General features: G+C 35.5%; 1 protein-coding gene across 1 annotated transcript; it reads right to left on the reverse strand.

Annotated features, from left to right (window-relative positions):
* Nucleotides 1-18941: 18941 nt before the first annotated feature.
* Ilk (integrin linked kinase) lies at nt 18942-100793 on the reverse strand. Its single transcript, XM_081727892.1, has 9 exons — nt 100246-100793; nt 67808-67973; nt 64305-64497; nt 57133-57213; nt 46037-46232; nt 39536-39779; nt 32950-33049; nt 28424-28554; nt 18942-21844 (listed from the first exon to the last, which is right to left on the reverse strand). Exons 1-9 carry the CDS (start codon nt 100332-100334, stop codon nt 21698-21700), a joined length of 1347 nt encoding a protein of 448 aa, XP_081584018.1. The 5' UTR covers nt 100335-100793; the 3' UTR covers nt 18942-21697.
* Nucleotides 100794-101611: the final 818 nt, after the last annotated feature.

The raw sequence follows: 101611 nt of genomic DNA on the forward strand, positions 1-101611 counted from the left end.
TGAGAAAAGTCACACCGATAAAACAGTATTACTTCAAACTAAGGGGGAAATTTTTACTTAATATACTAGTAGTTGTATACAATAATTAGTATATTAGAAGAATTTTCTTCTTTTAGTTTTAAAGCAAAAATTTACAATTTTTACCTGCATGACTTCCCTCACGAGCCCTCTTAAAAAAAGGTAAAATATCTCGTTTTTGCACACACCTGTTTGAATTCAAAATTATGGCTGACGAATACTCGATTGTTAACAAAAGTGACTAATCGCTAGTGCTACTAACGTTCACGTTAAGTATATCTAACAATTTTATAACATCCAAAAGTTTACGTAAGCCAAATATGTGGTGTTACCATTAGTTAAGGATATATATGTGAAGTCTCAACAGAATTTAACGATACGTTTAAGTAGTTATTAGTGAAACTAATGATATTTTTGGAGATTGCTCAAGTCTGTGTCTAATACGGTGAAACCATTCTAAATTGGTCACACTTACTTTCATAATAACGGCAACTTTAAACCAGTTTGGAACTTACAAATTACTAATATCATATAACAATAGCAATTTTTTTTAAAGTATATATATTTCCTGAACTGTACATAGCGTTTGAATAATCTACACAACATTTCAAAAAGAAGGTTCTAAATTTTCTTATCACTAGGGCACATAAGAAACAGCGGCACAGAAACATCAATCGAGGAGTTTGATGTAATAAGGGCGTAAGCGAGTTTACGCCCTTTTTGTATCAAACGTATTTGTGGCTTTTGCTATGCTTGTTTAGCCTCCTGGCAACATTTCAATTCAATATCGGAATAAAATGCTGCATATTACATTGTTTTATGTATTATATATATATATATAAATGAACATCGTTTTTCTCCAACTGATGATTCAGACTTACGCCCTTATTACATCAAACTTTGTTTTCGTTTTCGTGAGTGCATTAAAACTTATTTGGTAACTTTTATGTAGCGTGCGTTTCACCAAGTTCAACAGCGTTGAAACAAAGACTAAACGCACGCTGTACAGTACTCGTCGACTCAAATTGAAAGATAAAAAAGTACCGTGCTGCATAGTAGTCAGTTTTTACTAAACTAACACTGCTGTGCACTCTAGTGGTAAAATTTTAAAATATAGTACGTCCTCTTTTAAATGTTATGGTTATTCACATGCAATGTGTACTTTAGGAAATATAAACTAAATGGAGTTTATCTTTCGAACAAGGAAATGAACGTGCTTTAGTAGCACATGTGGCTTTGTTTTTTGCTTCTTCGGCAGCAGGACGAAATAGACAAAAACAATCCATATTTTAATAAACACGGAAAAGGAAGCGAAACTATAGGATTTGTCTGTTACACTTCGATTTTCTATGAACGGCACTTACGTAATGCCTTGGTTTGTTGCGCAAGATGGCTTAATCAATTGAATCCAGTAAAATGAATCTCAGGTTGCATAAACTAAATGAAAATGAAATTGACAACTGCGGCATAAGAAAGTTATGCGGTGTCGAATCCTGTAGTTTATTTTTTATAATTTCCAGTTTCCATACTAAGTCCGAGTTCTAATAAATAATTAGGAGAAGTTCGATTTACTTTTACGATGTTCATTCTCTTACTTAGCAGAGTTTCTATGGTACTATTCTACTAGCAGGCTCTCTGACATAGTTAACGTGATTTTCTTTCTTGGTTATTGGTAATATTATTAAGATAGTGATAGAAATCTTATTCATGAAGCATTAAACTATGTTCCACGCACAAACTTTATTTCATAGTTAACCTTAACGATGTTTCATACCTACTGCGCCATCTTTATTTAGCTCATTAAATTATATGCGATTATATTTTACTCTTTTCTTTAAACTAAGTTGGAACTTTAATGTGATTTTACTGACTTCTGCTTTCAATTTATCTAAATGACACTTACTTTGTGAAAACTAAATATTTGTTATATTTACATGTATAATTCTATTGTTTTCTTCTGAACTCAACCGCAACCAATAGTGTGGAGATTGGAAGAGGAGTCATACAAGGAAGTATGTCCCCCAATTATTTAACATTTACAGTGACTATTTAATGAAGGAAGCATTTATTGGAATTGGAGATTCAAAGATTGGAGGGCAAATCATTAGCAAGACCAAATATGCAGATGATACGGTTATTATAGCTAGAACCTAAGAAAGATAACAGGAGATAATTGACAAAATGTTTGACACTGGGAAACTATATGGAATGGAAATCAACATCGAAAAATTGAAATTCAAGAGAATATTCTGTGGAAACGCGCTCTTACTTGTTAGAGTAAAACAAAGAGCACTTGAAGAGGTCGATCATTTCAACTATCTGGGAAGTATTTTGACGAGAGACGGTTACTGCATCAAAGAGATCAAGTCAAGAATTGCCATAGCCAAAGAAGCATTCAACAAGAAAAGTAACTCTTAACTAGCAGTCTTAATAGTGGATTAGGGAAGAAGTTGGTCAAGTGCTATATATTAAGTATTAGACTGCATGGTTTAGAGACTTGGACATTACGGAAGTTAGAGAAGAAATATTTAGAGAGCTTCGAAATGTGGTGTTGGAGGAAGACGGAGAAGATAAGATGGACAGAAAGAGTAACAAACGAAGATGTTTTAAAACGGATAGGGGAGAAGAGGACGCTTCTAGCCACCATCCTTCGTTGGAAGGCTAATTGGATTGGACACATGTTACAAAGAAATTATCTTCTTCATACCGCCATAGAAGGAAAGCGAGGAATAGGAAGAACACAGCTGATCGATGATTTGAAAAATAGGAGAAAATATTGGGAGTTGAAGAAACATTTCTAGGTCTAAACCTATAAATAAATAAATAAACAGGACCTGCCAAAAACCAGAATACATAATAATAATAATAATAATAATAATAATAATAATAATAATAATAATAATAATAATAATAATAATAATAATAATAATAATAATAATAATATAATTCTAATATTATATAATTAAAGATAATGTAGTGATGTTAAATTTTTATGATATACAAATTCATTTTGGAATATTAAGGGATATTTTAACTAGACTCAAAAAAGAAATAGGTAAAATCATATAATTAAAATTCAAGTTTATTTCAAAGAAATTAGGAAAATAACTTCCCATATAAATTAATGGGCTAAAAATCAAAATGACAGTTACTCAACACTATTCACTTTATGTCTTTTTAAAATAACTTGCCCTATCTGAAGGTAACTTTTTAGAGCATAATGAAATTAATAACTAAAACATAATACATTAACACCAAAACACAAATGTGTTACTCAAATGCACTCGCATGTTACTGCAGTGATTAATATTTTGTTTTCCCCTCTTTTCTCTCTGTAGCACAAATATTGTATTTGAACAAGTGAAGCATGATTCGGAGTCTCAAAACGCATAAATCCCCCCCCCCCCCTACAGCAAATTTCATGCCTTGAGAAAAGAAACACGAAATATGATAATTATACAATTTCCTCTATTCGTGGAATTTTCAAATTTCCTGCAAGTGAATGTGTATTCATACTCAATTTATTTTATTTATTTATTTTTTTAAGAAGTACTCATATACACTACACTTTGTGCCTGTACGTTAAGCGATTTGAAAGAAACATGTAGTATTGTTTGAACTTGCCCTGCTCCGTCCTCCACCATTAAGGCTCGAATTATGCAAAATCCCGTTGTAAGTTTCAAGAGCTATGGGTAATACTTGTACAAGATTTGAAGTTTCCGGTATAAGTTCTTCGGAGATTTGGTCAGGGATAAGAAAAATGTAAACTAATTTTTCTTCTCTTAGAGGTTAAATTCCGCACAATCATAATCTAAGGTGTGCACATCAGTAAAAAATCAAACTTTGAAGGAACAAAATTTAATTTTTTACCGACGTGATTTATCTCAGCAGCCGTCACTGGGATGCAGAACATTTACATAAGGTTTCAAATGTCTGGCCTTATTGGTTTCATAGATCTGGCGATAACTGAGTAAGTGGGATTGCTTTTTCACAAGGTGTGTTAAGATACTAATGAGATTGATTTTCTTTCACCGATTATTATTATTATTATTATTATTATTATTATTATTATTATTATTATTATTATTATTATTACGAATCAAGGTTATTCCCTTCAAAGTAGTCCCCTTGGACAGCTACACAGCGATGGAGGCGTTAATTGAACTTCGTAACTGCACTGGAAGGCTACTGCCAGACGCTCTCCTGGATATTATCCGAAGTAACAAAATGGCGCCCTTTCAAGTAGTTTTTGAGCAAGAGAAATAAACAGAAGTCACAGGGACTAAGATCCAGCGAATAGTGGGGATGAAGAATGACCGGTATGTTTTTCTGTCAAAAATTTATTGATGCAGACTGCCGTGTGACATGGTGAATTTTGAAACCATCTTGATACACACTTCTCTCTTGTCCAAATCCTGTGTTAAAATTTGATGGAAGGTAAACACATTCAAATGCAACTCACTACTGATCATTCTCACCATCAATCGACGATCTGATCTCACAAGAGACTTCACTCTTTTCACATTGTCATCCATTTTGAGATGGAAGGTTTTCCCGCATGAGATTCGTCTTCTATTTATTTTCGGCCTTCTTAAAGGGGACTTGTGCCATCCGAACAGTGTGTTCTGGATAGGGAATGTTCTCCATAAGCCCTTTGTAACTTATCATTAGTCACAGTAGCGGATTCGCCAAGCTTTACACAAGACTTTATGACACACTGTTGCTCAAACTTTTACTGGCCCATTTTGGTGATGCATTCACAAAAACACTTCACTTCAGATTTCTCAACAAACGTGTAGCAACTGGAGCAAATTTAAACTTATACTGAGTCAACGGCAAGGGTTAACGTAACTGCTGTGTGAAGGTGGAGGCAGCAACTGGTCGGTTCGTTCACAGTGCTGCCAATCTCATTACTTTTCTAACACACTTCGTATACACATAACTTAACATAGATTAGAGGCCAGATCAGGATTTTTTAAAACACAAAATTAGTTTTTCACTTGGGAAGTTATTAATTATACAGGTGTGTGATGTTTTAGTGACATGAAATATGCTATGACAAACAAATCAAATCTAATGCTTCGATTATAAAAACATTAATTGTGTCGTCCTATCATGTTATCATGTATAGATTATGTACACTCATGTCCAAAATTATTGTCGCATGTCTATAAATATGTTGTTGTAAGAATATAGTTTGATAACGAATTCGCCTGGTATTTCTTATAATGTTAGTATGTTTATAATCGGCAAAGACATGTATGTGGCAAATTTCATATCAAAAGAGCAGTAAATAAGAATAATAAAACGAAAATAAAAACTTTCTTGTTCATTTAGCAACATTTTGTTTTACTCATTCTAATTTTTGTATTTATAATTCTTTTCCTATGAAATTTACTACAAATATACATTTCCCTATTATACACATAATATCAGTATTAAAAGTACTCTGTAAAATCATTATCAAATTATATTCTTACAAGAAGACAGTTATAGATATGCGACAATCATTTTGGACATGAGTGTACAATCGATGCATTTATATATAGTACAAGGGAACGTTGTATTATAAATATAGCTTCCATCACATTTGCATAACGATATATTCAATACTTAAATATTTCAATTTTTGTTTCCTATAACGTATTTCTTTATGAGTGCAAGTTAGTTATTTGGAGGTTATAACCGGATACTTTGTGCTGGTTTTCTGCAATAAAAGTGCGACGACTACTTCGACAATTCACATAATATCAAGACTTGAAAACTGATGCGTCATCTGCTTTATAACATGTCTCAGACAAGAGATGGTGCCTATGTCTGCTTGAGTATGTATATACTGCTGTTGTGACTTTACGAACATGTCAAGCCTGGAATTGGAATACGAAGCGTGAACAATCCAAACTGTTTTTGTTATATATGTGAGTGTGAAGATTTGATTGACCGCTTAACAAAGTCTATAAACCAAAATAATATAAAATATCTGTTTATTGGTTAAAGTAGTTCTGCACAATAGTAGCCAAATAACCTGTCCCAATATTCGACATTCCTTGAAGAAACCTACGACACTGAATCTATTGTTAATAAAACTCAAATGTAGTAAATGTGCACAAATACTCAAAAAGAATGTGCACTGCTATTTGAATTTGTGTGGGGTTTTATTAAGTCAACAAAGGTAATGCACTAAATTCCTATGCCTCCTGTGTGAATGTGACAGTAAAGCCACGAACGACGCTCTAGGCATAGGACCTGTTTATCAATGTTGCAACAACTTTTTTCTAGTAATGTTAAACATAATCGATACAAACAATTGTGCAGATTTAGCTCTAAAGGAACATTCGGATATCAAATGAGTTTGAAGTTATATTTCCTTTACTCTCACTTTACCTACTTCCCACTAAACTTAGGTGTACTGAGTAAAGAACACAAAGAGAGATTCCACCAAGACATTAAAGAGATGGGAACGAGGTATCAGAGGCTATGATGACACATTGCTATGATGACATATTACTGTTGGTGCTTAATGCGTGATAATCCACGTGAGGAACACGAACAAAAATTGACATAACGCACATTTGGAACTAAACGACGGACCAAATAACTTGTATTTGGCGTGTCACATAACTTCAAGCTGCTTTGATTTTTTTCCCACTTGATTTGTTAATTTTTAATTTAACCAATTAAATTTTGCAGGAGTTAATTTCTAATCAATAATCTTGAAAAATCGTAACTATTAAAACAATATTATTATTATTATTATTATTATTATTATTATTATTATTATTATTATTATTATTATTATTTTTTTATTAAAGGAAACCATGTTAAATTTATATTCTGCAAGAACTTTTTTGTCGCTTATTTCAAGAACTTCACGGCTGATTCCACTATAGATGTGGATTAATGCAGGCTCCTTTTCCCAAAATTTGCCTCAACTTGCCTTGAAGCCTGGGTCATGGATTCATGGACTTTGTAATATTGAAACAAATAACATGCGTGATATTTAGTATAACTTTGACATGATTCATGGTTACCATTATTACACTTTTTAATACGTATAATTTAAAAATTATGTTCCTGATAAAACTAATAAATATACAAAAATTATATTTTAAAAAAATACACAATTACATTGATGATTTCTTAATTTTCATTACTATTTATTTATTTTTAAAATTAATTAAAAGTTTTAATTAAAAACAATAACTTTTCGTAATAACATATTAATTTTTTCATGCTCTTAATTTTATTCACGAAATTTTACATGTATCTTTACAATTCAAGACAATTCTCATTGAATAATAGTGAAATTTGCCGATTTTAATTTTAACTGTTACGCTTTTTTAAAAAAAGTTTTTAATTATTTCGGAAATATACAATAATTGTGATATAGTTCATTTTTACATAGTTATAATTAAAAAAAAACTATAAAATTTTAAAATATAATTAATTACATTATAATATTTTTCTGTATTTGAATTTCAAATAGCACATTCATGTTCTCATTGAAATATCAGATAGGAAAATAATGCTATGGTTACAAATTCCACAGTTTCTGCACTTATAGTTGTATTATATTTTATCTTTAAAAAAAAAAAAAAAAAAAAAAAAAAAAAAAAAAAAAAAAAAAAAAAAAAACCTACACTTTACAACAATTAGATAATTAGCAAACTTTTTAAAAATAAAATTTATATTCTTATTAAAGAAGAAATTCCTCTAACAATTAATTATTTATTAAATCTTAATTTTTAATCTGTTACAACTTTTCCAACTATAGTAGTAAGTGTTATACACATTGGATATTGTGATCCTAAATATTTATAACAAATCAGTAATCATTAAATGTTTCATTGCACAACACAGAAAATTCTTACGTAATATGGAAAAATGGTCGGTAGATTTGAAATCATCACACCGTAATTAAGTAAGAACACTTGTTTCACTTTATTCCACAGAAGAAAAAAAGAGTTTTAATACGCAGGCCTGTGTTATATCACTGAAATCAATACTGGATGGAACAAGCTAATTCAGAAACTGTTACGTACATATAGTATGCAAAAGAAACACAAAATAATACATAAGTTGACGTTGATTAAAAAAAAAAAAAAAAAAAAAAAAAAAAAAGACACTCTTCTTCATTTAACAGCATGATTGAGGAAAAGGTTACTACAAAAGAAATACTAGACAAATTGAATGATTTACAAATCAACAAGAATTTTAGGAATGTTCCAAAAAATCGGATCAAAAGATTGTGATCTTTGCCAAAATTTTTAGGAATGATCCAAAAAATATATCAAAAGATTGCAATCTTGGCCAATAATTAGTTTTTGGATCAGGGACCACAAAATTTTGAACGGCCTCTACATCGAGTTTTCGTATTTTCTAAGGAATAAGCATATTATACTGAGTTAAGTGATAGTTTGGGTTTGGCTACACTATATGTAGTTCTGCAGATATAAGGCCTACAAGAAAATTTTTCATTGAAATATATTGGATGATCGAAAAACTATTATTATTAACAGAAATCTCTTTACATTGTCTTACGAAATCGATTTCCAAATTTAGATTTGAGGGTTTACAAATGTTCTATCTGTGCTGTCTTTGTTACGCATCACATACCAAGATCGGGGCTGGGTTTATGTAAGTGCAACCCTATAGATTTGCACAGGGGGGCAAATTTTTTTTAGAGTGCCAATTCCATACTGTTGTTTATTGCGTAAACTAATATGAAACTTTCTCTACTTTGCAATATTAAATAAACTAAAGTGAAATAAACGAAAGTTGAAGAACTTAAATTGGCAAGCTATCTATAATGCTTTGCAATAACCAAAAAGGTGTATACAGAAACCAGGCCACAGGTATTTTGAAACACCTCTTAGCGTATAAAACTCCTTTTACGTCTAAAGTATGGGTGCCATTTATGAACAATATGGAAAGACCATGACGAAGTTGTAAACAGAAGACATAAGTGTCTCTCAAGTTAACATACTGTACAAGTCTTTGATTTGCTGTATTAAAAAAATAGATAAAAAATAAACCTCATTTGATAAATATAAATATCAAACAAAAAAACTGAATGAAGCAGCTTTGAGAAGTCAAAATTCAACACGAAAGGCTGGTGAGCCTTCAGAAATTCATGTTCCGTGCAGAAAAAGGATTTTTTTTTTTGGACGAATCACATCATAAAAGTATTGTGATTAAGACCAAATGAAATCAAGTTTCAATGTTACACTTCATACACTGCGTGATGATCTAGTATAAAAAAAACGGTCCATTGTCTACAAAGTTTTCATGGATGTTTGATTTTTTAAAACAAACTTAGAAGACATTAATCAGGTCAGCTTATTTAAGTCAGCAACAAACTTGTGTGAACTTGCAGCAACAACATAGAGAGGGACTTTTTTGGAGGAATGTTTACATTTAAAAAGGTACCTGAAGAATAGACAAAATGCAGTCATTAATAAGATGGCTGAAAAAGTTCTAAACTGAACACTGCCCGCTCTCTACAAGATAACAGTCAAAAACAACCGTCAAGATATTTATTGGAAAGTATGCATTGCTCTGAAAATATACTATTACACACCAGCAACCAGTTGTTCAGCCGAGATATCTTTCTTGGCTCTCCACAGAATACAAAACTATCTCTGATCGTCTAAAAGGCAAAACCAACTGGTGAATACCGCACTATTGTGCAAAGAATCTAATTACAGTAAAGTCAAACTTTGAGAACATCATCATATCGATCGGAATAAAAGAAAGCTTTGGATATAAATCTGCTGTCATACAAAAAAATCTTACCAAAAATAATAAGTAAAGATCAATGCAAAAAAAAAAAAAAAAAAGTGTGTTGCACTTTAGTTAGTGTGTGGTTATTGTACTTGTGAGAAAACGAATATTTCTGTTTCAAGCAATAAAAAGATTAATTTGTAATTCATAATTTGGATAAAAATTTGACTTTTGAGTTGATGACGGAAATGAAAATGGTCGTAGGACTCGTAACCTACGAGTCGTAGGTATAGTATAGGTCAGATCATGATTTTCTTACAAGGTAAGATTGCAGGCAGCTACCTTATTTGAATGTGGGATTATAGTAAAAGTTGTAATACATTTATTATACAGATAGCTTGAAACTATTAATATTCTGTGATGTGGGCTTCTGATTTTCATTTCTATTTCAATGTTTGGATTACTTCATTAAGTTAAAATTTACTTGTAATTTTGCTTGATTTATATTTTATTTATTTATTTATTTATTTATTTATACCCTCTTTTAAAGATGACCTTACATGTAAACTTAAACCTTCTAAAATTTACCAAAATACTGCTCTTGTAATCTATACATATTATCTCCTATACTAATACAATACTAAAAACGCAATTCTTACTTTTATTTCTATGTCGTCCTTCTATAAAAAATATTACATGTGTCACAATATTTTGGGAACAGATTCCTCATATAGAAATTAGAAAAAAAAAAGTTCATATTGTAATATCCCACGTGGTGTGGTGTATAAACAATTCTACACCCCAGTGTTTACAAACACCACCACATGGTTTAGCAAGAGGATTCTACATACCAGATGAATCCACTATCACCTGCAGACGACGGAATTCTGGATCCTCCCACGAAACAGGCAACTACGGAGCAGCAGCGCCACCGCCGTCCGAGAACCTCTATAAGTTTGATGGACGACAGCAGACCTGTACCAGTTCTCTGGTTTCTCTCCTATTGTTTGCATCGCAATATTAGGAGTAACCTAACCCCAGGCCCCTAGTCTGCTTCGAGACTATGTCTTTCCTTTCTCCTGGCCTAGCCTGCTTTGGGGCTTTGTCGGGAATCCCAACCTCAGCCGCTTAGCTTGCTTCGGAGCTCTGTGGTCACTTAGCCAACCCACTGCTTGCTTCGGAGCTCTGGGCTCCTAACTCCACTCTGCCTAGCCTGCTTCGGGGCTATGCAGAGATCCTGTCTGCGACCTTACGGTCAAAGACTACCTATAACTAACCTTGTAAATTTGGAGAGATTATTTGTATAGTATTTTGTAAAAATACTTTTTATAGTGGAACTTTTATAATAAAAGACTGTAGTGGGAGTCGATTCCTATAACCTATATGGGACAAAGTTTACAATATAGACCTGTGCTCAAAAGTGGATAGTTTCGGAGTTGTAGGGTGCCGAAAACGTGAAACAAGTGAACTTGGAAAGTTCATAGCTCCACTGCTATGGGACCTATCGCAGTCGGGTCAAGACATCACTGAGGAACTGGTATGTCAACTATCCAAATATCCATGTTTAAGAATATTCCAGTACTTGTACACCAATTTTTAGAGAGATAGGTAAGGAGTGATCAAGTAATCCCAAACAGTCTTTAAAAATGATTGTGCAAGTGCTGGACAATATGAAACATGGATATTTGGATAGTTCACACACAGTTCCTCATGATGTCTTGACTTGAATACGATATGTCCCATGGTAGTGGAGCTACGAACTTTTAAAGTTAACTTATTTCACGTTTTTGGCACCGTATAACTTCGAAACTATCCACTTATGAGCACAGGTCGATATGAACTTTTTTTCTTATTTTGATGTGAGAAATCTGTTCTCAAAATATTGTGACATATTTATATAACAGCCTGTATATGCTTTTTATTTATACTGTTAGAACAATATACAACGTTATTTTATATAGTTGGGTACGGCAGGTACTTTTAAACTTATAAAACAAACTTGATTCCACTAAAAAAGTAGAAGTAATAATTTTAGTTTTAATTGACATATTAATGAAGAGGGAAGTCTTCATTTTATAGTTGAGCTTCTGTTGCAAATGGGCAAACGGAACGTGAGCGTTGTAGCCTCCAGCTTGTAGGGATGGGCAGGGCAGACCATGGGCCTGTAACAGGGTGGCAAATTTGGTTGTGGGCATGGGTAGCAGCTACTCTAAATCCGACCCTGATCAAGACAATAGTCTAATTCATTCGAAATTCGATGTAACATATTTGTTCCGACACTTCACATTAAAGTTGCTAGATTGAGGGGCATTAAGATCGAGGACACAAATACCAAAGTGAAGTTTTTTTTTTTTTTTTTTTTTTTTTTTTTTTTTTTTTTTCATGATATTACTGTTACTTACTCCTTTACAACCACACTGCTAACTAAATATATGCTTTAGCAAGCTAAATGAAAACACAAAACATTAATGATTACAGACGCCTACCTTATTATTCATATTTCTTTGAGCTTCTTGCTGCTGAAGAAGAGTTATATTTTCCAGAACCATTTCGAAGGAAAATTAACACATCATTTTCAATCTCATCTGAACACAAATTTCGGCCATCACAAATTCTGTTGACAATTTGTTTTTTCTATCATCCGATCATAAAGCTTTCAGGACACTAAATGCTAGTTTGTCATGTGCATTACTGACTGGTATCACAAGCATATACTGGCTAATTTTGAACAGGTTTAGCTGTATCTGCTTTCTCGCAATACGGATTTCATAATTTACAATAATTATCAGTATCCTTCGTATCACGTGTTGATATTACAGAGCTCAAAACAGGTAACTTATTGTTCGGCTAATTTCCGTCGAAATTAATCATAAGTTTCATTCTCATCTCTGTAGACCAGAATATTGATGCAACGCGATAATACTAGCGTATCAATGAAAAGAGTTTAAACATAAGTCTTTTATTACAATACAAATGAAATTCATGTAAATAACTAACTAGGTACAGCATATACTGTAAGGTTTAAATGAAATTATAGGTAATTTAAGCCAGTAGGTTTACTTTGTTAGCCCGTAGACAAGATTGTAGTCAGGGCTGGCTCTACCACATGTGCAACACGTGCAAATCGTGGCTTTTAAGGTTTGTTCTTTCTGAGAAAGAGAGGGGGGGGGGGGATGATGCCAATGCACGGGGCAGCAAATTGTCTAGAACTGGAAATGGTTGTAGTGCCAAATAATAGTGCCGGAGCACTTGATAGAAGTTAAAAGAACCAAAAACACAATTTATGCAGGAAAACAAAACTGAAATCAAATTATGAATAATTATTTTAATATTATATAGTGAAACAATACGTAACAGCCATAGAATAATTTTTCTAACTCGGATTTTATTATTTACTAGTTTCACTTTTGTTGTGTGGAACTACTTGAATACATTTAGTTTTATTTTTATTCAGGGCCGGACTGGCCACTAGTTGACCCCGGCGGCTGACATATTGTGTTGGCGCCGAATTCTCAATCCCCACAACCACTATTACACCAATTGCCCTCTGTTTTCCCACTATAAAAGCACACTATTCTTTATTAGCCATACCGTACACTTATGCCCAAAATTATTGTCGCATGTCTATAAATATATTGTTGTAGGAATACAATCTTCATGGGACGCTTCTCTTATAAACTCCAGATTTTCTTCTCTTCTTCAGTCCTCCACCAATCCTGAGGATAAGGCACGTCTTCTAGCTACTTCATCCCCTGAAGCAGGTTCCTGGGTACAGGCTATTCCATCTCCATCCCTAGGGCTGCATCTTCCCGACGAAAGTTTTAGAATCGCTTGTGCGTTACGTTTGGGAGCATATGTCTGCGAACAACACCGGTGCCTTGCTTGCGGAAGTTTAGTGGATAAGAAAGGTATACATGGCCTATCATGTCTCCACAGTGCTGGCAGATACTCTCGCCACTCCGATGTTAATGACCTCATCATGAGAGCCCTCATCTCTTCTGGAACGCCTTCCGTGAGAGAGCCAATGGGGTGTAGTCGTTCTGACGGCAAGAGACCTGATGGAATGTCATTGGTGCCATGGAAACGAGGGAAGGCTTTAATATGGGATTTCACTTGTGCCGATACTCTAGCCCCCTCTAATCTTCCTACTTCTTCCACAAAAGCTGGGATGGTCGCAACTCGTAGAGAATCTGAAAAGAGACGAAAATATAAGAACCTCTTGGACAAATACCACTTCGTCACCATCGCCATCGAAACTTGTGGGTCCTGGGGTCATGAAGGACTAAACTTTATTAAAGAAGTTGGACGCCGAATAACTCTCAACACAGGCGACTCTCGAGCTTCAGTCTTTCTTATACAGAGATTAAGTATGGCTGTGCAAAGAGGGAACGTAGCAGCGATGCTAGGAACGCTTCCACCGGGAAAGGCACTGGAAGAAATATTCCTTCTGTAACCACCCTCCTCTCACCAAACTCACGCAATTTCTGCTGATTATGTTGCATATTATATAAGAAATTTGACAATGAATTCGCCCGGTATTTCTTACAATGTTAGTATGAGTATAGTCGCCAAAGACATGTATGTGGCAAATTTCATGTCAAAAGAACAGTAAATAACAATAAAACGAAAATAAAATTTTCTTGTCCATTTAGCAAACATTTTGTTTTACTCATTCTAATTTTCATATTTATAATTCTTTTTCTATGAAATTTACCACAAATATACATTTCCCGATTATACACATAGTATCAGTACTAAAAATACCCTGCAAATACATTGTAAAATTATTCTTACCAGAAGAGTTATAGATATGCGACAATCATTTTGGACATGAGTGTACCTTATACCATAAAGATCATAATATACAGGGGGTTTCAAAACAACACCGATAACATTTGGGACGTGATTCCTGACACGAAGATAAGACAAAAAGTATAGACCAATCTGGGTGCACAAATGCTTCCTTTCGGAGTTACAGGCTGCCGAAAACGTGAAAAAATGAATTTTAAAGGTTCATAGCTCCAAAACTATGGGACCTACCGTAGTCGGGTCAAGACCTCACTTAGGAACTAATATGTGCCCTATCCAAAAATACGTGTTTCAGAATCCAAAAGTACTCACGCAAGAATTTTTATAGAGGGAGTTTTCCTATTATTATTATTATTAAGTATTCTTCCTTTCGGCAGGTCCTGGGACTAATGACGATTTTTTTTTCCAATTTTTAGATTTGGGCCTGGAAATGTTTCTTTCACTTTTGTCAATCTTCAGCTTTCTCTTTTAACCAGCAATATTTTCTCCTATCTTTCAAATCATCGATCAGCTGTGTTCTTCTTCCTGTTCCTCGCTTCCCTTCCATCTTTCCTCGTGTCCAATCCAATTGGCCTTTCTACGAAGGATGGTGGCTAGAAGTATCCTCTTTTCTCCTATCCGTTTTAAAACATCTTCGTTTCTTGCTTTCTCTGTCCATTTTATCTTCTCTATCTTACTCCAACACCACGTTTCGAAGCTTTCTAAATATTTCTTCTCTAACTTCCGTACTGTCCAAGTCTCTGAACCATGCAGTCCAATGCTCCATATATAGCACTTGACCAATTTCTTCTTAAGTCCAATATTGAACCTGCTAGTTAAGAGTGATCGTTTCTTGTTGAATGCTTCTTTAGCTATGACAATTCTTGACCTGATCTCTTTGGTGCATAAGCGTCTCTCGTCAAAATACTTCCCAAATACTTGAAATTATCGACCCCTTCAAGTTCTCTTTGTTCTACTCTGATCCGTAAAGGCGTATTTCCACGGGATATTCTCACGACTTTCGACTTTTCGATATTAATTTCCATCCCATACAGTTTTCCAGTGTCAACTATTTTGTCAATCATCTTTTGTAAACCTCCTTCGGTTTTAGGTATTATAACCGTATCATCTGCATACCTGATCTTGTTAATGAGCTGTTAATTATTTCTATGTACATTTATAGAAATAATACAAACTGTTACTTTATTAAAACTGCTTTTATTAACATTTTTTTTTCTGTATTATGATTACACAAAGGATAAAAGATCTATCAAATTAAGCTAGCACTTTTTATGTCTGTTCTTTCTATAAAATAGTTAATTGTTAATAGTACTTTATCAAAACAATTACCTCTTTTTTATGTACAGTATAATAATATTTTTTTTTTTTTTTTCTGACAAGGCATGTTTAAGCAAGTATCAATAGCATAGGCACACTGGAACAATATTATTATACACAAAAGGGGGCAACGAACACAAAATGAAGCTTTGGAACTCGTTATCAAAATTGCTGATTTTTTTTTTTTTTTTTTTTTTTTTCAGAACAAAACAAACACTTTTGTGGCTAGATAGATACATACAGAGCATCTACAGAAATGTCCATAAATTTTGATGTAGCAACTCCTGCTAATTAATTTTTGTATACTGAGTCAAGTGTACCACGAAGTAAAAACAAATATACTTATATTAAAAAAAAAGTTCTTTTTTCCCATTAACATTGAACGAAAAATGATTTTACAGCTAGAGAAAAATACAATAATGTTTATTTCACATTAGGAAAATGTCAAATTTCACCCTATACATACCCCTGCCCCCAATAATCAATACCTGATGTCTAGTAAAATTAGTACATTTAATGTAACACAAACAGATCATTATTTGTTTTTCCATGTTTATTAATCTTTTTCTTCTTTCACTCTTTAAAATGAATGCAGTTTTTTTTTTTTTTTTAACCAAGAGTGTGTTACATTCGAGATTTTTTTTTCTCAATTTTTCCTTTACAAAATGCGGTTCGCCTTACATTTGAGGATGTCTTAGATTCACGTAAATACGATATTTTTAGACCTTAGGAACATTTTTTTTTTTTCAAATTTATATTATTTTTATTTATTTTTCACCTTTATTGTTATATTGCCTCCGCTGCACACCCGTTGAGAATCACACTGCTTTAAACTGTACTTAGTTCTCTCAATTGTACTGAGGTCTTTCCTCATTAACAAGAGCTGCTACAAATAATAAATGAACGAAACATTTGGTTATCGGGTGGTTCTCTCCACGATAAATACAAGAAGATAATTTCACGGCATTAATCGAGCTACATTGTTTACTTTTAGTTTGGAAAGACATAATTGTGCCGTCCGGGGAACTACACATCCTAACGACTGGAGTAACTACGACAGTGTGCACTGCCATTGGTAAAAACGTGCTTGACACTCTAGAAGTGTTAATACAATTCTCTAGAGAGTTTTAGATAGTTTTTATATCGTTCCTAACTATAATATTAAAACAAAGAACACAAACTAAATATACTGATTCAGAGCTAGCAAATATGACAGAAAAAACACTGTACATGCACTAACCTGTTTACATATTCAAGTGGCAGTGTTCATACATAACATTTCTAGCACAGTTTCAACAGATAGCACCAATAAATATACAGTATGAGAACAAACAACTTAAAAAACATACTGACAGAAATATTTTGAGTACAAACATATTCAAAAGAGGTAAACTTCATGTAAGACATTTCTGAAGCTTTGAAGTTCTACAAGGCACAAACATTCAAAAACCGAAGAGAGAAATTATTCGCACTCTTTTCTGGAAGTTTCCTAAGAAGCACCAAACATGTCTTCTCTCAAAACAGGGATGATATTCATGGTTAATGCTTGCACTGTTTTCGTACTTCTGAAACACATTTTATAGACTTTTTTTTTCTTAATTATTATTATTGAAAAATTACATTATCTTACAATGGTACAAAAGGACAGACTATGACAGAAAGATAGTGGGTTACTAAATACACTACTTCCACTAAAAGTACCGAATAAAGAAAACACAAAATTTCCAGCACATTTAAACAATCCATATTAATCTCTGATTAATTTCACCGTTTCTCTATTATGCCAACAGGTATTAACTATGGATGAGGAAATTTAGTTTTTTTTACTACTTTTGGATTACGCTTAGTCGTTTACTGAGACGATATACCCAAGAGAAGCCGATAAAAAGTGTTTGTAAAGCGAGTGATACATTACTCCACGGCTTTAAATTGCAGTATTCCATGCTTAATATGGTTACAACTTTGAAACAAGCCAGGAGTAACAGAAGAACTAAGTATCATTACAGAAATTTTTTATCAAATGCATGTTATGAAATAAACGAAAATGATTCATAAACAGAAGTCTATTTCCTGTATGAATTGTCTGCATTTGATACAATATACCATAACTTTCCTCACAGTACTGCTGTATTTGGAACAATCAAAATTAAGACAATTTCATGGTGAGAGGAATTTTGGAATAGTAGTTGCACCATACATATCCTAAAAAGAGACATACATTCTCTCTCTCTTATATATTTACAGTCACACACATGCGCCATTACCAAGGGCTCCGATCCTCCCCCCCCCAAAGGTCATGTGGACCCCCTATTGTATTTATGAATATACAATATTTGGCATAATTTGAGTGCAATTTGTCTTAAAATCCTAATATATATACCTTCTGCATCTGAATGGGCCCCCCCAAATTTACAGAGAAATCGGCGCCCTTGCTCATTACTATATGTATTAATATATATAACTTATAAAGGTTACATGTGTGCATATATTCAACACTCCTGAATTTTATATATAATTTTCCTCATGCCTAGTATCGTCGAAAAAAAAATATATTCACTTATTTCAACTCTACACAAACACAAAAATATATGTATTTTTTAATAGTAATATTAAGACTTTCTGTATGTATACTATAAAACTGGTTATATTTAAAGTTTACATTTTGAAGTAGTTTTAATACTGAAAGTATGCAATTAATAAATATACACAGGGCGAAATCAACCTCTGAATACAACCAATGATTATTATGGGAAACTAAAATTCATTACCTCATAATTAAAATTTTCACTATTTGATTTAAAAAAAAAAAAAAAAAAAAAGTTTCAGATTTTAGTAATAAAGATTACAAAATTTCTAAACTTACTATGAGAATTGTCGCGAAATAGTATAAGCAGTTCTTAACCCTATGACTACCATTTTTTTTTTTAATGTGAATATTCTTTTATATGTATATGTACGACTCCTTTAATGTGGGATATTCCTGACATCTTTACTCAGTTTTGGAAACTAAATAGTCTCCTGGTCACATCTTAACCGATGGGAGAACAACATATATTGTTTTAGAATTTTCTAAAAAAAAACAATTCCCAACGATATTTGAATTATTCGCATGGGACACATGTATCCCGTTGGTAGTCAAAGGGTTAAGTTTATAGATCTTTTTCTTAGAATGATTATAAATGAGGTATTCATTGTACAGTGAAAATGCAACTATGTAGTAAACAACTTGAAAAAAAAAAAAAAAAAAAATCAACTACCTCTCCGTTGCCTGAGTTATACCCCATTAAAAACATACCGGTACATGGAAAAATAATCTGCATATCAGACAGAACTATAACAGTCAGACGTATCTATTACACAATATTTATATTAATCCTTTCTTACGCAAATTACTCCTCGAGAAAAAAAGAAAAAGGCATCTACCCTTCCCTCCCACGTACACTAGCTCAAAATTATCACCAATTCACCCAATGTAACTAATATCAGGACGTATTATCATGCCACAACAACAAAACAAACTTGATTATGTTGTCGACACTTACTTGAATGATGATATTTTAACATAGATTAATGTTACGCAATTAAAGATTATTTTCGCTATAATCACGTCGGTGATATATTCTCAACTAGACGTAGAGTCATCACTGGAACTACACATTTTTTCCTTGCATACTCTTCCGTCAGTAACTTGGGAACAAATGCGTAAATTTTATAAGCAGTTTTCCATAAAGAGTCTTCTCTGTCAAAGAAAATTGTGCTCAAAAATTCTAAAATAATAATAAGAGGAGATATGCGCATATTCTGCCGATTGTACAAATATACTAATTTACGTAATACAAAAAACTACGTAAGTGCAGTGTAAACAGCACGCAATTCCACATACACTTACGTGGAAACATGTTATGTACTTATATGCTCATAACTATTCTATAAACACACAAAACACATGTACAAAAAAAAAAAAAAAAAAAAAAAAAAAAAGTTAAAAGACTTCCTACTTTTTGTACAGTTCCTTAGTATAAAAAGGTTATGATTAACCTGGCTTGTATACACTGTGAAAAATACAGCATTATGTATAACATTATGTATAATCGCAGAAGGCTTTAGTAGTATGTAATTCTTTAGTATGAAAAATATTACAAATTAAATTAGATTATAAATTTTCTTTTTATCTTACAAGTTTGTATTAATGAAATAATAAATTCATAATATATGTGAAAATTGTTTTTCTCTTCATGTCTAAAAATAACGCTATGCTACCTGCTAAAACAAACAAGACACTCAATTTAACAATGACACACACACATATATATAGCTGTACAATGTATGTAACTTCCGGTTTGTTTTCTTTCAAAAAATCTCTAATCTGAATTGTAAGAAGGTACGGACTTTCACTTTTTAGGCACATTATAACGGCACACTATTAGAATCATTCAACGAGCTTAAGTTAATAAATATTATACATAAACTTAATTAAATTACAAAACAATAGTTTTGTAATTTTACTCTAGTAAAATTCGAATTATTTCACATGTTAGCAGTGACGGATCCAGCCCGGGGCCGGGGGAACCTAGCCCTCCCCACAGTTTTTTGTCTGACAAAAATAATTTAAGCTATTATTTATACATTTTTTAAAGTTTATAGTAAACTCATGATATACCTATCATAGTCTGGGTTCTGGTGCCCCCCCCCCCTAGTTTTTATCTTCTAGATCCGCTCCTGCATGTTTGAGATTAAATACGAAACTTCGTACATATTAGTATGTTTACAATAAATGACAAAAATATTAGAACATTATTTACGCTTGTTCCTACTCATTAAAAGCATGGTAAATGTTTCTTGATGTATTTTTCTTTTCTGCACAGTAAGCCATTACCATAAAGAAACATTTTAATATAATTATTTCAATATTATATTATGTATTTTTATGGCCAATATAAGGCACGAAAATTTTTTCTAAAATTGTTCCTAGTTCTTCAGTGGGGTCTCAGTAGATCCGCATCTTTTTGCATTAATTTTTTTTTGTTTTAAATAATAATAATAAAAAGACAACTAGACTTCGTAGTAGTAAAATACTTGAAAAATGCGAAACAAACTGGTCAGAAAAACGCTACTCTTTTCGAAATATCGCAGAGGTTATATACGCACTGACTTCAGGAACATGGAGATGATTGTGATAAATTTAATTTAAAATAAAATGAAATCTCTGTTTTACGTCTCATGTTTATGCTGGCTAGGCTAAAGGAGACGATGAGGCATGAATGAAATGGTGGAATGAAGAAAGTGGGAGAAAACGGGAGAACCCGAGAAAACCCACGCACGCAGTATTTGTCCAGCATAAAAGTTCACTTGGCATAAGTGGGGATCCAACCAGGGACCTCACGCACCAGAGGTGAACGCTCTACCACTAAGCCACCGCGACCTTTTAAATTTAAAATGGACAGTGTTGTATTTCACTGTATAATTTAATCGCACAGTATTAAAACTGTACACTGATATACACAATATCTCACTGCCACTGATCACTTTGTTTCAATATTTTTCAATTACTTGACTGCTATGAAGCACACCTTTCAAAACTATCGCTTCTAACATTACCTTTTTTTGGGAAGCTGTCATAAAGCACCAAATGCATTGAGACCTCCTATCAAATGTTGGATACAAAAACAAGTTTTAGCTACTGAACAACATCACAGATATAACCTGTGAAATGGATGGCACAATAACTTTTAAAAAGCGTACAGGAATAAAATAGAAATGTTTACAAAAACAGCAGATGAATACCAGAAATATTCTTGTGATATAAGAAAGGTAAAAAAGAAATAAAAACTTATCGCTTCATTTTTTCCAAAATTGGTAACACCATATCAAACGTTGGTCTCTTTCCCGGATCTTCATTCATGCAGATACGGATCAGTTTAGATAAATGATGAGAAATTCCTGGCGGAATTGATATCCTTAATCCTTCGAGTGCAACCTGGAAAACAAAACACTCGAAATTAGAAGAACAATACTTAAACAACATGTACGTTTTTACGTAACAACACAAACTGACACATTTTAAAGCAAATAAAACACTTCGTTGATTGCGTCTGAGAGTTTTCTTGAATGATTTCGACCACCTATTCTAGTCTTGTTTACTAGGTAATTCATTCACACAAGAAATTTAGGAATGATCAAGAAAAATGCATCAAAAGATTGCGATCTTGGTCAATAATTAGTTTTTGGATCAGGGGCCACAAAATTTTTGAACGGCCCCTAAATCGGGTTATAGTATTTTCTACGGAATAAGCACATCATACTGAGTTAACTGACAGTTTGGATTTGGCTACACTATAAGGCTTCTCCAGATACTGTATAAGGCGTACAAGAAAATTTTTGATTGAAATATACTGGATCTTTTATCCAAAAAAGATCGAATCAGATAATCACATCTTGTACTTTGGTGCAAGGGTTCTAAAACTGAAACCTCTTGATAAACTGAACTCAAGGGCCAAATACCACGTGTTAACGTTAAATGTCAAAGAATTTTGAGTATTTACGCACTATCAGGATTACGTATTCAACAATTTCTGATAACACTAATTTTAATTTAATTTTTGCACAGATATTGAAAGTTGTGTGTACAAATTACATCAAGAAAAGAAGCACCGTCTAAGACAGATTCAAACTGTTACTGTCTACAGGGTTCGCATATTGTTACTGTATATAGAAGAATTTTTTAAAATCTTGAGTTTTTATATAGGAAAATGGTCGTACAAGAAAATGGTACATAAATAATCGGTTAATGAAAAGGTTTTATTTCAATTTTAGAACCCTCACAGCAAAAGTGCAATTTTTTTTCATAAAGTGATTCAACCTTCCTGTGAGTAACTTCGGTCGGTGAACAAGCTCTTAGAATAAGTGACTGAAACTGTACAACAACACTCCTAGCGATGCAATCAATTAAGTAATTGTTTCACATATCTTTAAGATACCAAGTACAGAGATATATTTAAAGTACAGACACATTCTAATGACACGATCAGGAACTCTAATTATCATTATACTTACAAGTTTATGCATATCCCCAATATTATTTGCACTTCCAAGCTTTTCGACTCTCCTCTGGAGTCCTGGTCACGGATGATAAAAAGAAGGGAAACAAAAACATCAGAAAAATAAAAGGAACAGACTTATCTAAGTAAAGCAGTGCTAGCGGCCCTTTGTTAAAATGCAAGATCATAGTCAAAATATAAAAACGCAGGTTGTAGTATGGTGGGGTTAATTTGCGCATTATTTTGTTCGTTGGTGGAAGAGCGCGCAAATTAACTCTGTCATACTGTAATCCGCATTTTTATCCTTTGACTGTAATCTTGAGCTTTAACAAAGTGTCGATAAGTACCTGGTAAGTCCGTTCCTCTTATTTCTCTGATGTTTATAATTCTTCCTTCCCTTGCTTTTATCTTCCGTGACCAACACTCCCGGGGAGAGTCGGAAAGCTTGGAAGTGCATATAATATTCAGGGACTGCATAAACCTTTATGTAGAATGATAAATCTAAAGTATCTACTTTTTTGAGTTTTAAGAAGTATTTTTTATGTTATTTCTTTTTTAAATATTAAAATTCTACAATATTTTTAGCATTTAAAGACAGAAAATAAACAAAGATGAAGCCCTAAACGATGGATCTAACAATAACTGAAAAAATCCTCTCGGCAAAATCGACAATGATGATGTACGATAACAGATACTGAAGTATAGACTCCCGTCAAGAATTTCTTATTATGACACTAACAAGGAAAGCACTTGGGCTCAAACGGGTGAATACGCACGAAAAGGAAAGCATGTGTAATGTTAGCACTCCGGAAGCAAACAGTTATGTCCGTTTTTCTGCAAGATGGTGTAAACGTCCGCAAGAGCAAGGGTAAGTAAGGCATGTCCCATAACTACAGAGCATTTATAATGTCTGACCCCGGGGCATTTTTGCGAAAACTGTTGGGTGGATGGAAGAATCGGCGCACACGTATCCCATTTTTTTAGGGGCACATAGTTTGAATGAAAAAGTTGTGTGTCAGGGTTTCCCGGATGATCACAGACAGGGTCCACCTCACAATTTTCAAATGGTACGGGGCTCAAGTAGTATATCGCTTGAAAGAAACGTATTGTTAAAAGAAACCAGATGCAAGTCCCGAGTCTGTATGAGCACCCTATGCAAAATAGTGGTCACAGACTCTTTCATGATAACTGCGTTAACAGTCTGACTGCCTACCATTTTGTACAGGGTGAGTGTAGATACTCGGGACTTGCTTCATCATCTTGTTTCTCTTTACAATACCATTCGGACACCTATTTCTTGATCCCCTTTGCTATTTGACAATTTTGGTTGGACCCTACCCCAGACCCTTCCAGGTGACCCTGGGACAAACTTCATTCAAACTGTGTGCCCCTAAAAGTAATGGATACGTGTGCGCCGATTTTCCATCCACCCATCAGTTTCCGCAGTGATGGCCCGGGTTCAGACTTTATAAATGCTCTGTAGTTAGCGCGTACTCTACTTTGTCCCGCTCTTGTAGACGTTTATACCATCTTGCAGAAAAACGGACATCACTGTTTGCTTCTGGGGTGCTAACATTACACATTCTTTCCTTTTTGTGCGTATTCATCTGTTCAAGTCCAAGTACTTTCCTTGTAAGAAGATGACATAATACAATATAATGAATGAGAATTAACCAAAAATTATGATTTACTCTTAAAAATGTTAAATTTTTATATTAATGAAGGAAGGAAACTAACTTATTTTTACACATCAAATCTTCTGTAAGTGCGAATTCAATAATACACAAAGAGTGAAACTGGACCGTGACTCGGACCTGCGATTTCCTCCTTTCACTAATATAATGATAATACAGGGTGTCTACTAAAATTCCAAAATGAAATTTCGTGACTTTTTCTTTACCAAATCATAAAAGTTCGTAACATTCTCAAGAGTGAATTTGGGTACGAACTAGGCCAAATTTTCATGTATGCGATAGAAGCGCGCTTTGGTTGCGATTTGGAAGTGTCTAAGGCCAACCATAGACATTTTTAGTGGTGAATTTTGACGTTTCATAGAACAAAATTTTCCAGACTAGTTACATTTGTGCAGATAAAAAAACGTGACCCAAAAGCAAAATTTCTTAACTGTCATGACCGTTTTCTGGTTTCATGACTTTCGTGACCGATAGACACCCTGTAATACAACCGTTAGCGGTGTTTTGAACACGGACACTGGATTTCTTCAAGCACGAAAGATATAGAAGAGTCAGCACGAGGTGTCGGTGTTGCAACTATTCACGTGTTAAGGCTTTTTCAGTGCATCTATAATGGTAGTTTTCTTAATAATATAAGACAGAGTGACCGTGGTTGGTAACACTAGCACCAAAGTAGGGGCTACCTTTTCCCTTCGAACGTAGTACGAAACTTCAGGGATCATCTCATGATGGCTCCTCTATAGGTTGTGATGCAAGTCACATGGTCTGAATGGAAGAACACCGAAGAGCGAAAGAGTGTATGGCTGAACTAGGTAGCGTAGTGGTTAACGTATCGGGACGGTACGCCGAAGATCCTGGGTTTGAGTTCCGGTCAAGTCATGCACTTTTTAGTCTGTATTACGTTAAATTTCTGTTGAATTATAATATTGTGCAAAGATAAGGCACATTTCAATTGATAAGATCACATCGAGTTCAACAAAATGACATGCTTGAGGGTAAATATTCTCATGCGTAGTTTTTGAGATAATCGAGAACAAAAATATTTATGGCGTGAAAAATATGTCGTTCGTTGCTACACTGATAGAGTCAAAAGTTTTATTCTGCTGGGATTTATTTATGTACTGTGTATGAAAATATACACTCTGAAGTAGTACATTATATTTACTATTGTTTAATTTCTTATAAAAATGATACACATAGCAAATAAAAATACCACATTGTAACTAACATAATGAATACCAGAAAGATACGGGAACAAGAAACACATATTTTTCTATCAGTGCGAGAAACTACACCTCCTACCTCTTCCAGAGATTTTGTTTGTTTTCGTTAGTGCCATTTGACCAAGTATCATTCATTCCAGATAAGCAAATAGGGGATCAAAATAAGTCTAGTTCACACCACGCTATAGCAAATAGTCTGATAAACGTGAAATTTTTGAAGTTTCTCTTTCTGTCAACAAGTCTCCCCCCACATACACAAACATGGAGGTGTAGAATGTATCTCAATATATATGTCTTAAAAATTAATTGTAACTTACACAATAGTACTACATATTTTAAGCCACACTTTACTACCTTAATCTGTATTAATGAATTTAGTAACCATCTTTTTGGTATAACTGTTATCTTAACATTTGTCATTTATTTGGTAGAAGCGGGCTGTGAGGTAATGTTAGAACGGCAAACAATCACAGAGCTGGGCTCTATCTGTATTCATATGATACTTTCATGTTAGGGACCGCGGTGATTCAGTGCTAAAGCGTTCATCTCTGGTGCGGGGTCTTTGGTTCGATCCCAGCTCACGTCAAGTCAGCTTTATGCTGGACAAACACTGTGTGCGTGGGTTTTCTCGTTTCCTCCCATCTTTTTCATTCCACCATTTCGTTCATTATTTCATCGTCGCCATCTCGTTTAGCCTAACCGGCATAATCGTGGGATGTAAAACTTAAAGATTTCATTTCATTTCACTTAAAGGTAATTTCATTTTATATACAATCAAAAGCAAATATAATTAATGACTGAACTTCAAATGATTAGAAAACACATGCAGAGGCATAGACATTTTAATAAATCGATACTTTCACATTTTTTTCTTTCTTTTTTAAACTGCAAAGCATTATAATACTAGTCTTTGGCTAGCTGGGGACTTCGTTTGCACAACACAGTGTTTGCTTGGCCTACAGCTTCGTATCTCATGTTTCAGCCTTTGCTTCCGTGCTCTGCACAGCGAAAATATTTATGGTATTATTTTTTTGCGAAAACTTTTAAACCCTTTTCCCCGTTATAATATGCACCTCGATCAAAGTGATACGATAAAAACTCATTTTGCCCTCAACTGTTATGTTCAAAAATTCATTTGAAATGTTTCACCTGTTTTTCTCTGATGATGTGATTGACAACCTCGAAGTCAGTTTTATATATTAGAAAAGAATTAAAATTCCCTCTCCCCTTCTTTCATAAAAAGCGTAATTTCCGAAAACGCTGCGAAATATTTCCATTTGTTTTGAATAAGGAGTTCATATACCACGTTTCATATCCCTAACATGTCTTTACACTTAAGGGATTTCAAGATACGTGCCTATCTTATTATAACAACTGCAATCCCTACCCTTTATTCCTCCCGCCTTTTTTTCTTCCCTTCTAAAGGAAGGAAAAATCTAAATACTAAATTTCACTTCTCTAACCTTAAGGGATTTCGAGTTATAGTCGGTTATCTTATTTTAACAATTTCAAATCATACTTTTTTTCTCCCGTCTCTTTTCTTTCCTTGTACGAAAAATATCTAAAAAAAAACGTCGACCCACGTATTTAAATATTTTAAATGAAAAGTCAAAATAAGACATTTTATGTATCTAACCCTGAAGAATTTCGAGATATGGCCATCTTTATTTTAACAATTGAAGCCCCTACTGTTTTTTCTTCTCTTCTAGGGGAAATATATATATATATATATAAAACTGTGAAACACGTGCCTAATTAATTATTTTAAATGGGAAATCCATACAGCAAATTCAATGTCTCTACCCTTCAGAGATTTGGACATTTTACTACACCAACTGTCACCCACATTCTCCCTCCCCCTTCTCCGTTGAATCTCCAAAAATCTTACGTCAGAAATCCTACGCACTATCAAAATTTCAAATTTCTCGCTTAAACGGCTTGGTACTGGCGTTCATCGGCCAGCCACTCAGGACGACTTCTTTTATAGAGAGAGATTTACACACGCTAAAATCATAGTACATTTTCCACGTCAATATTCTATATATTCGATTGCCCTATTGTATCAAAGATTACCTTCTTTGAAATTTGAAATAAAAGGTAGAACCTCGACATGATTGCTTTGACTTACCATATCGCAGATTCTTAAATTAAAGAATCACTTTAATTAATTCTATGACGATTGATTCTTGTTTCTACAAATTCGATTTAAATATACGAATAAAATAAAACCTCCAATAAATAATAATCAATACTTTGTTCAGACAAGTGAAGTTAAATCTAGTTATTGTTGGTAGTAGATTGACAGTGTCTGAAAAGAGAAATAATGGGGTGGTAGTTTAGACTTGACAGGATTCTGGATCTTTTTTTTTTTTTAAAAAAAAGTTGACATCCCTGATATAATCAGCAACTTGTACTCTTCATTTGCAGTGGCAACGACGGAGGAGTAGAGGAGTTTGTTTTGATTGTCTATCAGCTAACATGGAAGGAATAATAGTGATGTCAGCGAAGTCTATGATCCACGATCGGTGATACAAGTGTCAAACTGTTTTAGAGAAATTTTATTTTATGTTGGATGCAAATCCTTGACACATAAAATACTGACCTTCATTCCGCATTCCATTGGTGAAAGATCTGCAAACGGTACTTCTCTTGTAGACAACTCCCAAAGAAGAATGGCGAAACTCCACATGTCAGATGCTTCCCAGTTGATGTCGCTTGGCTTCTTTTGCAGAGCTACGAAAAAGATGAAATGGAGTGTCACATTTTTAACACAAGTGAAAAAACAATCTCATGTACGGTCATAAGAGTATTACTTTAAATATATCAAAGCAGTTACGTAATCAACTTCTCTGCTGTATTATAATGAAAAACATGCAGGTGTCACATAAATACCTAAATCATTTATGGTAGATTTTTGCCATTTTCTTAACTCCTTTCATAGGTTTATTTCTCACTAATCAACGAACGAAGTTTACTGTTAAATAACATTTCGGATGCTAACAAACTACAGTTTCTTCTCAAGTATTATCCATATAAAATAGTTAGAAATAAACTGTTAAGCTTTGATAACTTCTGTAGACTGTCTTCAAAATGCAGACAATAAGACAATATTGGAAAAAATGAAATGAAATCTTTAAGTTTTTACGTCCCACGATTATGCCGGTGAGGCTAAAGGAGACGGTGATGATGAGAGATGAGTGAAATGGTGGAATGAAGGAAGTGGGATGAAACTGGAGAACCCCGAGAAAATCCACGAGCATGGTGTTTGTCCACCACGAAATCGGGACACGGCGCGAGTTGGGATCGAAGCAGGAACCCCAAGTACCGGAGGTGAACGCTCTACCACCTAGCCACAGCGCCCCCAAGACAATATTGGAATATACACTCTTACAATAATGACAAAATTAACAGTGTTAATTACGAGGGGCGTTCCATACTGATTTCCATTTTTTTTTCTTCTTTCAGGTCCACCATGGAGTTCGTTATTACAGTTGAAAGGAAGTAGTACTTAGGTCTGCCTTCAGGTGGAAGAACTACAGAGAAGTGTAATCCCTGGAAACTACAGCACCCTTCACCAACAGCTGTAAGTACATGAGCGGACATCATGGAAAGTGATCAGCAAGGACAGCGCTGGACAACGTGATTTCTGTGGAAAGAAGGTGTACAGACTGCGGAAATTCACAGGTGATTGGTATGGAGAGTGCGCACCGTCACGCAAAAAACGTATACAAGTGGGTGGACGGTGGAAAAGTGGCCGCACATCAACGGAGAAGGGAACCAGTTCTGGACGGAAAGTGACTGATGACACCAGTGAACATTTCAAGAGTGAAATCCACCTAGCAGACACCTTACCTATCTTAAGGTGTTCGTGCACTTAAGGTGTTCTGGCAGGCATGTCCTGTTTCCGTCTCCAGTTCCGTGAACGTGGTGCACCTGCTGGCTTCAAGTTTATTAGCAGACATGTTAAATAAATGATCCTGAAAGAGGATTCGGTAACACAACATGCCTAATCAGAAATTGTCGATTACATTTCATCTAACTCAACATAACGGATCAAGACTATTCATTAGGTTTGGGTACAGAACATCGCGGTCAAAACCTCGCTGCCCAAAATCTCTAACCCTCACGGAATGAAAACTTCCCAGAACGATTTTTTCAGTCTAGAATGTTCAAAATATCGGTTTATATGCTGTATATTTCAAAATAACATACAGCGAAACCTCCATTAACGGACATTTCTATTATAGAGACATATTTTTGTCTGATTACACGACAGGTTCTTCTATTTCATGGACAATTTTAGACAAGGAAGCGGACATTCTTCTTTTCCCCCTAACATTTTAGAAACTTCTTGATAATGAACACGAATTATTCTCAATTCGAACGTATTTAGCACAGAGAACACTTTCTGCAACTTGAAAAACGCAGGAAATCTGAGTACGACAGACAGAAAATTCATTTCAAATGGTCCAGCCGTTTCCGTTTTCCGGTGATAATGAAACGGGCAACATTGATTCGATGTGGAGAAAGAACTATATAAATTGATCCTTTTTCCTCACAGAAGCGGAATTCTCGAAAATGATGCTTATTTTCAATGAGAAGTTCATGTACAGATTTTTAGAAATGAAATCTTTCAGTTTAACGCCCCACGGTTATGCCCTTGCGACTAAGGACGACGATGATTAAAGCAAGTGAATGATGATGGAATAATTGGTGAAGTGAGAATCTGGGAGGAAACGGGAACATCCCGAGAAAACCCACGGACACAATGTTGTTCACCACAAACTTACTTTGGCCGGGGATCGAACCAGGGGCCCCACGCACCACTGAGCCACTGTGTTCCCTTACAGAGATTTTATCTTCTTAATTTAAGGAATTCGTGAGATAGATCTTTGCCATAAATTTGAAACTCCATTAGGATTCACAGTTCCCACTTACCGAACAATTAACTAAAATACATTCGATTTGAGAGTCATTTGGGACTTCAGTGGGGACAAATGTTCCCTGAGTTGAGTTGAGTTGAGTTGATTTTGAGTTTAACGTCCCTTTCAGCAGCTAGGCTATACGAGACGGGGCCTACTGATTAACGTGGAATCCGAACCACATGAGGTCCCGCCGGGAATCGAACCCGGCCCTCCCACGCCAAAGCCGCTTAGCCACGAGGGAGCTCAAATGTTCACTGAGTTTCTGGTATATATATATATATATATATATATATATATATATATATATATATATATATATATATATATATATATATTATAATAACGAAATTATGAAAAATATGAAATTTTAGTTATATCGGTAAGTCTGGCCTTACAAGCGAAACCTGAAATAATGCTGCTGGATTCGATGCATAAAGTTCTCCGAAATTTGAATTTATTTTCCGATTATAAGTTATATCTATTCACTTTGAACCCGAAAATTTTTAAGCTTCTAGTGTTTAACGTAAGCATTTTTGGTCCCATGTTATTTCCATTCATTATTATTTTGACCCTAGAAACTCTCACATATTGTTATGAAGAGGTTATGTTCTAACTAGATTTCGGGATATAAGTTCTGTCTCAGTGAGATTTAATCCACGAAGTTTTGGCCACGCACGATTATGTCTGTATATCTACTGACTATACTATACATAACATATGGAACATCAAGTAACAGTCAATCGTGTTAAATATATCACAATATCCAATCCATATGGTGTATATTATAATACATCCGATACTATATATACGTATACTATATATATTATATATCCTCCAGGAAGTAATTGCCGGTTATACTGCACCAAATATGTCCTTTCAGTGACTACTGTTTTATGAATAGTACCATCTCTTACTTCCTTGGACAATCAGAGCTAGGAAACAGGCCAAACTTGTAGGAAAATGTCACCACAAATACAAAGAAGTGTGTATGAACCATACTCTATTAGGATCAAACATGCAACGTTTAATCTCGATGGGAGCTTCCTCGATAAGAACTAAGAAACTGTTATAAATACAGCTTCATTCAGAAAAGTGAGTGTTAATGATAAGTTGAGTCGGTAACTTAATTCTCTGGCTTACGCTCCGAGGCTAAAATACGAATCATTTTGCCTATATGTTTGAAATTTGGCAACAGTGAAGACTCGACAACGTTCCTTCTTATACAATTGTTGCGTATGATACGAGTTACTATTGTTTTTATTGTGTATGATAATAATTTTTTCCTATGAGAGATATCAACGACGGTTAAAGACATATTACAGGAACTAGTATACTGTCTATCTAAATAACCATGTTTCAGAGTTGAGACGTATCGGCGCAACGGAATTTATAGAGGGAGCTGCGGTATAGGTTCCGCTCTTCCTCCCCTCTCTAAAATCATATGCGCCGGTACAACCCAACTCTGAAACATGGTTATTTAGATAGATAGTGCACTAGTTCCTCTAATATTTGTTTAACCGCCTTTGATATCTCTCATAGTTTTCGATTCTCGATTTCGGCATCCCGTAACTTTGAAACAATGCGTTTTTTGCCCTATGTTCATATGGACTTTTTTAATTGTTTAGGTGTCAGGATTTCACCGGTGAATTTCGGCTAGACAATAAATGAACACCCTGTATAGGACATATAGGTCAAGTTGTTCTATATATATTTCCAACACTGAAGGTGTGGGGTCAGTTCCGGGCAAGGAATAGACAATTGTTTTGGAACTTGCTCGACAAACCCTTTCAGGAAATATATAGGTTATCCCCAAATTCAAGGTTCAGCTTTGGAGTCATCCCTAGTAAGACTGGCTGAGAAAACTAATTGCTGAAATTATACCAGTAAATACCAGGAAAGCAATTAAAAGGGCAGTAAACAGGATTGTGATTGTTATTCTTAACAAATATGTACTAAACTTTATCTCTATTACAGTGTACATCTTTGTCAGTCCAACATAGAAGAAAATGAATGCTTAATAATAATATTTTTATAAGCAATTTAGGTTTCCGACATTTGTTCTAAGATAATTTCTTCAAAAAAAAGTCAAAATTATCGATGATTATTTTCTTTCGAAAGTATTGTGGTGGGAAAACAAGTAGTAACTCAGGCCAACAAGCATTACGATTAACTTTCGGTCATTGTATTTTTGAAAGTATCTTACCTTCAGGTGACATCCACGCAGGATAGAACATTCGTCCCTTTTCCTGGAAGGAAAACTTAGCGTCCGCCATATTTACTCTTGCAGTCAGATCATCATCAATCTGTAGAAAGAAAATAATAATAATAGTAACAGTTTACTTTGAGTGCTGCGAACAGCCTTTGCGTAAAAATACAGCACTTTGTAAAAATCAATAACAATATAATCCGGTACAATAGGTAAAAACGTGAAGTAATACTAGTAATGAAATTATATTACAATTGTTAATTAAGGCAGGAATCAGATGATAGATCACATTGAGTGAACAAACCATTCTGGAGGATGAACTCTCATGCGTAGGTTTCGAGAAAAACTAATTCTTATGGCGCCAAAAATTACATCGTTTATTGCTGATCTGATGCACTAAATAGTTTTTTTTTTATTCCACTGAAATGGATTATTTATTAACTTATGTTCTTATATGGAAAATATAGCGTGTCCCATAGTTAAGTATATCATGTTTGACTGACTGCAGTATTTGTAACTCTAGACAAAAAGTTTCGATATGGCAACACTGTGTAGCCTGACAGTGAGAAAAATGAAATTAAATCTTTGAGTTTTACGTCCCACGTTTATGCCGGTGAGGCTAAAAGAGATGGTGATTATGAGAAATGAATGAAATGGTGGAATGAACAGAGTGGGAGGAAACGGGAGAACCCCGAGGAAGCCAACGCACACGGTGTTTGTCCACCACAAAGTTCACTTAGCGGGAGCAGGGTTTGAACCCGGGACCCCATGCACCAGAGGTGAACGCTCTATCACTGAGCCACGCCTTTCTGAGAGTGAGGATAACGGTCACTGGACTTATAACCGTTAGTGTATGCCAGACAGGATGGCAGAACGGTTGTCTCTGGAACAGCATGTGCGAACTGCTGGATCTGTCGACGTGGTTCTGTGGAATGGCCAGCTCGATCTCCTGATTTGACACTATCTGACTTTTTCTTCTGGTGGTGTTTTAAAGGACGAAGTGTATCAACATCACATACAATTTGGCCAAACTACGGGAAGCTATCACAGAAGAGTGCCACAGGACATTAGTACGGGTTTGTGAAGCTTTGTGACAACGTTGCTTTTCGTCTCTAGGCATGTATCGATTTGGATGATCATTGGTGGACATGGGGGGCGATTAGGGGGGGCAAAGGGGGGCAGTTGCCCCCTCACTTTTTTGAAGTGACCCATTAATATATATCATCTGAAAATATAAAGTTCTTGTATATATTACTGGTTCATAGAAAAATGCTGCCATATAATATTTGCCGTTACGTGAGTACGTATTAGTTGTTTTCCCGCGGAGTTAAGAAAGCTACAGGAGTTGCATTGTAATTGCCACGAAAAATGACCCAAAAATTAACCAATTGGAACTTAACAATTCCAGCATACTTTCATTTCTTCTTACAAGGGTTCGATATGTTAATCAGCCACTTTGAAAGTAATTAATATAACATTTCGCAAAAAAAGTCTTTCCCAAGATATTCTTTAATTGCACAAAAATTGACAGTTCCTAAAATGTTTTTTCGTCTTTCTAATAATAAGAAATATTGATTAAAAAGAGAATAATAAGAAACAACTTCTACCTTTTCCAGTGTTTAAGGGTGTACGAGTGTATCTGTATATAAAATTAAATTTAGTGAATTCAACATAATTGTAAGTTTTAGGATTATTTTGTATAACTGAAGTGTGGAGTGATTCTAAATATTGTTGAGTTTTGATGTATCCCAAGACAATGAAAACTGCACCTAATGGCAATGAACATGTTTCAGGAAGCTGCAAAATTATTATTTTTTAAAAAATATCGTAGCATATGCTTGCAGTATTTACTGTCTTTCTAAGAGTAATAATATACATTTAATAGTATGTGAGGAATTAAAAATATAAGTTGTTCATTAATCCCCAGTTTCAATATAACTTTTGCAAAACAAGCCCCATTATTCATTACTATGATTAATATTATCCTTTCTAGTTATTTGTTATAAAATAATCTGGTTACACAATTTTCCAGACAGAATTTTAAGATGTTCATGAGCAAGGAATCAAATCTCTCCTTACATCTTCGTAGTTTAAGAGTACAGAGGACTAGTACCTAATTGTGTTCCTCTTGTCAATATACTTAATAAAATACAATATACGGTATTTTAACTAAAAAGATAGTATCCTATTGTTATACGACCTTTCGTAAACAAAGTGTTAGCACCAACCAGGGAAATTAAGATTGATATAAAAATATTCAGAGCATGTCTTGCCCCCCACTTTTAACGTCCAACCGCCGTCCCTGTTGGTGGACCATGCCATGGAGAACAGATACGAAAATTCTTGTAAGGAAAAGTATGAAAGTAATGTGTTTATGTTCAAGTTACGTTGCTAGCTTCTTTACCGCAATCTTTGAAACATCATATACATAGTTACGGCCCAATCTGTATATATTTAATACTATTTACTAGCAGAATGTATCTGTTGTACTATTATCTAGCTTCTTCTAACAGTTTCACACATACTACTTGTAATACAACTTTAATATTCTAAAGAAAGTTAAGTAAAAATTTGAGATCACTCTAGCTTTCCAGAAATATTGTTAATTTTGGGAGTTCGGTAACAAATGACAGCAACTTTGCTCCTAGCCGTAGCAATTGAGTCAGCCGAAACGTTCTCCTTATATACATGATAAATCTGTAATTATTTGTTTTAAGTCCAATGCATTCAAACTGTAACAACCAATCATATTCTTTGTAACTACCATCAAATGTATTCGGCACTATGAATGTTATTTATTATTATTATTTTTATTAAAAAAAAGTTACGATTAAGCTTTCTGTTCTCATGGAGGTACATGCAGAAATTTCAACTCGAGTGTGCCAAATTTATTAACTTCTATTGCATACTTCTATTTTTCCACACAGCTCAAAATCGTTATGGAGATTAGAAACAAAGCTTCAAATTCATGGGTCTCAATGCAGGATGAACTAGTGAGCACAAACTTGTTACTCAACTGTCACGCAATCTATCGTGCTTGTTCGGAGTATGTGGCAACGTATTCGAAGAAAGTAAATTCACGTTTAAAAATTCAGAAACTGCTAGGTACGCTTTTAACCAAAAGTTTTAGAAAAAAAGAAAATTATAGTTTTGTTTGATTCTTCATTCACCACAGCACATCATTTCTTTTTAAAAAGACAAGTACGCAAAATATAAACGTACATTGAAGATGTTTAGTGATAACAGTTAGAAAAGTGACCTCAGTTGAAAAAAGAACTAAGTTAAGGCATATGATATGCGTTAGGATTATAGTTCTAAGTGCATACGCATATCCATTTTATGTACAGGGAAGCATCAAAATTTTCAGAATTCAAATGCTTTGTGTCAGCCGATGAGCCGTTTAGCAATGAGTAATGTACAAATACTGCTAGATACTGCGAGTCTGCACTACAGGGTGTTCGTAAAGAACTGCGTATAACATCATAACCATTGCTTTTATTTTCTTGGCAAAACTTTCGAAGTATGACCTTGAGTCTTGCAATTTATATCTATGCAGTGATGTACACCTCAAGAGTCCTAGCTGGGGTCCGCTAATGTATGCATTTCTGTTACAGGTTTCCAAAAACTTCAACTGGATTACGATCTTCGACAATACAAAATGTTAGATGCTTGCTTCAAGATTATCCAAACTGGAAGATTCCTTAGCGTACACTTTTGATTTCACACACTCGTCAGCCAAGACTATTATGAAAATTTTTGAGAAAACATGCAATGTTTTGTACATGGAACTGCGTGTGAAAGCCTGTCAGATTTTGACAGGCATTATACAGGCGCCTGTTTCGGCGAAAACGCATGTAAAGAAAATGTTACAGGCACATTGTCTTCAGGTGATATGCATGTCAAAAAAGTAAACTTCTGTTGGAAATTTTGCACGGAAACACGCGTTGTACAGAGCCTGTACATTAAAATGAGAACATGCAATGTGCACGTAGTCACTCACATGCAAGTAAATGGAGGGAATATGTTCATATAAAGTACCTTGAATTGATTGTTGATAACATTCGCAATACAGTAAGAATAAAAAATACAAGGAAGGTGCCTGTTTATCAACATGTAATATACATGTGTGACATTCGCATTACATGTAAATACCATGTATTAGCGTATAGCATGGAAAACGCATGATGTAGAATATGTTATTTTACATTTATCATTTTCGTGTACATGCGAAGTGTGTAACTCCCCTACGTGCAGTGTACAGGCAAGGTACAGCTGAACGGGAACATGCAATGATCATGATTGCCAATAAATGGGCTAAACAGATGTGTGTGGTGAACAAGGTGGATTGGAGCTAAACATGCACGTTATAGGTATAGAAGACATGCAATATTCAGGCACAAGTCCCCAATTCAACATTCGCTATGCAAGGTCCTGACACATGTATAATACATGGGATTACAACTGAATACATTGCCTGTATTATCTCCGTGTACATGCGAAGTGTGAACCCACCTATATGCAATGTACAGGCAATGTGCAGGTAAACGGAAAATGCAATGATCATGATTGCCAATAAATGGGTTAAACAGATGCATGCAATGACCAAGGTTGATTGCAGTGAATCATTAATGTTACAGGTGTAGGAAACATGTAATATTGAGGCACTAAGTCTCCAGTTTGTCATGCACATATGCAAGGTCCTGACACACGTATAGTACTTAATGCGATGTACTTTACATGTATATTCCGCTAACACGCCCACTAATTTGCTAACACCTGTATTTCATATGTATTTAACATGTAAATTACATTTTTATCAAATGAAAAGCAGCTGTCCTCAGATCTTCATAAGATAAAGTATATGTCAACTACATGGAATATGCCGGTTACGTACATGCCTTTCCACTCTCTACATGTTGTTTACACGCATTTTTCACGTTGCAAGGTTGCAAACCTATCAAAATGAAAACTTACCTATTTCCGTGAAATGAACATGCAATGATCGTGAAAAAAATCGAAACCTGTCTCATGCGTTTAAAAGTGTTCCATTTTCAGGCGCATGTCAGGCGCCTGTAAAAATATGCTTGTTTATGCATGTTTCACAGGCGCCTGTAAACCACCTGCATTTTCTGTCTGGGCGAAATAAAGTCATATCCATCCAATTCGCCCAGAAAATTTCCAATCTTCACGTTGAGTGTCCACAAAGCTTCTAACAGCTATAATGAAATGTGGAGACTCCGTTTTGCTACAAGAATGATGCTTAATGAATTTACAAAAGTGCAACTCGGTCGAAGATTGAGTCCAGGTCTTTTGGCCTATCAAGCCGAGGAGCTACCGATTTCTTCTCCAGGTAAGTCACACAACCTTTTCACTCTTCAGGTTACCGTGGAAAGTGACTTACACAGGACTAACACCTATAAAGTAGCTGGTATTAAAAGTATTATCTTTTTTTTTTCCCCATATGTAAGTCTATAGAACTCCTAAACGCTTTAATTCAGTTACTAGGAATCTTTACACAGTCAATTTAAATTCAGCAGGACATATCACTGCACTTTTTCTTTATATATATATATATATATATATATATATATATATATATATATATATATATATATATATATATGTGTGTGTGTGTGTGTGTGTGTGTATGAAATTTTTAAATTTTCGCTGAGTAATTATGAACTGAAATTAAAGATGGAAATTTTCCGGATAACTATGGAAATTTATGAAAAGTTGTTTCACTTTTCCTTCAAATTTAACAGGATTCGCCGGCAGAACAGCATTTCGGAAAAATTGATCCCACTTTCTGAAGCATAAAGAGCGCTAAAATTGTATTAAGAGGCTTCATCCCGGAGAAATTAAAATACCGCTAATTTTACAGTAATTATGTGGTATCTTCAAATAGATAAAAGATAACTGAAATGTGGAACAAGAGCGCCCTAGACAATATTATTTTGCGTGAGGCACCGTTATCACAAGTCACCTAGTGGCTTTCCGTTTTCAGCCGTTTAGAAACGCGAAAATAAATGCCGATTTTCAAAATGGCTCGAAATCGAAAGCAGATAAGTGAGTTGTGATAACGGTATCCCACGTAAAATGATATTGTCTAAGGCGCTCTTGTTCCACATTTCGATTATCTTTTATCTATTTTAAAATATCACATAATTACTGTAAAATTAGTGGTATTTTAATTTCGCCGGGATGAGCCCTCTTAAATCACTATGAAAGAACCTTTAGACATCTAAATATATTTTAAATACATTTAAAGATTTTAAAATAGTTCTAAAAAATTTTCGCCACCATTTACAAGTTTTACATATAGAATTTTCTAACACTACAGACGAATGCTAACAAGCTCAGAAATAGTAACAATCATCTTTCTCGCTTCAGTTTCTGATTTGTTATTGTTAAGTTTTTGGATTTGGATCTTTTGCATTTTCAAGTTTTCGGATCTTCGCTGGATCCTTGTTCACGAAGTCCTGTCTATAGAAGAATAGAAGTTCGAAAATGGAATGATCATTCAAAAATAAAAACTTAAAAGTATGTAAAATGACTGATAACTATTATAAATTCCTATACTTACCATAACATGACGACTGCTGAGATGGTATTGAGGAATAATTCGTTCTAGGCTGTGAAGAAACGCCATCCCTCGTGCAATATCCAGAGCAAATTTCAAAGCTTGTGCGGTATCAATGACAATTCCCGTGCCTTCGTGGAGGAGACTGTAGAGAGAGCCTACAGGCATGTATTGATTAATTACCACCAAGTTCGGAGGAGAATTACAGCAACCAATTACAGGCAAGATGTTGGGATGAGAAAATATCCTGTAAAAATGTAATGTTTTGTTTCAAAATACAATAGGACTAATTTTTGTACAAGAACCTTTGTAGCTTATATTTACTTCTGTCAAAAATTTCATTAGTTATTTCAATCATTCTATTTTCCAATACGTTTTGACTTGGAGGAAACTAATATCTCTGAGACTTATGAGAGTAGATCATATTCTATTGTAGAGTACTCTCTAATACTTTATTTTTGCTTTTAATGGATAAATCAAACACAAAATGCGACATACAACTCAGACATTATATTGAAGGGAATGTATTGTAACAAGCAAATGTCATATAAAGCGCTAAGACATTCAGAGACAAGTCACCTTTCAAGGTAATGATGACTGCATATGAAGGGTAAGGGGAAAAAAGAAGGAATGTCACAAAATTGCATATTCGAGAAATCTGCGATTTAATATAGAAAAGCGCGTAAGAAGAATAGGGTTAATTACATCTCTTGCCCCTTTTTACTTCGACATTTTTACATTTACGTATGCATGGCATATACAGTCAAATAGTACCAAGAGTCACCAACAGATAGGACAAAGCACCCGAAAAAGCACATACAAGGACATTCCTTGTTTTTTCCCCTTACCCTTCATATTTTCTTTCATCTCTTTGGGAGTTGTATAATGGGCACATATTCTTGAAGACAAGAAATACGCTTCGAACTTCTTGTACCGCGGAACTTAGTTACGAAGATCATTTTATAAATAATGCACAGAGTATGGCAACAGTGTGGAGTGGATGATGAAATCAGGTAAACATTTCGTCAATTGAAGCTGAGTTCTTGAGGCACCAGGACGTTTGCTCGTGCGCTCTATAGTGAACACAGTATGGCTGTGACAAGTGTTGGAAATGGAGGCGGCAAGTGTCTCGGGTAACATGTCTATTGAAGATCAGAGGTCGTACATAAAGATTAACACTCTGTTGTATTCACTGGCCGTTACTGACGGATCCGGTCCATTAGACCCATCTTGGCTTGGGGCGTTTTTTCTAGTCATTGTTTTTAATAATTTTAATATGTTAATTGATGAATTCTATATTTTCTTGGTTATACCTAGTATTTACAAACATTCAATATGCTTCTTAGCCTTGGTTACAACTAAGCATCCACTAACATTTGTTACACACAACCTTTGAATATTCGTTACAAACATTTTTCTTACATTTGAAGAACACTGTTTTGTTTTTCCTATCGAGTTTCGATGTAGTCTTAACGTGAAGTTTTGTGAGATAACAGTGGGCTTTAGTACAGTTTGATGATGCAAGACCTGGAAGGCAGAAATCATCGACCGCTGAAAGAAGTGTGCAACTTGTGGAAGATGCACTTGAACAAGATCGCCGTGTAACATGTGAGGAACTTTTTGACATCACAAGAATTCCATCTGCGTCAGTATACCGGATTCTGACAAGTGATAAGAGAAAAAATTCTGCTCGATGGGTCCTTCACTTCTTGACTGCTGAACAGAAGCAGACACATCTGGAAAATGCAACGGTGCTGAAACAAAGTCTTTATGCTCCTTACAATCCGGACCGTAAGTTCAGACTACAACCTGTTTCCAAAGTTGAAACAACGTACGCGTAGACATCGGTTTCCATGTCTAGAAGAGCTTTCTGCAGCCGTTACCCGAATCATTCGACAGCTTCACGAAGATGGCGTCCTTGATGGAATACAGAAGGACGTTGGGATTCCGTCATTGCCACGCAGGGAGATTATATTGAAGGGCTGTAAAGAGATCCTCTGTAAATAATAAACGTGCAAGTCACAAAAAATTAGTATGCGTTATTTATGAAATGACCCTCGTATTTCGCATAATGAAAGGCAATATGAATGAAGATGGTAAAAACCAAAAGTACACCGTACGAATACTAGTGTCGATCGAATGGTTGTTCAGTTCAAAACGAAAATAAGGGTATGCTCTGATCGCTCTGGAGCAACGGCACGAAAACTGAAGCACTGAAGTCATCAAACAGGAAGTGGTGGATGAATATTGAAGTTGTAAGGCTTCCAGTGAGTTACAACACAGGTGTCAATTTTCCTTGATGTGCTATCATGGGAGAGCTACGAGGGTAAATCACTTCGCATCGCAGTCAATACTGGAAACATTGGACAAAGGTGACGCTGAAACGCTATTTCAGCTTTTGGCATCGTGTAGTCATCTCAGATGAATAGTCCTTTGCGGAGACGGACAGGAATTTAGAAAAAACCTTCTCAACTATTCAGCACAAATCGACTGGTATCAACCATGAAGTAAGAGAAATTTTCTGTTATGGTCTAAAGAGTAATATGATAGATATGTATGGATAATATCAGCGAAAAATACATTCCAATATTCGAGAAGGTTCATTTTTAAATATCTTCAGATAGACTGCTGTACAAGATATATATTCTGTTCACGAAAATAGAATTCCATAATACATTGCTACGATAACGACACAAAAGAAAGTGTCGAAAATACTATATGAGCTTATCAGTTGACAAAAACCCGTAAGACAAGTCTGGACTATGTTTGATCGGAGCTAAGATGACGTGCTCGACAACTGTCGCCGTGAAGATCAGTTAGTGTACATGTATAGAATGAATCCACATCTAAATATCCACGTCTAAATATCAGAATTCATTAATTCAATGCCCGAGATGAACTACATATGTATCTAGATCAGTAGCGTAGCGTTAACTTTCGCAAAGGGGAGACAGTACAGGCGCACCCACGAGGGGGGGAGTCAACCGGGTTCCGACATCCCCAAAACTTCTTAAGTCAATATACTTTTATTAATTTTCTTAATAAAACTATGCTTGTTTAGTAGATAAATTATTGATGTAGAATGAAAATTTGATCTTACATATCATCTGTACTATTTATCTTATAAAAACAATGTAGTTCCATATTTTTTTTCTGAAAACATAGATGAAAGTACTTTACAGTTACTTGTCTTGTCGAGAGCAGAATAATATCCGTTCAATACTACATAGACGTAGTGGCCGTAACTTGTGGGGGGACAGGGAGCAATTGCCCCCCAGAGAAGCTCCCCGCCGTTCGAGGGGGACCCATTTTAAGACAAAATTGTCTTACCCATATACGATACGAACATGAAATTATAAATGAAGCATCGAACAGATTCACTACATTACATAAATAAAACAGCATACAAATGGAAATAAAACAAAAGAGTCGTGGGCCCATTTTAGTAAAAAAAAAAAAAAAAAAATGTCTGCTATTAGGGGCCCTAGAGATAATATTTATTCGTATGGCTTTGAGATTTGTCAATATTGTCCCCTTAATTAATTTGTCATGTATGTATGGACAGCCCATACATGACAGAGGTGTAACTAACGGCCCCGCAGACCTTGTAGTACTTAAGGGCCCACAGGCTCCAGGGGGGTCATAAAGAGTAAGAGAAAGATGGAAAGAAAGGGCCCAAGAATTAGAAAAACAACTTTTCTAGGGGGACCCAAATACGCGTATTAATGCTTTCCCCCAGAAAAATCTAAGTTAGGGGGGCGCTGCTTGGATCCCCCCAAACCCTGTACCCCTCCGCCATGAATGGAGTTAGGAATTGTCTGCTCGGGCAGACCTTTTGGTCAGTGTCGGACCTGTGGGACACTTTGTACACAAATGCGGAAAAAAATGAAATGAAATCTTTGAGTTTTACGTCCCACGGTTATGCCGGTTAGGCTAAAGGAGACGGTGATGATGAGAGATGAGTGAAATGGTGGAATGAAGAAAGTGAGAGGAAACGGGAGAACCCCGAGAAAACCCACGAGCACAGTGTTTGTCAACCACAAAGTTTACTTGGCTGGGGCTGGGATCGAACCCGGGACCACAAGCACCAGAGGTGAACGCTGTACCACTGAGCCACCGCGCTACACAAATGTGGAGTTAGCATATAGGTGACATTTTATTTTTTGTCAAAAAGTTGGGGGCAACTCCGCCCTCCCAACAAAAAATTGGGTGCGTGCCTGGTAGATATTATTATTATTTCTTCTCGAGTTCGGAACCAACATTAAGTTGTAGGGCCATGTCTCATACAGCTTCGGTGATGGAAAGGAATATGAAACTCCTAACCAAATTTCGTTATAAACTGATTTTTGCGAGGTTGCACTACTGTGTATAACATATGGAGACTTAATTTTGATCAACAAAGCCCTCAACGATTAAATCAAACAAGCATAACGATATTAATTCATTCTGAAGAATCTCAGTATATACACTGGATACGTTAAATTGAATTAATAATGTACTTCTTATTCTTATTTGCTTAGCCTTTGTAAAGTATGATCTCTGATTCAAAAAGTAAGCTCAGAAATTAGCTATTTTTTAAACTTTATACTAATTTTCATACGACAACTTAGCATGCCATTTAATAACAACTGGTGCAATAAATCTATATCTAATCATTTAGTTTTCACATAATATATAATTAACACACATATCCAAATTCACATAAAGTTAGCTAACGATTTTAAAAGCAACAACAGAATAGCATACTATAAAACATCTTGCGCTCGCTTTTGCCTTTCGCAGTGTTGATACACTCTGATATTGCGATTAAAAAGAAGCCGAAGCTAAATCGTGGAAGATTTATATGAATTACTGGTATTCATAAAACTTTCAGCAATTGTTCCGGTAGTTATTAATGTTTTTCTTCTATTTCTTGAAATTTTTCTCTGAAATATGATTGAATATCTAAAAAGAAGAGGAAAAAGTGTGTTGGATTTACAATAGTACAATTGCGCTGAGTGTGGTATCACTGCAGCTGAAACATGTCTCATTGCCAGGTCCTTTGAGCGAGCGAGAACCCCACACAGCCACATGCGCGCGCAACTTTCAAGTAGGAGCTCCACTGACTTCTTCAGCCGCGTTGAGACAGATCTCTTGATGTCTCTCTGTGGCCTGTTTGACGGAGACAGAACATTAATTTCCCAGTTTTGAAAATTAAAATTATTTACAAATTAGATTCTACCACTATTGCTATTAACCAACCTATCACGGACCCTATTATTTCTATATTGTTCTACAACATGAAATGTATATTGATTCTAAAACTATGTTCTTTTAATTTGAAAGGGTAAACAGTGTCTCAGTGTCTCATAGCACACTACGCTACTGATCTAGATGCCATTAAATAAACAAGAGCTTCCAAATATAAAAATTAACTAAACTAACTCATTCTATGGCCTACGGAATCCGAAGGTTCAATGCCGCATTCACACAAGATCTCCATAGACTTTTATTCTTAACCAACCGGATCCAATTTCTACCTTCTGTTCCTATTTCTGCAAGATCCATCTTAATATTGTCTTCCCCTTGCACCTAAGTCTTCATAATGCTCTTTTTCCGATTCGGTTTTCAGTTAAAATTGTGAAAGCATTCCTACTTTCTTCCATTCTGCTAAATGACCTAACTACCTGAGGCCCCTAGACTTTATGATCCTAACAATGTTAGGTAAACCTTATACATTATACAGTTCCTCATTATGAAGTTTTCGCCATTCCCGTTCCTCTGGGCACAAATGTTCGCCTCAGGATTTTATTCTCAAATATTTTCAGTCTGCGTTCTCCCTTCAAGGTAAGCGACCATGTTTCGCAACCACATAACACAACCGTCATAATTCTCGATGTATACATATTTTAAGCTTCAAATTCTTTGACAGAATTTGGAAGACAGAAGAGTTTCGATTGAATAATAATACCAATTTCTTGCTTTCAGTCGATATTTAATTTCTTTGTGGATATGGTTTTGGTCTGCTAATCTAGATCCTGATATTTGAAAGTGTCCACTTTATCGAAAGTATTAGTTGATATTTTAATGTACAGCATCCATAATTTGCAGTATTTCAGTCACGGTGAATTTACATATCCTAACTATAAATAAACTTTAAAATATATAACCAAAACTAAATATAGACATTTAGCTTTCGACACTGAACGTCTCGTCATCGGAATATAGAAATAAATGAAAAGACGTAGTATTAAGGTGGATCAAAATCACTGCTTTGGGTCTTACCTCGATCACTGTGCTGGCATCAGATATGAATCTACAAACACACGCGCTAACCGCAGTTATGGAGAATCAGCACAACTAAGGTTTATTTACCAAATTGTCTGATTATGAGTATAAAGCTTTCAAATAAAGACAAGTGGATGGCAGCGATTTTATAAAACATGTGTATCTTGTGTAATGTTAAGCGTTACTACGATTTTTCATTAGAATTAGATGAGAAAAAAAAGAAAGTTGTCGACATACCTAAGTTTGGGAAATTCTTCATTAAAATCCCTAGAGACTCGTGACGTACATTCCCGAATAGCTAGAATTTTTGCTACAATGTCGTTCTTCTGCCAGCGTCCTCGCCAAGTTTCACCTGACGGCGTTGTTGCAATCTTCGTGTGTAATGACAGGTCATTAATATTTATGCCTTTATGACGAGATAAGGTAGCATCACCTAATAAAAAAATAGATAAAAAATAAAATAAAATAAATAAATAATAATAATAATAATAATAAGGCAATAAGGATATTACGTACTTAAAGCAAAATCCCGTTGTAATGAATACAATCAATAATTATTATCACCCTATTTTCCTCACACAAGTTTTTAAGCAATCATTACAAAATAATTATTCAATATGTGAAATCCTAACTATATATAACTACAAGAACTAATTCACTGACAAACTAACGGGCACTTTCGGTTGACGTAGAAAGTTGAAATTTGGCATGATTGTAGCTTTTCGCGACTATCCTACAGAAAAATTGACAAAAGAAAATATTTTTAATTTTTACGAGGTCTAAAGGGGGAATGAAGAAATTCTTCATATTATTTAAATGGAACTTCTTTTGAACCTATAATCTAATGTTTTAGGTACTTGGAATTGGAATAAAACTCGAAATTCGGTATGCTCGTATGTTTTCGTTAGCATTAATCTAAGTAAATCACCAAAAATAAAAATTTCCTACTTTAGTAAGATTTTTTATTTGCAATTGAAAAATCTTACCCATGTTATTTATAGGAGACATCCTCTACACTCCAAAATTATTTGCACTTCCTGTAGGGCTACAATGATTAAATTTAGCATGATGGTACCTTTTCGGGACTAACCTACAAAAAATTGCCAGAAGGGAATATTTTTAATTTTTAGGGGGTCTAAAGGGGGATGAAGAAATACCCCATGTTACTTAAATGGGCGTTTTTTGGGGATAGAAAATCTTATCTTTTAGATAGCTGAAATAGGAACAGAAACTTTAAACTCGGGAGAATTGTGGGATTAAGAGGTGCGAAGTCATAGGCCGAGCAAACGCGGGGGTCTAGGAGCAAAGCGCCCAGCTGGCCAAATTCAGAAAATATTAAGAGCAAATGCACGAAATTCACTCTCGATGCAAAGGCTGATATACATAAGAGATGTGAGGCTGTAGTCCGTTGTAACCCACCCAAGTTTCATAATAAAATGAAACGTTGTAAAGGAAAACTTTTGTGAGATGAAACTCCAGTTTACTGTTAAGTTGGTTCTTTCTCTTGGAGTTGGAAGCACTGCTTAACCTTCGGTTGGTTTTGCGCGAGTCGTCGATCGGGATGACGTCACGTTGCAGCCGAGGTTCTGGCTTTAAGCCTGAAGCGCTTTGCAGTGTATAAATTGAGGTAAGAGTGTTAGGTCCTCTGAATGAAAAAAAATGGGTCGTTAAAATTAATATTCTTTCCGTATTATCGTATAAATTTGTTAACTTCTTTTGAAATCTATAACAGTTCCTGGCTATGGTTGTTATTTAGAAGACATTATTATTATTCAATATATTTTGGAAGCACTTATTTCTAAAACATTGCGAAAGGAAAAGTAAGAAAGTAAAATAGTTAATTGAATAGTTCATGTTACTGGTTTTGTGTAGGCAGAATTATGCCTTGAGTTAAAACATGTTGATTCTTGTTTTTCCTTGATAAAACTAAAGAAAAGTCGCCAGTCAGGAAGTTTAATATATTGAAATTACGGAAAATATTAAGGCTAGTGGAGACTTCAAATGAATGATTTATGTCTTTGGTCCGCTTTGAAAAGGAAAGAAAAAAAAAAGAGGAATCTATAGAGTTACAGATGAGCTGATGCTCGTAACTCATGTATTTTGACCCATATTTAAGGAATCTTTTCCTCCCACATTTTCATTCCAAAGAAAGCCACTTTGCAGTAACTTCGAGTTCCATACATTTTAATGATATTGTTATATAGGTTTCTAAATTCTATATTTTGGATTTACGATTGGTTATAGTATTTACTTCAGAAATTTTGTTACTTGGAAAAAAAAAAAAAAAAAAATCCTTTTGGGAAAAATGTTACTTGCTAACGGCGATTTCTATTAATGATATTATTACTTGTTAAAATTGTTGAATGTTTTCTATATTACTATTTATATAACACGTTTCGGATTTGTTATAATAAAATTTTCCATTTTGTTAGAAAACTTTTTCCATTTTCAAGTAGTTGTAGACAAATTCCTGATTATCTTAATAGTGATATTTTTGCATACAGTATAAGCCTTTTCCAGTATTGAACCTCACTCTTCACGTCGTCATTATTCTCAGCCGTGGGGGAGTGGAATTCTCCTTTCTCTCTCCTTTTAAAATTCTTATATTCTAAAGGGGGAAGTGGGGTGACGTCCGTTCTCGCAGGACTGTGGGTAGTGGGGGCTATTTAAAGATTATATGTGTATCGTTCATCCGTTACATATATAATTTTTTAAATAAAAATAAATTTTATACACTGCTCTGGAAAGGCAAATTTAAGCTGGCTTCGAGGTCCGGTTCGGGGAGGTCCAGCCAAAAGGTGTTCCCCTTTATATTCTAAAATTTATGTATATTTCTTTGGTCAAATTAACCTCTAAATTAAATAACATATTTTCATTATTCTATGCCTTTCTTGTTGAGTAATATAAATGTTGTATATGAATGTTAATGTAAAATACTTAATACAGTGTTGCCGGGGTCGGATACAAAATTTATGGTTTAGTAGGTCATTGTGTAATAAGCAGATAATTATTGATAAGGTTGTAAAAATAGTAGTAATTATTCTTTTGGTTTCTTTGAGCTTAATATTTTGTGGTGTGCTTGTAAGGATGGCACAATCAAAGGAGACGCATGTAAAGTATAGATTTTCGGATTCTTCAAGTTCTAGTGGGGATGAATTTCTTGGATATTCTTATGAATTTAGTAATCCTATGTTTGATCATTTAAGGCCTTCAGCCCATATTCAAGTGAATCCTCACGAACCTTTACTAGGTGGTCAAAGTAGACCATTTCAGAATCAAAATTTTAACGTGAATCCACAAAGTAATGTGGGACACAGTACACGGTTTGCGAATTCCTCGCCTAATTTAAGAGCAGGAGGGAGTCAGAGCTTTCAAAATAAATATAGAGATCGACCATTTAATATGGCAGCTTCGTTAAATTTAAATTTTGAGAAATTTGCTTCGGAAGGAATCTATAAATCTTTGTTCCATGATATTAATAGTCTACCTATAATAGATGGTACCAATACTGAGTCTACATTTCAGTTTTTATTAAAACTTGATAGTATTGTCAGAGGTAAGGGTTTGCCTTTAGATCTTGTGTTAGTAGCTTGTCTTTCTCGTACAAAAGGAGAAATGCAAGAAGTTATACAATCGTTCATTGGGGACACTTCCCCTTGGCAAACAGTTTGTAGACATTTAGTGGTGCGATTTATTTCCACTATTGGTAGAACACAATTCATGCGATTATTTTTCTACGTTCCCATGCGGGAGGATCATTCATTATATGAGTTCGTAGATAATAAATTATCGATTATTCACGTACTTGATATGTCCTTTGATGAAGCCACCATTTGTAGTTTAATCACTAATATGGTAACGCCTTCTGCCCATCAATTTCTAGTTGAAAGAGGTATGCCTATCGATTTAAATCAATTGTATTTAGCTGCAGAACACTATGACGCTTTGCATAGATATAGGAAAGATTATTATCGATTACGTAATCAAGGTAGTAGCGTACGGGACTTGGTACCACCCCGTAAATCATCTTCCTTTATCGGAGCGAAAAACACAAAACAGCAAGTAGTGTTGCAATCTCGTGAACCAATAAATTTACATAAAACTTTAGTTTCTCCAGCTATGTATTCTTTACCATCTAACTATAAAAATTTTGATAAGGCGGAATTTTCTCATAATCATAATTTAGAATCTCAGTACTTAACTCAAAATAACTTAGACTTAAAACAAAATGGTAGTAAATTGGAAAATTTATTAGCGATTCCTGTTTACATTACGGGCATGCGTTTTAAGTGCTTAATTGATACTGGGAGTACGAACTCTTATTTGGCTCGACATCTTTATGATGAACTTAGAAAAAAATGTAAAAATAAGAACAGAAAAGGTGAACGTTCAGACGATTGGCTTAGGAAATGTACAAGTAACAGTGGATATGAGAGTAAGACTATATTTTAAAATTGGAAGACACCAATTTAGTGAAATTTTCTTCATCGTGGACTCTAATGAGTTTGATCTTCTGCTTGGAAATGACTTTCATACAAAATACAATTCCGTGATAGACATTGCTGGTAATTTATATAATATAAAAGCTCGGAAGTTAGTGGTTCCTATGATCCGAGCTGATGAACTTTTGTGTGCCCAGACTTCTCTCGCTTCTGCATATACTTCTAGGAATGGGGTGAGTGGAAAGCAGCCGCTATGCGACCTTGGTTGTCCGAAAGCTACACCTCAGCCTAGATCTTTTGGTAATTTCAATCAGAGTTTGACTCCATCGACATCAGTAACCAGAGACAGCGGAGTTAATACCACGTTTGACCCAGGAGTGGAATTCGTTTTTGATCAGTCCATATTGCATCCACCGGAGACTAAATCGGAGGAATCTCAAGGTAATTATACGGTTCCTGATCAATTATTACTATGTGATTCTAATTTACAGGAATATGTTAATAACTTGTTAACTTCATATTCTGATGTTATTGGAAACAAAATTGGTAGAGTAAAAAATTTCACTTACAAAATTGAACTTGCCGATAAAACTCCCATTCGATTGCAACCTTATCAGCTTCCAACGCATAAGCAAAAGGAATTAGATTCTTTTATTGCACAGCTTTTAAAAGACGATATTATAGAGGAAGTAGATTATTCTCCCTACACGTCACCCTGCTTTCTAGTAACAAATTCAGACGGAAGCAGGCGGCTTGTAATTTCATACGGAGAGGTGAACAAAAAGGTGATGGTAAACAGCTATCCTTCTCCTAACATGGAGAATGTAATATCTAGTATTTCGGACAACAATATCTTTTCAAAACTTGATTGTAAATCCTGTTTTCATCAAATTCCTCTGTCTGAAGAGAGTAGAAATATTACTGCTTTTGTGACAAAAAACAAAATCTATCGATATAAATCGGTACCAATGGGATTAGTATTATCACCTTTTGTTTTAAGTAATTTGATGTCAAAAGTCTTTGAAGGGTTAATTGGTAAGAATTTAGAGATATATTTTGATGACATAATTTTATTTAGCAAAGATATTGAGAGTCATAAAGCTCTATTAGAGGAGGTATTATCTCGACTAAGAAATTGGGGAATTACTATTTCAGAAAAGAAGTCCTGTCTATTTCAAACTAGTATTAAATATTTAGGGTTTCGTTTTGAAAATGGCAACATGTCAATAGACCCTGAGAGAATTAAAGCTATCCAGGAGATACCAAAACCAAAGAATAGAAAAGGAGTGAACAGAATATGTTCATTTTTCTCGTTCTATTCTAAATTTATTTATGGGTATTCAGAGTTAATTGCTCCCCTTCAAGAATTAAGATCTGTAAAAAAGCCTTTTAAATGGACTAAAGTTCATGATGAAGCCCTACAAAAATTAAAGGATGCCTTTTGTAGTCAGGTTATTTTAAAAGTCCCAGATATGAATTCCAACTTCGTAATACATTGTGATAGCTCTTTGCGTCATTTTTCTGGGGTTCTCAGCCAATATGATTCGGTAGGGAATCTTAGACCTGTATCTATGTTTAGTCGGGCAATTCCACAATCTGATTGGAGTAAAAATATATACGAATTAGAACTTAAGGCTCTTTCTTTATCTTTGGAAAAATTTGAATATTATTTGGCAAATCCCTTTGTAGTATATACTGACAGTAAGAGTTTAACTTGGTTACTTAATAACCATAAAAGACAAAGGAGATATGGAACCATGTTAGAGAAAATCTCGAGGTTTAAATTTCGTATAGTCCATGTAAGATCAAAAATAAATAGTATAGCCGATTTCCTTTCAAGGGTTGGAAACCATCTAGAATTCTATACAAAAGACGATAATACAATGGAAGTCGTAAAAGATCATAATAAAACAGTAAATTTGTCTTTCATTAATTTTTGGCAAAATCCTGTGTTTAATGTGCCTCTTACAGATCACCAGAGGAAGGATCCTGAATTAAGAGAGATTATCAATAGGTTAGAGCAAAAGGAAGAAGTTCCTCCGTATGTATTAAGAAATAAGATCTTGTTAAAAAAGACTAAAGGTAAAGGGAATAATGGATTTAGAATTGTAATACCTAATTCTTTAATTCAGTCGATCATTGAGTATTCTCATTGTCCAATAATTCATGGTGGGCATATGGGATATCGAAAAACCATTGCTAAGGTTGCTGAAAAATATACCTGGCCTACTTTATATCCTGACATTAAGAATTTTATACAATCTTGTCATTTGTGCCAAACCTGTAAAGATTCTAATCGAAAACCTATGGGTCAATATTTTACAAAAAAGGTAATGCACCCAAATTATACTTGGTTTATTGATATTGCAGGGAAATTGCCTAGTAGTTCTGGATTTGAATATATTTTAATTGTCACTGACGCTTATAGTCGTTTTGTCTTTTTAGAACCTTTAAGACGACTAACCTCAAAAATCATCTGTAATAAGTTACAGGAATTATTTCTTCGATACGGCTTTCCTGGTAAAGTCCTAAGTGATGGCGCTTCTTATTTCGTGAGTGATTACTTCTTGAAATTCTTGTATAGCTATGGTATACAGAGTGTAAAATTCTCCCCATATAACCCACAATCGAACAGAGCCGAACGCACGGTGAGATCGGTTAAAAATTTAATTCGTATTTATGTTGATAAGTCTCAACAGAATTGGGCCCAATTACTATCTAAAATTGCTTTTACTATTAACATAAGTATGAATGAAACTACTGGGACCAGTCCATGTGAACTTTATATGGGACGGAAATTTTACCATCCATTAGATGTTAAATGGTTGATGGATTTAGATCTTTTAGACGATGACCAGGATAAAGAGCAAAAATTAGTCAATATAAATAATAACATTGAACGCGCTTGGAAACATAGTGCGAAGGTATATAGTCAAAAACATAATCCTGTTAATTTAAATATTGATGATTTAGTATTGGTTAAAAGGTTCATGAAAATTTCAGCAGAGAAACATTTCAATCCAAAAATCGCCCCTCAGTGGGAAGGCCCATATCGCCTTATTTCTAAACCTACACCAAATACAGTTTGGCTAGAAAATATTGAAAGACCATATGTTCATATAAAACGCCATGTTCGTTTTTGTAAGAAATATTTTCCACCAAGACAAGTTAATCAATCTAACCCATAAGGTAACACAGAAAAAAAAATGATGATGTGAGAATTGAGGTTAAGTAAATTATTAATATTGTACTTATTTATATATTTTGGATGTTTGTTCGAACAAATTTTGTGTGTTGTATATATTTTTTTTTATTCCTGCAGGAATGCCTCGTCCGAGAAAGTGAGAGGTCAACCCTTTTCATTTTGTAAATACCTCATCATCATCCTTTGTGTATGTTATGTAAGGAATTGGAAAATTTACTGTAGAAGTTTGTAAAGAAGGCGTTAGCATTTGAATATTTATGGAAGATTTGGTAATGTATTGAAATTATTTTATTATTCAACTTGGGATTTGTTATGGTTAGGAATTTTTTTTTGACCGACCCTCGGATATTATGTAACCCACCCAAGTTTCATAATAAAATGAAACGTTGTAAAGGAAAACTTTTGTGAGATGAAACTCCAGTTTACTGTTAAGTTGGTTCTTTCTCTTGGAGTTGGAAGCACTGCTTAACCTTCGGTTGGTTTTGCGCGAGTCGTCGATCGGGATGACGTCACGTTGCAGCCGAGGTTCTGGCTTTAAGCCTGAAGCGCTTTGCAGTGTATAAATTGAGGTAAGAGTGTTAGGTCCTCTGAATGAAAAAAAATGGGTCGTTAAAATTAATATTCTTTCCGTATTATCGTATAAATTTGTTAACTTCTTTTGAAATCTATAACAGTTCCTGGCTATGGTTGTTATTTAGAAGACATTATTATTATTCAATATATTTTGGAAGCACTTATTTCTAAAACATTGCGAAAGGAAAAGTAAGAAAGTAAAATAGTTAATTGAATAGTTCATGTTACTGGTTTTGTGTAGGCAGAATTATGCCTTGAGTTAAAACATGTTGATTCTTGTTTTTCCTTGATAAAACTAAAGAAAAGTCGCCAGTCAGGAAGTTTAATATATTGAAATTACGGAAAATATTAAGGCTAGTGGAGACTTCAAATGAATGATTTATGTCTTTGGTCCGCTTTGAAAAGGAAAGAAAAAAAAAGAGGAATCTATAGAGTTACAGATGAGCTGATGCTCGTAACTCATGTATTTTGACCCATATTTAAGGAATCTTTTCCTCCCACATTTTCATTCCAAAGAAAGCCACTTTGCAGTAACTTCGAGTTCCATACATTTTAATGATATTGTTATATAGGTTTCTAAATTCTATATTTTGGATTTACGATTGGTTATAGTATTTACTTCAGAAATTTTGTTACTTGGAAAAAAAAAAAAAAAATCCTTTTGGGAAAAATGTTACTTGCTAACGGCGATTTCTATTAATGATATTATTACTTGTTAAAATTGTTGAATGTTTTCTATATTACTATTTATATAACACGTTTCGGATTTGTTATAATAAAATTTTCCATTTTGTTAGAAAACTTTTTCCATTTTCAAGTAGTTGTAGACAAATTCCTGATTATCTTAATAGTGATATTTTTGCATACAGTATAAGCCTTTTCCAGTATTGAACCTCACTCTTCACGTCGTCATTATTCTCAGCCGTGGGGGAGTGGAATTCTCCTTTCTCTCTCCTTTTAAAATTCTTATATTCTAAAGGGGGAAGTGGGGTGACGTCCGTTCTCGCAGGACTGTGGGTAGTGGGGGCTATTTAAAGATTATATGTGTATCGTTCATCCGTTACACCGTGCAAACGCGCGGGTCTGGTGGCGGAGCTCCCAGCTATTCAAAGGCTAGTCATCTATATATACCACTTCATGCTATGATCACTTCATCAGATCGAGAAGGAAAGAAGAAAAGAGAAAAGAAAGGAAAAAATACAACACAAGTAGCAGTGAAGATATCCCGGCAGAAATAAGACTTGAAATGGAGGTAATTGATTACTTAATACTATTACAGGCTGAAAGAATATGAAAATTTAGTACAACGAAAAAAGATTAATCTAGAAGAACGTATGAGACGGTAAAAGTGTAGAAGCGTGAAGGAATAATAAATGAATAAAAATGTACACAATATACGAAAAACAGGGATTCGAAACATAAACTAACTAACTGAAATGCCTGTTCTTTGTACGGAGAGAACAGGCTTATGGGAAAGGGCATCAGGAATGTCACTATTCATCTCAGCAACCCGGGAACCTATGTATTGGACCAGGGGTGAGGAATCTTTTTTGTTTTAAAGGTCGCACTGACGATGTCCATTTTTCAAGAAAGCTGCATATGATAATTTTGAAAAGACCTAATTTCTGTACTTATTTTAGTTATTATTTACATTAGTTATATGCACGAAAATGTATAAAACTATATTATTTGATGTGTGTACAATAGCTTCAGAAGGATATTTCTGGTATATTTCCTATTTCTCATATAATTTAGGATTTTTCACAACAGGTCCAGAAGGCCACTTTATGCTATCATGGCCGCAGGTTCCTCACCCTTGGACTGGATAGTAATATAGGTCGTTTTCGATTATTTTCACATGCCACCCCTCTTCCTAGCCCCAACTCTCACTCCTATGCAAATGAAGGATGAATTAGGACTTTAAAGGCATCTGAAATGTCACTATTCATTTCAGCAACTCCAAAAACTATGGATTGGACACTAAATATCGATCGATTTCGATTATTTTTACATTTTTATGTGCACCAAGTGTTATTTAGATGCGCTGAAAAACAGGTGAGTGCCATGAAACTGTATGTTTCTTCGATGTTTGAAGTAGGGGCGTTTTTGTTTACTGTTAGTAAGGAAATACGTACGAAAAAAATGAGACAGACAAGAATGGGCGAGGATGAAAAAAAAAGTTTGAAAAACTTATGTGCGAGGGTAGTCTCGAAAGTAAGATCTCCAAAGCGCTGGGGACGCATGGAAACTTCGTGAGGGTGTTAGCAACCAAATTGTGTTTGTTGTTTCCCCCTCATTTACGAACAAGCTGGCGCGCATCTCCCTTGCACACTCAGTTAGCTTGTTAACCGTTTGTAATGGAGCACCAGCTTGGTGCTAGGGTCAAGTACGAAGTTCGCGCAGTTATTCAGTTTCTCAATCCATAAAACGTGAAACCGATTGAAATTAATCGCCAACTGACGAAGTGTATGGTGAGTCATGCATGAATGTCATTAACGTCTGCAAGTGGTGTAGGGAGTTCACAACTGATCGTACTGAAATTCACGACGAAGAAAGAAGCGGAAGACCTGTAACAGTTTGGATGGAACATCACCCACCCACAGTTCGGACTTGGCACCAGTCACTACTACATGTTTCGTAAGTTGAAAGAACATTTGGTCGGAATGCGCTTCAGCAACAATAACAAGGTGAAAGAAGATCATGAACGCTTTCTCAAACACATGGCGGTGAAGTGGTATGACATGAACACACAAAAATTGCCACAGCACCTAGAAAAATGCATCGACCGAAACAGCGATTACACAATGAAGTACACATTACTGAAAAGAAACATTTCTTTGTATATCTAAGACAAGAAATCTTATTTTTGGTATCATCTTGTAATAAGGTGAGGCGTTTTGTATGTCGTAGTATTTTGGACCTGTAGTCATCAATATTATTATTTGTATTGTCTCGCTAAAACTTCATTTTTTATCTGTTACAATTACACCTACAAACTAAACGTTAACTTCCTCTACATCATTAGTACCAATTATAATGTCACTATCATTAAGAATGAGTTTTCTCTTAACGTTCCATCTCTCAAAATAAGATGAAGCTGATATTTTACTTACGACTTCTTGTCTTTAGTCCCAACCAGCTCTGATCTTTGAAATTAATTTTCTTTAAGTCTTGCCCAGTTTCAACCGCAAGCTCTGCAAAAGAAATAAGGAAAATAACAATTAGTCACAATATACCATCGTGGGTTCCAGTTTATGTATTTTATTCAACCTTAAGCAGACGCAAATCAGAGAAGATTTCACTATTAGCTATTTACGATTGTAAGATCATGACCTCTAGAAGTTCTTTACAAAATTTTCGAGATAAAAAACACGTGAGATTCTCGTAAGAAAAGGGGAAGAAGTGTTAAAACATTTTTAAATTACCAATCTAAAACAGTAACTGTACGTGGACAGCAAAACTTTTAACCACAGATTGATCTGTCAGTGACATGGGTCAATTTTTCGTATTCTATTTTTTTTCCTTCAGACTCAACCTACCACACAGTTTTTCTGGCTATTATTTTAAAGATATTTACAGTTATTTTCTGTAAAAGTTGCATTTTAAAATTAATTCGTTTTCACATAAAAAGGTGCATCGATATCCTTTTGCCTTCTACAGAAATAATTAAGCTGCATCAACGAAATTTGCAAGATGTATTGAATACACTCACCCCTCGGTTTGACAAATCTCGATGTAATGGATTTCGGAAGCAACGTACAAAATCTGAAGCAGCCAACAAGTCTGAAAGTTTTGATTTTAATCTAAATATATTTAATTTACTGTATCGCAGTATATATTTACAGCGTACTAGGTATTTTATACTATCAGACTGGATAGTGTGCTTGATTAGAAGTGCACCATTATGTTATTCTTCTTTTATAGTAATGCATCGTAATTCTGAACATCAATCACCACGGACTTAGTACCGGAACTTACGGACAACCGGAACATCGGACCGCCCCCATCGGTCCATCAAAATGAGGGATGAGTGTGATATTTTATGATCTATATACTTATTTTTATCTTTCCAGGTTGAAGTGTGTCTAAGTTCCGTCGTTCACAACGTGAAAAAATGTAGAATTATTTAAGACAAGAGTACCACTTAGTGATAAGGCTCCTTCCTGCATTTAAAAAACAGACAGGCCAAGGAAATGAAATGTGTTTCTGGTGAAACTGTCTATACTTCAGTATTGCAAAAGCACAGAATCGATATATCAAACGTGGTCGTCCTGAATACTACGTTAAATAAGGAATATCCAAAGCTAGTGCTGCAAGACCGATGATTAACCATCAACGCAGCTGCGGCCAAGTTCTTCATTAATTACGGTCCAGTTTCCATGTATCGTCATCAGCACGGTGGGCACATCGGTTAGTTTTCAGAGGCAGCAATGGCATAGATATGGTTTCCTTGTATTATACCTGTCACTCCAACGAGACTTTTTTTTTTTTTTTTTTTGTTTTTTAAAGGTGTTTAGTGATAATGGGACGAAAACCAGAATTGTCATTACGAGTCGAGGGCAAGATCATGAGAATGGAGTGAAAACATACAAACACTATCACTTAAAAAGGTCTGTGTTCATACTTCCCTAAAACGATACGACAATAATGTTATGAGTTATGAAGGTATGATCCTCATCAATTACCTAATTATCGTCCATAGCATGCGAAAACTGCATTATATGCTGAAGCAGAAACGGTGCGGACAACTGACGAAAGGTTATTGCTGCATGCAGGTAACACATCGGCTCACGAAGCCCATGAGACAAACAAACTGTAAAGCTTTGAAATTGTTGCTTCATCTTCCTTACTCAGTGAAGCTTGCAGCCTTCGAACAACTATCACTTATCGCTAGAACTAAAAGGTCGACGCTTTTCAACAGACAGAGTGTGGTGGTTTCATTTAAAAAACAATGTCTGGAAGGCATGATAGGGTATTCTTTGATAATGGCTTACGTGAGCTCATTCGTCTCTGTGTATGGTGATTACGTAGAAAAGATAACTAAGTTTTATGGTTGCTTCTACATGAAGGCAAGACCATCGATATCCCATTGTATTAGCCGTGTGTGTAGAAGAATGTTCTGAAGGAAAAAAATCGCTGTATGAGTGGGAAAGCGGTGTCTCTAGCTGGAATGTCAAGCGTGCACAGCTGAGAACTTCTGACACTTAATGTTATTTACAATTAATCAAGGTTTGAATACTGCTGAAGCATGGAAAGCATTCAGAATGTCTACAAAAATAACTGAACTCAAATTTGTTTGCATACTTTAAGGAGTATAAATTTGAGTTTTAGTGCTGGTGAATCCTCAAACACCTTTGAATACTGACGTAGATATCACTTCTTATTTTCTGCGATAACATGCTGGAGAATTTGTCGAATTCGCTAATGTTTACTAAAACGAAATTTATGAACTAGAACATTTTATTTTCTATATACAAAGTTTGCGACACCAATGTACCTAGCTTTAGTACTTTTCCATCGCACATCAAGAGTCAAGGGGGCACTCATGTCTCGAGTACGGCAAAGCTGCACTTATGCGAAACAATTATTTGGATTTGGTAGGATTGAGAATATGTCATTCACTAAGAAATGCTTGAAAACACTACCGTAGTAAATGTTCAATAAATTCGCCGGTTCAACGAGGCAAATTCAGTTGAGACAAATCAACGAACGACACGGAGTGCTCCTTTAACAAATCTTGCGTCCACTTTATCAATTCGGACCAAAGCGGATACACAGAAGACTGATTTAAGGAGTGTTTTAAGGCAGTACTTCCCAAAATACGTTTCATGAAATTTTAAAATTTCAAAATTAAGAAACATGTAATAATTAGTTAAAAATAAATTTTGAGACAGATTACCAATCAAACAATGCTCATTACAATATAGACTCACTATTTATAGAATCTGTACAATACTATAATTAATAAAAAGCCAAATGTCGATGATCTGGGAGTTCAATACAGTGTATCAGCAGTCCTAAAAGGTTGGGAACTACTATTTTAAGGATGCTGTCTGTACCATCCTTTATTTTATTTATTTGTGTCCATTGATTTATATGGAGAAGTATCTTTTCCTTTCTCTGACATGAACTGGGATTCTAAGGGTTTGATTTTAGTGATCATTCTTGTTAAGTCTAGTGAATGTCTACTTGAAGCCTAGCTAATGTCTCTTACTTTGCCAAAATACATTTACATTATACAGGATGGACCATTTATCTTGAAATGTCCTTCAACTTTTAAACTAGTACACAAAATTCTGTGAAATTTTGCACCATAGGGAGATTGATATACTCTGCAGTACCATCAGATCAACACTACTGCCAGGCCAACATAAAGTTGTACTTTTTCAAATGGCACTATGTCAGATTATTACAAATTTCTACGCTAAATATTAACGAAAACACACAATACCACATTTATTGTGCAGGTTAAAACTAAGGACGTCACAGCATCATAAACATCCACAAACGTTAAAACTTTTAGGGTCTCTACAAGTTTGCTTTTCGATGATTTTTATTCCTTTTTGATGACTTTTATTTGTTTTGAAGAGATTGCAGAAGAAGTCTAAACTTTGCTGATTGGTAGTTTGATTTTGCTGTGGTGAAAACTCTTAAGCAATATGGACAGGTTTAGCTGTTTCCGCTGGGTTCCAGAGTCCCGAGCTGCATATGGAACTTTCAATTGTTATGTTTTACATTAACTTATAAGTATTATAATGAAAGAGACAGTTGCAATTTTTGTTCAAGTTTATGAAAGAAAGAACTTTAAAAGAGCATATACATCAACTGGTAAGAAAGAATGGGAAACTTATTTACATGAGAATTAAGTTAGACATATACCGGCCTATGCTTTCTTTACCTAACAGATATATTGTTTGGAATTGAAAATATGAGTTTTAGATACGAAAGTGACGAAATCACTTGACTAATCCATACCAATCTCAAGTCATGTTCTACTCGGAACACCTCATATTGTGATCGTACAATTCGAAACTAAGGTACTTTGGAGGTGCACTGTCCCGCCCGTCTCATTTCTGTTGATACTGTAAGAGAATCCTCCAAAATCAGGACGTTTGTGATACTGTAACATCCTTAGTTTGCCACAGTAGATAGATCTGAAATTTGTTATGCCATTTGAAAAAAATACAGCTTTATGTTGGACTGGCAGCTATCTATCTGGTGGTATTGCATAGTATGTCGCTCAATGTATTCCTACCGATATTTCCATGGTACAATTAGCATTTTTTTTGTATATTAATTTAAAAAATACAAGGGCGTTTCAAGGTAAATGATTAAACATTATTTCAGTCAAATTTAATTTGTAAAGACTAACATTGCTAATTACAGACTATTTTTCAGAATACAAGTGACATATAACTACATAGGTTTGAAAAAGACACCGGTAAAATTAAAACATTCAAATTTCGTTCATTTCAAAGAACAGAAACAATGCTTCCCCGCGACAAATCAATGTGGTAAGAAATATAAGATAGCCCAGGTATTCAGCACGATTACCACATCAACGTCTAAATATCCCTTATCGGTCTTCTCTAAATAGCAACTTTGGGAGGTCAAAACTGAACTATTTCGAAGTATGCAAAATAATTTTCGAGCCATGAAGACTCTAAAGTCTTCTCTGTTGACATGTCGAATGCTTGTTATAGTTTTGGGTTGGCATGGAGGTATTCAAACTTGACTAAAAGCAAACTGGAACAAATGTCGAGAGTACTCAGATTTGTCCACTTGACACTCAATATTTAAATAAATACTAAAAATAAAATATCTCGAAAAGTACGAGGGGGAAGTCAAAAAGTTCTCGGAATGTCGTAATTTTGGCATTTGTGATGCAACCACAATGTATCTTGTGCAATGCAGTCCTTAGGTTGCCTAATTCTGAATTTGACAAGTATGAACACGTCTTAACAGGCAGTATACGAATAGTGTAGCTGAACGGAGGACAGTGTAGTGATAAGTTGGTGCAATTTTACAGATGAAGCAACGCACAAATATCAAATTCATGTGCAAATTGGGGAAAATCTGATTCAGAGACTTTGATAGCCTTAAAAGCAGTTTAGCACTATCGAATGTTTGGCTCTTCCCAAAGCTAAAAATGGGCCTTTTTCCGTTTCGCAAACGTAAAAGAGATCACAACCAACGCGATGGATCAACTTCGGAATATACCAAAAGAGGCCTTTCGTCGGTGTTTCCAGCAATCGCAGGAGCAGTGAAGCAATTGTGTGTTGTTCCAAAGGTACGTATTTTGAAGGCGACTAAGGAAATGTATACTTATATTGTGGTAATAAGATATCTACAACAAAATTCCGAGAAGTTTTTGACAGCCCCTCGTATATAATCTACCATTATACCCTTTATCCAATAGACCTAAAAGAGATTTACAAAAGTTTACAATGAAATCGCTAGGTATATGTGTGTCAAAATATAACAGTTAATCTGCAGAAAATATACAGGGTGTCTACTGACAAGTAAACCTTACGTTTGGGTGAATCGAGTTGCTGACTGAGACACATATGAGAAAGTAGTACTAAATGTGGTCAGTATTTCAGTGAAGTTGTAGGTGCGAAGCTCCAGGGGTTTAGGAGATACAGCTACCAGAACATCACATGGAAGTACAGAATAGTCTTCATACAGTTGAAGGTAAAAGCCCTGTAAGACCTCTTGTAACGACAATAGGTGAATAACAAATATATGGGTACATAGTAGGACTAGGGGGAAGTGATATAGTAAGGGTATACCTGACGGCGGCCATCTTGAAAGCCGCCATTTTGAATTAAGGTTAAGTTTTTAAAATAGGAATAGGGTCATGTGATACATGATTTAAGGCGCAAATTTAATCAGAAGAACAATGGTGACGTTAATTTTGATTTACGCGCAATTGGTAAAAAGTCACAGGGAAATTAAATATTGTTGCACCATATGTATTAGTCCTTATTTGCTATTAATAAGGTGTCAATGTTATGCGTTTTGTTTAAAACTTTTGTCTGATTCAAAATGGCGGATTTGAACATGGCCGCCATCAAGGCAACTCTTACCATAGACCTAATATTTATCCACCTGCTTTTTATTTAATTATTATCATTAACACAAAATTTACAAAGTGGGGTAAAGGACTAATACATGTGTGCTGCAACAATATTTAATTCCCCTGTAACTTTTTACCAATTGCACGTAAATCAAAATTAATGTCACCATTGTTCTTCTGATTAAATTTGCGCCTTAAATCATGTATCACGTGACCCTATTCCTATTTTAAAAACTTAACCTTAATTCAAAATGGCGGATTTCAAAATGGCCGCCGTCAGGTATATATTTACTATATGACTTCCCTCTAGTCCTACTATGTACCCATATATTTGTTATTCACCTATTGTCGTTACAAGAGGTCTTACAGGGCTTTTACCTTCAACTGTATGAAGACTATTCTGTACTTCCATGTGATGTTCTGGTAGCTGTATCTCCTAAACCCCTGGAGCTTCGCACCTACAACTTCACTGAAATACTGACCACATTTAGTACTACTTTCTCATATGTGTCTCAGTCAGCAACTCGATTCACCCAAACGTAAGGTTTACTTGTGAGTTTCATTTTCAAAATTCCAGTATATTTCCAGTTAATTCCTGTACGTAATACAATGATTTTTTTTAAAGTTCTTTAGGAATAATCATACTCTTGATGATTTCAGGTTTGTAATTGTTTTATTTTATCAAAAGTATATTTTATTTTTAATAAATTTAGTTAACCTTGATTTTTTTGAAATAAAATGATTTTTAACATTTTTTAAAAGGGCCTCCCAACTCCCCTCACAGCCCTCTACTCCACTCATTGCTTTAAATATCTAATTACAAAATGTATACAACTCAATGCTTTGGAAAAATTTACAATCTCAATGGATACAAAATTGTTTCTAAGACTATTAAAACAATTACAAAAAAGTATTGTTGACAAATTACCAGTTTCCTTTTTTTTTTCCAGTATGTGGATCAAAATTCCAGTATATTTCCAGTATTTTCAGTATCAAAATTAAATTCCATTATAATTCAAGTGTTTCCAGTATCAGTAGACATCCTGATATACCTACTACAGACATGAAACTAGTAACGTAGTGGGCATGTCGGGACACAGCAACAAGACAGTGTTAGCACATGGAAACGGTTTACTCTATAGCTTTCAATCTTATTATATAACACAAAAGAAAGAAATAAAGAAAAAAAGAATCAAAAATACTAACCATGCAACCGCTTCGCTAAAGTGCCTCTTGCTTTATCAAGCGGCGTGTCTCCATCTTTGTTGGCAAGAGATACAAGAGCTCCGTTATTTACAAGATCTTCAGCTACACTTTGGTATCCCCAGAAGCAGGCATAGTGTAATGGCGTATTCCCATGTTCGTTCGTAAAATTAACATCGGCTTTATTTTTTAGTAGCTGAGAAAAGAAAGAAAACAAAGAAGAAAAATAAATGAATACAATCCTGAATAATGACAAGCACTTAGTATCAATAGCTTTAACTTAAATTACGAGTAACAAAATCTGTTTCTAATTTTAGGTATTGGTTTCTGGTAAGTTCGTTCGCTTTTTTATTTTCAAAAATGATATTTAAAGCAACACGTTAAAATAATTTATAGCAACGCTTCTCTTCTCTTTTTGTTACTCTATCCTTCCTCTAAACTTCTGTTCATAGTCTTTTGTGTATGCCAGATATGATAAATATAGGCATTTTAAATGTGCTGCTCTTGTGTTTGAAACAAGGTTCCAATACTGCTAGACATTTCTGTTGTGTACAGAGAGAAAGTGCTATTACTTAAGAGCCTGCCTTACTGAAAATAATACAAAATTTACCACGTTTCTTTTGCTTGTTTTTTATAAGCTTCTTTTAAAATAACATTATTATTTAATTTTAATAACTGTATGTTAAAACTAATTTGTTTATTACAAACTAAATACAAGTATTATTTAACCGCTTCCCGGATTAACCAGAGTTATTTCGTTTTACTAAGTAGGTCAGTTTTGGTCAAATTTTCTTCCCAAACGTGACTATGTTGTACACGAAATATTTCGCAATAAATCACAAAAGAACGGTCGAAGAAACAAAGTGCGAATTTACTCGTCCTGGTCCAAATTGAAGCAAATGCGGAAATCTTAATACTCGGGTTGCTCCGCTAAGACCTGGTTACTTCGAATAAAGTGGACCGGGAAGTGGTTAAAAAGTAGTTCACAGGCTTCCAAGACAACATGATGCGCAATCAAATGCAGTTGAGTTCGCTCCTCTAGTCGCTTCCTTAACTTAGATTTTGGGGGAAATGTTATTTTGGCAACACTATAATTTCTATGGATGGCAACACTGAAAATTCTTCAGATTCATGTTTTCTGTTGTAGAATAATATTATCTATGATTGTGGTAAGTTGCATTTCATTATCTCCTTTCACTTATGAAAAACAAGCAAAAGAAAAATGATAAATTTTGTATTGCTTTTAGTAAGGCTCTTAAAAGAACTGAATACACTCATACAACAATAGAAATACAACACTCACTCACTCATACAACACTAGAAATAATAGACGTGTCAACGTACCATATTTGAGATTACAAAATCACAAAATAGCTATGAAGCCATGAGTGTGAGGTTGTATAATAAATTACCTCTAGAACTGACACAACTACCTATGGGTAGCTTCAAAAATAGATTATATTCTTGGTTAGTTAAAACACCATTTTATTCAATAGATGAGTTTTTTGAATACGATAATATTTAATTTTTGTAAGGTAATAATATTTAAGTTATGTTATTGTGGTGAACTTTAGTACTTTAGCACTTATTGTGTATAATGAACAATCACTATTGCTGTACATTATTGTAGTAAGTTATAATTTGACGTTGTCTATGGCTATGTAGCTGATTCGACAATAAAATTTATTATTATTATTATTATTATTATTATTATTATTATTATTATTACTGTACGTTTTTATGCTTTAAGCTTTACGAAGCTTTAAAGTAGGGTTTATATGCTGTAAGATGGAGAATTTAACCTCTAAGAATCCCAGTGTCGGTTGTTATTACCAATATTCTTTTTTTGATATTTGAACAATCATCCGAATAACTGTTAGAAAAAGTATCCGTTACCCGAGTAATTGTCCGAATAATGAATATTGTTCGAACATTCGAACAATGAATTAATCGAATTTTAAAAGCACTTCTCCAAATCTTCCGAGCCAGTTAGCACTGTACGACATTTGTCAAGTGATGCGTGTGAAATCTCAGAACTTTCAAGTGATGCGATCATTGCTTAACCTTATAATCTTGGTTTCGTTCAAAATTGTTTTGTAGTTAGTACTCTCCTTCATCTTTCTGTAAAGTATAGTTTCTTTAAATGTTATACAGTTGAATAACTACCGTTTGTGTGTGTTTATTCATTTCTTTTACTAAATGATAATACAGCTAAATGCTTTCAATGACAATATGTCAATACCATCCTATGACAAGAGAGTTGTTGTCTTTTTTGAATGAAAATGAAATCTTTGAGTTTAACGTACTACGATTATGCTCTTTAGGCGAAGGGAGACTGATGATTAAGGCAAGTGAATGATGATGGAAGAATAGGTGGAATGAGAAAGTGGGAGGACGGGAGTACACCAAGAAAACCTATGCACACGATATTGTCCACCAGAAACTTACTTGGTCGAGAATCAAACCAGGGACACCATGCAGCAGAAGTAAGCGCTTTACCACTGAGACACCGTGCTCCCTTGTTTTTTGAATGGTGCTGCTACATAATTAGAGAACAATTAGATCTACGCCCCAACACCTGTAATTAACACAATCGAAGTGGACTACCATGTTAACCTTCTGTCAATCTGCAAAATCGTCCAGATGGAATGGGTTAAGAGGAGTCAGAACTCCTTCTCTCGAGAAAAAAGTTTACAGTATATAAAATGTCATCTTAAGGGTCTTCACTACAGCGAAATTAAACTACCGCTAGGGATGCGCACGAGACAAGATTTGTGGCTGTCTCGTCTCGAAAATGTGCTGTAAAAGTGATGTCTCGACTTGAAAAATGTATATTTTTCTATTGGAAGAGCCGTGTCTCGACTCGAATTTTGTCAGGAAAATCCTGTCTCGACTCGTCTCGTGCGCATCCCTAACTACCGCTTATTTTAGAGTTTTTCTGTAATATCTTCAAAACAAATACAAATATTCGAAAAACAGAAACGTAGTGAACTAGAAAATACGATTTTGCATGTGATACCTTCACCACAATTCACGCATCTGCTTTTGGTATGCCGCTATTTACAGAATCCGCAAAAAATGCTAATTATATCTACAGTTGCAAATCGAAAGCAGATATATGAGTTGTGATAACGGTATCACATGCAAAATCGTATTGTCTAGTTCACTACGTTTCTACTTTTCGAATATTTTTATTTGTTTTGAAGATATTACAGAAAAAACTCGAAAATTAGCGGTAGTTTAATTTCGCTGTAGTGAAGACCTTTAAGGCATTTTCAAGTATTTTTTTTTATCATTTTCCCCTGTAAAGACATATCGTCCTTCTGAATTAGTTTTTTCTGTAGATGGGCTTGCACACAAGTGAGTCATTTCTAGGAGCTAGAATCGTCAATAATTTGATGACACTGGAGTCATTCTGTAAGAGGTCATTAGCAAGTAGAGACAAACTTACGAAACCAAATGTGACCATGTGACGATGAAGGACCAAAAATACGATAGAATCTTACCATATGCACTATATCTTGATGTCCATGGGCTGCTGCTAAATGAAGAGGTGTATCGTCCCCTCTGTTTGTAGCATTGACTCTGGCTCCTCTTTGAATAAGCATTTCCACGATTTTGGAGTGACCCTCCTTGGAAGCCCAGTGCAAGGGACTGAACCCATGGTCATCACTGAAACAAAAAAGAAAGATTTCTTTAAATATAAGTATCTACAAAAATAGTGATTGTGATTTAAAGAAAAGACAATTAACTTTATTGTTTTGATTATTCTGTCTACAGTCCGGATCTGGTTTCTTGTGACTATCTGAATATTTGCTAATGAGTTAAAGCTTCTACTTACAAAATAACAGTTATTACAACAGACTAATTCTCTTTAACTTCTGACGTACAGGAACAACGGAATTTTCGAATTTTCAGGAAAAATTAACTACAAGGAGAGGAAACGGCACAACACTAAAATAAGCGTTCATTTAGTGTTTTCTATCGATGAACATTTGAAATTTTAGTAATTTGTTTAAGTCGAATTTAATCAGGTGAAGCAATTTAATTTATTATTGGGCCTCAGCGCCCTTATTTGTACTTAGAAGTTTATAAATTTCTAAAATAAAAACATATCCAACAAATTGTCAAGACATGGATCTGTAGAATTCTAAGAAGACAATGTCTGAAAATTATTACCATAACTACTTCGGCAGGGTATGCGAATCTGATATGTTTAACAATTAGAAAGGAAGAACTTGAAAATGAGAGTTTGAGAGCTACAAGTGATTATTACGAGGCGCGTTCGGAAAGTAACCTCGGATTGGTCACTGTGCGTAAAGCAGTGGGGCCAGCGCTACCATCTTTGCACTGAGGCGTGCGCGGTAGATCAGTCTGTATCCAGCAGTGATAGAGTGAAGGTTATCTGATCACTAGTTCCACTTTTGTAGAGCCTCAAAATGTGTGCTGCAATAGAAAACCCTACCAAGTGCGAGCTGTTATATGTTTTCTTACGGCAAAACAATATTCGGCAGCAAGTCATTATCGGGAACTTCGTGCCGTGTGTGGATAAGGTGTAATGAGTGAAGGAGTTGTTCGTGAATGGGTTCGTTCATTTACAAGTGGATGAACAAACACTTCCTTAGAACGAAAGCACAGTTCCATTGAACAAGGCAACACATGAAACTTCACAGTTCCATGTGCATGAACGAATGAAGAAAATGAAATATTTCGCGTCCAATGGTTATGCCCTGTAGGTGCAAAATACAGATGCTTAATGAAGGTGAATCATTATGACAGAACTGGCGGAAAGAAAAAGTGATAGGAGCCATGAATACGTTGTTGTCCACCATAAACTTATTGGCATGGGAGAGAAATAGCGATCCCTCGTACCAGAGTTGAATGCTCTACCACTGACCCATCGTTCCTGCCTCGTGAACGAATGTACTGGAAGTAGTTATATTTTCAGTGACCAAGTATATCAAACCACAGTATAGTGTAGTCAACATGTATTTACAGCCTATTCAAATATTGTTATTCCTTCCTTCCCACTGTCAATTCTTTAAATAGTATATATAAATTAACTATACTATGCTGTAGTTTGATGTCCTTCAGTCGCTGGATAAATGACTACTTACAATATATTCATTCATAAGGAGAAATACGTAGTGGCTCAGTGGCTGAGCGTTCAACTCTGGTCCGAGGAATTCCTGTTTCTTTCCCATACTATGTGAGTATAGTGGACAACATCGTGTCCGTGGCTTTTCCCGGAGTTCTCCCACGTTCTCTCCTGTCAATTCTTTCATAATCATTTACTTTAATTAACCGTGTCCTTTGGTCTACAAGGTATAATGGTCATGGGATGCAAAATTTTTCATTCTTTCATGCACAGACACCGCTCTGTGAAGTTTCATGTTGAATAACCTTCTTCACTGTTTCTGTTTGTTTGTGTAAGCACATCTAAATAGTTTCTTCAGCAGAACTTTGCTTTCGTTCTTCGATTTTTTAGGGTGAAGGGGGGGGGGGGGAGGCGAGGAGTTAGAAACTACATGCAAGAGCTATTCTATGTAGTGGGTTACAACAAAATTTTCTTGTCCTGTAGATCTGTTTTGGTCTCGTTGCTGAGTTTCTCACAAAGTTAAGGGCACTTCTCAAACGCCTCGGAGTCGTGAGAAACGTCTGGAATTTCGCTTTCAGTGCAACAGGATAGAAACTTGTATTGTAGATTTGATTTCCTAAGTCCAAAAAAGTATATGCTACGTGCTACTGATGTGTTTTCAAAAGCTATAAACACAATTATATTATTATTATTATTATTATTGCAAAATAGCAAAATTGTTTACATGCTACTAGTTCCTTAAAAGCGTTCATTTTGCAACTACTGTCAAATAATTTGAATTTAGAAATCGGTTCCAGCATTAAGGCGGATTTTCATGCAAGCGTCCGTTACGTTCTTTGGTTGCGATGTGGCTGAATAGAAAATTGAGAAAGTTGTTTAATTATGTTTCTACGTGTAACGCAACTTTCTGTTGGCCACACACAGAAATTGCAAGCAACGAACGCTTGCATGAAAATCCGCCCTTATTGTAATATATGGGTGCAAAAATTGGGCACTTAACGTACTTGTAGGAGTTAGCAGGAATACATGTTGATAGGATCCGACTAGTGTTAGCCATCTGAGCAGAAAAGTTCATTCTCAGATTTTTAAAAATGAAATGAAATTTTGAGTTTTACGTCCCACGTTATGTCGTTAGGCTAAAGGAGACGGTGATGATGAGTAATGAATGAAATGGTGGAAGAAAGTGGGAGGAAACGGGAGAACCCCGAGAAAACCCACGCACACGGTGTCTGTCCACCACAAAGTTCACTTGGTGGGAGCAGGGTTTGAACCCGGGACACCAAACACCAGAGGTGAACGCTCTACCACTGAGCCACCGCGGCCCCTCTCCGATTTTTAAGATCGATGTATCCGTTATCATATGGTACCAGTTTTACTCTTCACTGAGGCTGGACTATCTAATATACAGGGGTTAGCTTTCAGAAGTTGCAAGTAAAATCACAATTTTGCGAATGTGCAATAACAATAATAATGATAATCGAAAAGGAGTCGCAAAACTGTAAAATTTTACTTGCAAATTCTGAAAGCTAATCCATATAAATTAGATAGTCCCGCTTAAGTGAACAGTAAAACTGGTAGCATATGGTAACGGGGTACATTGATCTTGAAAATCTGAGAACGAAATTTTCTGCTCCGACGACTATCACTGGTCGGGTTCTATTAGCTTGTATTCCTGTTAAGCCCTGGAAGCACGGTAAGTGCCCAATTTTTGCACTCATATACAGAAGCGAAGCGTAATCCCACAAGTAGGGTAGGCCCGAAAAACTAAAAACACAAATAGTTTTCAATGCATCATAAAATGTTTTAAAATTATAGTCACAAATCTATTTCCCTTATTCAGTTAAACAGAATCTATTTATTTTGAAGAACTTTCCTAGCTGTATTTCTTACACTGTTCAAAGTTAAGTTTATGTGCATGCATACATAGTAGTTTTTTGTTGTTTAACACAGGAAACACGCAATGGGTATTAATGAAGTAATTCCATTTAGCTCCACTACAAATATTTAAGTGCAGTTCATATTTTCTTCTATCTGGAATTTGCAGAGGGAATGAGGGGAATTTTCTCCTCACTTACTGTTTTTATCTCCTGTATATTTGGGAATGGAGAGAGAGAAAAAGCAAGTACATTCTTACACTTAGAGGTCAAATTTCTGGGATAAGCGTTTGTTACTTGCATCTCCCACTTTAAAGTAAGTACAAAACTGCATTTAATTAATGCATCACATGATAATGACCACTAGAAATGTTAATGCTCAGAAGGAACTTCATTTGAACTAACGCAAGATATTTAATATTTATTCTGTGCAGTGGCATATTTAAGGGGCTAGTTTCCAGGTTTAAGCACTCATCGAAATTTTATCGCAACTTTTTATTGTTTTATATACTTCTGTATATTGCAGAATTTTCACATTTCCAGGAATAAAGTTAGCAAAGCACATCCCGGAACAAGCAAAGCCCCCGAAACAAATTCGTAAATACACCATTGATTCTATGAAATGGAAAACTGAACTAAAATTACATACAAATAATATTATTTTATCCTGTACGGTAGTGTTTGGTAAATTTATATATATATTTAATGTATTATATTTATATTCTACACGCTATTATGGACCAGGTCCCATGTAGAAAAAAACAGCTACTCTGAATAATTCCTGAGAGTATATACCTAAATTAATCAAGTTACCACCAATAGAAATACATAATTTTGCACAGAAACTTCTTACTCTGTGTTAAGGATATCATTTTATAACATATTAACATTGAAAGATGCCTTCAACACTAAAACTAAAGTCCCAGAGGCGAGCCTTCGGACCTTCCCAAGAATGCGTGCAATCCCCAGCGATGGTAGCTTCGCTCCCTGAGCACCATAGTCCGTAAGTCTGTCTAGCGAGCTGGTGAAGCTCAGACAGAAGGGCCTCCAAGTGTTTCCAATCTACTATTTTGTTACCGAAAAAACCGAAATTTTGAAGTATTGACTTTATTTTATAAGAAACTAAAGATAAAGAAAATATACGGTAGAAACCAGGGTAGGCCCAGCCTCATAGTACGCTTCGCCACTGCCCATATATTACAACAATGGTTGAACAAATTTCAAATTGTTTGACAGTAGTCGCGACAATGAACTAGTAGCACATATTGTATGAACTTTAAGGTGGTGATGATTATTTTGTACCTATTAGCATTTTGGGATAATTCACAACTCATCAAAATTACGGAAAATTTATTACCATTTTCTTTATGTAAGAAACAACAAAATTCTATCTACTGCAGATTCTATTGAAGTGAAATCTGTGTCTCATAATTATGCTCTTTAGGCTAAAAGAAACGAATGATTAAAAAAAGGAGACGGTGTGCGCTAAAGAAGACGGTGATGATCAAGGGCGCCGATCTTGCGGGGGGCGGGGTCCCGGGCCTCCCCAAAGCTCACATAACCCCCCTGTATTTTTATGAATATGTATTTTTCTTGTTATATGTATTTTTTTAGGGATGCCCTCCCACCAAAGTTAAATCGAAATCGGCTTTGTGATGATGAGAAATGAATGAAATGGTGGGGTGAAGAATGTGGGAGAAAATGGGGAACCCCGAGAAAACCTACGCATGCGGTGTTTATCCACCACAAAGCCACTTAGCACGGGATGGGACCGAACCAGGGACCTCACGCACCAGAGATGACGGCTCTACCACAGGCAATGCGAACGAAACGGAAGAATTATGAAATAATCGTGGAACGAAAATGAGAGAGAACACCAAGATAATCTACGGACACGGTGCTGCCCACCATAAATTCTCATAGCCTGGAATAGAACCAGGAAACCTCAGGTCTAGAAGTGAACGCTCTCCATTCACCTACAATGTTCCCGACTTATGCAAATTCTAGAAATACACTAGAGTCTCATTGGCGATTTCCTTTAAAAGTTATAAGCTATCTAGGAATCATTGAATATTTACCACATGTCCACAAATACATTTTTGATTTAAAAAAAATATATATATAATTTAAGGTTCTTGCCAGGTTCCCTAGATCTAAGTCCTTATTTAGAAGTCCAAAGTTACTTGCATAATTTTTCAAGTTAATACTTACGCATGCAGACATGAAATGGCATTTTAACAAAGAAAAGATATCTTTGGAACTGCACACGCAATAGTAAACATGATTATTGTTTGCATACCGGTACTGGTTTAATGGAAAGAACGTGCTTCGAATGAAGAATCGTGTCGCAAAAGTTCTTGGTTTTATCAAAGGAGTGACTTCGACTTCGTGTTATTCTGTAATTCAGTTCTAAACAGTCAAGGCTAAAACCATGAGAACCAAAAATTAACTGGTATATGTAGGTCACGAGATTGCGCGAATCTCGTTTAAAATGTATTACTTATTAATATCTTTAGGATTAAATAACTCCTCTTTTCGAAACGCCATAACTCTTCAAAAATTCATTTCAAATGGTTCACCCGTTTCCTCGTGACGATAAGACCAACAACCTCAAAGTCATTTTTATATGTAATAATAATAATAATAATAATAATAATAATAATAATAATAATAATAATAATAATAATAATAATAATAATAATAGAATTTGTGCCCCTTCTCATGTTAAAACTGGAGTTTCCGGAAACCTATGGCGAAATTTCGGGAAACGCTCGGGCATACGACCACCAGTTTTTAATAGAGTTTAGTTTCATATCCCTGATATATTTCTAATCATAAGAAATTTCAAGATATGACCATCTCTAGATATAACAATTGCAACCTCCACCTTTTTTCTTGCCTTCTAAGGGGAATTTCCCTCCCCCTACCGAAACATATCTTTATTTATTTTAAATGAGAAACCTAGATACTAATTTTTATGTCTCTAACCTTAAAAGGTTTCTAGATATGACCATCTTATTGGTATTAGAACAATTGTTAACCCCTATATTTTTCTTTCTTCCCACTTTTTTCATTCCTTCTAGGGGACATTTTATATATACAAACGCTGAAACATGTCTAATTATTTTAAATGATAAGTCAAAATACCGAATTTGACGTGTCTCTCACGTTAAGGGATTCCAAATTTGACGTCTAATATTAAGGGATGGCCACCTTATAGGGGATATATATATATATATATATATATATATATATATATATATATATATATATATATATACACAGTGGCGCCGTAAGGGCGAGCGGTGCCCCCGCCCCGGGCCCCACTTTGTGGGGCCCCCGACGGTAGGTAAAAAATAATTACTAAGGAACCTTGTTAGCATGAGCCGTATAGACCTAAGGGCCGTCAAGGTTTATAATCCACACCTTCCCTAAATGTAAACGCAATTAATTGTCAATCAATATTACACCAAATAACGGATGAAACAACAGAAATATCTGTCTAATAAAGCTAATCAGTGCTGGATTTCCATACAAGCTAAACAAACCATAAACTTCGGGCCTTACTCTCTTGGGGACCCGAAAGAAATTTAGAAAAAACTGAATGTAGATTAAAAATAAATAAAATAAAAGTTTCATTATCTTGGAGGCTCCCAAAGAAATTTAAAGGAAAAAGCTCTGAATATAGGTGAAAAATAAAGTAAATGTTTCATACTCTTGGGGGACCCCCAAAGAATTTTAAAAGAAAAGGCTGAATGCAGGCGAAAAAAATAAAACAGACGTTTCACTTTCTTGGGACCCCCAAGGAAATTAAAAAAAAAAAAAAGTTGAATGTAGGTGAAAAATAAATAAAAGTTTTACTCTCTTGGGGGCCCCAAAGAAATTTAAAGGAAAAAATGTATGTGGATTAAAATATAATGGAAGTCAAAGTATACGGTGTTATTTACATTCTAAGGTCTTATGATGCAAGTAATGGGGCCTCGTCTGCTAGCCTACTTCCTAAAATATCACTGTTTATTTATTTATTTATTTATTCATATATCAGTTCAAGAGAAGGGTAGAAAAAAGGGATCAACGTATATAATGCTTTATTAGGGTACTAGCATTCTGTTCCTAATTAAAAGCTCTTTGGTGCAGACGCTATAGTCGCTGATTCGCTTGTTTTCCTTCTGTCTTTATTCTTTTGCTCTTGACAAGTCGAATTTTCAGCGAGCGAAACCCTTGTTTTTTGGCGTATGAATTTACATTTTATCCCACAAATTTAGACTGAAGGAAATTTTCAATAAGAAAACAAGTGTTCAAATAATCAAAATACTTCAGCATTATATTTAATTCAACTGCTTTTTCTCATATGGAACAGTTGTCACAAATCATTTGATTTGTTGACACAACGTGATTCTGTTCAAGTTCGGGAAGCACTTATTGATTTCATCTCTGTCGAAGAAAAGACTGCTGAGAGTATTTCTGCTGAAATACTGAAGAAACTTCAATGTAATAGGCTTGGCATTAAGATTCCAGAGGCCAGTCTTGTGATAATCAGGCTACAATGGCCGGGCAATATTCTGGAGTTCAAACTTTGATACGGAATATAAGTCCTTTGGCCATTTTCGTTCCTTGTAACAATAATTCATTGAACCTTGTGGCTTACATGCTGCGCACGTTAACGGTCTGGCGGTCACTTTGTTTGGAGCAATGGAACGTTTTTGGTATTCTTCTTTTAGATCTACTCACCGATAGAATGTGCTGCAAAATCACGTAAAGATTGGTCTGAAACGTAAAACTGACACTAGATGGAGTTCAAAAGAAGAAGCTTTGAAGACATTTTCTAGTCAATTGGATGAAGTAATTGATCTGTTGGAAGATCTGCGTGACACTTCGATTGAAACGCTTGATACTAGAGGAGATGCTGGTCTTCTTGCAAGCATCCAGTCATTTAATTTTATCGCTTTACTATATTTCTGGTCTGCAAATCTCTCATATATTGATCGGATCCAAAAATGCCTTCAATCTCAGGATATGAGTTTCAATCAAACTCTTATTCAGTTACAGAACCTGGTTAACACCATTAATATCTGGAGACTTGAGCTGGGCAAGGAAATCATATCCACAGCTGAAAGAAGTTGCAGAGCATGGAACATAACTGTGGGTATACACAGTAGAAGGAGATGCATGCCTGGAGAAGCAAAGAATGAAACCTAACTGGACAGGCCGAAGTGAAGCGCTCTATCAATGAAATTCTAGATGAGATGAGACAACAAATGATCATTTACTCAGATGCATGACCTGAACAGCAGATTTGGATTCCTGTGTTCTATGGCCAACTTTGAGCAGCAGTGAGATGATGAGAGCGAGGAAAGGATAAAAGCATGTTGCTCTGATTTGGCTTTGTTCTACTCGAATGACCTGGATGGCTTATTATTATTTCAGGCTTGTAAGAATTTAATACGTTCTCTAAGGTGTGCTCAGAAAGCTAAAGAACAACTTGACTTTTCACCACAAGGTATCCTGAAATATGTATCTTCAATAGGGTTTGAAATTTACTAAAGTTTAGCAACCGCTCTTCAGATTTTGATAACACTGCCCGTATCTGTCGCATCATGTGAAAGGTTTTTCACCAAATGAAATTGTTAAAATCATACGCGTTTCACAATGAGTCAGGAAAGATTCACGGATCTGACCATTCTTTCTATCGAAAATGAAATAGCATCCACTTTGGATTTTGATAATATAGTTGAGACTCTCGCTGCTACCAAAGCAAGAAAGGTATTATTCTGAATGTTGGTGGAACATAGGCTAATATGGTAGTGGAACTATTGTCGAAAGTAGTTTCATGTTTCAAGTAAAGGCAATAAAATACAAAAGTACCGAAAGAAAATGAAATCTTTGTTTTACATCCCACGCTTATGCCGGTTAGGCTAAAGGGGACGGTGATGATGAGAAATGAATGCACAGGTGGAGTGAAGAAAGTGGGAGGAAACGGGAGAACCCCGAGAAAACCCACGCACACGGTGTTTGTACACCACAAAGTCCACACGGCGCGAGCTGGGATTGAACCAGGGACCCCAAGCATCAGAGGTGAACGCTCTACCATTGAGCCACCGCGCCCCCAAAAGTACCAAAAGAGTAATAAAAAACTGTCAAGATTTGTCAATTGACTGGTGATAGGTGGTAATGAAAAGTAGGATGGTATAACCCGTAGTAAAATTCTGTGCTCACATATTTAATCTCCCCAATTATTCAATATATTCAGGATTTTTTTGTTATAATATATTCTAATACTATCTTAGTAAATGGTAATGGAAATAGTCAAAAGTGACAGCATATACACATGACTGAATTATTAAATACAACATAATATAATCATAAAACAAGTGCAAAATCTGGAAACAATAGCAAAACGACAAGCAGGAGAGAAATATTCTAGTGCTTAACTATTAATTGATAATTCGGCAAAAGCAGCGGGACTAAACAGATCGTACATTATCACTGGAGAGAAACCGAATGTTAAAGTGAATAGGGCTAATTATAGGAAGAAAAATCTAATCAAATAAAACCCATTAACGTAAATTCAGACAGGTGAGACCGAGAAACTATGAATAAACTTAACCATATAAGAAATTGCGCAGGAGAAACACCAAAGGCGAGGACCGAACAAAAATATTCTAGAAAACAGAGCTTACATTTAAAAATCGCATCGGTTATATTATTATTTGCAATTTTTGCAATATCAGCACATTGTTACGTTTTATACGTAGGCCTACATTTGTCTCTAACTGTATTATTAGGAGCATTACTTCCACTATTCCATATAATTACAGTACGCGTTGATACTACGATAGTATAGGTATAGGATAAATTCTGGATTCTTGATTGTTACGTTTCTGTTGTGGGTTGTAGTTTCCGTTACACTTGTATCCCTAATCCTTTTTCTATGGTGTCCTTTGTTTAAAAATGAATAAAAAAGAAAATATGCAATGATAATAATCGAGGTCCAGTTGTATTTGTTTATTCAGTGGCGTATTTGGGGGGGAGCTTCCGGGCTTAAGCCCCCCCGAAATCTTACTTACTATAGAAAACTATATGCAAAATCTTGCATAATTTTCACATTTTCAGGCAAAGCCCCCCCCGAAAGTTAGCAAAACCCTCCCCGAAACAAAATCGTAAATATGCCACTGCCCAAATTATAATGATCTAAACACACACACTAACGGGGAAAGGGGGAGGAGCAAACAAAGAATTATTATGTAAATGAATGTCAAAAATAGAAGTGTATAAATCACCATTGTTTGCAAAGGGGCCCCAACCTACTTCACTGGCCCCGGGCCCCAGTTTGCCTTACGCCGCCACTGTATATATATATAAAGAAACAAACGCTGGAACCAGTCTTTCATTATTTTAAATAATAAGTCTAAATACCAAAATTCACTCTCTCTAACTTTAACAGATTCCAAGATATAGCCATTCTATTATAACAAGTGTAAACCCGCTCTTTCTTTCTGCTCCCCCCCCCCTCCGTTACAGGGAAAATATCAAGAAACGCTGAAACACTTATCTAATTATTTTAAACGGAGAATCCATAGACCAAATTTCACATTTCTACCTTTCAGAAAATTAAAAATGAAATGGAATCGTATGAGTTTAACATCCCACGATTATGCCCTTTAGGCTAAGGGAGACGGATGATTAAGGCAAGTGAATGATGATTGAAGAACTGGTGGAACGAGAAAGTGGGAGGAAACGGGAGTACCCCGAGAAAACCTACGTGCACGATGTTGTCCACCACAAACTTACTTGGCCGGCGAACCCCACGCACCAGAGGGAAGCGCTCTACCACTGAGCCACCGTGACCCCCTTCTACCCTTTATAGATATGGGGATTTTACCATAATAACTACTACACTAATTTCTTCTTTTTCTCGTCAAATTAAAAAAAAAAATCCTTAGTGATTCCTTATATCAAAAATTCTATGTCCTGTCAAAATTTCAAGTTTCTAGCTTAAGCGACTTGGCCTGGGAATTGATAAGCCAATCAGAATATATATAAAACTAGTGATAGCTTTCCAAAATACTCTTCGAGATAATTCACTAATAAAAATGTGGCAACTCACTGAGTTATACAGTAGCGAACTATGGATAAGAGAAGCTAAATATAATAGCGTTTAGAATTAATGCGCTGCCCACATATCATCCAACAGAATGTTAACCATCAGGCGACAGTTCTTTAAAGGCTACCATTTATTTATGTATTTAATGCAGAACTAGAATGAAACTTTTAATATTCCCTCCCCCCTCTCGAATAATATCCTAGATTCGTGAAGTTTCTCGAACCTTTTCTGCCGTTTTCTCAGACATGCATGACAGCTGCTTCTTCCTCAGCTACGCTGTCGTGCATAAAGTACAGAACTTAGCAACACTGTTCTACGTATCAGCGGAGGTAACTTGTAAGACCTATATTCCTACAGAGACATGCCTTCCAAATTTGGAAACAAACAACGCTTAGCTCATAACGCCTGACGTCACAAGCAAAACTTGCTGATGAGGCAATAAATGACAACACAATTCCAGCTGATCTACACAGCAGAGGATTTTACTGCTCTACACAGAAGAATGAATACTAACTGTTCAGTATTGATAACAAATTTCAATGTACTTTTTTTCTTCTTTCTTTTTGTTCTGCTAGTAAGTTATAAATGTAAGTCACACTAAGTTATTACATGCATTTACAAGTAAACATTAATTCTGTGGCGCAAAGGCCTAAAAGGGTATGGCACAGTGGCGTAACTAAAGGTTTGGGGGCCTCCTCGCAGACAGCGTGGAGTGGGGCTCCTTCTTTACATCCCACTTCACGATTTGGGCCCCTCTGATGGCTTGAGGCCCTCCCGCAATGCGGGGTCTGCGGGGCCCTTATTTACGCCCCTGGTATGGCAGGTCAGATGAAATGATATTTTTCAATTTAACGTCCCACGATTACGCCCTTCAGGCTAAGGAAGACTATCATTAAAGCATGTGAATGATGATAGAATTGGTGGAATGAGAAAGTGGGAGGAAAGGATTGATTTGATTTTTTGAGTTTAACGTTCCGTTCAGCAGCGAGGCTATATGAGACGTGGACCTACTGATTAACGTGGAATCCGAACCACCTGAGCTCCCGCCGGGAATCGAACCCGGGTCTCTGGGAGGAAAGGAAACACCATTGAAAACCCACGGACACGATGTTGTCCACCACAAATTAACTTGGCCGAGGATCGAACCATGGACCCCACGCAGCAGAGGTAAGTGCTCTACCACTGAGCCACCTTACCCCCGGCAGGTCAGATGATATACATTCAACTGTATGATGTATGATCAGTGCACCGGTCCCCAATACCATTACCTATGTCTTTTCAGACAAGAGTCAGTGAACTGCAAATTTTAGACCAGAGTTTGTTACCTATTATTATTATTACTTCAAGAAAGCTATCGAATGGCCAAGGAGTCGAGTCACTGTTCCGTCGGCCTTATTCTTGACCTGTAAGCAATAAAGTGAATTCTTATTCAGGGATAAAGACTCGCGCCGTAATCAAGGATCTTGAAGTTCGTAATTGCTGTAACTGACAGTTGACACACGCCGTACTAATGATGTAGTCAGTTGTAGTTGCTGATAAGCAGAGACCGGATGTTAGGCAACATGTGGATTTTTTCATGTTAAGAAATATCATAAATTGAACGCGCTATGGTTCATTTGGGGAATTGTTGAATCAATTTCAGCAAAATATATTTATATTTAACCCATTTTGCTCTATAATGCCTATAGATACACACATGAATCGGGAACGAACCAGCGACCCCTCGTACCAGAGACGAACATATTACTACTTCTAAACTACCATATGTCCTCAGCTTACTAGCTCCGCCCGCCCGCTTCGTGGGCTTCGTTACACTTTAAAATAGTTTTTGGTTCGTACGATGGAGATTAGCGTGGACCTTCCAGTTTTACGGTGGATTCTGAATCACCGTAATCACTTTCAATTTCATGGCTCTCACCGAGAATCGAACTCAGCAACGTGTGCACGCTAACTACTAGATCAGCGATGAAGGCATTTAAAATAGTTTTCGTTCGTCCAGCAGCGAAAGTGTATGGTTGCTTAGAACTAGAATTCAACTCTGGTACAAGGGATCAATCCCATAGATGAGTAGATATCATGTCCATAGGCTTCTCGGTGTTCTCAACTATGCTATGAAGATCTTTCTTCTCTCGCTTACGCGAGGTCAGTGCCGTGCCGTGGAAAATCAGCGCCCGGGGCGAGAGTATACGACGGCGCCCTCATATTCCAAATAATTTTTCCTTTTTTTCCTTTTTCTTTCCCGAATTTTGCGCGCCTTACTTCGGCGTCCGGGGTTGTTGCCCCACTCCCCCCCTGCACGGTACTGCGCGAGGTTCAGTATTCTTGATAGAAATTGTGTGAGCATGCAATTATTATTTCGTTTACTATAGTCAACCATTTAAGTCTTAGACTGTGTAAATGATAACAGGAAATGAAACTATACACTTTCCTTAAAAAGTAAAAGCAATGTACGTAGAATGGGTTATGCAAGCTGTGCGTGCGTAGCATCCTTATTCAACCACACCGCCTAGGCGTGTCTATCGATGCGACAAGTATGTTTCAAACCAGATGTCAAAATTCAACTCCACCGAACGTGGGCGAGCTACAAGATCAACTACCGCCCAGACATACAGACCAAGGGCATCGTATTGTCGACAGTTTAATTTCATTGCTGTTAAAATACAACTATAGTCTACTTTGTTGTTTCACAGTCAGGTGCATGTAAACATTACTTGTGCCCAATTGCTTTTTAGGGCACAAATAATTAAAAGATCTCAAAAGTCTTGCTCACCCAGTGACTATTAATAATTGGTTCTTGCGCCCCGTTTATTATCACTGTAAACAAGTGTCTAACAGGGAACTGTAGTCGCTTTAAAGGGAGACTAGACCAGCGTTTCTCAACCTTTTTTCCTTTGGGACACACCAAAGTACGTTTCAAACTTTCGCGACCTCCCTGCATGTATTTTTTTCCTAGATGCAAAAAAGCAAACACATAAATATACATACAATACCATTAAAAAAAAAATTATGGAACGACTATGAGATACAAATCTCACAAATTACTTAAGACTCTTGAAACATATTAACATAATATAATTGTTTAAAATTGTATAATTAGGGATGCGCACGAGACAAGATTTGTGACTGTCTCGTCTCGAAAATGTGCTGTAAAACTGATGTCTCGACTCGAAAAATGTATATTTCTCTATTGGAAGAGCCGTGTCTCGACTTGAATTTTGTCAGGAAAATCTTGTTTCGACTCGTCTCGTGCGCATCCCTATGTATAATTCTTCTGACTTTAATCGGGAAGAAAACACGAAAAATCGTGTTATTGAAATTTCTTTTTCTGTGTCCAGGGTTTCTTCCCAAAGAAAAATGAATAGCGTTAAAACTTAAAAGCAAACTTTCCAGCTTTAAACTTGGGAGACAAGTGTGAAATCAAGTAAATTGGCAATAAGTTTTTATTTTCTTTTAAAGGTAATTTCTTTGGGCAAAATCTTAGAAGACATTAAAAATCGCGCGACTCAACTGACATAATTCGCGACACAGCGGTTGAAAAACGCTGGGCTAGACTACCTATTAGAGACCTGCACGGGCCGAATGTTTCGGCCCGAGCCCAATCCAGCCCGAACGTACCTAGGCCCGGCCCAGCCCGGGCCCGAAAAGTTTGGGAGATTTTTGGCCCGAGCCCGGCCCGGCCCGGCCCGATAAGTTTTTCAAAATTCTTGGCCCAAGCCCGGCCCGGGCCCGATAAATTTTAAAAGTTTTTGACCCGACCCAGGCCTGATAATTTTTTTAAAAAAAATTAGCTCGAGCCCGAATTTTTCTCAAAAGTTAGTACTAAATTTGACCTAACCCTCAGAAACATTTTCTAAACTTTGGTTCACAACCTGACGCTAGCCTTCCGAATGGTACCATTGCTTCCTAGAACTTTGCCTGTCATCGAGAGAACAAAAACTCCATTCCCTGTATCAAAAATCTAACTTAATTGATTTTTAGCATAAAGTGAAGATGGTAATATTGTTTTGCGACAGGCAAAACATTCCCACCCCTTCTTTTTATATTTTGAGTTCAGTGAAGGTCAAGGTCAGAGCTCCATTTGCCGCAATCCATTATAGTGAAAGTGGAGCCGCTAAGCAACACAAACTGTAAATAGCTATTGCATTCTTTGTAACATTTTTCACGGACACACTTCTTAAACGTTTGGCTTTATTCCAATTATCGTCCAACGAAAGTCAATAATTATTAAAGAATTGCAATTGATCGGCCCCAGCCCGGCCCGACCTGAAGAGAAATCAGTGTCGGCCAGCCCAAGCCCGGCCCGGCCCAAAGAAATAACAGTGTCGGCCCGCCCAAGCCCGGCCCGACCCAAAGAAATAACAGAGTCGGCCCGCCCAAGCCCGGTCCGCGGGCCGGGCCGGGCTTCGGGCCTCGGGCCAGACCCGGCCCATGCAGGTCTCTACTACCTATAGACTAGGGATGTGCACGAGACAAGATTTGTGGTTGTCTCGTCTCGAAAATGTGTTGTAAAAGTGATGTCTCGACTCCAAAAATGTATATTTCTCTATTGGAACAGCCGTGTCTCGACTCGAATTTTGTCAGGAAAATCCTGTCTCGACTCGTCTCGTGCGCATCTCTACTATCAGCTTATACGAAACGTCGAAGCTCTAAGAACGTCGCCATCGACGCCGGTGGAAGCAAAATCATCATAGTTTTACCGCATGATGACCGCTAATGACTGTAGTAAACGTAAATGGCCCAGATTTACTGTTTTTATTTTATTCCAACAGGGGCGCCTGGAGTTTTTGAACAGCACGATTGAGATTAGTGATAGGTACCCACAAAAATGTTCTATGAGCTATTATGAGCCACACAAATGTTTAATATGTACTATCAGTCTTTACAAAATTGTACTGAACATACAACTATTTATGAACCCTTTACAACTTCCGATTGATCTATTTGGGTCTTTTCTATTACTTACAATTTCTATTAACACCACTGTAGTTTAATACAGAGTAGATATGTTACTTAAAATCAAGACGAATTAAAAAAAAAGAGAGAGAGTGTGTGTGTGTGTGTTAAAAAGCAATGGCAAATTTCAATCAAACAGCAGCATAAAAAATAATAAAAACAAGCGAAAACGTACTTGGAATTGCGCTTCATCATCTGGAATTACGCAGTACAACTGATTTTCTAAGAATGAAAAGTTTTTTTTTTTTTTTTTTTTTTTTTAACAGGCTAATTGTTAGGTTGAAGAATACAGCACAGCCTAATTCAAAATAGCCTCAAGATTTGCCTTGCACATAAAGATCACACCTGTAAGACGACCAATATACATTTCGGCTACACATGACGACACTGGTTCCCACTGGTGTGCCGCGAAATTTTAAAACTTAAAAATCATGATGTAATGATTAAAAATCTAGGGCTCCTAACAGTAGACACTTTTTACTGAAATGAACCCTTGACTCATTTACTTACCTTTTGTGCGCTGTTTTCATTATGTAATGTAGTGAACCTGTTTGATGCTTCATTTACAATTTCACGTTCGTATCTTACATGGAGTAAGAAAATTTTGTCTTAACGTGGGCCCCCTCGAACGGTGGGAGCGTCACTGACAGGGCAGTTGCCCTCCCAGTCCCCCCAAAGTAACGGCCCCTGCTCCCTTCCCAAACTTCCCAACACAATCCAATGAACAACAGTATAATAGTCGAAAGTTCCCCAAGCTGCAGCTCCTTTTCTCTCTTCGTTTCCTGCAATTAATTGTACAACGTGAAGATATTTACAATCCAACTACAAAAGAATTGCCTTAAAAACTCAAAATGACGTCTTATAAAAATGCTTTACAGGAAAACAATATACAAATAATCTCGTTTTATTTAAATTAGTGATACAATCTACCTTTAATATTCTTCGCTCGTTTAGCAATATTTATTTACATGGCTGTTTTTATTGCCGAAATTACGTTTGTCAGTGTAATCTGATAAAAGCCTAGCTGATTTTTCTCCTTGCGTCGTGGGTAATTGTCAGGGCCAGATTTATATGTTTCTAAAGCACAATTCTGTCCTAGCCTCTCAAAAAGATTATTTATAATTCTTTTTAACTTGTCTAATCTCTTGCTAGAGAAAAAGTCACTCATTTTCCCTGTGCTTGTAGATGTAGAAGCAGGGGTGTCATTTAGGGGGGTAGGGAGGGGCATATGCACCCTCCCCTGAGTTTGAGTTGTATATAGATTTAATCAATATAGTAGTAGTAAGTCAGTGAAAAACACGAAATTTTACTTATATCAAGGGGTCTTGCCCCCTCCCCAAGCTAAATCTGAAAGGACGCTACTGTGTAGAAGCACTCGAAGCAATCTTATGTTTGCTTGTTTCTGGTGTTGAAGGTGTCCGTGTTTTCACCAGATGCAATGGAAAAAGTTGTATTGCAAATTTTGAAGTCAATTCATACTTCAACTTCGTTGCTTTCAGAAATAGGGTTCTCCTTCAAATTTGAAGAAAACGTACACTTCAGGTTAGGCATTCTTGTTGATACTAAATTGGAACATTTATTTGTAATGCATTATCAACGACAGCTCAGCTCGTGCACTTTATCAAAGATTGCAGATCCCCTTGACGCTAACGGACAATTGCAACTCTGCGCTGCGACTCTATTGGCTTGCTCATTATCAAATTGCAGAGGGTGCTGTGATAACTTCCTCGAAGCTGTTACATGTTATTGTTCATTCAATAATTACAGAATTCCCAGCCAATGACAGAATTTTTTATTTTTCACTTTTGGAATAAGCTGATATTGATAGTAGAAATGGGAAGGGATTAAAATACGGGACATCTGCCTGTTTCGACTAAATTTACGGGGACGCGGAACACTCGGGCCCAAAATCGGGACTGCCCCATTTTTACAGGACGTATGGCATGCTTACTTTAAGCAGTTTGTAGTGTGCAAAACTCACTCACTATATTTTCTATCTGAACGTATTTTACTGTAATTCTTTCTCTTGTCATATATATATATATATATATATATATATATATATATATATAATACTTATAAGATCTTTTCCTCATTATTGATACTAATTTCTGACCTTATGAAGTAAGCCTGACATACGTCCCGTAAAAAACGGGACAGTCCCGATTTTGGGCCGTGTCCCTCGACCCCGTAAATTTAGTCGGGACAGGAAAATGTCCCGTATTTTAATACCGTCCCATTTCTGCTATCCATATCAGCTTTAAAAAATCTGGCATTGGCTGGGAACTGTAATTAGTGAATGAACAATAAGCTGTTAACATGTAACAACTTCAAGCAAGTTATCACACTACCCTCTCTGATTTGACAACAGGCAAACCAAAAGAGTTGAAACGCAGAGTTGGAGTTGTACTTCAGAAGTTAAGGTGATCTAGAATCTTTGACAATGTGCATAAGCTGAACTGTCGTTGATAATACAAGTGAAGTGCTCCATCAACAGGAATACCTAAATTGAAATCTTTGAGTTTTACGTCCCACGGTTATGCCGGTTAGGCTAAAGGAGACGGTGATGATGAGAGATGAGTGAAATGGTGGAATGAATAAAGTGGGAGGAAACGGGAGAATCCCGAGAAAACCCACGAGCACGGTGTTCGTCCACCACAAGGTTCACTTGGCGGGGGCTGGGATCGAACCCGGGACCCCAAGCACCAGAGGTGAACGCTCTACCACTGAGCCACCGCGCCCCCCATACCTAAATTGAAACGCAAGTTTTCTTCCAATTTGAATGAGAATTACTCGTTTCTGAAAGCATCGAAGTTAAACTATGAAGTTGACTGCAAAACTTACAATGCTACTTTTTCCACTACACCTGCTGGAAACTTGGACATAACACCAAAAAACAAGCAAACATAAGATGGCTTCGAGTTCTTCTATATCTACAAGCAGGGTGGAAAAAAATCATGATTTTTTTCAAAAAAATCATTTTTGTTGATTTTTTTGATTTAAATCGATTTTTTTGATTTAAATCAAATCTTTTTCTTTGTATGATACAAGTCGCGAACTGAAGAAAAAACATTAGAAATTAGTATTAAATGTTAATTATGTCATTTAAGTGAAAGTATTGGGTTTTAATTTTGAATTAAATCCCAATCGTTAACCTATTTCAATCCCAAACAATGTTTCTTAAGCATTAAGGAAAAAGTACAGCAATGTATATCAACATGACATTTTTCTTTTCACGAAAGTTACTGATATTTGGCAGGGGCATAATTTTAAACAATTGGAACTAGCTAGCGGCACGAAATACATATAAAGTACATAAATTTCGCCTAAAATTAACTAACTCACTCTATGACCTATGGAACCCGGAGGTTCAATGCCATGTTCACAAAAGCTCTCCTGACTTCTATCCTTAGTCAACTAAATCCAGTTTCTATTTTGTATTCTTATTTCTGCGAGATCCATCTTAATATTGCCCTCCCATGTGCGACTAGGTCTTCCTAATGGTCGTTTTCCGATTGGACTTCCAGTTAAAACTTTGAAAGCGTTCCTACTTTCTTCCATTCTCGCTACAGTCCTGCCCACCTTAACCTCCAAGATTTGATGACCCTAACAATGTTTGGTGAATGGTATAAATTATGCAGTTTCTCATCATGAAGTTTTCGCCATTTCTCATTTCCGTTCCTTTTGGTTCCGAATATTCGTTTCAGGATTTTATTCTCAAATACTTTCAGTCTGCGTTCTTCCCTCAGCGCAAGCGACCATGTTTCACAACAGGCATAATTATCGTTTTATATATTTTAAAGCTTCAAATTCCTCGACACAATTCGCGATGATAAGAGATTTTGAACTGAATAATAACACGAATTCCCTGCAGGAATTCCAAAATAAAAAAAATCAAGATGATCAGTTCCAGAAGAAGAAACACTTGTGATTGTTAAAAATATGCTTTATGTGACGTGAAAACCAGTTCAAATGCAAGTTGTCCGTGCATTTAAGACATCTATACATAGCAGGCACGTTTTTATACTTTTCTGTTGGCTATGTTATTTCCTCTTACAATTTTTCCTGCACAGGCGCGGCAAATTTTCTGCGATCACATCGCAGATCGCGGCATGTTCTGCAATGGGGTCAAGTATCCACTTTATCAAAAGTATTATTCGATATTTTAACGCATTACGATCCCGAGGAACTTCTATGTATTTAGTACATAAATTTCGCCCAAAATTTTAAAATCAGATATTTTTTTTTGTTTCGGAGAGGGGATCGAACCCTCTAAATACGCCCCTATTATCTGGAAACAAACAAATAGACATGTACACAAAAGAGCTTTCATCTTAAATGTCCATGGTGATTTCCCCGTTGGAACAGAAATTTTAAAACCCTGTGTTACAAAGAGAAGAAAGCAGGGTTCACCCGTAACCCGTTCAAACGGGATTTTCCCTGATAGTTCCCACATGATACTCGTTTCATGCTGTGCTTACATACATTTGAGTCTCACTGTATTATGATTATTATCTTCCATAATCGGAATAACAGAAGAGAAACGGGATTTTACTTACTTTCACTTCAAATTAATTCATTTCGGAATTTGATTTAAATCAACGATTTTTATTAAAAAAATCAAGTGATTTAAATCTTGATTAAAATCGTGATTTAAATCAGACTGATTTAAATCAATCCACCCTGTCTACAAGCACAGGGAAGATGACTTTTTTTCTCCAGCAAGACATTAGATAAGTTGGCAAGAATTATAAATAACCTTTTCGAGAGGCTAGGGTCACAGAATTTGGTTTGGTCTTGGGCTAAGAAATATGTAAATCCAGCCCTGACAATTACATACGAAAAATCAACTGTTTTCATCACATTAAACTGACAAACGTTATTTTGGCAATTACAACCATGTAAATAAATATTGCTAAACGCACGAAGAATATTGAAGGTAGATTGTATCACTGATTTAAATAAAATGAGATTATTTGCATATTGTTTTCTCGTAAAGCATTTTTGTAACATTTCATATTATGTTTTTAAGGCGATTCTTTTGTAGTTAGACTGTAAATACGAGTATCTTCACTCTGTACAATTAATTGCAGGGAACGAAGACAGAAAAGTAGCTGCAGAAGAGGGAACTTCCACCTACTATGCTGATGTTCATAACCAGAGCTACGGTTTATTGAATTTTTTTTTTGGGGGGGGGGGGAGGGGTGTAGCGAAGAACGAAGGTTTCGTACTCTCACGGGAAAAATATGGCAGGTTTGTTATAGAGTATAACTGACTAAAATGCTATCACAGTTGAAGATCACATTGAAATAAATAAATAGAAGGGATTTTAAATTCAAAACATAACCTCTGCCGAAAGTAGTAGTAGTAGTTACTAGAACAAAAGAATTTCATTTAACAATGAAAATTAAATGAGGTCGAAAATTAGTATCAACAAAGAACAATTCAGCCTTTATGGATTAAAAGAAAAGCTCTTAGAAATTTTTTGTTTGCTTTTCATTTTTTAAAAGAGAAAGAATCACACACACACACACAAAGAAGGATTTAAATTAAGAGTAGTTAATAGGAAAAGAATTTTATTCAACAGTGAAAACTGAATAAGATCAAAAATTAGTATCAATAAAGAAGAATTTAGCTTTAATGGATAAAAGAGAAGATCTTATAAGTATTATCTTTTATATAACAAGAGAAAGAATTACTGTAAAATACGTTCAGATAGATAATATATGGAGTGAGTTTAGCACACTACAAACTGCTTAAAGTAAAAACTTCAAATTAGACAGTACATAGAATTTATGACATAAGATAACGCTTAGGAAGAATTTTATGGTAATCTTACTTGGAAGGGAAAGAATGGGAATGGCAATTATAACAAGATGTTTAGCTACATCACGGAATTTATTACAATTTTAAAAACACAAAAATTGGTACCGGTATTTAGACTATTAATTTAAACTGTGACCAACCGTTTCTCACTGTTCCACAACGTTGTACAGACTTCTGCTGCATGCAGTATGCTTTAGAACCGATGTTCACAATTTGTCTATGGTTCCCTCCCCTTATACTTTGATCTTGAATATCTCGGCAACCACTCATCAGCAACTGATGAGACCAACTTTAAAACACTCCTTAGGCTGTATTGAATCGATTGACACCTTCATTGTCCCTCTCAGACAATTTCCGACAAAATTCGTCTGCTACCCCAAAATGCACCAATCGACGCATTCAGCGACAGAAACAATGCCCAATAAAACATAGTCACTTCTTTATGTAAGTTTATACTATCGGTATAACAATCTGTATTATCAATAATAAAAATATCAAATGCATTGTGATGTTGTAAGCGTTTAGTAAAGTGTGTTGTCACCCACAAAAGGTTGAAAACAACTGGATTACAATAAATTTTACCTCTACGAACCTAAACTTATAGCATCAGAGCTATATCGACTTAATGACGCATATTGAAGAAACTGAAGCGTCGTCAGCACCCAACAGCCGGCCAGTACCCGTTGTTTCTCCCTCAAAGAAGGATCACATTCTGTGATATATGTAGCCATGCATTGTTCTGCTGAAATATTGTTTCCGGTGTTCTAGAACCAAATTCACTACCTTTTAATTCGAAATATGCTAACTCCTTAAATACCTTCCGATGTTGTCAACACCAGATCCTGTTCCATACGTACCAAAGACAAACGCGTTTAAGTATAGGGTCCACAGGCTTTTACATCTATAATCTAACATATTAATCTCAAAAACTACAAACTACGTATCTATAACTACCTTATTTTGCCTGGATGTTCACAATAAAATTCTTCCATTACGACGAAATGAAAGCAAAATTTTCATGTACGTAAATAAAAATTAAAAATGCAATAAGATCCACATAACTGATCTTTTACAGTATGTGTGAGTGACAGAACTTATTACAATGTGAACAAGAATTAGTAACAACCTTCAAGTCGATATCTATTACAAATTAAAATAATAGAGAGTTGATAATTAATCACACAAACGCCCAAAAATCAATATAGTACATGATAAGAGAAAAAGCAAATGTCCATCGTCGGCTAGATAATGTCAAACTTTAACTGTGCAAGAAAGGATTTTTTAAATTATCTGTTGACAATAGGCGGATAAGTTTACTCCTTTTATAAACAGATGGATAAGTTTCAAAATTAAGACGTGAAGCGTCAATACGCAGTGGTCAATGTGAGACGGTGTGCGGTGGTATGCCATACCGCCTTCGGTTTTTCAGTGATCAAGACACCGTCACGGAAGAGCAGATGCTAAATACCTTTAATAAATCCATTTTTATGTACAGTAATTGACAAATAGCTTTGTACGTAAAGATTTTATTTCTCATCTAGAAATAATTCCTAAGTTGACAATACCGACATGTTTATCTTTTTTCTACCTTTTGTTTTCAAAATGACATGACTTCAAAGTAGTTAATTTAGTTTATGTTTTGTTGTTTCTTTCCTATGTATGTGTGTCTTGTCTTAATTCATATAAATGTCGTGTTTTGAGCATGGGTGGATTTAGGAGTTGTTTGCTGTGGGGAAGGACCTTACGAGAGTTTGAAGTACCTCTCATTCGAGTGGGATTCCGGGAGCTTTCCCGCAGGAAATTGTAAATACAAAAACTCGCTTTTAGAGCATTTTCGTGTAATTTTCTATAATACAACATACGGGGATTATTATTTTACTTTTCAGAAAGTTGTTGGCGATGGATCAAATCTCTCCGCCCCCTCCCGTAACTAAAGAGAAGCTCTCCAGTGGTTTTCAGTCATTATGTAAATAGGTAGAAATGCAATCTTTTAGGCAGCATACCCTCACTGTATTTCAACATTTAGATAGCCGGTATGTCAAGTCAAATCAATGCATTTCATCTATATCAATAAAGCTATACAATATCACGTAACAGATGACTTTCCCCATGAGAAAGAAATTGCTGCTGAGGAATAGAGGAAGATAGTATTACGTAACTAGTGGGATGAAGTCATTTCCGGTTTTCCCAGCACCATCAGCGTGTATCTTGAGCGAGCAAAGAGTCTGAGGCGGAAGACAGGGAAAAGCGATATTAATAAGAATTGAATCACGTCACGCGCGGAGGTTAGTAAACTTGGCAGTTGGCCACCAGCAGAAAGTAGGGAAGAAACAGACACACACTACAGAAATATGGTACCACGCTGAAGAACTTACACACAACTCCCGAAGAAGAAAAATTAGGCCACCGTTAGTCGTTAGCGATCATTTTTTAAAAAAAAAAATTACAGTTAAACAAACGTACATACGGGCGTCTCTGGCGGGGTGGAGCGAGGGGAACGCATCCCAATATTTTGAAGTACGAAATATTTAATATTTTATTCCAATTTAATTTATTTACTAACGACAGAATAACACAAATAATAATTACTATATTTATTTGGAATATAATATTCAGGCTGTGAAACGATTTTAACAGTGTTCCTTATATACCTCACGGGGTTCGTGAAGGTAAGCAGAAAGGTAACCAATGGAATTGAAGATAATTACCAGGTTGGGCTAAATAGTACCATTTAAATCACCTTCTTTGATGTCCCCCCTCCCCCAAATTTTACATCCCAGAGACGCCAGTGAACGTAAATAAAGTTGATTTGTAATAAGTGTACGGAAAACATTTGGCATTACCTGAGCAATGATTCCAAACACTTTTAACCGACGACAAACTCATGAACGAACGCAGTCATCGCGACATACTTATTCCATTTTTTTTATTGATCTCTCCGTCTCGAATAATAATAATAATAATAATAATAATAATAATAATAATAATAATAATAATAATAATGAGTGAGTGACCAACCCCCACACCAAACTACTTAAGCTAGACACTTTAAAATTTTGACAATGGATAGACTTTGTAACGTAGGCTACCACTAAGGAAGATTTTTTTGAAAATTCGACGAGGAAGGAAGAGGGGGAAAATAGGGGTGACAATTATTATAGTACCAGGACAGTAAAAAAAAAAAAAAAAAAAAAAAAAACACCTGGAATTTTGTTGCAGCTCTTTATTCTCACAATATAAGTACACAGTTATTTAATCACTTTCAAACTAGGCATCTTCGGAACACACACATTCGACTGCTCTTACCATTGTTGGAAACATAGATGAAAGTTCTCTTTCGGTCCGAAGTTCTGTCATCACGTTGGTTTTGATCGTCTTCCACAGTGGCGAAACAGGTACCTTTGAGGCCAATTTTACCTCAAAGCATTATCACCGTAAACTGTTTTAAGGCTATCAGTCTTTGAAGCAGATTTCCTCAATTTGTACATGAATTAATGTTTGCGCGTTCCTTGAACTGCGACATTGCGCCAACTGATAACCGTTCAGCTACACTTTTCGCACACTGCCTGTTATCACCTGTTCACATTTGTCAATTTGATAATTGGGCAACCTAAGGGCTGTACTCTGAACAAAATTCATTGCGATTGCATCATAAATGTCAAAACTACAACATTCTGGAAACTTTTTGATTGCCCTGGTCAAATGTTCGTAGTTCCGAGTCTCTGAAGGATAGGGACATGAAACTTGGTACATATACATCCCATTAAAAATAATTAGATATGCGTGTTTCACCATTTTTTGACATTTCCCTTACAATGAAAGACAAAATGGCAGGAAAAAAGTAGGTATTACAAGTGTTATAATACGATTGCCGTATTTCGAAATTCTTTTAAGGCAAAAGACATGAAATTTGGTATTCAGGCTTTTAATTTAAAATAATTAAAGACGCATTTCAGCGTTTTTTTACGGCTCTCTTAGAATAGAGGAAAAAAGGAAAATGAAATGAAATGAAATCTTTAAGCTTTACGTCCCACGGTTATGCCGGTTAGGCTAAAGGAGACGGTGATGATGAGAGATGAGTGAAATGGTGGAATGAAGAAAGTGGGAGGAAACGGGAGACCCCGAGAAAACCCACGAGTACGTCCTCCACAAAGTCCACACGGCGTGAGCTGGGATCGAGCCAGGGACCCCAAGCATCGGAGGTGAATGCCCTACCACTGAGCCACTGCACTCCTTAACATTTTAATTCAATAACAAAAAATACTATCATAAATAATTAACATAAAAACAAAGGAAACCTACAATTAAGAAAGAAGCTGCTTTTACAAAAATAAGGAACAAGTTTCAAACGAAAACACGAACTATGAGGACATTTCTAATTATGTAACATGAATATCTTATAACAATTGAAACTAAAAAAAAAAAAAAAAAAAGGATAAGTATACAACTATCATAAATATCAAAATGTCAAATGACAGAAGGAAGATAGTAAGTTAATATAATTCACACATTGAGTACGTAATAATTGGGCATAAATTACTTGTGGGACACTTTAATGATCAGTGAATTAATATGGATCATATCTACTACTATAGAAAATAATTACAATATAACTTTATGTACCGTGAGTGTAATATCGTTATAGGAGATGAACTTGAAACATAACAGTTTCGCTGAAACTTTATCAATTCGTGGTTTAGTGTTTTCCTTGACACAAACCATTTACAGCTCGATTTTTGCTTTAGATGAAGAAAAGAATGATATTGTGATGTATTTGGAAAGATTGTATTGACGTACAAATAGAGATGCAAAAAGCCGGCTTTTCTTAGAAAAGTTTTATGACTTTCTTCTTCAAGTATCACGTTCGTTTCCTTGTAGTGGATTCTATAGTTAAGAAAGAGTGTTTACACATCCAGAACTTGAGACTTGTATGTTCAGTTCGGGGTTGGCCGTTTTTACTGTTTTCAAACTGCTATGGCAACATTTTCTAACAAAGTGTACATTATGCAACGACCATGTCCCAAATGTCTATTTGGTTGCCTAACCGTCTTGTCAAGTTCCTGGAAGTTATATATTTTAATATACATATGTGTTTTACTGATTGCCTAAATTCAATCTGACAGGCAAGAAAAAATATCTTAAGCCAAGAAACAAATACAGAACTTAACAAAAAAAATTAACAAAAATCTTGTCTTACTTACTTGTCGTCTGATCAGGGAAATATTTTATCCTAAGCTTCAGAGAGTTCAGTTTACAACATTAAAGTTATAAACGACTATTTTCGGTATCGGTATGATGTTAGTTTGTCATTATTATTCATAGGATTCCTTCATTCTTTATCGTTATACCATGTCAAAATTTCTGAAATGGGAAATTTGGGGATAGTGTTCTAGAAGTTTTCTCTGTCGAATTTGAGCAGGATCAATACATGGTATGTACTTTCGAGGCTTTAGTTTATCCATAAACTTTAAAGGATAAGTTTTTCCTCGAAATCTTTATTGCTAACACTATTAAACGGCAAGCTTTTTTCATTTGGCCACGTCATTCACTTTATTCGATTCAGTGATTTGGATCTTTTAGTTTCGATTTTGAGAACGCATCTGTTCTAGATTCGTTACCACTATCGAACTACATGGTGACTTACTGATGAACCCGACGGTGGTTGTTAGTTTTCTGTTTGAGCGCGGAAGTGTGAATATGATTTTGACGTACAGTGTTGTGATAGTGTTCTTCTTTATGTACTCTTGCTTATGATTTGATCACAAATGCTATGCTTCGTTGTTGCAGGTACAATTCGCGCGTGTTGCTTTCTGTTATGTATTACGCTGTTTTCCTGCCGGTACATGTCTAATGTGGTATATGTTCCTTCTGACAAAGAACAAATTAGAAATTTTGAATTTATATTGGTTGTGAATATTAATGTATGTCAATGAAGTTTCTCATTTTCATTGGTTATTCGTAGAGTGGTCAGTGGAGACATTTAACTGTGATCCACTCCTCTAATTTCGTCAACACTGTTAGTGGGGTATAAGCAAAATATTGATAACGTTCGGTGTCATTCGAGGATAAGATGAGCCGCACACATTATCCAGGAAGCAAGAAATGTTGTTTTAGTTATAATATTGGGGAGAAAATATTTATTCATGACTAAGTTGCCAAACTGTATTTATCCCACTAAAATTTCACGTATTTATTTCTAAGTATTTTTTCATTATTTTAAGATACTGAGTTGGTTCAGTGAGGGATGGGGGGTTGGAGACTTGTTTCCTTGACGTATATAATTTTGTGAGCTGTCCGTATTAGTTTTTTTAAATTTTAATTGTTGTTCAAATGGAACGGGTTAGGAGGCCTTGCCTTCCTCATGTATATAGTTTAATATATTGTTTATATTTTTCATTCATTCTCTTTTGCGCATTTTTCAACATTGGCTTTCGGACCTTGATAATTACCTCCCGTTTTCTTACTGTCTATTGTGGACCTTTATAGCAAGCGAGGAATATGGTGGTTCTTGCTGTAGTTTTCTCTGTTATTATTTTGTACATTGCATATTTCATCAAGTAAATTTTGAACTGCGTTACAATGGAAAGTTAGCGTGTTTCAAGTCTGTCAGCAATTGAATCTGGTAATGTTTAAAATAACTGCACAAACATTACAGTGTGACACTCCATGATTTCTATCCAATTCGATTCATGAGGAACTGGTTTCTGGTGATATTTAACGAATTGTTCCGAGGAACCAGACCCTACGATTCAACTGTTTGAACAATTCATTGAATGAAATGACCAAAATAAAAATTTGCCCTATTAAAATTTTTAGTAAAATATTTTTGTCGGCAAATGTTAAACCTAATAGTTCTATAAACTTTTTTTTTGAATTGGAGTATGTCTACCTATGTTCACTTTTTCTGTTCTGCCGAACGACCGATTTTTTTTTTTTTTTTATTCTTCAATTTTCTCTTCAGAATCCAGTAATTAAATGTTCCTTCGTGTGGAACGTACCGTTCTCTCTCCATTAAATTTGGAATATTTTTTAAAAAGCCCAATACTTCACAGAAAAAGAAGCACTTTTTTTTTTTTTCAGAGCGTTTCCCTCTCTATGAACAATCACGAACATAAACGAGTAGAGGTAAGAGTCTTTATTTCTTACGGCTCCAACGTCTACTTATTTACTTTCGTGGCTGTACAATCCGCAGCAAAAAACCTGTAACAAGAGCATGTAAGTTGATTGTGAAACGACGAAATCTTTTGTTCCAAAATAATTGTGCAGTTGAGGACGCCGAGGTTTCTCCTGGCGTGATTCTTTCCACTTAGACGTTATGTTGATTCCCTAACCTGTTTGGAGAAGTTTCACAATAAACTTACATGCTCATGTTGCAGGTTTTTTGCTGCGGACTGTACAAATCAATACGCCGAAAGAAAAGTTTGCACCCACTGTATTAAAATATTTCGAGTGTAATTTTTTATGTTTGCGTAAGAATACCAGCTGCCGAAGGCACTGTAAAGTTTACCTATTAATTTTCATATTTGAAAAGGCTTTACTGTCATGGCTTTATTAAATTTTGAAAGGAATATTAGATTTATTTTCTTCTGAATATTGTGCTCTTTTTCTTGACACATTACACATCAATAAGTAACAAGAATCACTACACAAAAGGTAAATACAAAGTAACAGCATTGTGAGGGACAGGAGTACGTACATAAGTAGACCAAAGAAACTTGTTAGTTCTCATTTTTCCGAACACTGTGGTCAGATCACGTCACAGTTCATGTATTCGAATCACTTGTAATTGGACAATCGGGTGGGAATCAGTACATTGAAGAGTGTTTGCCATGAACTATAATTCTTCCAAACTTATCTTGAACGGGATGGTTTACTTAATTATGGTAACAAAGATTAGTCATGCAGATTAAGAAACAGGCAAAATTATTCACTTTGAAATTTCAATCTTAAACTAGTAATGCGCGAAGAAAAATCAATGGTTAAGGAAGTAAACACCAAACACTTAGCTAAATGTAAACCTAGAAACAACGTTAAAAAGTAGTTTATTACTATAGAAAGTTAGCTTGCAGTAACTCCTAGCACAGGCTGAAGATGCTTTTCACATTCCTCTTACTTTAGGCGCATACCCATCATCGCTAACGCGTCAACGAATGGATATCCACAGGGATCTACCAGCTTCGTACTGCCCTCGCTTGTGCGGGCAGGGTATTTTTATGGCTTTGAGGAGAAAGTATTAAGAGCTAAGTGGGAAAATATTCATTTTGAATAAACTCGATGTATGGCATTTAGTATATCTCCCAACTCTCTTAATTTGCCTATTTGTCGAGAATAGAACCCAAATAACCCGTGCGGAGCTTGTACCTCGTTCCTACTACAACTATTACTCCTACTACTACCTATACCATGGATCCGTGTAGTAAAACTGCACGCTCGTATGTGCACGATTGGGAGAGATACTAAATATCAGCCAAACTTTACAATACATGTTCCAGCTGAGCATCCATAAATAGGGCAATTTTAAAAGAGTGTAGGTAAGAGCTCTTCTTGTGCTTAAGAGTGACTTTTGGCGCGGGATAATAGGTTAGGTTACTCACTGGTCACCACAAAGTAAACTCTTGCCAGAGCGTAATATATAAGATAGGGTTAGAAAGTTTGGACTCACTTTGGTTAAATTAAGAGTAATTTCTCAAGTCTGTGTAAGGATATCAACTAGAGCAGGCATTGTAAAGTTCACCCGAAAAGAAAGAAAAAAAATGTGGAAAGTAGTATTTCCACAAAGAAATATGAGTTTAATTGTATCAGTTTGAACTGGTATTCTTAATCTGTAAGATATTGGTAAATATAATCCAGTGTTTCAAAAATTGAGTCTGGTCAATTCTGCCTTGCCCCGAAACAACATGAGTAGCCAGTGCTGGTTTACTTATGGCGCACCACTTTTTGGAAAATTTACAGGTAAAATTCAATACTTTGCATGAAAAAACATAGGCTATTTACAAAGTACAAATTTCTGCAAGCGAAATAATTAAATACGAAGTAATACACCTGCATTTTATGTTTAGAAGTGTAGTGTTACTAGTGCAAAATGATTACAAGGCTTTACAAGGGATAAAATAAGTGAGTGCATATGAAATATGAGTGTATTAGAAACTATTCCCCACCGATGGTGTATTTCTGCGTAGTGTACAGAAGCTGAAATTTACGTTTACAACTGGAGCGCTACCAGTATGAAACTATGACATGTGCTATCATTGCCAAAACCCATTTATTTTCACTACCCTCGCATATGCGTATATTCACCTTCGCTGACACGCCTGCTCTTAGATGCACCCCTTGGCTAAAACTCGGGCCCACTCACTTTGCCCTTCCCTGACTCGGTTAGAGAGCATTCGTGCTTTTTAGTGGTCACCTAGCGCATGCTGTTTTGTCTTTTGCACTACGTTTTAAGCATATTGCTGGACGTCGTATATATACGCAAATCGTAAAAGAATTGTAATGTTTCAACAATTGCCTGTGATAGCTCCTTGAATTTTATCTATGTCATGAGATATCGTCGTCCAGCGCAAAAATTAGTGAAAGAATCCTAATTTTTCTCAACAATTATTTCGAGTGGTGCGCCAAAAGTAAACCTGCATGGAGTAGCCTAAACTTACGCCGACAGTAGCTGCATAAATGTAAAGAAAGAAAATAAGTAACTTTGCAGGTATCATTTTACATGTATATTGTAAATGTATGCAGAAGTGGACGTAAAGACCGAAGACATGTAAAGAAACAGAAAACATTATTAAGAACGTATTTATTATTGTATCTCGTCACCAACACATTAATCTATATGCGATTCCCTTAAATGATATTTTAGATGGAATTCATAAACGCAGTGCTTCAAAAAGCAGGAAAAAAAGATTGCCTCAAATTTTTTTCTACTGAACTATTGTACGGTAATGATTACGAGCGTTTGAGTTACTTGAACACAAATTAACCATAAATTTAATTGTTTGATTTAATCAGATCAGCCGTCAGCTCTTATCAGTTTTAAATCCTTATCATTTAACAATTGATAAGAAAACTGAAAAGGGGAGTGGCATAACTTACCCTTGGTTCATATCATGTTCGGTATCATCCAACCACACACGCACTTGGATGGCATTTCCTTCACGGCACCAATGGAAAACGTCTTCCATTGTGGTTTCGTTAAGTTGCACGAAAATCGACACCAACAATTAAGTTGACTAGTACACAGAAATCTAAATATAGCACCGTTATTTCACACCTCGAATTAACTTGGAAGCAAGTACGACGTTCATCTCGAATTTGGAGACATTTTAATACTAAAATTTTAATATTTGTATTTCAGAAATAGAAATGGCTAGTGAAACATTAACCAGATGTGTCCTACACCCACAAGAGACCACTCACGACCACATTACGTTCTCTTTCATTTCTTCATAACATTGGGTTTGCTTTCGCCGAGCTACCATGACCATCACTCACTCATTCTCACTCTCTCTCTCTCGCTCTCTCCGCTCACTCACTATCCCTACGCTTGCCCCTCCGAAAGCCAATTCACGTCCTACATTCACTTCTTTACTCCGACGTTTCATCATTTTCCATTATCCAATTGGTTAAAAAGCAAATAGGCGTGTTTAAAACTACCGAGTTCAGAAACAGAGTTTGTGTTTGTTGTAGAACAAGTAGCAACATGTTTATAACGATAAAACTATTTGGGACTTCATTCCGTACTGGTTTTCGCAAAAATTTGTAGATCGCACACGCAAACCGTTTCATAACCGTGTCGCTCACTTGAAAGATTTACTCATTTGAAAAAAAGGAATAATAATGTTGATCTGGTATTCCTCCAAAAAATGAATTCGATTGTTCAAACTTGATCTCTAGTTTCACTTCCATGTTCCTTCAGTTAAAACTAGAACCAATATTAATATTTATTATTATTATTATTATTATTATTATTATTATTATTATTATTATTATTATTATTATTGAAAAAGACTAGAACCAAATAATGCTGAAGTAACCAATCTAGAGAACATGTTCGTTCTATAACAAATTATGTCAAAAATATGATGAAATTGATATATGTACAATGTCCTGTAAAGCACTGAAAAAACTGTTGTATAAATGATTTATAATATTTCAACACTTTGATTGGGCATATGCCCGTTGTGTTGATAAATAAATAAAATAAAATAATAATAATAATAAAAAACATAAACCACACCCGGGGTTTGGTTAATTGAATTTTAATGTCGAGGCTATTTATCTTCGTACGATAACACGGCTGCTCAAAAAACGGATTATCGGTAAAAAAAAAATTAAAAACGAATAGGCCTATATAAAAATTTTAAAAAACTGCCAAATAAAAAATGAAAATGAAATAATTCTTTTTGAGTTTTACGTCCCACGATTATGCCGGCTAGGCTAAAGGAGACGGTGATGATGA

The sequence above is a fragment of the Thermobia domestica genome, chromosome 10 (assembly GCF_964235325.1).
Source record: "Thermobia domestica chromosome 10, izTheDome1.hap1.1, whole genome shotgun sequence".
Classification (NCBI taxonomy): Eukaryota; Metazoa; Arthropoda; class Insecta; order Zygentoma; family Lepismatidae; genus Thermobia; species Thermobia domestica.

What these genes read in the sequence shown, in the direction of transcription:
- Ilk (XM_081727892.1), bottom strand. Translation starts at nt 100,334, where the DNA reads ATGGAAGACGTTTTCCATTGGTGCCGTGAAGGAAATGCCATCCAAGTG. An exon ending in TTTAGCGAAGCGGTTGCATG is followed by an intron (nt 57,214 to 64,304) that starts GTTAGTATTTTT and finishes TTTCTTTTGCAG; the next exon opens with AGCTTGCGGTTGAAACTGGG. An exon ending in CAATGGAATGCGGAATGAAG is followed by an intron (nt 21,845 to 28,423) that starts GTCAGTATTTTA and finishes TTTGTTTTCCAG; the next exon opens with GTTGCACTCGAAGGATTAAG.